At 42.7% G+C, this 132485-nt stretch overlaps 1 protein-coding gene across 1 annotated transcript; it reads right to left on the minus strand.

Annotated features, from left to right (window-relative positions):
- Positions 1–22033: 22033 nt before the first annotated feature.
- On the minus strand, positions 22034–114142 carry SBNO2 (strawberry notch homolog 2). Its single transcript, XM_075825375.1, has 32 exons — positions 113866–114142; positions 97298–97472; positions 95321–95406; positions 91469–91559; positions 78341–78502; positions 74540–74626; positions 74350–74446; positions 74092–74252; positions 73872–74005; positions 71768–71858; positions 68645–68788; positions 65202–65319; positions 64971–65076; positions 64103–64256; positions 63671–63847; positions 50244–50341; positions 47119–47198; positions 46784–46978; positions 46564–46691; positions 46362–46490; positions 45617–45752; positions 40597–40709; positions 40433–40504; positions 40216–40324; positions 37221–37292; positions 36846–36989; positions 36620–36714; positions 36389–36481; positions 36178–36309; positions 33196–33272; positions 25519–25709; positions 22034–25419 (listed from the first exon to the last, which is right to left on the minus strand). Exons 2-32 carry the CDS (start codon positions 97421–97423, stop codon positions 24995–24997), a joined length of 4023 nt encoding a protein of 1340 aa, XP_075681490.1. The 5' UTR covers positions 97424–97472; positions 113866–114142; the 3' UTR covers positions 22034–24994.
- Positions 114143–132485: the final 18343 nt, after the last annotated feature.

Raw genomic sequence — 132485 nt, forward strand, 5'->3', positions numbered from 1 at the left:
TGGACCCTACCTGGGAACAGACCGAGACCCAACTCCTTTGTTGTTTTTCATACCCTTCTGGCGTTGCATTCCTCTGGGATAGGGGGCTCGCTCGTGGATCCACTGGGGTCCCTGACCCCTATTACTGACAACCCAGCATTTCCTGTTGGGGAGGCGCGGCTCTCCTTCCTAGGTAGGTCTTCCACTAATCCCATGTACATCACTCAGGTCCTATCCGACTCTTCTTTGCTCCCATTAACCACTATCTGCCCAGCTGAAACGCCTTCACCGCGTCACATATTTCAATACTCCCAGTTACAACATTTCTATAGTGCCACTAAGCGCCAGGCTCACCTTCACCGACCACTTACTGCATTTGAAAGTTTGTGTGTTTCCACCCTGTCCCGTGCACATGCCATCTCCACACTCTATAAATTACTCCTATTCCAGTGATCTCATCTCCCATCCTTCTGCAAGGCTTGGGAGACTGAATTGAACAAAACATTTACTGACGCACAGTGGAGGCGATCTTTCTACCTGTCCCAGAAAGCCTCGATAGCCATACGAGCCCAGGAAACTAGCTACAAAATTATCTCTAGGTGGTACCGGGTCCCTTCTTCCCTAAATAAATGGTACCCATCTGTACCTGACACATGTTGACACTGTGGGGTGTTGGGGGGGGTCCATGTCTTATATTTGGTGGGGTTGCCCCTCCTTATGTAATTTTTGGGAGGCGATTCTTAAAATTATACTGGAGGTCCTGGTCCCTAGTTCTCCCGAGGCGGACCTTTTATTTATGTTCCCTATGCCACTACCCATCTACAAACGCTCCCTAATTAGGCACCTCCTTCAGGCTGCCAAATCGGTTATTCACCCGCAAGTGGAACACGGCAGTTCCTCCACTGTTGGATGAATGGTTTCAGGAGGTTGCCTTGATACAGCGTATGGAACACCTCCTGGCTCAATCCCCGGCTGCCTCTGCACGATATACGGACACTTGTTCTCCATGGCTTCAGTTTCTCTCTTCTCCCACCAACCATACTGTAGTGGCTTGAGGCCCAGTGCCCATCCTCCCCCATGAGACTCCATCTGTGAGAGGACTATATGCGAGTGTGGAGGGGTTTGCTTGCTTGCTCGCCCCACTCAGGTATTTATCAGGTGCATAGCTGCTTTTTCTTATTTTTATGTACCCATGCTTTTCCGGAGCTGGAGTCCAGGTTCACCACGAACTTCCCTGGTCTCTCCCCTGCCTTTGTTTGTCTCCCATTCTATTTCTCCCTTTCTTTCTTTCTTGTGTGTATTTTGAGGGGTTATTTGCTTCCTGTGATTGTGCTCACATGCTATGACCATTGCATTTTAGGATGCATAGGAAGATGACTTATTGTATTTTTCTTTCCATTTCCTTTTACGCAATGCTCCTTCCCGTTATGATTGTTCAGATGGCTGTCGTACTGTGCGCTCTTCATGGGTTGTGATGTTTACCCTTCTGTTTGGGCTGCACCCTATTTGTCATGTTCTTTTTATTATGGGGACACATTTTCTCTGAATGTTTTTGTAATTGTTTGTATCAAAACCAATAAAAAAAAAATAGAATTGGGAAAAAAATTAAAATCTGGCATTGTTTTTTGCGTTTTTGTTTACGCCGTTCACCGCGTAGAATAAATTACATTAAACTTTTATAGCTCAGGCCGTTACGGTTGCGGCGATACCAAATATGTATGGTTTATTTATTTATTTTTAATAATAAAGGACTTGATAAGGGAAAAGGGCAATTGTGTTTTATTTTATTACTTGAAACTTTTATTATATGTTTTAAAAGGTTGTTTTTTTTAAACACTTTTTCAAGTCCCACTAGTGGATTTGAAGGTCCAACTGTCAGTGCAATGTATTAGTAAAAAATAATCTATCTATGTAGTGCAATGTATTAGATCTGTCTGTCATTCACTGACAGCAAGCCGATTAGGCCACGCCGGGAGGCGAAGCCTAATCGGCTTCCGTAGTGGCAGAGCAGAAGGCCATTGTTAGGCCTCCTGTTGCCATAGCAGCAGTTGGCAGCCATGATTGCATGGCAGGGCTGCCGATCTGCTAGCAACCTCTAAGATTCAGCGATCGCTCCATCTAAGGGGTTAATGGCAGGAATCGGAGCTAGCTCCGGCTCCTGCTGTAACATACAGCGGACAGCCACCACTGAAGATGCCGGCTTAGCTCCTGAGCCATCTTGCCGTCGGCTACGGAAGACTTTCAGGCTCTGCCTACGGGCTGGGCCTGAACGGCTTCCATGCTAGGCAGACCAGGAGGCCTCTGGTTGCCATTGCAGCCACCGGAACCCCTGCAATTTGATTGCTGGGGTGCCGATGAGCTGCAAACAACTTAAATGCAGCGATCGCTTTTGACTGCTGCATTTAAGGGGTTAATGGCGGGGATCAAAGCTAATTTTGGTCCCCGCCATTACAGCCAGATGTCAACTGTAATACACCGCTGACATCCGGCGATGATGGCAGAGCCGGTGCCCACCATTTGTCGTATGGATACGGCAAAATGCGGGAAGCACTAGCTTTCCATAACGTATCCATACCGCAAATTTTGGAAAGGGGTTAACACTTCTGTTTTTGAAAGAATTGTTACTTCGCATCATTTTTCTACAACTGCCTAAAACTTTTGCATGCATACACATATGTTCAGATATGCATATTATATATATCGGACTACTGGATACAGGCAGGTGCCGGATTATTGGACACAGGTCGATACTGTATAATTAGTAACAGATATGGGAAACATCCTGCGAAGGTTCTTGTAGCTTAACACAAGGTTTGTTCAACGTTACTCAGGCACTGGGACAGCGGGCAGGCTTACTTCTAAAGTACTGGGTTTGCAGGGATAAGCTGGAGACACTTTTATTAGTGCGCGCTTGCAGTTTAAGATGCAGGAATTGAGCGCACTCCACCGCTTTAGTCAGACCCAGCAGCAGAAGGAAGTGCACGTGCACAGCAGTGTGGACATCCAGGACCCGTAGAGCGTGTACCAAAGGTAACCTGGCTGTTGTGCTTGCTGGGAGCAGTAGTATTTTACATACAGGTTATACATACATACATACATACATACCATTATAACTGCAACACAAATAAGGAAAAGTTTTGGAATTGTGGAAACCACAGGGTCGATAGACATGTTAATGATATGCAAATGATAAAAAAAAATGGTACCAAAATACTCCAAATGATTTATTCAGTATCGAGTATAAGTGCCACACGCAGAAATACGCCTTGGCATGCTACTAATGAGGTTATTAATAGTTGTCTGAGGAATGTTATGCCACGTTGAGTGAACTTGGGCACGCAAAATCATCAAGATTGGATGCTGGCAGCTCCCTTTGCAATTGCCAACCAATGACTTCCCAGACGCGCTCGATAGGAGACATGCCCAGACACGCCATAGGCCATGGTAGCACGTATAGACCACGCAGGCTGCTCACAGTAGCACAAGCAAAACGCGGCTTGGCATTGTCCTGTTGAAAAACTGCTTCTGGGACACCTTGGGGAAATGGCTACACAACTGGTTCCACGACCAAATCAATGTAACGCCGAGCTGTTCGTGTACTCGAAATTAAGACTAGAGGGATCCGGCTACTGTACATTATGCCACTTCACAACATAATCTCAGGAGTAGGACTGGTATGACATTCCCTTGTGAAGGCCTCTTCATGGGGTTGCCCACGTGGTCTCCAGACCAATCTTCGGCTATCATTGCGTCTAAGACAAAAGCGGGACTCATCGCTGAAGAGGATAGACCTCCATTCCAGTCTTGCTGTGCACCATGATAGCCTTTGAGTGCGGTGGCGTGTGGCCGATGGAACACCTGTAGATGGACGTCTGGCTCATAGCCCAATGTCATGCCAAAACCTTCTGATGGTTTGTCTAGACACTGGTTACCCCTCCCTAGGCTTGGAATGTGACATCCAATTTCACTTTCAGTACAGAATAGATTACTATGCACCAACCTACCAATCAGACAATCCATCCGTGCAGAGATTAGTCTCTGTGCACCTCTTGCCGTCATTCCTGTTAGTTGTTGTTCTCCCAACCTCCGGTATATGCAAAGTTTAACAGTGCTTACATTTCTGCCTAGGCGTGTAGCGAACTGCCTGAGTGATAAACCAGGGTCTCTTAGTTCAAGGATTCGGTCCCTCTCAGTTTGCGACAACTGGCACGTCGACAAACAAGAGAAGTCACATAATAATCCCACACCACTTGATCCGATTTTTGAAGTTTCATGTGGCTAAAAAAACTTTCAATCTGGCTTTTATGCGCCACCCACATGCCACAGATTGGAGCTAGTTTCTTGAAAATTTGCAGATCTGAGCGACACCCGCTACTTCGATTTATAAAACCTTATGGCTTGCCCTTCTATGCAAACAAACACACATTATATATATATATATATATATATATATATATATATACACATATATACACACACACACTAACAGATATCGATATTGTGGGGCAAAAATTGTGGGTGCTGTGATGGGTTTGTGAAAAACCGACTATCGGTAAGAGTAATCAGCCTTCTACTCCTAACCCACGACAGCACCCCGGGAGATATACACAAGTATAAAACATATCAGAATGGGACTACAGTCTGGAGTACTTTCCTACCAAAGGCCTTGTCAGAAATATAATGAAATAGTTAACAGTAATGTTTGAAAAAGGTAGGAGAGGAGGACCATGTAGCTGCTATACAGATTTGGTCCAACAAGGCACTTACTTTCACTGCCCAGGTGGAATGTGCCCCCATCTGCCAATGGTGGATTTATTAGCAATCCCTCCTCTATTGTCGTAATAGATTTTCAGAGGATCGCCAAGCACTAGTGACCTCCAAGTAGTGAATAAGTAATCGCCTTACATCTAAACAATGAAATTCCAGTTCCCTGGGGTTCTTAACCCATTCCCTCCGCAGCCATTTTTCAGATTTTCACTTTTGTTTTTTCCTCCCCACCTTGCAAAAGCCATAACTTTTTTATTTTTCCATCAATATTGCCGTATGAGAGCTTGTTTTTTGCGGGACGGGTTGTAGATTTTCGCAGTACCATATAATGTAGTAGGAAATGAGAAAAAAATATATATATATATGTGGGGTGGAATAGGCAAAAAAACAAACAAACCAGCGATTCCATTTTTGGGTGGTTTTGTTTTATGGCGTTCACCATACGGTAAAAACGGCATGTTAACTTTATTCTTCGGGTCAGTACGATTACAGCGATACCAAATTTATATAGTTTTCTTTATGTTTTACTACTTTTACAAGGGGAAAAACTGATTGCTAACAATAAAATTATTTTTTTGCTGGGCAAGCTGTAGTTTATATTGGTACAGTTTTGGGATATGTGCGATTTTTTGATCACTTTTTATTTAATTTTTTGTGGGAGATGAAGGGACCAAAAAACAGCAATTCTGATGTTTTTAATTTTTTCTTTTTTACGGTCTTCACCGTCCGGACTAAATAATGATATATTGTAATAGTTCAAACTTTTACGGACGTGTCGACACCACGTATGTTATCTTTTTACATTGTGCTTGAGCTTTTGTTTTATTTATTTTTTTGTTTAAAAAAAAACACCTTTATTTTACTATTTTTTACTTGTCCCCTAGGGGATTTTAACCAGCGATCGTTAGATTAGAAAGAGTACAAAGATGGCGGACCTTTGGGACTTAGTCAGGCCACCAGGCTGTCATGCCAACCAGTGGCACCCCCGATCTCACCCCGGGCGTGGGGGGGGGGGCGTTGGGATGTTACAGGGGGTTGCCCCCCCCCCGTCTTTATTAATTTAAATGGCGCGATTGCTATTGAACGCAGGAATTAACGGGTTAAACAAGCGGGATCCCGCTCGTTACCCGGAAGTGTCACCTGTAACACACAGCCGACAGACTCGCTCTATGGAGCGGGTTCAGCCCGCTCCATATTCCCCCATCCGGTGTGCGCCGTATATATACACAATGGATGTTGGGAAGGGGATTACAAAAAGGAGGGAAGTACAACCTCCTGAATTTTATGAAAGTCAGAGGCTACCTTAGGCAAAAAAATCTGGCATGGTTTACATAACTCTACCTTCAAGGACTGTGCTATAAAAGAGGGAAAGCTGAAAGTGCTTGAAGCTCACTGATCCTAAGTGCGGATGTAATGGCCAGCAAAAAAAGGTAATCGAGTTTTAATGGCAATGGATTCTAAAGGCTCAAATGGTGAGCCTGTCATGATAGAAAGCACAATGTTAATATCCCAGACAGGGAACACTTGATCTAACTAGTGGTCAAAGTCTAAAAGTGTCCACTAAAAACCTCTTTACCCAGGGGTAATCAGCTAATTTAACATCATAAAATTAACTAAGGGCTGAGACCTGCACTGTCAGAGTATTTGTGTTAAAGGGAATGTGTTGCTAGCAAAAAATGTATTTTTTTTTTTTAGTTAAACAATTAGTGTGTAGGTGATTAAACATTGTTCTAATTTTTTTTATTTTTTTCACGAGTCAGGAAATATTATAAATTAGATTCTAATTTATAATATTTCCCAGTGCTGGTCACTAGATGGAGCAATTCCCAAAATTGCAGCATTGCATGTGGTAAAGCAACCACATTGCTTTATGCTGCAAAATTGGAAAAAAAATCCCTCGCTCTAGTGAGCTCTCAGAATGCCCCCCTCCTTTATCCTGGCTAGTGCCGGGAGAAACGAGGGGATTGAACGGTCAAACCTGTGTGTCGCCATTTTTTGAGCTAACACACAGTGTAGTAGGTTTACATACAGTAGTAAACACACACTGAAACACGAACATACATAGAAATAACTTACCTGCTCCTGCCGCCGCCGCTCCCTCCGGTCCGTCCGCTCCGTCTGCTGCCGCTGCTCCAAGTGCACAAGTCCGGAAGCCGCGACCGGAAGTAGTAATCTTACTGTCCGGCCGCGACTTCCGGTCCACAGGAAAATGGCGCCGGATGGCGCACAGTTCAACTTGGACTGTGTGGGAGCGGCGCATGCGCCGTTCCCACACAGACGGCGTACACCATAGTGGATGGAACGGGCCCCATTCACATTCACTATGGGACTGTAGCTGCCGTATTCCATGTCTGTATGTGTCGTTAATCGACACATACAGAAATGGAAAAAATTTGGCAGCCCCCATAGGGAAGAAAAAGTAAAAAAATAAAAAAAGTAACACAAATAAATATAAACGTTTTTAATAAAACACTAACATCAAACTGATATAAAAAAATTTTTTTGGGGTGACACTGTTCCTTTAAGATTTTTATTTTATCTAGGCCTTCTTGTAAGAAATCCAAAATAAAAGGACATATTTGGTTTATAAATAGGCCTCTATGTTTCAGAATAGCCCATTCAATCCCTAAGCTGTTAGATGTAGACTGTGTACCCGAGGGTGCATTATTGTGCCCTTGGCTACAAGATTTGGTCTGGATGGAAGGATCCATGGTTGGTCTATTGAAATTCTCCTCAGCAAGGTAAACCAGGGACATCTTGGCCAGAATAGTTCAGGCTTGGTCTTCCCTTATTTTTCTTATTACCAGTGGAAGCAGACAGACACAGTGGAGGAAAAGCGTAGCCAAGACATCTATTAATACAAGATTGTCCAAAGGGTTGAAGGAAAATAACTTCTTGACCTTCCGGCCATATGAGGTGTTTCTCTGCTATGGAAAATATCCTGTTCTTGAGGCCAATAAGCAAACCTGATCTGGTTCCCCCTCCTTTGTTTATCTAAGCTACAGCCGTGGTGTTGTCTGAATAAAATTTTACATTGTGGCCTGATACGTCAGGAAGAGCTATCTTAATAGGTTGTAGTACTGCATAAAGCTAGTTGAAATTTGAGGATTGTTTTAACTGGGGACTCCAGAGTCTAAGTTGTTGATCTGTAGGTACCATATAACAGACAAGCGTACATCTGAGGGGAGAGAAATGGTGCATTCCAGAGTAAGCTTGCCGTTGTTTACATTTTTGAGGATATCCAAATGTAGAGGATGAGACCTGACTTGAGCCCATTTTACTGCTGTGATACATGTTAGGAGAGCCAGGACGGACATTGCATGTCTGAAAGATGTCAAATGCGAAAGGATTCATTCCGATAATCTCTCCCTCACTGGAAGAACCTTGTCCTGCGGAAGAAAGGTGTAACACCCATGGCCGCAGCCATGGATCTGTGAGCGCTGGCCCGCATCTCCTCAGGAGACGCCAGCGCTCACTTCCGGTTCTCTCTGCTGTGTCCCGTAGGGTGCGCGCATGCTTGTGCCTGGTCTTAAAGGGCCAGTATCCTGTACCCCGTGCTATCTTGGTTCAATTGCCGTTTAGAGTTGGAGTCATGTTGTGCGGTGTACTACACCTTCCTGGTTACACCTCGCCTGGTATCTGCCTGCTGCCAAGGTCCCACCAGAGCCTCTTCGCTACTGTCTGAAGTTACCACAGGTACACCTATCCAAACTATTGACTTTGACTTGTACCCTGTTGGGTCCACACACCCAATGTGACAGTACGCTCAGGCTATGGACATCGCTGTTCAATCTGAGACCATAACGACGCCACAAGTGATGCGGGCAGATATGCTAGACCTACAGTCTCGACAGGACCAACTCCTCAAGGCATTGAACATGATTGCACATCGGCTGGATGTGCAAACTGCCGTTACTCCTACTATGCCTCCTGGCAGAACAGACCCTCCGACTACACCTCCTCGCAGTGCTGATCCCAGATTTTCTCTGCCGCTGCCTCATCGCTATGATGGAGAAACTAGGACCTGCAGCAGATTTTTGAACCAGTGCCAGATCCACTTCAGTCTGTATGCAAGAGCATTTTCCACTGATGGCGCAAGGGTCGCTTTCATCATCTCTCTCCTCACTGGCAGGGCCCTAGAATGGGCGAACCCTATCTGGGAGAGATAGGACCAGAGATCCGTGACTTCCAGGGGTTCCTACGGACATTTCGCAGCTGCCTCCTTGCTGAACCTTCGCCAGGGAGACACATGTGTCGGCGAGTACGCCATCCACTTCCGCACCCTGGCAGGAGAGTTGTTCTGGAACAATGAGGCCTTGGAGGCCACATTCAGGCAGGGACCGTCTCCTGAGATGAAGTACGAGCTTGCCACCCGAGATCTGACGTCTACCCTGGATGACCTCATCCTTCTGGCCGCCCGGATCGACATAAGGTTCAGAGAACGGTTCCAAGACGCCCATCGGTAGGGAGGACTCCCTAGTCCGGCTCCTACTTTGCAGCATCCTCTGCTGTCCCTCCAAAGGAGTCTTTGAGGATGGACCATCTCAAGCTGTCTACCCAGGAGAGAACGTGCAGACTCACTTCGGGAAAAAATATGAAAATAAAAGTTGTAAAAACTATAATAAAAGTTTTAAAGGGAATGTGACGCTAGAAAAATTTTTTTTTTTTTTCTTAGTTAAACAATTAGTGTATAGGTGATTAAACATTGTTCTAATTTTTTTCACGAGTCAGGAAATATTATAAATTAGATTCTAATTTATAATATTTCCTAGTGCTGGTCACTAGATGGAGCAATTCCCAAAATTGCAGCATTGCATGTGGTAAAGCAACCACATTGCTTTATGATGCAAAATTGGAAAAAAAATCCCTCGCTCTAGTGAGCTCTCAGAATCCCCCCCTCCTTTATCCTGGCTAGTGCCGGGAGAAACGAGGGGATTGAACGGTCAAACCTCCTACACTGTGTGTTGCCATTTTTTGAGCTAACACACAGTGTAGTAGGTTTACATACACTAGTAAACACACAGTAAAACACTTACATACACAAAAATTACTTACCTGCTCCAGTCGCCGCCGCTCCCTCCGGTCCGTACGCTCCATCTGCTACCGCCGCTCCAAGTGCACAAGTTCGGAAGCCGCGACCGGAAGTAGTAATCTTACTGTCCGGCCGCGACTTCCGGTCTACAGGAAAATGGCGCCGGACGGCGCACAGTTCAACTTGGACTGTGTCGGAGCGGCGCATGCGCCGTTCCCACACAGACGGCGTACAGCATAGTGGATGGAACGGGCCCCGTTCGCATTCACTATGGGACTGTAGCTGCCGTATTCCATGTCTGTATGTGTCGTTAATCGACACATACAGAAATGGAAAAAAAAAATGGCAGCCCCCATAGGGAAGAAAAAGTTCAAAAATAAAAAAAAGTAAAACACAAACACACAAATAAATATAAAAGTTTTTAATAAAACACTAAAATCAAACGGATGTAAAAAATTTTTTTTTCGTGACACTGTTCCTTTAAGTAATAAAATAAAACACAATCGCCCTTTTCCGATTATCAAGTCCTTTATTACGGGAAAAAAAAAAGAAATAAACGATACATATTTGATATCGCCGCCACCGTAACAGCCTAAACTATAAAAATATTATGTTATTTATTCCACGTGAACGGCATAAAAAAAAAACGTAAAAAATGCCAGAATTTCTGGTTTTTGGTCACTTTGCCCTACAAAAACTGAAATAAAAAAAAAGTGCTCAAAGTCGCATGTATCCAAAAACGGTGCCTATAAAAACTATAGCTCGTCTCGCAAAAAACAAGCCCTCATACAGCTCCGTAGACGAAAATGTTTTCAAAATTATGGTACTCACAACATAATACATTCTTTTTACAAAAGTAATTTTATTGTGCAAAAAGTTGTAAAACATAAAAAAGTGCTATAAATTATATATCGCCGGAATCGTACTGACCCGCAGAATGAAGGTAAGATGTAATTTATAACGCATGGTGAACGCTGTATAAAAAAAAAAAAAAAAAAAAAAATCTATGCCAGAATTGTGTTTTTTTGGTCACCTTGCCTCTCAAAAAAATAGGATAAAAAGTGATCAAAAAGTCGCATGTACCCAAATATGATACAAATAAAAACTACAGCCCATCCCACAAAAAAACAGCCCTCATACCACTACATCTATGAAAAAATAAAATGAGTTAAGGCTTCCTTAACTGCTTCCCGACCGCTGGCTGTGTTTTTATGGCCAGCGGTCAGGGTCCTTAAAACCCGAGCCATATACTTTTTACGGCTCGGGTTTTAACTTGCTGCCCGCGCGATCGGGCAGCTGAATGTCGGGTCCCCGGCTGTCAGTGACTGCCGGGGACCCCGAGAAGAAGATAGAAGCAGCTTTCGCTGCTTCTGTCTTCTCTGATGACTTGTACACAGTGCTCAACGAACGCTGCCTCTATTCCTCCCGGTGTTCATGTGACTGGTCACATGATCGCCGGGTGCCGTTACTGACAGACTGCTGCTGGATCTTACTAGACCCAGCACAGCCCTATTAGTGACAATAGTCACTATGAGAGGGCTGATTTCCCCTGTAACTGTTGCTGCTGTGCAGCCCCAGTTACAGTGGAAAAACATGGTGTGAAAAAGAAAAAAATATATAAAAAGTTCCTCAATAGTCAAGCGCAAAAAAAATAATTAATAATAAAACACACATAAAATACCCACGCCAAAAAAAAACAAAAACCGTTCCCCCGCCAATCATTGTTGTAACGCTAGCGCTGACCCAATTACCCTAATATAGACATGTAATATATTAAAATTTACGGTAGACAATGACGATCACAAATAAAAGGTCTATTTTAGGGTGAAACGATGTTATTACCAAAAAAAAAATAGTAAAAAAAAAATAAGCTTTTTTACGTTTCAGCTATTATTTTCAGACTTTATGAATAAAAATTCTAAAATAGCAAAAAGGATGTGTATAAAAAGGATTAAAAAAAAAAAGAAACCTGCATCGTCTATGGAAAAAACGTCGCAAAAATCACGTCGTTAGCCCAACAAATAAAAAAGTTATAGCCATTTAACTAACACGTGCTAAAAAGGGCTAAACGGTGTCTGGTCCTGAAGGCTCAAAATAGCCCGGTCCTGAACTGGATAAGTCAGGAAATAAAAAATATGCAGTTGTGCAGATCAGAGGGGAACATTTAGTCCGTTTCAGGAGGCGATTTATCGGGGCCCTAAAATTAGGGTAGCAGGAAGGGGAGGGCCCAAACATCTTCTAGAAGCGAGGGTGCCCGTATTATACCAGGACAACACTTCCCAGCAAAATTCCCCAAACTGCAAAAGGTGCAGAGTGTGGACCAAAACGGGGATAAATAAAGACACCATTTATCAGTGCGACACCGGCCTGTGCAGAAAGGATTGCTTCACAGCGTAACACACATTTTATTTTATGGTTTACCCCATTATTATACCAACTATGCCCCTGATGTACTCCGCACAGATTACATATGCCCCACATTATAAACGAAACACCAGTAATACTCAAATAAAACTACTACCAAGCAAAATCTGGATTGTTTTTATTTTCACTGCCCAATTCTAATAAATTCTATGAAACCCCTGTGGGATCATCATGATCACTACACCCATAGATGAATTCCTCAAGGGGTGTAGTTTCCTAAATGGAGTCACTTTTTGGGCGTTTTCATTGTTTTGTCCCCTCAGGGGCTCTGAAAATGTGACATGGCCTCCGCAAACCATTCCTGCTAAATTTGAGCTCCAAAAGCCAAATAGCGCGCTTTCCCTTCGAAGACCTGCCGTGTGTCCAAACAGCAGTTTATTACCACATATGGGGTACTGTTTTACTCGGGAGAAATTGCTTTACAAATTTTGCGGTGCTTTTTCTCCTTTAGTCCTTGTGGAAATGAGAAAAAATTAGCTTAACTTACATTTTCTTTGAAAGACTGTAGATTTCCATTTTCACAGCCTACTTCCAATAATTTCTGCAAAAAACCTGCAGGGTCAAAAATGCTAACTATACCCCTAGATAATTTCCTCAAGGGGTATAGTTTCCTAAATGGGGCCACTTGTGGGGGGGTTTCCACTGTTTTGGTACCTCAGGGGCTTTGCAAATGCGACATGGCCTCCGAAAACCATTCCTGCTAAATTTGAGCTCCAAAAGCCAAATAGCACGCTTTCCCTTCTAAGCCCTGCCGTGTGTCCAAACAGCAGTTTATTACCACATATGGGGTATTGTTTTACTCGGGAGAAATTGCTTTACAAATTTTGCTGTGCTTTTTCTCCTTTAGTCCTTGTAGGTTTAGCTAATTTTTATCTAATTTCCACATTTCTTTGAAAGAATGTAGATTTCCATTTTCACGGCCTACTTCAAATAATTTCTGCAATAAACCTGTGGGGTCAAAATGCTCACTATACACCCCTTAAGGAAATTATCTGGGGGTAGTTTCCCAAATGGGGTCACTTTTGGGGGATTTCCACTGTTTTGACACCGGAAGAGCCCTGCAAACTGGACATGGTGCCTAAAATATATTCTAAATTAAAAAAAGGCCCAAAATCCTCTAGATGCTCCTTTGCTTCGGAGGACAGTGCTTCAGGCCATTAGCACACTAGGGCCACATGTGGGATATTTCCTAAAACTGCAGAACCTGGGCAATAAATATTGAGTTGCGTTTATCTGGTAAAACTGTGTGTGAATTTCTGCAACAACAAAAAATTTAATTTGTATATTTCACCTCTACTTTTGTTTAATTCCTACGAAACGTTTAAAGGGTTAAGAAACTTTCTAAATGCTGTTTTGAATACTTTGAGGGGTGAAGTTTTTAAAATGGGGTGACTTTTGGAGGTTTCTAATATATAAGGCCCTAAAAGCTACTTCACAACTGAACTGGCCCCTGCAAAAATAGCCTTTTGAAATTTTCTTGAAAATGTGAGAAATTGCTGCTAAAGTTCTAAGCCTTGTAACGTCATATTAAAATAAAAGGATGTTCAAAAAACGATGTCAATCTAAAGTAGACATATGGGGGATGTTAATTAGCGACTATTTTGTGTGGTATATCTGCCGGTCTTACAAATCGGATACATTTAAATTTAGAAAAATGATAATTTTTGCAATTTTTCGTTAATTTTGGTGTTTTTCATATTTAAATATTGAATGTATCGAGCAAATTTTGCAGGTAACAAAGTCCAATGTGTCACAAGAAAAATCTCAGAATCGCTTGGATAGGTTAAAGCATTCCGAAGTTATTACCACATAAAGTGAAACATGTCAGATTTGAAAAATGAGGCTCTGTCAGGAACGTCAAAAGACTAAAGAGGGAAGGGGTTAAGGAACCCCCAAAAAATCCTCCAATTGTATTCTGGTGCCAGTCCAAATCACGAACATGTCATCTATGCATCTCCACCACCTCAGCACATGGCTGAAGTGGTGGGACACAGACGAAGCGTTCCTCGAGGGCTGCCATGAGCATGTTGGCATATGTGGGAGCCACATTAGAGCCCATGGCAGTCCCCCGCCACTGAATATAAAAGGAGTCAGCAAACAAAAAATAATTTTCCGTGAGTACCACCTCTAGAAGGTTCATCAAAAATTGTATACCCTCTGCTGAGTTTTCGGACCTACGTGGGACATCACCCACCACGCCCAGGCCCCTACTGTGGTTGATGGACGTGTATAAACTGCAGACGTCAAAAGACACCAAAATTATGTCGCTAGACAAAGAAACGATAGAGAACTTCACTATGAAATCAGTTGTATCTTGGATACATGCTGAAATGGCAAAAACTCTAAATATCTTGTCCAGAAATACAGCAATTGGATTGAAAATGGAATCTCTCTCTGATACAATAGGGCATCCTGGAGGTTTGTTTAGACACATGTATTTTGGGGAAACAGAAAATAACAGGGGTAACCGGATGTACAAGGAATTCAAACAAATCCTTATCAATGACCCCTGCTGACAAAGCCTGTGTGAGAATACATGTGATCCTATTTTGGATCCTAAATTTAGGGTCACCCGAGACCTTTTCATACACGTTTACGTCATTGATTTGACTTCTGATTTCTTCCAAATATAGTGACGTGTCCATGATGACCAAGGCCCCACCCGTGTCGGCTAGCTTGATAGTCAGGGGCACGTCACCAGACAGCTCCTTGAGAGCACTCAATTCAGAACTGGTTAAATTAGGATGCAGTAATGATGACTCCCCCAAATCGTTCCGTAGTCTGTGTACCTTTTGTTTGACTATAGTTACGAATGCATCTATAATTGGTTCACAGACATATGGTTGCCATCCTGATTTTTTTGAAAAGACCCACTTTACCAAAAGCAAATTCACAAGGCACAGTGTTGTCCTGAGACGTACTATGGCTACAGAAAAATTGTTTCAATTTTATCCTGCGAAAGAAGGCATGAAGGTCTAGTTCTAATTGGAACTAGTCAATTTTAGATGCAGGGCAAAACGACAGTCCCTTATTCAGTAACTTCAACTGGGTGTCAGACAGGGGACGTGAGGAAATATTTACTGCAAGCTGTTCTAGTTGGCCTTCCTTTCCTTGCCACGTGTTGACAGCCATTGACGTCACGTGGGACCGACTTGTCCACGCCGATGTCGGGTCTTCCCAAATGAACCGCCAGTTAACCCTGGCTTCCAAAAAAATTAGGATGTTATCCATGTCTTAACTGTACAAACTGCAACAACATGGTTAAGGGGAACACATTTGTTCACCCGACTGATGGCAAGGTTTTTCTTATTCAGCATTTTTTGACATGTGCGTCATCTCCCGTTATTTATGTTTTACAGTGTCCGTGCAAGTTGCTATATGTAGGGGAAACCACCCAGGAATGTCAGGCTAGTCTTAATAAACATAGATGTACTATCAGAACTAAAAAATTAGATCTTCCAGTTTCAGCTTATTTTGTGTCAGTGGGGCAGAGAGGGAGAGAGTTATACATTTATACTTGCAGGTTCAATTTGCTGCATGGACTACTTCTTCTGGCTTTCGGAATATATTTTTCCTTGCAGTCACTACATGCCTTAAACCATTGAGGTCATTTGTCCCCTATCGATTACATTATGATGTAGATCATTATATTGCCATCTTTCTAAATTGTGAGTAGGAACATTTTGAATGAGATTGGGGGAAATACAAATAATTAAAATGTGCACCCTTTTTGGATGTAGGCAAATTGGATTGTATGTGCCATTTGTTGTGACTTAATACAGTCACATATGAAAGTCCCCTCTCCCTTACTCTTTCCTGTTGTCCTATCGATTAGTTTTTCTGTCAAGTAGAACAGTCTTTACATTTTAGACGGCGATCTTCTTACCTTCATCCAATTACGAGGTTATTGCCACTTTCAAAAATTGCAGCCGCGCAGTCAGCTAGGCATTACGCATGTGCGAGAAGTAATTAGCATAGTCTCGAGGAACATCGTTATTTGGGCATGCGTAGTTTCAACCAAGGAAGAACACTAAAGATATGTCACCTTATATGTGTGCGTCATGCGCACTGTGATTTCCAAGACGCCGTAAGAAAAAAACAAAACAAAATCACACTTTTTTTCCTAGGGCCTAAGCTTTTGAATACAATGTCCTTTATGGAACGGGATTCTTTAGGGTCTTCGATATTCATTGTCACCCTTAATGCCTTTAGCAGTTGGTCTCGGTCATTGGTTGAAAGAAACACACACAAGAAAAAAAAAAAAAAAAAAAAAAAAAAGATTCCCCTGCATTGTCATCGGAGGAGGAGTTCGTACTGGAGCCTAGTTCGCCTTCCTCTACTAGAACATCTTTCTCTGAAGACGAGTATGACCTGCCTGTAGGCCCTGAGGAGATACTTAGAAAATGCCTCTTTTTTTAAGGGGTTTTAGGTTGGATTCCCACGTAGCATAAACCCTGAGGAAATTCCACAGCATTCACAGTAGCAGCAAAGTGGATGAGATTTATAAAAACTTATGCCAACGGTGCGGAAAAAATACTTGGCGTAAACGTTAATAAATTGCCCTGGGGTGCGGAATTTAATTTCCGCAGCATGTCAACTTCTGCTGCATTTTTGTGGACTTTCTGTTGCAGGTTTTCCCCATTGAATTCAATAGGCATGCAAAACCCGCAACAGAAAGCCAAGTGTTGAGACTTCTGCGGTGTAATCGTAGCGTTTACGACGCCAAGAAATCGCAACTCTGAAAAAAATAATAAAAAAAATCGTACTTACAGAGACCGCCCTTCTCCTTCCTGCAGTCTGGCCTCCTGGGATGACATTTCATCCCATGTGACCACTGCAGTCAATCACAGGCTGCAGCATCACATGGCCTGCAACGTCATCGTAGGAGGCCAGAGCAGACGTCAAAAGAGGAGGTAAGTATGAGCGCTTTTTTACGCAGCGGAAATTCCGTCATGAAAAACCGCACCACAACGTGATGCGATTTTTTTGGACGATAGGTGCAGCGGCTTCCAGGTCTGATACACTGCATGATTTTTATGCAGCGCATTTGACCCATGGGAACCCGGCCTTCGGGAACACTTAAATTCAGCCCGCACAATCTTTTTAATGCTAGAGGCTAAATTTGATGATTCTTTCGCCATGACAAGATTTAGGTATGGCTGGCATTAGGACTACGTGTAGGATTTAGCCAACTTCTTTTTACACATTGCACACACATAAAACACCAAAAACAAGAACCCACAGAGTCTATAAGTCAAATGTAAAAACAATTTTTATTCCATAATTTCCAACAATTACATATGCACAATATTAAAAATGAATCACAAATAACTAGAGAATCGCAAAAAAAAAAAGTATCCAGCAGATATTTAATTATACCAGAACCGATATCCATATGGGCCACAAAAAAGTACATAGTGCAAAGGAGAGTCAAGCATAATATACATACTTTAAACTATGTATATGGGCCTGTAGTATTGGCAGTTACTATACACTAGAGCGAGTCAAATATAGAACCCATATTACTAATTCCATTGAATTTACAACTACCGATCATAAAGTGCTAAAGTGCAAAAGGTTTTCAGGGGAAATCTAAAGTGGAGAATAGAGTACTGACCCATGCGGCTGGAACTCAAGAATGGTGACCTGCCCCAATGCGTTTCGGCTTCCGCCTTCGTCTTTGGGTGTTACTTACAGAATCATACTTCCTATTTATCCTATACAAGGACCAATTACATATAGATCCGCCAGGTGAGCAATATATTAAGTATGTATCTGTAAGTGCCACCCCCAGACGAAGGCGGAAGCCGAAACGCGTTGGGGCAGGTCGCCATTCTTGAGTTCCAGCCACATGGGTCAGTACTCTATTCTCCACTTTAGATTTCCCCTGAAAACCTTTTGCACTTTATGATCGGTAGTTGTAAATTCAATGGAATCAGTAATATGGGTTCTATATTTGACTCTCTATAGTAACTGCCAATAATACAGGCCCATATACATAGTTTAGAGTATGCATATTATGCTTGACTTCTCCTTTGCACTATGCACTTTTTTGTGACACATATTGATATCGGTTCTGGTATAATTAAATATCTTTTTTTGGCGATTCTCTTGTTATTTGTGACTCATTTTTAATATTGTATATATGCAATTGTTGTAATTTATGGAATAAAAAGATTGTGTTTTTACATTTGACTTATAGACTCTGTGGGTTCTTGTTTTTGGTGTTCTATTATACAATAGGAGTACAGTCGTGTTACTTGGGAGGATTTATCATGTGAAATTATGCATATGTATGCCCTATATATAGGTTCCACTCTATTATAAGTCTTAGCCACTGCTTCCCTAGGCCCCTCTCTAATGCCCTGAACATACATATAACAAAATATTTTGTCCTACCATTTGAAGAAGAATGCCTTGAGAGGTGTACTGGACTGGAGGATCTGGTGGCCTCTGTATGGTCCATGCACCAAGCTGCTTGATCTGACGTAGTATTGCAGTACCATGATCCATCCTGAATTCAAGCATAAATAGGCTGAGGAGTGGCAGGGGTTGACCCTCTTGTAAGCCCCTCTTCCCCACTACTGTCACCAGTTTAGATTATTCCTGGCACCAAGTCACCGGAAGTGACAAAATGTGGACCTGTAACCTCTTCCCCCAGTCCCGTACACCCCATCACAAATTTTGTCCGAGCAGCCTGCCCTGCAAGTGCAAAAGCCACGGTGCAAAGGGAATAACTCCCCACCAGAGGAGGTCAGAGCACGGCCCGACCTGCCATCTCTAAACGAGAGAAGTGCTGCCCAGGAGAGTAGGGAGGCCTGCCCCGGATTAAATGCGGCTCTCAAAACAGGCTTATGCAAAACATAAAAATCTTAAATAAAAGGTATTAAAATTCCATTGGTGTCGGCAGCCAGAAGTGCGTCCTTGGTTACGGGAACTTAAATGGTCCCCAGGATATTCCACCCGGAGGACAGAAAACCTAAACTGGGCGTGTGGAAAGGCGTGTCCACTTATTACCTGCTCAGGTTTCCGGTCCATGGAATTGGAAGTCCTTTCTAGAGGTGCGGTCTTGGGTTAGGGGTTAAAAATTAATGTTATACTGAATCTTTTCCCACAAAACTATACATGAATCTGCTCAGCTCTACACCATGCTGCCTGCAAATAGGACACGGTTTTGCAGGACAGGTCCCTTCAGAGGTAATCTAGTGAAAAAATAACATTGTATAAATATATTTTCTAGGTGTCTTTTTTTTCACATCGCTACATGGACCATTTTAGTTTTCCCACTTGTCACTGTGCTCTCACAATAACAAAAAGATGATCACTTTTCAGTTTGCACGTTGTACACTGGGGGCAGAATCAGCAGTCATTGCATCATCAGGCAGGATTACAATGTAAGGGGAGACTTCAACTTAAAGTGTAGCTAAACTTTTAACAAACGTCTCACATGTCACTATCACGTCAGAAGTTTTGATTGGTGGGGGTCCGAGCTCTGAGAGCCCCATCAATCGCTAGAACGAAGCAGCTGAATCACTCGTGTGAGCGCTCAGCCACTTCGTGTCTGTTTGGCTTTTTCCGGAAATCCAATGTATTGGAGTACGGGCTCAGACTTTCTATTGAGTCCGTCCTCCGATACATTAATTTCTGGAAAGTGCCGAACAAACAAAGCGGCTGAGCGCTCACAGGTGATTCAGTTACTTCGTTCTAGCGATTGGTGAGGGTCTCAGTGCTTGGACCCCCACCAATCAAAACTTCTGACATGTCAGACGTTTGTTAAATGTTTAGCTACACTTTAAAGCTGGAGACAAGATAACACAGGGTTACACCATTCACAATAGGTGATGGGGACAACTAAGCCCCTCTTCACATGACACAGAGCATGACCACAACAGTCTCCCATCTAAGTCGGAGTCATTTTCTTATGTCCAGATCCCTTCTGTAAAGTGAATCTCTCCAGCTGCCTTCCAACAACTCAGAGCAGCAGTTCAGACAGCTGCACTAGGTCAAATAATAACAGTAAATAAAAGTATATTTTTATTAGTTAAAAAAAAATAAAAACCTTATTTATTATACATTCCCTTTAAGCACAACCGAATGTTGACAACTGTAGTAATCATTTATCTTTTGGTCAAACACTTGAATTGTAAAAAAAATAATTAAAATGCTGATGTTGCTCTCCCATCTCTTGATGTTTGAAGATATTCACTGTCCTTGTGTTTGATGCCATAAAAGTACAAAGTTCCCTTTTACTATTTTCCAAGTTGTATTTTTGTCTAATGCCATTGGAAAAACAGGTTAACAAAACAGTTTTTACAAGACTGTAGGAAAAAAGTTAATAAATAGCCAAAAATAAATGAATGAATGTACATAAGCAGGTATTTGTTTTTAATACTCAAAGCCAGTGCTGGAACACGGGGTAAGCGAGAGGCAGCTGCCTACCTTGCCTAGAGAGGGCATGTCACAATGCCCCCCACAGGTTTATTAGAACTCATGCATTGCTATAGACTATCATACAGAAAAATGTAGCGCTCAAAATGGAGTGCCCCTACTTAATTTCAGCCCGGTCATCTCTTTCCTACAACGATCATAGAGTTCAGGAAAAGGAGCAGTAAGTTGCATGTGGGCACCATCTGCCAGCTCATATGTAAACTTTCTGTTAGTGAAGGAGTGCAGTGCTAGCACTTTGGCATGGCACGGCTATGCATGCTTTGTTAGTAGCACTGTAATGGGGCACCTTGACTACCGCATGCAATTAAATGGAGGAATTGTTACTACGTCCTGGGAGAACTATGGCTGGCACTCAAAGAAATGTCCATTAAACAGTTATGAGGGCATTGTGGCATCACCTTCCTGTGTGGGCACTGTGACCAACACTCCTTGGGTAGAGGTCACTGTGACTAACACTAGGAGGTGTGTAGGTGTGGGGCCTCTGTGCCTGTGTGTTTCTATGTGTTGCCAAATTTGCCTTTGGCACCAAAAGACTTGAGCACATCTTTAGAAATCTAGCCACATTTTTTTTACAACATTAAAATAGCAAAAAATGGCATCAGCAGTTAATGTTTTACCTTTATGCACACTACCATATTACAGGTCTGTGTTGTGCTATAAGCCCATACTGTACCTTCAATTTTATATGGAATCACAGAGGATTTTTCTCAGATTCATTCAGAATCCGTGAGAAAGAAAAATTGTAACATGCAATATTACAGAACAAACTTTGCTTCTAGGAGAAACTATAGTGCTTCGGAGACTGCGAATCTGAAATACTACCCCGAAGGGACTCCATGTGCTTGCTTTCCAGTGTGCATGAGACCTAAGCCAGAGAGGCTCCATGTGGTTGTGACACCACACAAAACCTGCGGCTGCACCTGCTGAAGCGCCATAGCACAAGCATCTTATAGAGTGACAAGTAATAGGACTACCATTACAGGCCGAACCACAGCTCTCCTTGAACCAGTTATGACTAAGAAATAGTTTAATATCTTTAAAAACATTTAAACAATAAGACAACCCAGAAACCAATACTAGAATGCTCTAAAAAACAAAGTGTCACCAGGATTCTTTTAAAAGGGTCCGGTCACGTTTAACAGTGTCCCATCTGCAGGCAGCATTTTATAGAGAAAGAGGAGAGGAGCAGATTGATATATAGATTAGTGGTAAAAGATTTAGTATAACTTGTAACTTATTGATCGAAAAATACTTGTTCTTTCAATGCTTCGTAGTCTAGTGAGGGGTATATGAGATGCAAACAGACCGTTGTCACTCAGTTGGACCGCCCACTCTATTCCTAAGCCCACAACGAGAAGAGGTTCAGGTCAAAAAATAAGTTACTGAATTTTATTACTAAACTATATAATCAATCTGCTCAGCTCCTCCTGCTCTATAACATATTGCATTTTCAATGTGACAGTTCCTCTTTAAAGGGCTTATCTGGGTTTTTAAAATTGATTGCCCATCCCTTAGTAGAAGCCATCAATAATAAAAAATTGTGGGTGTCCGACTCTCAGAACCCGCCGATCAGCTGTTTGAAGGGGCATCCTCTACATCTTTTACATGGTTTCCTTCTCCTTCGTACTTTGCATGAACCGTTACTTTTGTATGGGACAGTGATACCTTGCACAGCTTCTACAAATGTAAGAATGAGAAGGAAACCATGTAAATAATGAACAGGCTGCGGGGCTTGTACCAGCGTCGCTGCCCCTTCAAACAGTTGAACTGCGGGGGTGCTGAGAGACTGACCACAACCGATCTAATATTGAGGGCCTATCTTAAGGATAGGCCATCAATTTTAAAAACCCGGATAACCAGTTTAAATAACAGCATCTATTAGAGACATGATCTACAGGAAAACAAGGACGCAATTTATCTGGTACCAGATTCCCTTTAACATTATTCCTAAAAATAATAAATAGGGCTTAAAACAGTAACACGAAGGGGGCTTATAACTAGACTAGATTTTAACCATATTGGAGCATATACAATAGCTGTATGACACCAAAAGTTTTGGTTTTCAACACAAAACCGCACTTCATATCAATGATGGGACTCAAAAGATTTGCATTGACGTTGAAATTTTTACTGAGTTGCTGAATTCAGCCTTCTGATACAAATAGAAAATGTAGGAATTAGTCGAAGGCACATATTCTAAATAAAACTGTATACATATATATATTACAGACTTATAAATATGCGAAGAAGACCTGCGTGTGTCAGGACACAGAATCAGTAGCACACAGAAGTCATAATAACTTAATTGCAAAACGTGATAGATCACAGGCACTGAAGTGATATCACTGGGTATACATAAAAGAGAACGTGACAGAATGGAGGGGACAGCAGCTCCTCTTGGCCCCTCTTCTACTGCCACAGAGGCATGCATTTAAAAATTCCAGAGAAATGTTTGCAGTACCCCTCCCTTCGACAGGTAAAAGGGGGGATAAACTACCTGAGATAAAATTCGTCATTTAGTGAACACAAAAACACAAAATTAGAGGTGCAACAGTCAAGCAGTGGTGCACACGGTCTATCTGATGTACGTAGCAAGGCACTGGTTGAGAGACAATACAAGTATTTGCTATAGTGGTAGTCACAATATGGTTATGCTTTCCTGCACAGCTCCAATAATGGGATAACCTTAAGTCATAACAAGTGGGTGCCTGGAGCAAGGGGTAGGGCAAGGTCTGTTAATAGAGGCCCACTGCTAGACGAAAAGGGTTGCGCAATGCGCGTTAGGAGGATAGCGGGTGACCAAGTCAAAGAGGGCAGGGCAGAAAACGAACATACAAAAGGAAAAGCACTCAAAGTTGTTTTGAGAAGGCAGAAAAACGCAAGAGAACACAGCACCTGCTGATGCGTCATCATTGGTGTTGTGAAATTCAAGCCATTGAAGGCGGAACAGTATGGAAAGCGTAGAGGTTCAACTTCAATAGCGTTCTTAATTTGGATAGAAGCAATAGTTTTGTTTATCCCTATATGATTTTTTTTTTAAATGATTTAAACTATAGCATAGGTTTATAGGACAAGGAGCATTTGTCCCCAAACCTTAGTTGTTCAACATATTTACCAACACATTCAATAACTTAAATGTCCAGTCACAACCCAAAAAAAAATTAAAAATATTAAAAACATGACTCGCACGTTTTCACAAGCGTACTTGACAAGATTTTTCCCATTTTATCATCACAAGTTGGGTTCATCTATTCCTAGCAGGATTCCCCCCAGCAAACAGAAAGAGCACATGATGTGAACACCAACCCAGGATGACATGGATTTGATTATTTCTGGTAAGCAATGGAGGTAAGGTGTGTGTATTGCATGCATCCGGCCATATTATATGCCTTTCTGTTTGCATTGTCTACATCCATTATTGTACTGCTATTGACTAGTAGTGCTTCAGTGGTCCCTTTTTACATTTGATACATTTCTGATAGAAGTGCACCAAAAAAAAAAGGAACTGGCAAAACACTAGAGTTGCAAAGTGACAAAATTAAAAACGTGATTAAAAAAAGATGGAGGAAATAAAATGTCTTTGGCATAAAACTTAAAACAGTGTCTGCCTCTGTTTTTGCAAACAGTACCCTGCCTGAGACATACAGATATGGATATAAATATTTATATACAAACATACCCTGAGCAGACACCCAGGCCCCATCTATCCATGGGGCAGCAAATAGTGCAAAGATTAGCAAGGGTTAAAATAACGTTTAAAAGATCAGTCTTTTCCCACCCCTTCTCCATATACGCATTCTACTGATCACACATGCTATTGCTCTGCAAAAGGCTTCTTTTTTTTAGCCAGCAGTGTATAAAGCTCGGCAGAAGAGACGATAAAGTGCTGTGCGCTGTAAGAAGACAGCTCATGAACACAGAAGAACCGATGTACACTGACCGGCTTTGGGTAGGCTCGGGACATGCGTTCCCAAACAACTGAGCACAGAAACACACAGTGTTATGCTCCCGATGTGAATTCTGCACATTTCAAGCCCCATGAAATAGGGACAGACTGCAGTTTACAGCACCTGATGTGTCAGCCAGTTAGTAAGAATGGGGACATTTTAGTTACAAAACTGGGATGTCAAAATAAGCATCCGCATGACACTTGGTCCTCTGATATTGTTGAATGATGTACTGCTTGCTTTGGCCTATGAGACTTCCAATTTATCATATTTCTATAATGTACGGAGTTTAGTAATGGAACCGGTTGGTAAAATCCAAACTCTGCTATTACGGCTTCTCCAACAAACATTAGACTGCTGGAGCAGAGCAGAGTTGCTGGTCTGATGCAACCTTTGGTTAACCGTCTGTACCCCAGAAGTTTTGTTCCCCTCCGTATTGGATGACACTCTGGCGGTCCGATGGCTCTTTTGCTTTTTGAAGCATTTCCTCTATGATTTCTCTGACATTAACTGATTCAGTGAGGAGAATGTCACCAGTAGAAAGGATGCTTCCTAGAGTTTCAGGGAAAGGGTACCCATGATGTTCCTGTGTGGATGGAGGTGGGGGACTGTAAGTTAAGTCCAAAATGTCTGGTTCTGAAAAAGAGGCTGAATGAAATAAAGGCAACGTAAAGTCCAAAGGAAGGGATGCAGAGGGTATAAGGGGCAAAGATTGACATTGAGCATTTTGACGAGATTCCTCATGTTTGCGTTTTACACTCATATCCATTTGCTTGAGTTCCTCTTGAACTTTGTATACACACACCTCTGGAATTTTTATGCCTGAAGAGGGGAGAAAGAAAGACCATTGATTTAACATTTATTCTCACAACTTAGTCACTACAGTGGATGTATGGTAGGTATTCGGTGTCAGATACTTACCCACTTGCTTGTGTTTATCCTTGGTTTTTAAACGTACGATCTGTAGGTAACTACTGCTTGTTATGTCGGAAATCACAGATGCCATCCGACTCCAGACTCTGAGCAGAGAGCCACACAACATGTAATAATGTCGAAGGCGTAGACCTTGTACACACTCCTTTCCTTGATGCACAGTTTTACAGTTCCCATTCCTATACAACATTCAAAGCAATAAAAATGTGACACGGAACAAAAATACAGCACATGCAACTAAAAATTTGATTTTTGTACTGACCGTAAAATCCCTTCCTTATTGAATACACAGGGGGGGGGGGCACAGCTCCATAGGTATAGGCATTGCCACTAGGTATAAGAGAGTCTTTGCTCCACCCAGGCAGGCCATACTCTTTTCCACAGACACTGGCTTAATCAGTTTGTACAGAAGCAGTAGGAAAAGACAAAAAAACACCCAAAAAAACAAAAACATGCCCATGATCCCAGGAGAAAAAAAACAACTATTAGAACCGAAGGTCCCGGTTCTAGAAAACAAAAAGAGGGTAGGATCTTTGTCCCCAAATGCATTAAACGAGAAAGGGATTTTACAGTGTGTACAAAAATCAAACTCTCTCGTTAATATCATTAGGGGACCCAGAGGGTGAGATAAGAAAGTTAAAAGGAAAAGAGCCATGCAACCCACCTAACGTACAGCTGTATGCATCACCTTGCAACCCAGACTGGAATCAGAAAAAGCTAAATAGTGGATCTGGTAGAAAGAACTTTGTGAAGGCGTGCAACGAAGCCCAGGTAGCAAACTTGCAAACCTCCTAAACTACCGATGTGTGATGCCGTACCGCCCAAGAGGCACCAACAGCCCTTGTAGAATGAGCAGTGACCCATGGGGGGGGGGGGGGAATTTACTCTGAAATCACAGACTGGATCAAGCGAGCAATGGTGGCCTTGTGCAGCCCTTCAGGATGAGCAAAAAGAAAATCAGAGCGCCGAAACAACTCCGTTGTAGCCTTAGACATGCAGAATATGCTCTCACCACATAGAGACAGTGCAGAGTCCACTCCCTCGGATGAGAAGGGGAGGGGACAAAAGGAAGCAAAGACTCGCTCTTTAATGATGTGGAAGGCAGAGACCACTTTTGGAAGAAAAGACGGGACAGCACGGAAAACCACTTTATCCTTATAGATGACCAGAAAGGGAAACTTGCAGGACAGAGCAGCCAGTTCCAAAATCCATCTAATGGACGTAATGGTAATAAAGAAAGCAACTTTACAGGTAAGGAAAAGCAGAGAAACTTCGCGCAAGCGTTCGAAAGGAGATACCTTTTTTTTTTTTTTTTCTAAAGGAGATACTTTGTCACCAGGACCGTTAAGATACCAAGGCTCAACGGGATGCCTGAAGGGAGGAACAGCATGAGCCACCTATTGAAGAAAAGGCGGCGTTCGATGGAAAAGGGTAGGCCGATAATTCAAGTCCCTGCTCAAGACCGGGGTGCAAAACAGGGGTGGGGAAAGTCCAGCCCGCAAAATCATTTGGTCTGACCCTCCGGCATACACTGAAATCACTGAGACCGCCTCCCTGTCGTTCACTTCATGGCTTCGTCCACCCTCTTCCTGCTCCTAAATGTGAGTAACATTACTCACATTTAGGAACAGGAGAGCGGACAGAGCCAAGTAGTGTAATTCACTACTAGTGAATCAAGTGAGGTCAGTGTGTGCCGGCCCAAAAGTGGATCAGTCCAGTCGTCTGACCTCACGTTCCAGCCATCACAGAAGCAGTTCAAGCCATCACATTAGGGGTGAGTTAATTAAATGTTTGACCATATATAGCAGGCTAATTTTCAAGTTGATCAATTTGTATGGCCTGCGAATCATGTTATAACTATGAAAAAAAAAAAAAAAAAAGGGGTTCCCCACCTCCGGTTTAGAACATACCACGGGATGCAAACTGTAGTTCACACCAATTTCCTCCTTTGCAGATTTAGGTTTCCTGGCCTTTAATATTGTTCAGAGATAGAGCGGGCTCTCAAAATCACGGCTGCAACAGCCACTCTGTTAAACGCAACTGAGGTATAGTGGGGTAAACAGCGGAACTTGGGGAAGGTCAGAGAGTAGCGGAAGGCACCAAAGGTGCGTCCGCCAGTAGGTTAACTAGGTCGGCGTACCAGGCCCTGTGGAGTTCAGTCAAGCACTACCAGAGTGGCTGGCTCACCCTTCCACTTTGAAGGTTGATATGTAAGATTGTCTTCTCTGGTGACCAAGAACCCTGGACTTTGCAGGGGTCATAAACCACTCCCCAACCGGATAGGCTGGCATCTGTCGAGATGACTAGCCATTGGAGAGAGAAAACGACCAACCCTGAAGAATGGCAGGGGAAGTTTCCCACAAGATCAAACAAATTAAAGACACCATAAACCTTTCTAGTGTACCCAGCTCGTGAGAATCACCCTTTAGAGAGGCCTTGTGTGGAAATGTGCACAGGGAACGGCCTTAGTTCAGTATCATCTTGCCCAGCACTCAAAGGAATTCTTCTTGTTCCAGTTACGTGACCACTGAACGCATGGATTTCATGAAAAACCTCCGACCACGAATGAAGCAGTTCTTGGGCCTGAATGCTCTGCCCTTTTTGGAGACTGAAGACATAAGAGTAGAATTCTTGAAACCATTATGACTAGGGAACTGGGACAATCACTTCCTGATGGAGAAAAGAACGGACAGCATGGAAGAAGCAGAAGTACGATTCAAGGTCCGAGGTGGCGTCAACAGAAAGAAAGGACTGGGGTAATGGTCGAGAATTCTATTTCATACGCTGACGATACCACCTCTCAAACCCAGGCTTTGTGCATATAAACCTGCCATATCTCCTGAAAGGAAAGAAGTCGCGCCCCTCCCCCCCACTTGGACAGCAGAATCGAGTGGGGAGACAGTCAGGATGAAAACGCCTGGGAAGAGGAAGGCTTTTGGTGTCTGGGATACTGCTGGCAAGCAGGCTCAGTCTTAAGTAATCGGCATCCCGAGTCCATGGGATGGCTAGACCCGTTGTCTGACCTCTGGGAGGAAAAGACCTTTGAAAATGTAAAGAAGGCTTCGGGTGTCAAGGTAGAAGAACTGCTAGAGTCCGTAGTTTCAGAAGCAATTTCATCCAGATCTTTTCCGAAGAGTCTGCCCCAACAAAAAGGTAGTCCAACTTAGGCCTTTTTGGAAAGAGGGTATACCACCCAAGATTTTAACCAAATTATGCGTCGGATAGCTATTTAATTAACCGATACTCTGAAATCAAAACAGGCTGACTCAAGGGAGTCCTCAAATAAGAATTTGGAAGCATGCATAATCTGAGAAGCGAGATCAGCTTGTTCCACCTGCGTCTCTCCTTCTGTGATATTGTGGCGAAGTTGTTTTTCCCAGACTGAGCAGACCTTGCTAATCTAGGAAGAGCCAAATGCTGGGCGCACAACAGAACTTGATGCCTAGAAGGCAGATTTGGCCTGGGTGTCCAACTTTTTGTTGAGTGAATCACTAAGTTGTCTTGCATCTGACAGTGGGATCGTAATATTCTAAACAACCGCAAAATAGGCAGATCCACTGAAGGATAAACAGCTTATTTATAAACGAAGTCCTGCTGAAAAGGAAACCGAGTATGCATATGTTTTGAAATGGCCAAGCGCATGTCAGGGTATTTCCATTTCTTGCATAGGAGTTCCTCAAACTCGCTATGATTTGAGAAAAATAGCCTCTGGCACCAGGGCTGGGCGAACAAATTAATTTGCCGCAACATTCTTGGCTCCACCCTCCGCAGCAGCCTGCATGGCAGCTGTCAACTGGGAGTCCTGTTCGGATTCTGAATACGAAAATGGAGGAACAGCTTTGAATATCTTCCGCGGATTTTTGCCCAATTCCACGCCACATTTTTCTTCAGTAAACTTCTGTCGTGTTAACATAACCTAAATCTGGGCCGCTATTTGGGACGGCAAGTACTCCAAAAACTGAACCATAGTGTGGAAGAATCAGGAAATGTCTGCCAGGGCCTGTGTGGAAGACCTTTCCCAGTAAGGGCGTGCCACATTCAAAAGGTTGAAGCAGCTGAAACCAGCAGGTGAGGTAACGTTGGTAAGGCAAGCGCCACAGATGGGGGGGGAAAAAACCCAAAAACAACTTATTCTGGAAGCCTGCGCTTTGAAGTGACCACACGGAACCTCCTCCCCTAGAGCCTTCCTCCGAGACAGCCAGACCAAGCTGTCCGATAGGCTTTGACAAGTCATGTGACACAAGTGGGCAGAGCATACAGCCCAGGCCACTGAAAAGTCAGGGACGCCGGTCGCGTTGCTGGAATGAGCAGCATGTGTTCCATTGCTCCACAGAATGCCTGGAAAGTGTCCCCTAAAACAGTCCCCAAGCACAAAGCTAACCACAAAAAAAGTCCCCTACCCCCAAAACATTCCCTCTTCAAACCCTTAGACAAGGATTGTTTAGAACAGGCCTGGGAGGTAGAACATCTGAAGAAAATGTTTCAAACTCGGCCTTTGAAGTCGTCGGATGTGCGCAGGGTCACTTCTTCAGTAACCTCTCTGCGGATGGAGAAAATAGGTTCAGTGACGGGTGGTGAGTGAAGCGCAGTGCAGAGGGTTGACTGGTTTCTCGGCACCCGCAGGTGGTTGACTAGGCTGGCTGTCCAGCCTGACAACACTCCTGCAGGTAAGGAGAAATAAAAAAAAAAAAAAAAGCAGCAGCAGACCTGAGAATCAGGTCATGTCTGCCTCCTACGGATACTATGCTAAAAACCGTAAGGATGACAAAGAGCGGTTAAACTATTCATGCCAGTTTCTGTGGGAAGGGTATGACCTGCATGGGCGGAGCCAAGACCTTTTTCTACCTTGTGCAAGCTAACTAGCGGCAAGGGACTACATCATGGTGATTTTTTCCAACAACGATATTAGCAAGAATAGAATAGATATTAGCAAGATTAGATATTAGCAAGCCGTTTCTAAAAAAAATATACTTAATTAGGGGTCACTGCTTTTTTGCTTTAGTTTGGTGCCCCAATTCTCCTAACATTGTTAATTTTAAAAACATCTGTGGCCCATGGCCACCACAAGTAGGTCCGATTCATAGTTATGTATGGCTTTCACTGACTGGAAAAGGCCCCGTATACAACTCAATTATTGATAATTGTGGGTCCCAGATTTTACTGTTCGAAAGTCACTTTTTATAAAATATGCAACAGGCCTAGAATCCTCAGCTTGAATTATTAAACGGAGCATGCTCAGGTTGTTGTGCTCTGTGCACAACTACCTCGCATGCATATCGCTTTACAGGAGATGAGAAGATTCTACCGTGGATTAATACCGAAATCCAAATAGAGCGGTTTTGGTACTGGTCAGTCAGTGCAAAGACGAAAAAGTGATCCGCTTCAGAATAAAGAGGCTCTGTCACCAGATTATAAGTGCCCTTTCTCCTCCATAATCTGATTGGCGCTGGAATGTAGATAACAGCAGTGGTTTTTATTTTGAAAAACGATCATTTTTGAGCAAGTTATGAGCAATTTTAGATTTAGTTTCTTAATGCCCAACTGGGCGTGTTTTTACTTTTGACCAAGTGGGTGTTGTAAAGAGGCGTATGAGGCTGACCAATCAGTGACCAGTGTCCTACACGTCTCATTGTTCCAGCCCAGCTTCTTTCACTGCACAATCTCACTGTGCTGTGGATCATGCTGGGCTGGAACAATGAGAAGTGCATGTCACTGATTGGTCAGCCTCATACACTTCTTTACAACACCCACTTGGTCAAAAGTAAAAACACGCCCAGTTGGGCATGGAGAAACTCATTAGCATAAATCTAAACTAGCTCATAACTTGCTCAAAAATGATCGTTTTTCAAAATAAAAACCACTGCTGTTATCTACATTCCAGCGCCAATCAGATTATGTAGGAGATAGAACATTTATAATCTGGTGACAGAGCCTCTTTAAAGAACGCTGCTGGAGCACCAATGCCTTTTCGATAAAAAAAATATTTTATTTTGTTTAAAACAATGCAACGAGTTTCGGAGCAGGACCTGCTCCCCCCTCACATAGGCAACACATTAGTTACAATAGTTTATAGTGGGAAAAAAAAAAATGAGTGAAGAAAGGTTGGGGGGGGGGGGGGTGTAAAGAGGTGGAAATTTGTTGTTTATAGTGAAGTTAAAAAGTCAGTTAATAAAAGAGGATAACCACTGATCAGGTTTAAGAAATTGCAATAAACAAAACTGTTGCGCCTCCACACAGTCCTAACTATCTACATAAACAGCCCCCTGTTCCTACCTATTTCTTCATTATACAGCCAAATTTATTTTACGCCTATCCACGATCATTCAACCTACTTCTTTTATTCCGACTTAGTCGGCCAACATATCAGAACTTGTTTACCAGTGGGTTTTTCTTTTGTTTGCTTTTTTTATTGCTATTTCTTAAACACGATAAGGGTTTATCCTCTTTAGTAACCTCTTCTGGACCGGGCCAATTCTGGCGTTGAGGACAGAACAATTTCTTGATTTTTTTTTTCCTCTATGTATCTTGGAACTTCTAACTTTGTTTTTATTTTTTATGTAGCCGTATGAGACTGTATTTTGCAGGACGAGTTTTCAAATACAATTACATTATGTAATTAATAGAATTTTTTTATTTTTGCAAAGATGCAGGAAAAAAAAAAGTTCCGCTGCAGGTTTTTTTTTTTTTTTGTTTAATTTACAGCATACACCAATCATCATGAATGATGCTATTAATTTGTTGTGCAGATTTTTTTAATTTTTTTTCCCCATTTAACAGGACTCTTTTTTTACATTAGTTTTAAAAAAAAAATTTAATCCCATAGAGGGTTTTAATTAACTATATACATTTTTTTAAATACATCTATTTGCCTGTGTACTGAGGCAGTGGCTAGGGTATACCCAAGTATGCCCTAACAACAACAAATATGATCATACAGTCCTGTGGTTCTTGGGAGGGGTTCCCCTTCTTATTTTTGAATTATGATATGTTTTGATTGCGGCATTCAAGGAGTTAACGGTGGAGATCAGAAGTTTCTCTGATCTCTGCCGTTGGAACAGGGCTGCGGCTTTGTGTTAAAGCCGCTGCCCCACTGCTGATCGCACGGGGCACACTTGCGGTGCCGATGCAATAAGAACGATGTGTATGCTTGTCACGATGCGGCAGAGTCCAGCTGCCATGACGAACATACATGTCATGCGTCGTTAACCAATTATCGCAACTTGACTGAATATAAACAAAAATGTCCACCTCTAACCCCTTTTCCCGCACTTTTTTCCACTATTAAACTATTTTAACTACTGTATTGCCTGCCTATGTGTCTGAGAAAGGAGCAGGTTCACGGTTTTAAACACAATAAAAAAATAAATAAAAATTATCCAAAGAACATTGGTGCTTCAGCAGCAATCTTTAATCTGAAGCAGCGCCTGAAGTGGATCCTTTGCGGCTTCGTACGGGCTGACTAGAACCCCCAGCTGACTTTTCACATTATTTGTAAATGGGGGTTGTTAAGACCTCATTTCACTAAAATTGAACTATACCCCGTGGAATTCTACAACAAAAACACGATATGTGCACATATTCTTCCTCCATTTTTAAGTGGAAGTAGGCTTATCTCGTCAGCCAGAAAGAGCAAAACAATGTAGGAAGAAATCCTAATGATCTTACCACATGGTATGAGTGCAGTTGCTTAAAGAGAATTCATACTGACGTTCCCAATGCTGCTGAGCCTCTTCTGCAGACACCTGTAAGTTATTAAAAAATGAAAGTTATATGCAGTCCTTCATCAATGGAATTACGGGTGAGAAGCTTCATAGGACATTGGCACTTTCATGGCCGGAGGGGTTTTGGGCCTTCATGCCCAAAGGAAAATTGTACCTTTTTAAATGCTGTATTCTAAAAAGGTGAATTTTTTTTCTTTTTTGAAATTGAAGCGGATACCAACTAGTTTTGTAGGTATTATTTCAAAAATTGTCAGAAACCAGAAGAAATAAAAAAAATTGATGTCTTATTTTAAAACTACAGCAAAAAAAAATCATCATTAACGTCTCCCATGCATAGAGATGTCAAATACGTGTAACATTGTGTAATGTATGAGAACAATGACACAATTTTAGTTTTGAATATTTTCCTAATTGTATGTTTGGGTGAGGTATATTCTGTGTGATCGGGACGGACCCGGCATCAGTTCAGGGATAGAACAATGGAGGGAAAAGTTAGGGAGTCTATGATGTAATTTCTGCACAATACCAGCACTGCTACATTATTCTCCCCCAAGTGTGAGAGTGCGATCTCGCCGGCTTGGATCTCGGATTCACATTGTAGTAAATGCCATGTTGATGAATTTACCGGTGGGGAGTGTGTCAGTTGCTTAGGCCTCATGCACACGGCCGTGCCCGTAATCACGCCGCAGGCCGCAGCCCTGCATTTTCGGGCCATTCTCCTATACAAAGTATTGAAACACAGCCAGAAAAATAGGACACGCTCCATAATTCCCGACACAGTTCTACGGCACGGACACCTATCCGTAGCGATATGGAAAAGTGTCCGCGGCCAATATAACTGAATGGGTCATGTGCATGGGGCCCTAAGCAGTGCTTTGTATTGAAGCCGGTTTGCTCCGTGGTCGGCTGGGAGCAGAGTACGCAACTGACATTACGTGTGTTTACAATACATCACACTTAACCAATTAGTTTACTAATAACACGGTTTCAAATGTGCGCTGCGGCTGGGTGTTTACCTTAAAGGGTGAAATATAGTAGCAGCTCACACATTCAAAGTAGAAGCCGCACCGTTTTACCAAACGCTGTCCATACAAGCTGGAACAGTGTGGTCATGTAAAGGACTACTCACAAGCAGCAATTTGAACCCAGCCTTTCCTTCTATTCCCATTTATTTGTTTCTATACCTACTTTTGCTAGTGGACAGAAGCTTTAGTAGCAGTCAAGGTGGTGAATAACGATAACACTACTACCACACAAACAAATATTAAATACAATTCAGAATAGAAATAAATAATGGGATCTGAAATTAATCTTTTTGGTGTTCGCTATTGAGGGACCGTTCACCATATTTTTCTCTGGTAGGCATCATTTGCCTTCTGATACCGATATACATTATAGAGATCTAGCGATCTCAAACTTCTGCCCTTCTTTTCCCTTATCCTTTTCACTTTTCCTATTTTTACTACATTCTGTGTGATTGGAACGTATTAACACTTGAGCATCCGATGCCCATGCCAAATGTGTGTGTTAGGCAACATGTCTAAAGCTGGTGCGTGCGGGTTTGGAGAGATGTGCACAAGTTTTATGTGGGTGGGGAGGTTTTTCATTTTACTATATTAAATTTTTTACTATGGGGGCAGACGTTAGAAGGGAACACAATATCTGTGTGTTCCCTGCTGTCTCCGCATACAGATCACTGATTACAATGAACGAATGATAACAGTCCAAGTTTTCTTCTCTGCATTTCTCAAAGCCCCTCTGCACAGGGAATCCCTATGATGCAATTAATGACATCACAGAGTTCTCCAGCAATCACCTGAAGTAGAGGCTTCTTCATACGGGAAAACAACGCTCAACATGAACACTATGTTCTGAGGTATTAAGTGACAGGGATCTGACTATTTTAGTTACCTGTCACAGTACAGGATCGGGCTCGTCTGTGTGAATGCTGGATCCTGACGATGGCACTGCACGCAGTGCCATCGAAGAGAGCGCGTAAATTAAATTTGGCCACATCACAAGTCTCATGATTTCATGGGGCAATTCCAATACTCTGTTCAATTACTTGGGTATTATGATTCAACCTCTCCTGGTGGACTCCAAGAGACAATTAAAACCCCCTCATTAGTTTTAGACCAAAAAATTGTGGCCTGACAGTTTTTTTTTCCGTAATTGCTTATAAAAACCTTATTAAAATGGTAACAATGCCACAAAAGTTGTATAATTTGCACAATGAAATTGTCCAGCTGTTGGCTTATGGGTTCCCGACGGTATCCCTCATATAAAAGGTGTGGATTAAACTGCAGTTTTGAGGGATTATGGGATATACAGCCTATACTCAGATTTGGTGTAATCTCAACCTACCAAAGTTTCTTTGTCAGGTTTTGTTAATAGTAACTAGGTGGAGTTACTAAGACAGGACACCTAATCCAATGCCTCATTTGAAACTTTCGAACAGCAGCAATCTGTTAATCTTCCGCATAGAGACACGCCTATAGAGCTCAGAGTATAGCCACAAATATGCAATTACAGACCTATATTATAGTCCTACGAGTTTCAGCATTACAAAAAGACAATATTATGAAATATTACGATTGGTAAGGGCTTATTCAGACGACAGGGAAAGTCGGCCGTGTGACTGACGTTTTTTGTGTTTGTTTTTTTTAACAGCCGTCAAACGGTTGCATTAAAACTAATACATGTCTATGGGACTATTCATACGGCCGTTTCTTTTTTACGACCGTTTGAACGGCCTGGGAAAAAAATAGGATATGTCCTATTTTTGCCCGTTTTTCCGCATCACTCAATGGACTGTAGTCTATGAGGGATCCATGAAAACGGGTCCCACACAGGTGCAAATCGGCCGTGAAACCCTGTCATGTGAATATAGCCTAACAGTAAAGGGTCTACAATAAACAATACACACCTTATAATACTTGCTCAGCAAGCTATCCAGCGTTTCTGATTGGCTCTGTTTGCCAATGTTGGGTTTGTACAGGTTAAAAAACTTCCCTTGTTTATGCTCGGCCAAGACCGCTGAGTACATGTCGCCTCGTACCTAAAAATAAAAAAAAAGTGTATAAATCCTTGTTTATGCAAGTCAGTCTGAAAATTAGTAAGTACACACATCCACAAACCTTATATGACCGGTAGAAGCCTTCATCTGGAGCTTGAAGATGCTCAGATTTTTCCTGAGCGTTGTCCCAACTCATACCACGATCCACACTGATCTGTTAAAATAAAAAAATAAAAAAGGAGAAATCACAGGGTCAGTTTGGTGTTCGACGATCTCTAAATAAAGGACACAACCACCATGGACAAAATACAAGCTAAAAAGAAACAAAATATTTATAGAGCCAAATCTTTACCTTGTAAAATATAACTTGTCCATCCTGAGGATGTCCTGGAGTCAAGTAATTTTGTTTACTTTCCTGATATATCTCATCCACTCCTGGAGCTAGATCTAGAACATTGACATATGAATAAAGAAATATATCGTAACCACCATCTGCACGTGTTCACGCCAGCACACACGGATATCAGTCAGTCAATCAGTGGCTTTCAGTATTAGCAAACACAAATCAGTCATCTTACCTAAAATGCCCATGTCATATTTCCCATCCTTCTTGTCCTTCTCAATAAGGAAGTCAAACGTGTCAGAAAAAAACTGAAAGAGGCTGTTTTGTTTGTGGACTTCCAGACCCAGCATCCGATTCAAAAACTTGGTCACGGAACACTCTGCCAGATATCAATAGGACAAATAAATCAGAGCTTCGTTCAAGAAAGTGATACCATTTACAGACTGTTCTACTCAAGGGTGATCAACCTAAAAAGGATCAAAAGCTGTAGATGCGCTAAACCAACCCAAGGTCAACGCATCAAAGCCACTGGCTCGGCCTACAAAACGGCTGCACTGAGCTTCTACGTGACATTTACCGTGCTCCAACTGAGGAGGAATTGGTCACGTACCTTTGTCAACAACAACATTGTACTTGGTCTCTCTGCAGCAAATTCCAACCGACAGCAAGCCCTGCTTCATTTCTGTAAAAAACAAAACTTCATCTGGTCAGGCACATTTGAAAGAAAAAAAATAAATAATGGAACCCAAAGGGTAATGCTCTCACCTTTATTAGGAACCTGCTCACAGTACAATACATGCTCATTATGCATATTACTATCACGCACAAGTCTAAACAGGTGCAAGCAGAAAGTGCGGATGAAAGGTACCACAGCAGTAACATGCCATGTCTGAGCTGGGACCAAAATAATATTCAAAGTCAGTTTAGACTAATTATGTATTTGATGTTACTTTAATAAAGAGAATGTGTTCGTTACATTAACATGGACATTCTTAAATGTTCCAACATGACTGACTGAGGTCACGGTAAATGTTTCCCGTGTTGCCATGTAGCCTTAGCCTGTAAGAGAACCTTTAGGCCCTGTTCACACAGTTTTTGCAGGCAGAAAAATCTGCCTCAAAATTCCTGCCTGCAATTTCTGGCCACAAATTGAGCGCCACGGGCAAAAAACGCCGCAAAAAAACTCTGTCTCCGATTGATTTCAATGGGAGGTCAGAGGCGTAACCGCGGCAAGAGCGAGCAGGCCGGGTTTTTTTTTCTTTAATAAAAATGACAAAAGGCCGCCGCGGAAAAAAACCCACCTCCGATTCAAATTAATAGGAGGCGGTTTGACTTTTTTGCCTCCCGATTCTGACGCAGCTCGGGCATCAAAATGAGAATAAAATAAAAGTGTGTGTACTGGGCCTTACAGACACGCTACTTGAAGTATTATCAGTGCTTTAAGTGACAAACTCACAAGCTGTAGACTGGTGATCTCATGACAATTCCGGTCCTGAATTTTGTCATCACAGGGAAATCGTATGGATACCAATCTCCATTCACATCAATGACCACATATAAAGCACAAAACGACTGCTATTTAAAGGTACATTTTGTTTTCCTAATTTCTCTCCGTGTGTGCTGACCGCACAACTGAGAGAATCACTTCACACTCCATGGCCAACCAGCAGTCCGACCAAGGAGGAGTATAAACCACATCTGCCCTACCAACAATGTGGCTGCTGGAGAACATTATGGCTAGGAGGAAGAAGCAGCGTTCTGTACACGGTTACTGGACTTCTGGGGACACTAGTATACTTGAACCACGGAGGTGCAGTGTGGAACTAGCGGCGCATGATTATGCTTTTCAATATCCTATGCTTTGTATTGGTGCAGGCTGTGCCACTTTCACAGTGAAGCAGAGGGGTTCTTTGCAGCAGTAGTTTGTGTAGAACGGATCGATGCAGTTTTTTTTATGGTAGCTGCTGGTGTATGCCGTGAGGGGGCATCGTACTGGAGGGTGACCAGGCTGCTGTCAGGGTAGGTCACTGGTAGACAATCACAGAAAACGGACCGCGAAAGCGGCGTGGCTTTTCAAATGTGCCCAAAAAGAGGGCGTTCTCTGTCTGGACGGAGGCAGGGCTTAAAATGTCCCAATTTTGGGAATTTAAATGTTGCTAACTATGGGCTTTGAGGAATACAGAGAGGTTCTGTGCATTCCTCAAAGCCAGTGCTGATTGGTCCATTGCTGTGGGGGGGGGGCCGAGGGGAGGAGTAGCAGCACCTCCATAACACACAGGGGAGTGTGGCAGTAGGGCTCCTATCCCTTCTGTCCGATGTACAGATAGACATCAGTCAATTATAAGTTAACCCTTAAGCAACATGGTGCAGCCTGTGTGTTGGGGGGTGGGGGGGAGATACTGACTTGGGGGTTAGGTCTGGCAAGGAGTGCAGCTCTGGCAGCTTTGGTGAGAGAGTTCAAAATGGGATGACATAAGCATGTCCTCCCTCTCCTCCTTCTGCAGTGCTAGGGTGTCCGCAATGTGCCCAAACCCTTCTGTAGAGCTCAGGAGAAGGCGGTGTACTTTATCCGCAAAAGCAACCCCAACTGCGTGGTGCAGTACTTCAGGGGGAGCGGCGACGACAGCGTTGAGCATCACTTCCACGCAGATATCTGGTACTGGGGTGCGGAGAATGTAATCAACGATCGTAAGCAGCCGGGCATAGTGTGCGCAACCATCAGAGCTTACAGAGGAGAGCCACCTCCTGAGAGGACACAGATGTAGATCCGCTACATCCCATAGACTCAGCTCCACTATATCGGACATATTCAACACTGCTGTATCACTACTACATCTGATAGGACAGACACTCAGTGCTGCTACATCTTATAGACTAAACGCTATGTCAAATGTAGTAATGAAGCAGCACTGTTGAGTCTATCAGATGTAGCAGCGTTTACTATGTCACACTGCTGTATCACTACTACATGTGACAGGACACACTCCGCTTTGCTCCACTACTACATGCAGTAGGTCAGCACATACACTAGGCACAACTACATCTGACATACTAAAGACTACTATTAACACTGAAATACTAAACACTACTGCATCTGACTTACCCTATAGGACATTAAAACACTACTGTTTACACGGACACACTACTACATCAGACAGGACACAAACTCCGCTCTGATACATAAGACATTTAATTCTGCTGCTTCCGATAGATGTAGTAGTGCGGAGTCTGACATATTTAGGAGAAGTATCTCGTTTTAACTCCCTGATACACTACGTTGCCGATTCTGTACTTGTTCTTAATTTTTTTTTCCCACTTGTCATTACCCTTGTCTGTCTAGGCCATCTTTATCTAGGCCTATCAAGAGAACAATAGAGCTGTCATTTCAACCTTGTAATAACCTTCTACCTACTATTATAATGAGATGATCTTGCAGCAGATTACAAACGGACAGAGTTTGCCCTACCATTCAGGAGTTTTAACCCTTTGTGCTCCAAAAGCGAGGACAATATGTTTTAAATTGCATAGTACTGCAAAAAAAACAAAAAAACAGATCCCAGCTTTCAAGTTCCTAGAGCAGGTACAAAAGTATCATGCCTACTCACCCTGAAAGAAAGTGGCAGGACCTCCAGGGTACCCTTGTGGAGGAGGCACATCCCTTTGCGTTTGGTTTAGAATAGCAGATAAAATCTGTTCCAGCGATCTTGATCCATACTAGACAGACATAAAAGTAATGTAATAAAAGCAACAAATACATGACACTGTACGGTCAACGAATAATGCATCGGTCTCTACATAATAAAATCTCTCCGGGGACCACACCTTGTTCTCAAAATTGTACTTGCTGAGATCTCTTGATTCTGTAGCTCTTCGGTCTCCATGAGTAAGTGCGCCCTGTTTATGGATGCAAACACAGTTTAGTCATTTCACGGATCTGGAAGCGGAGTCTAGAAAAACGTATACAGTATTCAAAAATAGAAGCTCACCAGACTTTCCAGTCTCTTAGCCACAATAGAAGCAAATCTCCTCTCCCCTGCAAGTTCTGATATGAGGAAAACATACTCCGGGGCAGAGACTTGGTTAGACCTGTGCGTGCGACCTGAACAAGTCATACAAAAAAAGCAAACATTTAGCATGGCTGCGGCAGCAGCAGAAAATGTAAATATACTTAAAGGGGTTGTCCAGGAAAAAAAAAAAAATTCTAAAAAATGTCCCCCAGCCTTGATCTGCCTTCCCTAATACCCCCTATTAGGCTATGTTCACACGGGGTATTTTGCAGAGTTTTTTGACGCGGAAACCGCGTCGCAAAACTCTGCAAAAACGGCCCGAGAACGCCTCCCATTGATTTCAATGGGAGGCGTCGGCGTCTTTTTCCCGCGAGCAGTAAAACTGCCTCGCGGGAAAAAGAAGCGACATGCCCTATCTTCAGGCGCTTCCGCCTCTGACCTCCCATTGACTTCAATGGGAGGCAGAGAAAGCGTATTTCACGCTGTTTTATGCCCGCGGCGCTCAATGGCCACGGGCGAAAAACGGCGCGAAAATCGCCGCGAAAATCGGCGTGCAGGGAGAGGAAAATCTGCCTCAAAGTTCCAAACGGATATTCCTCCCCCAAAATACTCCGTGTGAACATAGCCTTAAAACTTCTAACCAGTTTCTGTTTTATTTCCATCGTCACTGCTGCTTTTTCTGTTTGTTTACATCCCTTGCTGTTTGTTTACATCCCTTACTGGCTGTTTCCTGTCTTTTAACCCCTTAAGGACACGGCCAATTTTAGCCTTGAGGACAGAGCAATTTTTTTTACATTTCCCTCTTTGCATCCCGACGCTCATAACGCTTTTATTTTTTGTACGACATAGTTGTATGAGACTTTGTTTTTTGCGGGACAAGTTGTACTTTATGTACGTACCATTTTTTGGTACAAATACATTATCGTTTAATTTCTATAAATTTTTAATTAGATTAAAATGCAGAAAAAAAGCAGTTGTGCAGCAGTTTTAATATTTTTTTTTTTACACCATACACCGATCATAATAAATAATGGTATACATTTGTAGTACAGGTTGTTATGGTCGTGGCGATACCAAATATGTCTATATTATTTTGTGTTTTGGGACTTATTTTTTATAATAAATCAACTTTTTAAAATATGTGTGTTTCTGTGTATTTTATTTACTTTTTATTTATTTATCATTATTTTTTTTTTACATTCATTTAACTTTTTTTTTTAATCCCATAAAGGGATTTATCATTTTGATTTTGATTTTGTAACTGTAATGTACTGGCATAGATCTATATGCCAGTACATTAGCCTGTTACTGATCGTACACAGGCAGTTGTTAGGGCATACCTCAGTATGCCCTAACAACAGGAAATATGTTCAGACAGCCCTGGGGTCCTTCACTGGACCCTGGGCTGTCTGGCCATACGAGTTGTTGGCTTTGATCGCGTCACAGTTATATTCTGTGACGCGATCAATGTGCAGTCCCCTCTCCTTGAACGCCGCGATCAGCTGTCATCGCGGCGTTCAAAGGGTTAACAGCGGAGAGAAGATGTTTCTCTCCTCTCTGCTGTCAGAGCGGGGCCGTGGCTGTGTATTACAGCCGTTGCCCCGCTCTCGATCGCACACACAGAGACGGCAGAGACTGCTGTCACACAGGACGAGTATGCTCGTCCTAATGCGCGAAGTGCTCGCTGCTAAGGACGAGCATACTCGTCCTGTGTCGGCAACCAGTTAACCCACTATACCCATGATCCCCGGCTGCATCTGAGGAGACAGTTGCATCCTCCCCCTTCCTCCAAAGCACCTCAGCTATTTGCACACTGCCACGCCCCTCTATGGTCACATGGTCCTTCCCTGCTCTAATTACAAATAACAGGCAGACGCTCCCTCCCTGCACACGGTCTGAGGCCGGATTACACCAGCGTGTGCCCTTTGCTTGCGCAAAAAAACGTGTCGATTTGTGCGCGTAAAAGGTACATAACAGCTCTGTGTGTCAGCTGCGTGACTGCGTGATTTTCGCGCAGCCGCCATCATTATGACACTGTATGTTTGTAGCACGTGGTGCTTTTCTGTTTTCATTCATACTTTTTACTGCTGTTGCGCGAATCACGCGCGTACCACGGAAGTGCTTCCGCGTGATTTTCACGCACCCATTGACTTCAATGGGTGCGTGATGATAGAACAACACACAAATATCGGACATGTCGTGAGTTTTACGCAGCGGACACACGCTGCGTGAAACTCACAGACAATCTGCACGACCCCATAGACTAACATAGGTCTGTGCGAGGCGCGTGAAAATCACGCGCGTTGCACGGACGTATTACACGTTCGTCTGAATAAGCCCTTACACAGTAATAATCATCATTATCCTTTGTGCCTCCATCTATCCCTGATCTAAGTACAGGCACCCATCTCCCTCCCCCGCCCCTTCCACAGCCTGATAAATGTCAGGGTATGTTCACAGGCAAAGACGTCTCAAAATACGGAGCCGTTTTCAAGAGAAAACAGCTCCTGATTTTCAGATGTTTTTTGTGCAAATCGCGATTTTCGCTGCATTTTTTACGCCCGTTTTTGGAGCTTTTTTCACTACAGTCTATGGAAAATGGCTCCAAAAACGTCTCAAGAGGTTTCCTGCACTTTTTTTCGCGGTCGTTTTTTTTATGCGTAAAAAAACACATCAAAAAACGCTCCTTCGGAACGCTGCATCGGATTTTTCGGTCGTTTTTCGGGAGTTTACGGCCCGAAAAACGGACGAAAATAGGCCGTGTGAACATGCATCAAGATTCTGTCTTGAATTTGGAGGCAGATTTTGACCTGCCTGCACGCCGTTTGCCACGTTTTTTGCCCGCGGCCATTGAGGGAAAAAGAAGCGACATGCCCTATCTTCGGGCGTTTACTCCTCTGACATCTATGGGAGGCAGAGAAAGCGTTTTTCGCAGCGTTTTTTGCAAGTTGCGCTCAATGCCCGCGGGTGAAAATTGTGGCAAACTGCGTGTAGGCAGATCAAAATCTGCCTGAAAATTCAAGCGAAATTTTGAGGCTGAATTTTCTGCCTGCAAATAACTGTGTGAACAGGGCCTTACAGTGAAGCAAACACCAAACACTACTCCAAACAATGGTAATAAGTTTCTTTTTTTTTTACATAATTTACTATAAATGTATGTAAGGCCCCATACACACGAATGTGCTTTTGTGGGCGCAATTCCCCCGAAAATCCACAAGAGAATTGCGGCCCCATTCACTTCTATGGGCCCATGCAAAAGACCGTGGTTTCCAAGGTGCGTGCATGGCCCAGAACACTGGATCGTGGAAAGAACGGACATTTCTTAGTACGGCCGTGTTCTGCGGTCCAGGCTCATAGAAAATAATGGACGTGGCCATGTGCACGGCCCGCGATTTGCGGGTGGCTCGCGGGTGACACTCCGGGGCAGGCCGACCCGAAGATCACGGCCGTGCACATGGCTACGGTCGTGTGCATGAGGCCTTAGTGTCTCACTATTTATATATATTTTTATATATAAAATTTTGTGTATGTGTGTGTGTATGTATATATATATATATATATATATATATATATATATATATATATATATATATACACACACACACACACACACACAAATTATATATATATGTATATATACACATACAGTGCGGGAACTATAAGTGTGAAGAAGGATGAGAAGGTGTGGACGACGAGATTGTCAGAGGAGGGGGCGTGTTCTGTGATTAATGACGCTCCGTGTCTTTGCTAAGACAGCACTTTCAACTGTGTTAAGACACGGCGCGTCATCAACTACCTTTAGGCTCTATTCACACGAGAGGGTCTGAGTGTCGGCCTATAAAAAACGGCGGTTTTGGTCCGTTTTCTCGGCCGTTTTGCATCTGTTCCGTTCCGGGCCATGCTTCCGTTTTTAACCCGTTTTTTTCCTTGTCGTTTTAAAAACGGATGAATTTCATTTGTCAATTTTCTGCCACACACTGCCCTCTGTAGATAATGCCACACACTACCTTCTATAGATAATGCCACACACTACCTTCTATAGATAATGCCACACACTACCTTCTATAGATAATGCCACACACTACCTTCTATAGATACTGCCACACAGCCCCCCTGTAGGTAATGCCACACAGCCCCCCTGTAGGTAATGCCACACAGCCCCCCCTACTTTCCTGTAGGGGACGGCTCTGGAGAAATCCCTCACTTCACTGTCCATATATGAACAGTGAAGTGAGGTACTTCTCCTGGAACGGAATCCCCGGCCAGATCGGCGGGGATTCCGCTTCAGAAATCCCTGACGTCACTCTCCATATATGGACACAGTGAAGTCAGTGACTTCTCCTGGAGCGGAATCCCCAGCCACATCGGCGGTGATTCCGCTTCAGAAGTCACTGTGTCCATATATGGACACAGTGAAGTCTGTGACTTCTCCTGGAGCAGAATCCCCAATCCCAGGCTTGGGGATTCCGCTCCTACAGTGAGCAAATAAACACCCTCCTCCTCACATGCGCTTCGGACTGTGAGGAGGAGAAGGAGAGAGCGAGCTACGGCAGGCACGGCCGTCACAGTGCACACCGACACCACATATTAAAACTTGCGCATGCGCAATGAAACACTGCTGCTGAAGACGCAGCCATATCATTTAACAGAGCATGTGTGGTAGTGTCACCCACGCATGCTCTAAGCAGATGGGGAAAACACGTGGTACAGTTACGTCATTGATGACGTAACCGTACAATGTGAAAACCGCAAACCGGAAGTTAGGCGCGAATGGACGGGTATGCACAGGAAGTGCAAATTTTACATGGACAAGCGGTCACGTGACGGAAGAGGGGATACGACGATACATCCAGCAAATCAAACGTAAGTGCATTACAAAGTTAAATGTTTATTGTTTAGTTTAATAAAAAGTAATTTTTTACTTCCGGAAAACCCCTTTAACTCATTTTTACAGCAGTTAAAAATCATTGTAATTCGAATTTGAGGGCTATGTACTCACCAAACTGTTGGATGGCTCTGTCAGCACTCCACGGTAGTTCCAGTGTCATATGTATTCGTCGCCGTTGATTTTTTACCCGGCGGTCAGCTTGTAGGGAAATACCTGAACTTGATGCCTCCGATATAATGGCTACAAGCTAGATGTTAAATGTGCAATGGATAGTGACAAGTGGTGGCCAAATAAGGAAGGAAAAAAATGGAAGAGGGAGGCAAAAGTTATTCATTAGGACTAAAACTTCATTTTACTGGATAAATCATGTCTGACTATATTTATTTGTAGCCAAAGAAAGGCAAGGCATTAGAAATGGACTGCACGTATACCAACAGTTCAAGCGATAATGTGATTTGCCCATGCTCAGTCATGATGTTGCTAAGTGGCGGTCCAAATAGTTGCTGCTTAGTAACATTGTATTGGAACAATGCATCTAAAATAAAACAACCTCGCAAATATTTCCTATTGTTTCGTGCCTACAGCATCTTTTTGGGCCTACGTGTTTCCATTGTAACAGACTGGAAACATTAATCAGAGATTCCTATTTGGATATTCTTAGTATATAGACTAGAAACAAACCCTGGGTAACCTTATCCTACTGAAGTTGCCTAGGGATCTTAGAACGTGTGGCGACCAGGAGATGCAGTGGACCTTCTGAGCTCATAAGTAATAATAAAAAGCAAAATGTGATAATTTTATGAAGGAATCATAGCGAGGTTATGTAATAGAGCATAAAAAAAGGTCACGAGCTCACCTTCGTGCCATTCATAAAACGCTCCTTCTCCCGCAAGTTAACATTATCTATTGATAGGTTTTGCTCTGCTCGAGATTGAAACCCCACGCCATCAGGGCGACGAACCACACGTCCTTTCCTACCAGTCATCTAAGGAAGAGAGTCGGTTATAACAACTGGGCACAATGAAATCTTTGCAGACAGCAAGATGTAAGTCGCATACCTCTGCAACCTGGTCTGGACCCCCAAGCTTGTCTATAAGTACATCCAATGTATTTAGAGGTAACACCTTTCCTAATTCTTTAACCTTGGCCAACAAATCTATCTTCATTTGTTCCACTTGTTCTGGACCTATCAGAAAAATAAAACAAAAACCATTATTGAGTAGCGGACTCCCCTTTTACAATAATTTTTACCTCTCCTCCCACTTATTAACGGCTTACCACGGTCAGGCACTATGTGCCCATTAAATGTATGTTCTACAAATATGACATCATCGTTGTCCTGTAAGGACTCCGGAGAAGAGTTAAAATCACTGTCCAGCACGCCTTCAGAATCGGAGCTGCTCTCTTCACTGTTTCGGATTAATCCCATAAAATCTCCACGTGACATCTTTCCACTGCGTGGCTTTCCACGTTCTGTGTAGCATTAGAAGAAAGTACTACAGGTTAAAAACTACAAGTGAGAAACCTATATAGAATGTGCTAGAAAAGCAGAAAAAAGTGGCATAAGAAAAACTACTCAGAACATACATTAAAATGAGTTATTGGTTACTTACTTTTCCTTTTCAGTGAGCTTTTCTCACGTTTCCTTTTACTTGAAGGGAAATGTTTCTGGATCAGGGATTTGAAGACTCCTCTAAGAAGTTAAAACAGGGCACATTACCACATTTACAACCAAAAAGTGCATGGCAATACAATACACACGCGAAGAACAAGTGAACCCGTACATTTAATAACCTGTAGATCCCCCTTTAGCAGCCATCACCTCCACCTAATGTTTTCTGTAGCTGCAAATAAGATTTGAACAACATTCAGAAGGAATTTTGGACCATTCCTCCCTGAAAAATGTGCTTATGTTCATCTATATTTCTGGGATCCCTTGCGGGCAGAGCCCTTTTTAGGTCATGCCACATCTCACTAGGGTTCAGGTCAGGACTTGGCCATTCCAAAACACATCTTTTTCAACCATATTTATTTTTAACTGATTCCCGACCGCTGGCTATATATAAACGTCTGGCGGTCAAGGTCCTTAGCCTCTTAATACCGAAGGTATTTCAAAACTTAATGACAAGCTATTTTTTATGTTTTTCCATCATCGCATTCAAAGAGTTATAACTTTGATTTTTCTGTCGACATAGCTGTATAAGGACTCTTTTTGAGTCACAAGTTCTATATAAATAGCACAATTTTAGGGTACATATAATTTATTGATTACCTTATTAACTTTTTGGGGTAATGGGAAGAAAAAAAATTCAAACGTTTTGCCACTCTTTTGCGCCATAAACCGTGTGATATAAATAACTTTATTCAACAGGTCGTTACGATTGCAAATTTATGTTTTTTTTATGATTTACTACTTTTACACAATAAAAACGTTTTTTTCCTTCAAAATGACTTGTTTTTGCGTCTCCATATTTTAAGAGCCATAACTTTTTTATTTTTCCGCCAATGCAACTGTATGAGGGTTTTTTTTTTTTTGCGGAACGACTTGATCAGTTTTTCTAAAAAAAAAAATTTAAAGGCTGGATTCACAGAAATCAGCAATTCTGGGGATGATTATTTTTTACGGCGCTCATCATGCGGGTTAAATAACGGAATAGCTTTATAGTTGGGATCGTTAGACGCGGCAATGCCAAATACGTGAATTTTTTTACTTTTTTTTATTCCCCTTAATAAAAAGTGATTTTATTTTTTACTTGGGATTTTTATTTATTATTAACTTTATTAAAACATTTTTTTTACTTTTAGTCCCACGAGGGGGACTTTGCTATGCGATCATTTGATTGCTTTTATAATACGCTGCAATACTTCTGTATTGCAGTGTATTACGGACAGGTATACCTCCGGCATGGCCTAACAGGCTTTTATTAAAGGCAGACATGGGGGTCCTTAACAGGAACAGTGTCATCACAAATAATTTTTTTATATGTTAAAGATGTTAGTGCTTTAATAAAAACGTTTATTTTCATTTGTGTGTTTGTGTTTTACTGTTTCTTATTTTTACACTTTTTCTTCCCTATGGGGGCTGCCATTTTTTGTTCCATTTCTGTGTGTGTCGATTAACGACACACACAGACATGGAATACGGCAGCCACAGTCCCATAGGGACTGCGAACGGCTCCCGTCCCATTGACTGCCGTGTACGGCGTCTGTGTGGGAACTGCGCATGCGCCGCTCCCACACAGTCCTATTCGAAATTGGCGCCGTCCGGCGCCATTTTCCTGTGGACCGGAAGTCGCGGCCGGACAGTAATATTACTACTTCCGGTCGCGGCTTCCGGACTTGTGCACATGGAACAGCGGCAGCAAAGGGAGCGGACGGGCCGGAGGGAGCCGCGGCGGCAGGAGCAGGTAAGAGATTTCAATGTATGTTAGTGTTTGTGTGTGTTTACTACTGTATGTAAACCTACTACACTGTGGGTTACCTCAAAAAATGGCGACACACAGTGTAGGAGGTTAAACCTTTCAAACCCCTCGTTTATCCCGGCACTAGTCAGGATAAAGGAGGGGGGGATGCTGAGAGCTCACTAGAGCGAGGGCTTTTAACCCAATGTTGCAATGCTGCAATTTTGGGAACAGCTCCATCTAGTGACCAAAAATGGGTAGTATTATAAATTAGAAATAATTTATAATATTACATGGACTCATGCAAAAAAATAAAAAAAATTTGAACAATGTTTAATCACCCACACACTAAATGTTTAATTTTTTTTAAAAAAACATGTTTTTCTGGCAACACCATCCCTTTAAGCCCCTGGCTGCCATAAAAACCACCGGCATCCAGCAATTGCATCGCGGGGTGCCGATTGGTTTTAGAGGTAGGGGCTCTCGCTCTCAGATGCGGCGGTCACCATTGACTGCCACATCTGAGGGGTTAAACATGTTTGGACCACTGCTATTGGTCTCCGATGGTTGCCCTGAAGCCCGAGGCTATTAGCAACACCCTGGGCTTCACGAGCAGAGCCCCGGATACAGGTTCAAGATCTTCTGTAGTGCCGCCGTGAAAAGGCGCTTCAGAAGAACTACCCTGAACGGCTGCCATAAAAACACTATACAGCGGACGTCATAGCGGGTCTACGGCGCAGGTTTTAGCTGGCTAGCCGAGCAATCGGGCAGCGGAGTGTCTGGTGCCAGGAAGTAACTAGAAGATAGAAGTTTTCTCAGCTTCTGTCTTCTCACATCGCTTGTACACACAGCACTGAATGAGCCATGTCTATAGAATAGAGGCAGGGCCTCTGTGTGACTGGTCACATGATCACCGGGATGACATTAGGGAGAGGCTGCTGCTGGGTCTAATAGTCACAATAGTCACTATAAGAGGGCTGATTTCACCTGTGCGGGCAGTTCCAGTGGAAAAATAAGGTGTAAGCAATCTTAGTCATACATTTTTCAACCATTCTTTAGTTGATTTACTTGTGTGCTTTGGGTCATTGTGTTGTTGCATCATCCAACGTCTCTTCAGATTGAAGACATGGGCTGCTGCCCTTACATTCTCATGTAAAATGTTTTGAATTCATTGTTCCCTCAATGATCACAAGACATCCTGGCCCTAAGGCAGCCCCAAACCATGACGCAGAAAAGCAGGTAATTCCAAAGGGTTCACTCATTTTTTATTTTTTTTTTGCAACTTGCACATTGTGTTCTATATAGTTTATTCTGTACGTTTTTGTTTTCATACTCACTCAGCAGCTGACACAAAGCGGTCAAGATGGCCATCATTTTCATCCATAACTTCTCGTGTCCGAGCTTCCCCAGTAGATTGCAAACCAATAACAACACACTGCAGAAAAAAAGCGTATTGCATTAATACAACATTCCCAGCAAATGAAGTTCATGATAGCCTTTATGAATGTACAATATGCAAACTAACTATTATTTGTATACACCGGCAGGGGGAGCCAAGATACAAATGGAATTCATAGTGTGAGTCACATCGCACCATCACAGCTATTAAAGATCAGGCAAGAACAAAATGTACTTCAGTCAAGTGGGTTTGTTTTTATAGTTAGATTTTGATTTTTCTATAGACAACAAAAGCAAAAACAATGCAGCTCCATCAATAGATAGACTAAGTTCTGTGTGTAGAACGCTCTACTTAACTCCTCAACGCCGAAGGACGGATATATCCGTCCTCAGCAGCTGCTAGTTCGCGCAGAACGACGGATATATCCGTCCTGTGATGGCGCGGGTACTGCCACTATACCCACGCGATCAGCGGCAGGAGCACGGCTGTTATACACAGCCTGGCTCCTGCCGGAATCGAAGCGTGCTCCGATTCCGGCAGTTTAACCCATTAAATGCCGCTGTCAATAGTGACAGCAGCATCTAATGTGTTTGACAGAGGGAGGGAGCTCCCTCTGTCACCCCATCGGCGCCCCCGCAAAGAAATCGCGGGTCGCCGTCGGGTTTCCATGACAGCCGGGGGTCTAACAAAGACCCCCAGGTCTGTCTTCAGCAACTGCCTGCTAGGCGATGCCGGAGGCATGACCTAATAGGTTGCCTGTCAGTTTTACACTGACAGGCAATAATGCTTTGGTATACTAAGTATACCAAAGCATTATATATGCGATCGGCACATCGCATAGTGAAGTCCCCTGGTGGGACTTAAAAAAAAATGTCAAATCAGTTAAATAAAGTTTGAGGGAAAAAAAATAAAATAAATTTGTCAAAAAAAAATTAAACTGCCCAAAAAGTGGTTTTATTCAGTAAAAGTGTCAAAACAAATCCCACATACACATATGGTATCCCCGCGATAGTAACAACTTGACCAATAAAATGAACACATTAATTAAACCGCCGGATGAACGGCGTCCAAAAAAACAACGGCAAAATTCTCTTATCTCCCATTCCCCCCATAAAAAATAAAATAAAAGTTAATCTATAAGTCCTATGTACCCCAAAATAGTATTAATGAAAACTACACATTGGCCCGCAAAAATCAAGCCCCCATACGACCACATTGACGGAAAAATAAAAAAATGACGGCTCTTGGAATGCGGCGATGCAAAAACAAGTAATTTTTTTCTAAAAGGGTTTTTATTGTGCAAACGTAGGAAAACATATAAAACCTTTACATATTTGGTATCCCCGTAATCGTGCCGACCCATAGAATAAAGTTAACATGTTATTTACTCTGCATAGTAAACGGTGTAAATTTATAACGTGAAAATCAATGCTGGAATAGCTGCTTATTTTCAATTCTCTCCTAAAATAAAGTTAATAAAAGTTAATCAATATATTATAAGCATTTAAAAATGGCGCAATTACAAAATACAACTCGTCCCGCAAAAAACAAGCCCTTATACGGCTATGTCGACGGAATAAAAAAAAAAAGTTACGACTCCTGGAATGCGACCGTGAAAAAACAAAAAATAATCCTTGGTCACTAACGTGCAAAATGGCCCGGTCATTAAGGGGTTAAAGAACCATGTGACATTACTTTATCTTGTTACTTAGAATCAGCACAATATGTGTACAATGTGTGTAATAGCCTATAACTCAGCACTGTAATACAGTACTGGGATAATTAAAGCAAAGCCTATGCAAAATTACTTTTCGCTCTATAGATTTAGGTGAAATCTTTAACTACTCTAAGCAAATAAGCGCTAAAAAGGAGCTTTCTTTAAAAATAAATAAATAATAATATTAATAATAATATGTAAGAAGAAACCCCTTTAAGGCTGCGTTCACATCTGCGTCAGGGCTCCGTTCCGTCTGAGCTTTCCGTCGGAACGGAGCCCTGACTGACACAAACCAGAGATTTCCGTTTCAATTGATTGATTTCAATGGTGACGGATCCGGTGCAAACGGTTACCATTTGTCTCAGTTGTGCAGGGGTTCAGTCGTTTTGACGGAATCAATAGCATAGTCTAAGGCCTCATGCACACGACCGTATTTTTTCCCACCCGTAAATACTGGCGTAAATACGGGTCCGGTGTCACACGTATTCACGGACCCATGCCCGTAAATATGGGTCCGGTGTCATCCGTATTCCACCCATATTTACGGGCACGTTTTTGGCGGCAAAATAGCACTGCACTAATCGGCAGCCCCTTCTCTCTATCAGTGCAGGATAGAGAGAAGGGACAGCCCTTTCTGTAATAAAAGTTAAAGAAATTCATACTTACCCGGCCGTTGTCTTGGTGACGCGTCCCTCTCTTCACATCCAGCCCGACATCCCTGGATGACGCGGCAGTCCATGTGACGGCTGCAGCCTGTGATTGACCTGTGATTGGCTGCAGCGGTCACATGGGCTGAAACGTCATCCAGGTACGGCCAGGACGTCGGGCCGGATGTCGAGAGGGACGCGTCACCAAGGCAACGGCCGGGAGACCGGACTGGAGGAAGCAGGAAGTTCTCGGTAAGTATGAACGTCTTTTATTTTTATTTTTTACAGGTTTATACTGATCGGTAGTCACTGTCCAGGGTGCTGAAAGAGTTACTGCCGATCAGTTAACTCTTTCAGCTCCCTGGACAGTGACTATTTACTGACGTCGCTTAGCAACGCTGCCGTAATGACGGATGCACACATGTAGCCACCCGTCATTACGGGAGCTCCATAGACTTCTATGGACTGTCCGTGCCGTTATTACGGCCTGAAATAGGACATGTTCTATCTTTTTTAACGGCACGGGCACCTTCCCGTAAGAAAACGGGAAGGTACCCGTGGCCAATAGAAGTCTATGAGCCCGTTATTACGGGTCGTAATGACGACCCGTAATAAAGTGAGTTTTTACGGTCGTGTGCATGAGGCCTAAACGATGGAGCCCCTGCACAACGGAGACAAGCGAAAACCATTTGCACCGGATCAGTCACCATTGAAATCAATGGTGATGGAAACATCTGGTTTCCGTTTGTGTCTGTCAGGGCTCCGTTCCGACGAAAAATTTCAACAGAACGTCAGAACGGAGCCCTGACGCAGATGTGAACGCAGCCTAAGAATATTTTCACACGCTGTATCTAGATAAAACCTTTTACTTGTCAGCCACTTAGCTAAAGTGCAACCACCATTACTTTTTACTACTGTGTGGTACCAATAATTGGTTTGTAAGACGACCATCTTTCCACATTTCTAATAGATAACTAGCGTAAGCGAACACAATTGATTTTCAATCCAAGTCCACAGGATATGCCATACATTTCTGATAAATGCGGATCCCATCTTTGGGACCTGCAACTATGTCAAGACCTTAGGTCCCCCGACCAAGCTTGTTCTGCTGTATTTAACGTTACTCTGAAGTTTTTTTTTTGTTTTTTTTATATACGCACACGCACGGCAACTTCTCACCACGCCGGACATAGGTGTGGGTCCCAGAGGTGGGACCTGCATCTAACAGATAGTTAAGGCAGGTCCTGTGGATACGCCATTAATGTCTGAGCTGGAATACAGCTTTAAATAGTCTGGATAGAATATGGTTTCTATAATTTTTTTTGCTGTTAAACTTAAAAGGAAATCTAAAACGCACAAAAAAAAAAAAAAAAAAAACAACAACAATTCCTCTATTACTCTTCTGCTTTTCTCAAATTCTATTTGGTCTCATATTGCAATACCGAAAAACATATTAAGAAATGTATGTGTTCCAGGAGATCAGCCATTGCGTCCTTTAACCGCTTCCCGACCGCCCACTGTATATTCACGTCGGCACTTGCTGGGCTCTGTGCAGTGCCGACGTGAATTCACGGTGGGTGTTAAAAGCACGATCCGGATGTCTCAGACTAGCGCTGACACCCGGATCGCACTGTTATCACCTGCCTCTGGTCCCGGAGATATGATCGGGACCGGATTAGTTCAGGTCCCGGTCATGTGATCGCAGGGAAAGTGTGTTGTAGCAACGAACTGGAAAGTTTGTTGCTATAACAAACTGGAAAGTTTGTTGCTATAACAAACTGGAAAGTTTGTTGCTACAACAAACTTTCCCGGGGACCGATTGCTGGTGCTGCAGTCGGTTACAAGGCAGAACCGGGGGCCGTATAACGGCCCCCGGGTCTGCCATGCACAGCAGCCTATGAGAACCAGCCGGATGCTGGTCCTCATAAGCTTCCTGTGAGTGTGACTCTCAGCGTCACACTGACAGTTTATAATACGTTACACTACCTAGGTAGTGGAATGTATTATAGCAGCGATCAGTGCTGCCAGGCTTCAAGTAAAAAGTAAAAAATAAAGTAATAAAAAAGTTTTATAAAAGTGTAAAAACAAGTTATAAAAGTGACAAAAAAAAAATAATGCTTTATTTTCCTATAATAAGTCTTTTATTATAGGAAAAAAATGAAAATTTAAAAAAAAAGTACACATATTTGGTATCACCGCGTTCACAACGACCCAAACTATAAAACTATAATATTATTTTTCCCGCACGGTGAACACCGCAAAAAAAAATATTAAAAAACCATGTCAGAATCACTTTTTTTTAGGTCATCAACCCTCCCAAAATATAGAATAAAAAGTGATCAAAAAGTCGCATGTACCCCAAAATAGTACCAATAAAAATTACAACCCGTCCCGCAAAAAACAAGCCCTTACACAGCTTTTTTGACGGAAAAATAAAAACGTTATGGCTCTCAGAATATGGTGACACAAAAAATAAATAATTTTATCAAAGTGATTTTATTGCGCAATCGCCACAAAACATAAAAAAACTATATACATCTGGTATCGCCGTAATCGTATCGACCTGCAGAATAAAGTAAAATGTCATTTATACCGCACGGTGAATACTGTAAAAAAAATAAATACAAAAAACATTGTCAGAATTTATGTTTCTTTGTCACTTTGCTTCCAAAAAAAATCTAAAAAAAAGTGATTAAAAAAAACAAAAAACAAAATCGCATGTACCCTAAAATGGTACCAATGAAAACTACAGATTGTCCCGCAACAAATAAGTCATCGCACAGCTCCGTTGGAGAAAAACTAAAAAAGTTCTGGCTCTCAGAATATGGCGATGCAAAATGTGCAGAGTGTTCCAAAAGCGGATAAGATCGGGCGCCATTTATCAGTGAGACACCGGCCACATATCTGCGAATTATTATTTATGTACCCCATTATTATGCCCTCTTATTATGCCCTGATGTACTCCGCACAGATTACATATCCCCCCACATTATAAACTGAAATACCAGCAAAACCCCAAACAGAACAGTTACCAAGCAAAATCTGCGCTCCAAAAGCCAAATGGCGTTCCCTCCCTTCTGTGCCCCACAGCGTGCCCAAACACCAGCTTACGTCCACATATATGACATTTTATATCCGGGAGAACCCGCTCAACATTGTATGAGGTATTTGTCTTCAGTGGCACAAACTGGGCACAATATATTGTGCATTAAAATGGCACATCAGTGGAAAATTTTAATTTTCACTTTGCACCATCCGCTGCGCATTAACGCCTTGGCGCACCACGACTTAATAGCATGTCGTGGTGCGAGGGGTTATATATGGAGCGGGCTCACGCGCTGCGCCCGCTCCATATTCTGCAGGTGTCCGCTGTGTATTACAGCTGAAACCCGGGACTAACGGACAGGAACAGTGATCGCGCTGTTACAGGAGCCTGTAAAATGACATTATACTGCAATACATTAGTATTGCAGTGTATTGTACCAGCAACCTAATGATCGCTCGTTCCAGTCCCCTAAAGGGACTTTTGGGAGGTTTCCACTGTTTTGGTACCTCAGGGGCTTTGCATATGCGACATGACACCCAAAAACCATTCCAGCTAAATTTGAGCTCCTAAAGCCAAATATTGCTCCTTCCCTTCTGAGTCCTGCTGTGGGTCCAAACAGCAGTTTATTACCACATATAGTGTATTGCTGTAATCAGGACAAATTGCTTTACAAATTTTGGGGTAATTTTTCTCCTTGATTCATTGTAAAAATTAAACATTTCTATGTTTTTTCAGAAAAAAGTAGATTTTAATTTTCACGGCCTAATTCCACTAAATTCAGCAAAAAAACTGTGGGGTCAAAATGCTAACTATACCCCTAGAACAATTCCTTGAGGGGTGTAGTCTTGAAAATGGGGTCAGTTTTGGGGGGATTCCACGGTTTTGCTTACTCCAGGGCGTTGCAAACGCGACATGGAACTGAAAACCAATCCAGCAAAATCTGCGCTTCAAAATCCAAATGGCGCTCCTTCCCTTCTGAGCTCTGTCGTGGGTCCAAACAGCAGTTTAGTACCACATATGGGGTATTGGCGTAATCGGGAGAAGTAGCTTTACAAGTTCTGGGGTGCTTTTTAATCTTGATTCCTTGCAAATATTATTTTTTTTTATATTTTTTCAGAAAAAAAAGTAGATTTTCACTTTCACAGAAACTCCAATAAATATAGCAAAATACCTGTGGGGTCAAGATGCTAACTATACCCCTAGATAAATTCCTTGAGGTGTGTAGTTTCCAAAACCGTCTCACTTTTGGGGGATTTCCACTGTTTTGGCACCACAAGACCTCTTCAAACCTGACATGGTGCCTAAAATATATTCTAAAAAAAGGAGGCCCCAAAATCCACTAGGTGCTCCTTTGCTTCCGTCCATTATCACACTAGAGCCACATGTGGGATATTTCTAAAAACTGCAGAATCTGGGCAATAAATATTGAGTTGCATTTCTCGGGTAAAACCTTCTGTGTTACAGAAAAAAATGTATTACAAATGAATTTCAGCAAAAAAAATAAAATTTGTAAATTTCACCTCTACTTTGCTTTAATTCCTGTGAAGCGCCTAATGGGTTAAGAAACTTTCTGAATGCTATTTTGAATACTTTGAGGGGTGCAGTTTTTAATATGGGGTGATTTATGGGGTCTATCTAGTACATAAGGCCCTCAAAGCCACTTCAGAACTGAACTGGTCCCTGTAAAAATGGCCTTTTGAAATTTTCTTGAAAATGTGAGAAATTGCTGCTAAAGTTCTAAACTTTGTAACGTCCTAGAAAAATAAAAGAATGTTCAAAAAACTATGCAAATATAAAGTAGACATATGGAATATATAAAATAGTAACTATTTTGTGTGGTATTACTATCTGTTTTACAAGCAGATACATTTAAAATGAGAAAAATCATAATTTTTGCAAATTTTTTCAATTTTGGTGTTTTTCACAAATAAGCAATGAATTTATTGACCAAATTTTTCCACTAACATAAAGTACAATAGGTCACGAGAAAACAATCTCATAATCGCTTGGATAGGCAAAATCATTCCGGAGTTATTATCACATAAAGAGACACATGTCAGATTTGAGAAAATGGGGCTGGTCATGAAGGTCAAAATGAGCTCGGTCTTGAAAGGGTTAATGAATCTTAGAGTGTGTTCACATCAGCGTTCGGTTTCATACTAAACCTCTATACCTATATATTTTCTGAAAGACACCTGCCACATTCTCAAAAAGACACTCAGCGCTTGATAAACCGAGGAACCGTCATGCAATTTTGGGTTATAAATTTTTATTCATTTTCTTTTAATAAAAAAATGGATATTTGTGGCTAAAAGTATGACCCAAGTATAAAATTATATGCACTACAAAAAAAAAAAAAAAAAAACTCAATATATGCAGTTCATATATACCATTTATGCCTAGGTCTACATGCACAAATCTCCTTAAAAATTACTATAATTAACGAGACGAAAAAACAATTTTCAGATGGAATTTTGAAAAAAATAATAAATAACCTATAAAACACAGGGATTACACACCTTTAAAAGTGAGTGATCCCCCAAAACCTACATATTCCCTGAAAGCAGACAATGATCACCCCTAGTGTAGTGGTCTTGACGTGCTGTTGGCAGCCATGTCCACCTTCACGTAACTGTGACAAACAGGAATTGTTTTAAAAAAAAATGCATTACATACATGAGCGCCTCAATCTCACATACAAGTCGAGATTTACACATAAAAACAATGTAAAAATGATAGACCAAGGTCTGCAAAGTTCATATATACCACATACGTCTACATCAAGAGCCTGTGCTCAAAAACGTTTAAAATAGCGGTCATGCGTGATTTGGCCATCATCCACAAATGTGTTGAAAATATATACTGCACATGGCAAACAGCTACAATGCTAACAAAACCTACATTTTTTGAGAGCGCACAGCATGCCATGTATGAGAATATAACCTACACAACCAACTTCACACAACTCTGAATCAAACAGGGATTAGAAGCAGAAATTGCATGAAAATCAACTATTTGACCATAATGTGCACTTAAAGAGGCTCTGTCACCAGATTTTGCAACCCCTATCTGCTATTGCAGCAGATCGGCGCTGCAATGTAGATTACAGTAACGTTTTTATTTTTAAAAAACGAGCATTTTTGGCCAAGTTATGACCATTTTTGTATTTATGCAAATGAGGCTTGCAAAAGTCCAAGTGGGCGTGTTTAAAGTAAAAGTCCAAGTGGGCGTGTATTATGTGCGGACATCGGGGCGTTTTTACTACTTTTACTAGCTGGGCGTTCTGACGAGAAGCATCATCCACTTCTCTTCAGAACGCCCAGCTTCTGGCAGTGCAGACACACAGCGTGTTCTCGAGAGATCACGCTGTGACGTCACTCACAGGTCCTGCATCGTGTCAGACGAGCGAGGACACATCGGCACCAGAGGCTACAGTTGATTCTGCAGCAGCATCGGCGTTTGCAAGTAAGTAGCTACATCGACTTACCTGCAAACGCCGATGCTGCTGCAGAATCAACTGTAGCCTCTGGTGCCGACACGATGCAGGACCTGTGAGTGACGTCACAGCGTGATCTCTCTCGAACACGGCTGTGTCTGCACTGCCAGAAGCTGGGCGTTCTGAAGAGAAGTGGATGATACTTCTCTTCACAACGTCCAGCTAGTAAAAGTAGTAAAAACGCCCCGATGTACGCACATAATAGACGCCCACTTGGACTTTTGCAAGCCTCATTTGCATAAATACAAAAATGGTCATAACTTGGCAAAAAATGCTCGTTTCTTAAAAATAAAAACGTTACTGTAATCTACATTGCAGCGCCGATCTGCTGCAATAGCAGATAGGGGTTGCAAAATCTGGTGACAGAGCCTCTTTAAGCAGACCCCTTATGCAAACAAAATGTATACTGCAAAGAACTTTTATGGGGTATTCCTAAAATCATAAATTATCACTTGTCCGCTGGATAGGTGATAATTTTCTAAATGCTGGGACCCCCAGATCCTCCTCACGGATCTAAGGAGGACATTGAATCGAGCGGTGGTCGAGCATGTGAGCTGCCGCTCTATTCAGTATCAGATAGAACTCGGCTGTTTCCATTATTCTCATGGTCAGTGAATGGAACGGTGGGCGCATGCTCGAACACCACTCCATTCAAGCTCCTCCTCACTGCGGGGAGTGCAGTAAGGAGGATATGGGGTTCAGGGACCCCCAGCGACAATAAAGTTATCGCCTATCCTATGGACAGGTGATAATTTTCAATTTTGGTAACACCCCTTTAAGATGCGAGAAGTTGATAAATTACACACGTTTACAATCACAGGTGCATGTGTTATAAAAAAAAAAAATACAAAAAAAAACAGAAAGCACAAATTTTTTGCATGCAAATAAAATTGCGGATTATATAGGCATATAATTTTTGATCCTGCTATACAAACTCTAAGGCCCCATGCACACGAACGTAAAAACGCCCGTACTCACGGGCCGTAATTACGGGCCCATAGACTTCTATTGGCCACGGGTACCTCCCCGTATGCTTACGGGAAGGTGCCCGTGCCGTTGAAAAATATAGAACATGTCCTATTTTAGGCCGTAATTACGGCACGGGCAGGCCCATAGAAGTCTATGGGGCTCCCGTAATTACGGGTGACTACGTGTGTGCACCCGTAATTACGGGAGCGTTGCTAGGCGACGTCAGTAAATAGTCACTGTCCAGGGTGCTGAAAGAGTTAACTGATCGAAGGTAACTGTTTCAGAACCCTGGACAGTGACTTCCGATCACAATATAAATCCACGTGTAAAAAAAAAAAAAAAGGAGAAGTTCATACTTACCCAGAACTCCCTGCTTCTTCCTCCAGTCCGGCCTCCTGGGATGACGTTTCAGCCCATGTGACCGCTGCAGCCAATCACAGGCCAATCACTGGCTGCAGCGGTCACATGGACTGCCGCGTCATCCAGGGAGGTCGGACTGGATGTCGAGAGGGACGCGTCACCAAGACAACGGCCGGGTAAGTATGAATTTCTTTTACTCTTACTCCGGAAAGGGCTGCCGCTTCTCTCTATCCTGCACTGATAGAGAGAAGGGCTGCCGATTACTGCAGTGTAATTTTGCAGCGAAAACGTGCCCGTAAATACTGGTGCAATACGGGTCGAATACGTGTGACCAAGGACCCGTATTTACGGGAGGACAAAAATACGGTCGTGTGCATGGGGCCTAAGGCTGTGTTCACACGTCATTGTCAAAGCACGTTTTATGCTTTAGAGCAAAACGTTTCCGTGTGAAAGTCGCAGTAATTAGACACAAATTGAAAGCAATGTTTGAACACAACCTAACCAAATGCAATTCAAATGCAATTCCCTAAATGTAATCTAATGCATTAACTAATACGGATTTTAGAAGTGGAACTAGTTGGGAGCTATGGTATATGGTGACCGACAGTGGATGAAAAAGTATTTTCTGACGGACTGAAATCTTTTCCTCTCGTGTCAGCAAATTTTACGCTAAACATCGGGTACGGACCAGATTGTTACAAACTTTATTGGTGTGTGGTGTAAGCGCTTGGTGCGACTTATTGGACACTGCACTGCAGACAAACGTCCGGGTCGTGGAGTTAATAGACGGCCTAATAAGACGCAGAGGGGTGATAAATTAATGTTACCCTCCCCCTGGTGTAATCTATAGCCATAAAGGTACAGAAGGAGAATGATATATTCTCTTCCTTTCCCTGTACGTCACCCATTGCCCCCATTGAAAAACTGTAGCCTGAGTTAGAGCAGTTAGTAGCAAAAACATATCAGATATGTCCTTGGCTACTCAAGTGCCTCAGGACGCATGAGATATTTCTACAGCTAAAGCTTGGATTATGGTAACTTTTTAAATCCCAGCTTTCTAAGCTTTTAAATGATACAAATGTGGATCAAAATGTAGCTGCAATATTAGGGGAGCATCACTTGTTTGAAGTCCGGCAGCAAGATGAAAAATTTTTCTTGGGTCTGTGTAGGGGAGAAAGATCACAATCTGTCACTGCAATTTCTCCCCCCATACAACTTTAAAGTTTATGTATCACAGTCCTTGAAAGGGGTTTTCCACAACCAGACAACTGATGACCTATCCACAGGATAGGACATCAACATATGATCGGTACGGGTCCAACACCCGGACCCCACACCAATTAGCCGCTCCGGCTGCTGGATGTTTTTAACGGTGTGCAGTAGTTGGAGCCTGAAGCAGATGGCTCCGAACACTGCAGAGCGGCCCTTCAGCAGGTCTGCTCCTATTCACTTGAATAGGAGCTTGGCTGCTATTCCGTGACCAGAGACCCCCTGCTTCCGGCTCCAACTACTGCGTACCGCTCAAAACATCCTGCGCCCGGAGGCCGATGGAATGGCTGATCTGTGCGGGGTCCCGGTGTCGGACCCGCACCGATCATATACGGATGACCTATCCTGTGGATAGGTCATCACTTGTCCAGTTGTGGAAAACCCCTTTAATTTACTTGGTCACGTCCCCTTACAAATCAGAGAGAAAATGTGCTTTCGGATGGTCACCCACAGGTCTTTTATATGTACTAAATGAGTGAGAAGATGAGCAATTGCATATTTATTACACCCCCTGAGACAAATCAGGCCATCTGTATCGTATAGATGGCATCTTCAGTGATGATTTTGTGAAGATATGTGCATGTATACAGGCATAAGTGGCATGTAGGAAGTATGCACACCTTGAACTATTATTTTAGGCTATTGTGTATGCCTAAGGTTCTGGCTTGGCTCAGAATTTTGGCCACAAACAACGTTTTCGTCATATTTTTTTTTACAAAACGTTATTTTTTTAATGCAAAATTGCATGATGGCATCCATGAGCGTTGGGTGGCATTTTTACATCTGCAAGGTATCTATTTTTAGTAAATATATGGTAAAATATGGGGGTATAATAGGATTTGTTTGTTTTTATTATCCAGGTTTTATTTATGCATGTCAAAAGTAAGAAAATTGTCCCCAAAACCCTGGCAGTAAAAGGGTTAAATGCTATGGACACAATTGACAACGGTAGAAATGATTTTTATATATGTTAGTAGTGGGTACCTGGAGAAAAAAAAAAAAAAAGTTTGACTAAGTTTCAGGCTGAAATCTTCATTCATTCTCAGATCTCCTGATATTCAGTTTGCAAGCTGCTCTAGTTTCCAACTTTTCTCCTATGGGTATGTCCCTCCTAGTAATAAATGCTGGATGTGAGTTGTGAGTAATGGCTGCTGCTGCAGTCTTTAATAGCTTTTATGTCTTAGGCTATCAGTGTAGAGAGAAAGCTGTGCTGTGTGATTCCCCCTCTGCGCTCCTCACTATCTACATTCTGCTACGGACAGCCTGCCCTCCCTGAATACTTGGATGCTTTCTCAACAATTTGATCTGCGGTGTACAACCTCCTGCCCCTCCCTGCTGCTATGTCGAAAATTGAGAGAAGGGGAGAGAGAGATTAGGTCAGCTCTGATCAGGAATGGATTTGAGTGATAATCTCCAGGAGACCAGTTATCCGCAGGAGTTAAACAGAATCTACAGCAGAAAAATGGTAGGAAATTCTTGAAGACGACTATTTAGAAACTTACTGTCAATCAGCGGCCCGTGGGCGGGGCTAGCCGCAGCTCAAGAATACAAGATACAGGAGACAGTGATTTTTTTTTTACAAAAACTACTGATAGCAGAGAATTTAGACATTGTTGGAATCGGGGTCTGACACTAACTTATGCTCCCCTCAGATATGGCAGCATAAACAAGGTGACAAATTCCCTTTAAAAGCTGGGTAGGTGTGCTCCAGAAGCCTGCTACAGGAAGAACTGTTAATTTTAAAGCAGGGATTAGGTAGCTGTAGTGGAATTTTTTTTCTGTGGTTGCTCTGTGGTAAAAAAGTATACTTATCATGGCCACTTAAGTCCTTCCTATTGGTAATGTGCACACTTTTACTCACCTTGCCTTTGGACAATTCCTGGTTAGCCAAAGCTACCAGACGCTGTACTTTGGCAGCAATACATAAGTACTTAAAGAATCGTTGATGTGCTGACCAGAACTGACCCCACAGAGATTTTCGAGACTCCAACCCTATCCAATCAGCTGCTGTCTGGAAAACAGTGAGTGCTTCGGCCCACTAGGAGGAGACAATAACAAGGAAATAATTACAGAGTGAATTGTTGTAATTACTCCTACAGCATTCTTACTCTGCACACGAAAGTGGTTGTAGTGAGCAGACGATGACAGCCAAAAAGCAGCACGGAACCAGTAGATGCCAGTAGAATGACACTTTCCTAGTGCCGCTCCGTTCCAGCGATTAGAGGGCACATCAGTCGGATACCCACTAATTGTCAGTCACACTCTCACAATTAAATTTCTCCTCTTTCCTCACCAGCTGTGCCGCTCTGTTATACATCTGTTTAAAAGACTCATCCAGCGGAATTTCCTCAATTCGGAAATTGACACCGGTGAAACTGAGCTGTCTTGCGATGTACATGCCACTCAACTTCATATCCATGGCAACAATCTCCATGGCCCCTACACCCCTGTATAAAAGAGAAGAAAGGAGTGAAACTAGTTAAGGGGTATATAAAGAAATGTCCAAGGAAATGATCTTCAGATGACGTTAAGGGGAATGTCTCATGTACTTTACCTTTATTAACTGGATAAGAGTTTGTGGAGATTAATAATTATTGTTGTTTTTTTTTTAATGTAGTGTATGCGTCTTTACAAACTTTTCTGGTGGGGGGTCAAATATTGGATAATGTTCCTGCATAGACAGTGCAGCAGAGTGCCCTTTGTGAAATAGTGGAGTTACTAGTCAAAGAAATGTCAAACTATTAGTCTCCTTGAAGTAATGAAGTACAGCCCCCTCCCCCAGAGACGAGGGGAGATGCAAACCGTGCCTTATTTGTGTGTATAGAATTGTTATTCTGCCTAATCTAGGCCTCCAGAAGTGCAATAGAGCAGACTCTGCTGTCATGATCTGAGTCTACACAGAAAAGCTGACAGAGTGACAGCTCAACTAGCTAGTGTAAAAACTGGAATATTTCAAATTTTTTTTTTTTATATGGATAGTACAAAAAAAACGAAAAATAAAAGTATGTGTGTAATAACATGATTTAAATCATATAACATTTTTTGATGATACATTCCCCTTAACGTTCAATAGCTAAGTATTGAAAGCCAAATGCTGTTCAATTTTCTCATTTAATGCAACATCTCGACCACCGTGTAGTATTGCACTCTAGATCGAGTACCTCTTTTCAATTGCGTGCAAAAACTCATCAAAAGTGCAGAAAGACGTGCCCTCTCCCCAGATGCCCAGCCGACTCATATAGATCATGTTCTTGGGCTCGGATGCACCTGTGAGAGTGACAAGAATACCGAAGCTAGAAGGTGAAAACTTTAACAAAACAGTGACACACAGCACCATGAAGAGGGTGGAGAAATACCAAGTCAAGAAAGGGTACTAGGGGACTTAAACTCACCAGTGGCACTCGCGTACACTACACGTGCCAAAGGCAAATTGTTCTGTAGCTCTAAAACTGCACGGCCCATTTTAGTACATGAGGCATTCTTGGCTTTGTGACATTCATCAAAAACAATCTGAGGAGATGGGTCAAGGAAATAACAGGCAAACCAGTAATGTAATTTCCTGAACACCTAAGCGTTTTACCTTAACCCCTTTACGACGAAGGACGGATATATCCGTCCTGTGCAGGAGTTCGTTCCCGCAAAAGGACGGATATCCATCCTCTGATTGCGTGGGTACTGCCAGTGAACACACGCGATCAGCGGCAGGAGCACGGCTGTTATACACAGCCTGGCTCCTGCCGGAATCGAAGCGCACTCCCATTACGTCAGTTTAACCCATTAAATGCCGTTGTCAATAGCGACATCTAATGTGTTTGACAGAGGGAGGGAGCTCCCTCTGTCACCCCATCGGCGCCCCCGCAAAGAAATCGCAGGGCTATGTCGGGTTTCCATGGCAGCCGGGGGCCTAACAAAGGCCCCCAGGTCTGCCTTCAGCAAATGCCTGGTGGGACTAAAAAAAATAAATGTAAAGCAGTTAAATAAAGTTTGTGAAAAAAAATGTAAAAAAAATTCGTTGAAATAAAATATTTAGTAAAAGTGTCTGAACACATAACACATACACGGTATCCCCGCGATCGTAACGACTTGAACAATAAAATGAACACATTAATTAAAACGCCGGATGAATGGCGTCAAAAATAAACCACCAAAATTCTCTTTTCTTCCATTCCCCCCCATAAAAAATGTAATGAAAGTTAATCTATAAGTCCTATGTACCCCAAAATAGTACTAATGAAAACTACACCTTGACCCGCAAAAATCGAGCCCACATACGGCCACATTGAAGGAAAAATAAAAAAAAGTTACGGCTCTTGGAATGCGGCGATGCAAAAGTAATTTTTTTCTAAGAGGGTTTTTATTGTGCAAACGTAGGAAAACATAAAACCTTTACATATTTGGTATCCCTGTAATCGTGCCGACTCATAGAATAAAGTTAACATTTTATTTACGCTGCATGGTAAACGGCGTAAATGTATAACGTGAAAATCAATGCTGGAATAGCTGCTTATTTTCAATTCTCTCCTAAAATAAAGTTAATAAAAGTTAATCGATATATTGTAAGCATCTAAAAATGGTACAATTACAAAATACAACTCGTCCCGCAAAAAACAAGCCCTTACACGGCTAGGTAGACAGAATTAAAAAAAAAAAAAAGTTAGGACTCTTGGAATGCGACCGTGAAAAAACTAACAATCCTTGGTCATTAATGCGCAAAATGGCCTGGTCATTAAGGGGTTAAAGTGAACCTTGAGTAGGTTTAGAGCCACTAAAATCACAAGCAGTTATGCAGCTGGGTTTAGTATTTCAAACCTGCCTACGTAAAAAACAAAAAAGTTTCAAGGAATAGTTTGGTAAATAAATTACAACTTACCGAGATGAGCTCAGTAGCGATATACGGCGCATGGGCATTTTGACCATTAAGCCCAGTACCGTACACTGCGCATGCGCTTTATGCGCCCGATGCTGCCGGAAACTTTACCCAGGCTTCTTTCGGTAAGTTGTAATTTACCTTCCTGAAACAGCCGTTTCTGGCCTGGGACACTAAACCCCAGCTGCATAACGGCACATTGGTGAAAAAGTGTATCCAAACCTACTGACAGATTTTCTTTAACCCCTTAATGACCGGGCCTGAAAAGACTTTAATGACCAGCTAAATTTAGTCTGTTTTTGCCTCACAGACTTTCAGCAGCCATAACTTTTTTATTTTTTCATTGATGTGGCTGTATGAGGCCTTGTTTTATGCGAGAGAAATAGTATTGTTTCCCCCCTGCAGTTTGGGGGGGGTAAGAATTTTTTTTTTTACGGCATGAATATAGGAAAAAGCGATTCTCTGCATTGTTTTTCTTGTTTATTTTTTTTATCCCGTTCAGGTTTCACGCTAAATAAGCCATTAGATTAATTATTCAGGTTATCACGGTCGTGCAGATACCTAATATGTGCAGGTTTTTTGTTTCTCTGTAATGTGGGGGCAATAAAATATATTTTATGTAAAATAATGCCTTTTTTTTCCCCAACTTTTATTTATTTTTTGTTCCTTTTTTTTAAAAATCCTATTAAGAGATAACTTTATTTTTTACTTATAATGTATTCGCATACTCCTGTATGCTAATACATTACACGGTGTCACTATGACACAGGCTGCTGTTTGGGCACACTATGTGCTTCCCTAAGAGCAGGCAAACGGAACAGACAGCCCTGGTGTCCTTTGTAGGTCCCCAGGGCTGACTGCAGAGGGACTCCCTGGTGTTTGATCTCATCACCGGAATCCCGGGGATGCAAATCAAAGAGGGGAATTCACTTTGATCGTGCCGCGGTCACGGACCGCGGAAATCAAAGGGTTAAACAGCTGGTGTTGGAATGTTTTCCGACCCCAGCTGTGTTCAGGAAGCTGCTCTGAGATCAGGAGCTGTAAGCTACAGCTCCTGCTTAGAGGATGAGCGCTCACAGGAGTGCTCATCAGCCTCTTCTACAGCGACGCCAAAATACGTTGCTGTAGACTGGGGACCTGATCACCTGACGTCAAAAGACAGAGGGCGGTTGGGTAGGAGTTAAGGACTTTTAGGGTTGAAATGAAGTCTGGCTACCCCATTTGCTCAGAAATGCAGTGTACTTGGAAAAAACTGTTTCCAGCGTCACATCAAAATTATCAGCTTTATTTCGATTCCTTAAAATTCACAGCAAGATACAGAGCCAACAGCAGCCCGAGACCTGTAAGCTGTTCTTTTAGTCATAAAAATGCTAGCACTCTTCAGGATTTACTAATTATGAAGAAAGTAATTTTATTATATTTTTAACTTCTTTTTAATCTCTTTAAATATTTTTAACAAGTCTCATTTGTTTGGTCTCTTAATTTTCACAAAGTGACATAGAATTTCCTGTAACTGAAAGTTTTATATATTATAGTTACATGCTGCGGTTGGGGTACGGGCATCTAAGAGGAATGACATGGGCAGGGGAGCAGAGTCTGGTGACAGAGCACAAAAAAGGTGGGATAAAGAGGAAAGGGTAAAGGAACATAGATTTTTTTTCAGCACATGTATTGCAAAATTGACCGGAAAATATTTCTCATTTAAAACTAAAACGTAAAAAAAATACATTTTTGCTGTGCAGGGTGGAGCTACTGCGGATTACAAGCAGTTCTCCGTGCCCTCACACGGCTGCCCATGCTGTGCAAAGACAAAACACTATTGCAGTTTTGCTCCTTTCCGAGCACAACTCTGTATAATCAGTAGAAGGGTTAAGCGGATTGAAAAGTAAAATTATATTACATATAAATAAATGGAGTGAGAAATAGATATATTGAAAATTCTATAATCATTTTTCAAAATAAGGATACAACGCCATCAAAATTCTCTCCACACCAGTCTATAATCTGTTTAATACGAGTCCGATGTTGACCTCCAGCTTGACTCTCTCCAATAAGTGCTGAGTAGGTTGCGAAGAGTACACCTTCAGATGCAGAAGTGTCTCCATATTTAATCTGTGAAAATAAGCAGAACACATCACTGTAATACCCCATAAACAATAAGGCGCTAATTACGTGTTAGAACAAGCCATGCTCAAAACAATACAGGAGAATTCTAAAACGAGGACAGAGGTCCAGAAAAGAGAGACACTGAAGCGCTCAGCTGTATTCATATCTCTGAAACACCTTAGTGAAGAGTGACCAACGTGCACGCCCACCGGGTCAGATCTTTATTTATTTTCCACATTAGAGTCATTCATCAGAAAAACCCTTTAAACACATGGGAGGCCAAATACTGAATACTATTTGTTGCTGGTATCTGCCTCATATCAAAAGCATTTACAGGTTCAATAATGAAGAAAGAAGGAATACCTTAAAGGGGCTCTGTCACCACATTATAAGTGGCCTATCTTCTACATAATGTGATCGGTGCTGTAATGTAGATTACAGCAGTGTTTTTTATTTCGAAAAACAATCAATTTTGACGGAGTTATGACCTATATTAGCTTTATGCTAATGACTTTCTTAATAGACAACTGGGCGTGTTTTACTTTTTGACCAAGTGGGCGTTGTGGAGAGAAGTGTATGACTCTGACCAATCAGCATCATACACTTCTCTCCATTTATGTACTCCGACATCATGATCTTGCTGTCACTCACTTCGGTAACGTTTGTGTGGGACTTACAGCACATCGAGATCACGCTGTGCTGTAAGTCCCACACAAACGTTACCGAAGTGTCGGGATTATGAATAGACATCGTGTCCTGGCTTGAAGCGATGTCTATTCACTCTCAAGAAACTTCAGTAAAGTTAATGTGGGTGTATGTGACAGCACACCATGATCTCGCAAGATCAAGATGTCGGAGTACATGAATGGAGAGAAGTGTATGACGCCGATTGGTCAGCGTCATACACTTCTCTCCACAACGCCCACTTGGTCAAAAAGTAAAAACACGCCCAGTTGTCTTAAGAAAGTCATTAGCATAAATCTAAAAAAGGTCATAACTGTCAAAATTGATCGTTTTTCTGAATAAAAAACACTTTTATCTACATTACAGCGCCAATCACATTATGTAGGAGATAGGGCACTTAAAGAGGCTCTGTCACCAGATTATAAGGACAAAAACCTAAATGTATCACAATATATCAGTTGTACAACCTCCTCCTAATGAGGTTCTGATGAAATTGCTCAATGTTTGTAATGTATTTTCTGTACTAATTTCACCTCGGAGCAAAGAACCTCTATATGAACAGCATTTATTTCTTCACACGTCCATATAGCAGTCTATAGATGCTGTGTTATTTGCGAAAAGAACAGAACTCCTTTAACCCCTTAACGACGAGCGACGAATATATCAGACACAAGCAGGTATTTATTCCCGCATAGCGACAGATATATCCGTCGCTCTGATCGCACTGCCAGTGTACCCACGCGATCAGCGGCAGGAGCACGGCTGTTATACACAGCCTGGCTCCTGCCCCAACTGCCGGAATCGAAGCGCGCTCAGATTTCGGCAGTTTAACACAGATGCCGCCGTCAACAGTGGCATCTAATGTGTTTGACGGAGGGAGCTCCCTCTGTCACCCAGAATCAAAAGAAATTGTAGGGCACCATGTTCCCATGGCAGCCGGGGGCCTAACAAAGGCCCCCAGGTCTGCCTTCAGCAACTGCCTATTAGGCCTAATAGATTGCCTGTCAGTATACCACAGCATTATTGCCTGTCAGTGTAAAACTAAGTGTACCAAAGCATTATATCAGCGATCAGCAGATCGCATGGTGAAGTCCCCTAGTGGGACTAAATAAAAAAAAAAAAAAGTTTACAGTAAAAAAATAAACCCCTTTTTCCCCCAAAAAAGTGGTTTTATTTAGTAAAAAAAATAAAAATAGAACACATACACATATATGGTATCGCCGCGATCGTAACAACTCAAACAATAAAGTTAACACATTAAACGGCCAGGTGAACGGCGTAAAATAACAAAAAATAAAAAGACAAAATTCCTTTTTTCTCCCATTCACCATAAAAAAATAAAATAAAAGTTATTCAATAAGTCCCATGTACCCCAATATACTACCAATGAAAACTATACCTTGTCCCGCAAAAAACAAGCCCATGTATGGCCACATAGACAGAAATTTTTTTTTTTTTTTTATGGCTCTTGGAATGCAGCGATGCATTTTTTTAAATTTTTTTAAGGGTTTTTATTTTGCAAACATCGGAAGACATAAAACCATTACATATTTGGTATCCCTGTAATCGTGCTGACCCATATAATAAAGGGAACATGTTATTTATGCCGCATAGTGAACGGTGTAAATTTAGAACGTGAAAATCAATGCTGGATCAGCCGTTTATTTTCAATTCTTTCTTAAAATAAAGTTAATAAAAGTTAATCAATATATTAAATGCACCCAAAAATGGTGCAATTACAAAAATACAAGAAACAAGCCCTTATACGGCTAGGTCGACAAAATAAAAAAGTTACGACTCTTAGGGTATGTTCACACGGGCTATTTTCAGCAGTTTTTCGGGCCGTAAAACAGCTGGGAAAAAAAACCGGAAGCAGAACGACTACAAATATCTGCCCATTGATTTCAATGGGAAATACGGCGTTCTATTCTGACGGGGCGTTTTTTTACACCTCATTTTAAAAAAAAACGCCATATAAAAAAAAGACACCCCGTAAAAAGAAGTGCATGTCACTCCTTGAGCCATTTTTGGTGTCGTTTTTCATTGACTAGAAAATAGCTCCAAAAATGGGCGTGAAAAACACTACTTTGAGTAAAAAAATGGCTAAAAATCAGGAGCTGTTTTCAAGGGAATGCTTTTTGTTAAGCGTGTGAACATACCCTTGGACCAAAACAGTGAAAAAATAAAAAATAATCCTTGGTTATTAACGTGCAAAATGGCTGGTCATTGCGGGGTTAAGAATAGATAGAGAAAGGTGTATAAAACAAGTAGACAAGAGTAGTGGGAAACTGACTGGCTTACCTTACTAAGAGCATGCACTGGAATACAGGTGGCCTCAATGTCTCGCAAGTCTCTCTCTGCATCACAGCGCAGGTCATTAGATACGCTAAACCTATGCAAATAAATAAAAAATTACACCAGTGAAGTAAAGGAGTATTTTGATCTAAACCGTGAACAATCTGGTACGGATCATCGCAATATATTGACAGACGCTAAAGTTGTCCCTCTATGTTATGAGAAAATTGCTCCACTGGATTCTATCACCGCCATAAACTTTGAATGGAGCGACAAGGCGCATGCCCAACCTGTGCGCCATTGAGGTCTTTCCAGTAAGCAGTCTTGCAGCTGGAGGGGGAATAGGGGACCCCCATTCATACTGTTTGGTGGGGGTTCCCAGCAGTTGGACTCCCACCGATCAAATAGTGATCACCGATCCAGAAAACAAATAATACTCCTTTAATAGCAGATCTGACTTTTTAGTAAACCAAATATGGAGGAGAAGTTTTAGCCTTGTTTTTTTTTTATCTTGCATAGAACTACCATCAAGATCATGTTATCAACTTTTCCCAAAATAATGCAGCTTATTTGTGGCGAGACTGGAAGAAGGAAGAAGAAAAAACAAACAAAAAAAACACATCAAATGAGGAGTACGAGTATCAAATACTCACAACCTCTTCTATAAAAAATAAAAAAGTGGGAGCCGCTCTGCTATGGCAAATGGAGTTACCCCCGCTATAACCTAATAGGCCATATTGGAAAGGGTTATCCTATTGTAACAATCTTTTTAAGGAATGTAGTACCAAAGCGCCTAACACCTAGTTGCTGTATGAATAACAGACACATTATTATACAAAAGTTTGGACAGCAAAATCACATATCAGCCTGGAAAAAAAAGCAGGTAACTACATTGACATAATGTAAATTCTTAATGCCCCATTATTGTTTGAGGAATTACCGTGCCTTTACTAGGTTTTCCCTGTTGTAACTGCGGTAAAACTAGTTTTGCAGTGCAGTACTGTTATGGCTCTTTGACACACAAGTTAATGCTTCATGTTAACATTCTAATAAAATAAAAAGTATGTCATTTGGCCTGGGGCACCCAAATGTTTATATAAAACTGTATATATGTACTGTCTTATTAATGCAGAGGGTATCAAGACATTTCGCCTTAAGCGTACCTAATCTTTCAGAATAAGCGGTCATTTGTGTATACATGAGGAACAACGGTATATCTGACCACTATATGACATATTCTGAATTTTTAACAGCTTTCCACTATGCAGACACCATCTCTAATTCTCAGTTTTTCTTGAGCTAGTGGGTGGAGCCTAACTGCTATCACGTCTGCCATACACCGCAGACTGAGAAGAGAACATCTTGCTCCCCAATCTTTTTCTAGGACACCCTAAGAAGCTGCAGGACGATGGAGGACATTATGCAGCAGAACTGAGCGGTAAAGCTGTGAATCAAGCATTGGGTGAGCTTAAACACTTACTAGAAGCAGCGTCTGTGTGTGTGTCTCTTTGCCTGTCTTATTCTGCTCCTGCTCCCTCCTCCCCTCTCCATTCTATAGGCAGCATGAAACCTGACACTTCATTGAGCTGAAAGTCTCATCTTTCAAGACAGATTTTAGCAGTGAATTGAGAGTGACTGATCAGTACATGGGAAGAAATGCCTGATAAGTGGAGAAAGAGGCATTTTTCTCTAATAAGATACATTACAAAGTTTCTTATATTAATTTGTACTATTGATTTATGCAGAGTAAGTTGAAAGGTTAGTGACCATTTAAAGTGGAAATCCAGTCAAACCAATCCTCTGATATGACAGATACATTTAAAATTGTCACAATAGTGATATTTCTGATCTCAAACCACTTATTTCCAGACCTAAAAGGTCTCTATAGAGCATTTTTAACCCCCACACACTACATATCAGAAGATTTAGTTCACTGGAAAGATAATAAATATTGTGAAAATCAGTAACTTTGGGCGATAATAGAACCATTTTAAGGAGGTGTATGTGTGCGTGCGTGCCTTAATATAAGGAATATGGCTAAAACCTAAAATAAGGACATTTTACATTGGGTGGAGAAGTTAGAATTTTTCAGACGCCGGTAGTTATTTACCAAAGAGATTTTTTCCTGCCCTTTAAGAAGTTTTCTAATATGACTCCTGAAACGGTTCGTCCTTTTCCGACACCAGCTCCATCTCCAATCAGAAATCCAGCTCGTTGGCCACTTGGGAGGATCACTTCATGTTGCTTTAGAAGAGCAAAACATAAAATAGGTAAAACCAATGCGTTCAAAAGAAAGTTTTAAGCTTTCGCAATATTGACATTACACACACCTGACAAGTGTACACTATGGCTTCAAGCTGTAAAGCAGACAAAAGCGCTTTGTCGACAATAGAACTAGGAAGGGAAAGAGTGTAGGTGATGTCTGGAGGAGGGACGCTGGAGAGGGTGCTGGTCTCCACTACTCGGTCAGGGTGCTGGATACCTAGCTTGGCTGACACAAGACAAGAAGACGGCATCTCAGTAAATAAAAAGTATACTTAGTATCAGAGTATAAAACAGAAATTAATTTTGCTGTTATATGAACTCACATTTAGAAGGCATATAATCTGCATAAGTCTCGGTGTGCCCCAGCTCCTCAGCATCTTCCTCGTCGTCATCATCATCTTCTACTACAGGATTTGATGGCTGATTAAAATGGAGAAAAAATTTTTTTTATTTTATTTTATTTTTTTAAATCTATGTGCCCTCATTGTTGTACTGCTAGTATTTCGGTCTTACCCGTTGCTGCACTGATGGAGTATTAATTATAGCTTGCAGGTCCTCAAATCTGTCCAAGCCAAGAAATGGGCGACTGGAGGAAAGCAGCTGATCGAAGATAAAAGATATGCATATCAGTGAAAACGACATAAAACGTATCATGCGATTACAGTTACGGATCGTTAACAAGAGAAGTCAACAGAATATATAGAAAAGGCACAGAGCTAACTTTTACCAATATAAACACCACACAACAAACGCCCTCCAACATAGCAACTGCATAGTACAATTCTGACAATGCAGAAAATTTGGGAAAGTCTAACTAAACTTTTAATAATCTTTGACATGTCATTGGGACATGTCAGAAATTTTGATTGGTGGGGGTCCGAGGACTGAAATCCCCACAGATCGCTAAAACAAAGTGGCAAAGCACTCACGTGCCGCTTCGTTTCTGATCGGATTTTCCTTGGAAAGTCGAGCCACCAGTGTCCGCTGTTAGATCAAGTCCAGAGTCAGCGCAGCCTTCTAGCAGGACATTTTCGAGCACTTCATGCTTCCCTCGGCTGACAAGCTTTATGGAGATGCTGATCTCATTTTCCAGCAGGACGTGGCACCTGCCCACACTGCCAAATGTACCAATACCTGGTTTATTAACCACAGTATCACTGCGCTTGATTGGCCAGTAAACTCGCCTGATCTAAACCCCATAGAGAATCTATGAAGTATTGTCAAGAGGAAGATGAGATGCCAGACCCAACAATGCAGACGAGCTGAAGGCCGCTATGAAAGCAACCTGGGCTTCCATAACACCTCAGCAGTGCCACAGGCTGATCACCTCCATGCCACTCCGCATTGATGCAGTAATTCATGCAAAAGGAGCCCCGACCAATTATTGAGGGCATATACTGTACATACTTTTCAGTAGGACGACATTTCAGTATTAAAAATCATTTTTGAAATTGGGCTTATATAATATTCTAATTTTCTGAGACACTAAATTTGGTGTTTTCATAAAGTGTTACCATAATCATCAACATTAAAAGAAAAAAATGCTGGAAATAGATCACTCTGTGTGTAATGAATCTATAGAATATATGAGTTTCACTTTTATATATATAGCAGCACTCACAAAAAAAAACAAAAACCTGTTGTACGGGTGCCCAGCAAGTCGTCCTGATCCTAGGACGGAATATCATATATAAAAAGAGAAAACTTGCAGCACTCCAGTGTGAAAAAAATGGTGGTTTATTCAGTCAAACACAAAGCGACGTTTCAGTCCTATTGTAGGACTGAAATGTCGCTTTGTGTTTGACTGAATAAACCACCATTTTTTTTCACACTGGAGTGCTGCAAGTTCTCTATATATTTTACACGCGCACGGTGATTAAATCCACCCTGTTTCATCTATTCTGAACTCCTGGTGCCGTTACTTTGTTCTATGGTTGCTTGATATAGAAATTTGGGAACGAATTCATCCCCTGGAAACGAGCACATGGCCTAATTTTTTTGGTATGTTGGAGTGCTGTGTTCATCTGCTTTTGGACACACATTAAAAACACACACACACACACACACACACACACACACACACACACACACACACACACACACACACACACACACACACACACACACACACACACACACACACACACACACACACACACACACACACACACACACACACACACACACACACACACACACCTTTTTTACAATAAACATTAAAATAAGTCTCAACACATAAAATAGACACATATTCAGTATTGGCGCGGCCGTAATAACCTGCACAACAATTTTTTTGCATCATTTATGATGTGTACGCTGTAAAAAAATAAAATAAAAACTGCTTTCTTTCACTTATTATTGTGAGGCGCGAGGTGTGATGATGAATTTAACCTCCATGTGCCTCACATTAATAGTAATTAACCCCATCATGTACCTTACACATTAACCCATTATGACTGAGAAACATGATGGGGTTAATTACTATTAATGTGAGGCACATGGAGGTTAAATTAATCATCACACCTCGTTCCTCACATCAGAAAATGGAAGAACTTTTTTTTTTTTTATTACGGTTGGCAAAGTATCGAAATCGCAATACTAAACGAAGTATCGGTATCGAAGTCCAAATTCTGGTATCGTGACATCCCTAATAAATAAATAAATATATATTAAATAGATGTCATCTTGCAGATTTTGGTTTCCCCCCCCCCCCCCCCCCCCCGATTTAAACTGTATTGAATCCAATTGTAGAGCAGGGGGCCATAATGTCCCCGCTCTACTATTCACTATGTATCGCTGGACGCTCACAGCTCGGCGTAGATAGGCGGGAGGCAGGGACGTCATTGCGCCAAGCCACACAGACTGGAGGAGCAGGGGGATCTCCTCTACTCGTCATTGGTACGGGATTAGGAGAGTATATATTTTATTATTTTTATTAGGCACTATCGGCACTGCGTGGAGGCAGCTATAGGGGCATTATACAGCGTGGAGGGCAGCTATAGGAGCATTATACAGCGTGGAGGGCAGCTATAGGAGCATTATACAGCGTGGAGGCAGCTATAGGGGCATTATACAGCGTGGAGGGCAGCTATAGGAGCATTATACAGCGTGGAGGGCAGCTATAGGGGCATTATACAGCGTGGAGGCAGCTATAGGGGCATTATACAGCGTGGAGGGCAGCTATAGGGGCATTATACAGCGTGGAGGGCAGCTATAGGAGCATTATACAGCGTGGAGGCAGCTATAGGGGCATTATACAGCGTGGAGGCAGCTATAGGGGCATTATACAGCGTGGAGGGCAGCTATAGGGGCATTATACAGCGTGAAGGGCAGCTATAGGAGCATTATACAGCGTGGAGGGCAGCTATAGGGGCATTATACAGCGTGGAGGGCAGCTATAGGAGCATTATACAGCGTGGAGGCAGCTATAGGAGCATTATACAGCGTGGAGGCAGCTATAGGGGCATTATACAGCGTGGAGGGCAGCTATAGGAGCATTATACAGCGTGGAGGGCAGCTATAGGAGCATTATACAGCGTGGAGGGCAGCTATAGGAGCATTATACAGCGTGGAGGGCAGCTATAGGAGCATTATACAGCGTGGAGGCAGCTATAGGAGCATTATACAGCGTGGAGGGCAGCTATAGGAGCATTATACAGCGTGGAGGCAGCTATAGGGGCATTATACAGCGTGGAGGCAGCTATAGGAGCATTATACAGCGTGGAGGCAGCTATAGGGGCATTATACAGCGTGGAGGCAGCTATTGGGGCATTATACAGCGTGGAGGCAGCTATAGGGCCATTATACAGCGTGGAGGCAGCTATAGGGGCATTATACAGCGTGGAGGCAGCTATAGGGGCATTATACAGCGTGGAGGCAGCTATAGGGGCATTATACAGCGTGGAGGGCAGCTATAGGGGCATTATACCGTGTTGAGGGCAGTGTCAGGGGGTATATTATACACAGTAGTGCTCCCAATGTCAGAAACTTGTATGTGCCGTGACATGATGTGGGAGAGTAAGGGGTTCCGGAGAGGGTGTTCACTTATTTATTTTTTTCAATTGGGGGGGGGCACCCGGGGATTGTGGCAAACAAGGGGCTGAAGATGCAACAAGTTTCTTAAGAGGCGTACGCGAAGATTGGTGTATAAAACCACCAGCCTTAGTAAATGTGCCTCACATAGTTAAGGACAGTACTTGCATCAAACTGACACATTAAGTTATATAATGCAATATAACAATTGTGGTAGAGAAAAAGACACTTCAATGAGGAGCTGATGCGGTAAGAAAATAAAAAGAACTCGGCACCACTCACCGATGTAGTGCTGGTGTCTTGCGGCGTGATATCCCATATTGTCGGCACATTATGGAGACTGTCAATAGGCAAAAAATCCTGCGTGTCCTTGATGTCAGATAAAGAATCCGGGGAAGAGAGGATGGAGTGGTTGGATAACTCATTAAAATACGTGGGTGGGTCCTTCAAGAGAGAACGATAGGACAGTTAAAAGATGCAAAAACAACATAAACCCTCACACTATTTTGATTGAAGAACTGGACTTGATGCCGATGCTCAGTAACCAGATATTACTTTGCAATAATTACAGTTGAAATGTACATGAATGAATTTAGGACATTAGGGAACTAGCAGTGAATAAAAGGAATACGTACAGTCTCTGTACAAATCAGCTCAGCTTTCCAGATTTACCATTAGCAAGACAACGGCATAACCAAACGTCCACAGAAATACTTGAAGACTGCTTAGGAGGACACTTTCATATTGCTGAAGCCCGACAATACGACTACCTAGAGAAGAAGTCAGATCTTTCCTCCTACAAACATTCCACATTATCTGCTCACCTCACATTTGTCACCTAGAGAACCGGTCTAAAGAAATATAATCCGTTCCCAATAATTATTGGTTCTCTGCATTTCAAAAAAAAGCATTTTAAGAGGATTACATGCATCTTTAACGGCGCGCACGTGGTACATGTTCTTGATGCATTTAAGGTCAATTCAACTAAACTTTATTTTTCACCTATGTTAAGCTACATGCACGCGCAGAATTTAATAGAGGAAAACCTGCATCAAAACAGCAGATAAACGCAGATAATTCCGCTATTGATATTGCAGTTTTGGATGCGTTCCCTGAAGCGGAAATCGGTGCAGATTTAATGCGGAGGATTGCTATATACATGCTGCGGATTTTAAAATTCAGCTAGTAATAGTAGTAAACACGCCCCGATGTACGCACATAATACACGCCCACTTGGACTTTTACTTTTCAACACGCCCAGTTGTACTTTTGCAAGCCTCATTTGCATAAATACAAAAATGGTCATAACTTGGCCAAAAATGCTCGTTTTTTAAAAATAAAAACGTTACTGTAATCTACATTGCAGCGCCGATCTGCTGCAATAGCAGATAGGGGTTGCAAAATCTGGTGACAGAGCCTCTTTAATTCTAAAAGACCCTCCAATCCGAATCATCCGGAGAAAGAGGGAAGCAAAAAACTAATTATCAACCAGCTCTGAATCTAGGACAACAATGACAATTACTTAGCATTAAACAGCCGCCCTTGCAAATACTACAGAGATAGAAACATCCGACTAATATGCCGAGAAATTTTACCACAACTGGAAAAAGTCCTCAAGACTGAGTTTACTGGAAACCATTGACATACCACACCATCAGGATAATTTCCAGTAAAAACAAACATTCATTCGCTATCAAAGTTTTTTTTCTACATAAAAAAAATAAAATTGTCATTGCCATCCGAAGTGATAGTTTGTTAGAGTGCCGCTAAATCCTAATAAATGTATGCATTTCACTGACCAATGTGTTGATCTAAATTAACTCTTGGACCGTGGACTACAGAACCTGGAGAATCAAAAGGCCATCTTACACCGGCCAATTTTGGCATGTGCAACGGGCGCTGATCAACTAAACAGCTAGTTGATCAGCGCTCGTTTGCTCCTGTCCCAAGGAACTTTGTATATGGACGAGCGCTCGTTACTCTGATCGCTCGTCCCCATTATCATCATGTCGGTAGCACAACTCCCTGTTTACATAGGGGGATGTGCTGCTGCAGACACAACGATATTTCACTTTTTTAAAAACGATACGATCAGCAGATGATCCAGTGTTTGCTCGTTCATCTGCAGATCTCTGCCCTGTCTACACAGGGCATTTATCGGCAACCAGCGTTCTATGAACGCTCGTCTGCCCGATAATTGCCCAGTGTAAAAGGGCCTTTAGTCGTAGGTGTGTACAGAACTCTGCTTGTATCTTTTTGAAAGGAAAAGAAGGAAGCTGAAAAAGGGTAACAACTATTGCTGTAACAAATAACTGAAGCCATCGGATGCTGGAAACTCCCTTTAATCACCCTCTAATTTCAGACAATGGTTTTATTACAGTTTAGGGGTTAAAATATAACCACCCCTTCACTCCCTTCTATCTCTACACAGGGTTTTCATTCAATTTCAGGGAAACGCTACTCAGAACAGACTTAACCCCTTAAGGACGCAGCCTAGTTTGGGCCTTAAGGCTCAGAGCCCATTTTTGAAATCTGACATATTTCACTTTATGTGGTAATAACGTCGGAATGCTTAAACCTACCCAAGCGATTCTGAGATTGTTTTCTCGTGACACTTTGGGCTTCATGTTCGTGGTAAAATTCAGTCTTTATTTGTGAAAAATTGCAAAATTTAGAGAAAATTTACAAAAAATAGCATTTTTCAGAATTTAAATGCATCTGCTTGAAAAACAGACGGTTATACCACCCAAAATAGTTACTAGTTCACATTTCCCATATGTCTACTTTAGATTGCCATCGTTTTTTTAACAATATTTTATTTTTCTTGGACGTTACAAGGCTTAGAACATAAACAGCAATTTCTCATATTCTTAAGAAAATTTCAAAAGCCTTTTTTTGAAGGTACCAGTTCAGTTCTGAAGTGGATTTGAGGGGCCTATGTATTAGAAACCCCCATAAAACACCCCATTTTAAAAACTAGACCCCTCAAAGTATTCAAAACAGCATGGAACAAGTGGAAATGAAATTTGCAAATTTCATTTTTTCTGCTGAATTTCAATTTTTTTCTGTAACAGAGAAGGTTTTACCAGAGAAACACTACTAAATATGTATTGTCCATATTCTGCAGTTTTTAGAAATGTCCCACATGTGGCTCTACTGCGCTTGTGGACTAAAACACAAGCCCTAGAAGCAAAGAAGCACCTAGTGCATTTTGAGTCCTCTTTTTTATTAGAATATATTTTAGGCAGCATGCCAGGTTTGAAGAGGTGTTGAGGTATCAAAACAATGGAAACCCACCAGAAGTGACCCCATTTTGGAAATTACACCCCTCAAGGAATTCATTTATGGTTGTTATCATTTTGACCGCACAGTTTTTTCACAGCACCTGTTTGAATTGGGCTGTGAAATGAAAAAAATGATATTTTTTCCAATAAGATGTAATTTTTTATCAAAATGTCTTATTTTCACAGGGAACAACATACCCCATTTTGTTGCCCAATTTGTCCTTAGTGCGGCAATACCCCATTTGTGGTGATAAACTGCCGTTTGGGCCCATGGGAGGGCTCAGAAGGAAAGGACCACCATTTGGCCTACTGGAGCTTTTCTAGTGCTAAGTAATGTATGCAGAAGCCCCTGAGGTACCAGTAGTGTTGAAACACCCGAGAAGTGCCCCCATTTTAAAAACTACACCCCTTAAGACATTCATCTAGAGGTGTAGTGAGCATTTTGACCCCACAGCTACTGTGTAAAAGATAATGCGCAGCAGATGGTGCAGAGTGAGATTTGCAATTTTATATATATATATGGCATGTCAGTGTCCGATATAGTGTGCCCATCATGCGCCACCGGAGATATACACCCCTTAAATTGTAATGTGGGTTCTCCTGGTTACGGCAATACCCTACATGTGGCTGTTATCAGCTGCCTGGGCATACGGCAGGGCTCAGAAGGGAAAGATGAGGGGGGTAAGCTGTGCGGAGTGCATCAGGGTAAATTAAAAATCAAGGGATGTATGATACATTTTAAAACAATCTTTTATACAGAGCCCTGGTTTTTCGGGACACGTGTCACATTGGTATATTGTGTTCTTCCTTATCCCCCTCTTATAGCAGACTCTGCACCTCTTTTGACTCTTTCCCTTTCCACCGGTTTGGGGAACTTCTCCTGGAAAGTGTTGCCCTGGTACGATGCGTGTGGCCTCGCTTCCAGAAGTACTGGGTGCCCCCCCTTCTTGGTCCCTAAAGATTAGATCTTGAAATTCCAGGAAAGTTCCCTTCTGGCCTGCACATCGACGTAGCATGTACGCATTGTACAAAGCCATCTGTATGATGTGCCCGGCCAGCTTCTTATACCACACCGCATGGCGCTGTAGGGCTTCAGGACTTGATATGACAAGTCCATCCCTCCCATGTACCTATTGTAGTCCAGGATGCAGTCTGTTTTGGGGGTGGCCTTTCCTTCATATATCCTAAATCTGTAGGTATACCCTGATGCACTCTCGCACAGCTTATACATCTTCACGCCATACCTTGCCCTCTTACCCGGCAGGTACTCGCGGAATTGAACCCTCCCTTTAAAATGTACCAGGGACTCATCAATAGAAAAACACTTCTCGGGGGTGTATGCTTAGGAAAACCGGGCACTGAAACGGTCTAATAGGGGTCTCCGTTTATACAAACGGTCAAAACTGGGGTAATATCGGGGTGGGCACGACTCATTATCAGTATAATGTGAGAAGCGAAGTATTGCCTCATTTATTTATTTTTTTAGGTTCCAGTTCAGTTCTGAAGTTGCTTTGAGGGGCCCATATATTAGAAACCCCTATCAAACACCCCATTTTAGAAACTAGACCCCCCAAAATATTCACAACAGCATTTAGAAAGTTTATGAACCCTTTAGGTGTTTCACAGAAATTTAGAGCAAAGTAGAGGTGAAATGTCCTTTTTTTTTGTCAGAAAATCCTCTTTATACCATTGTTTTTATAACACAAAAGGATTTATCAGAGAAACACAACTTAATATTTATTGCCCAGATTCTGCAGTTTTGAGAAATTTCCCACATGTGGCCCTAGTGCGGTAATGGACTGAAGCACCGGCCTCCGAAGCAAAGGAGCACCTAGTGGATTTTGAGCCCTCCTTTTTTATTAGGCACCATGTCCGGTTTGAAGAGGTCTTGTGGTGCCAAAACATTGGAAACCCCCCAAAAGTGACCCCAATTTGGAAACTAGACTCCTTGAGGAATTCATTGTAGTTTTCATGTCATGCATGCGGCTTTTTGATCAGTTTTTATTCTATTTTTAGGTGACGTGGTGACTAAAAAACAGCAATTCTACTATTGTTTTTTTATTCTATTTTTTTTACAGCGTTCACCGTGCGCTATAAATGACACATTCACTTTATTCTGCGGGGCGATACGATTACGGCGATACCAGATGTTTATAGTTTTTTTTTATGTCTTATGGCGTTTGCACAATAAAATACGTTTTGTAAACAATCATTCACTTTTTGTGTTACCATATTCTAAGAGCCAGAACTTTTTTATTTTTCCATCAATAAAGCCGTGCGAGGACTTATTTTTTGCGTAACGAACTGTAGATTCCATCAGTACCATTTTTCGGTACATGCGACTTTTTGATCTCTTTTTATTCCATTTTTTGGGAGGTGAAGTGACCAAACAATTGTGATTGTGGTACGGTTTATTAATATTTTTTTTTACGGCGTTCACCGTGCGGGATAAATAACGATATAATTTTGTGGTTCAGGTCGTTACGGACGCGGCGATACCAATTATGTATAGTTTGTTTGTTTATATATTTTTATTAATAATAAATGACTGATAAGGGAAAAAGGGGGATTTTTACTTTTAAAACTTTTATTTTCTTATTTTTACACATCTTTTTTTAACTTTATTACTTTGTCCTACTAGGGGACTTGAGGGCAGGAGGCCCTGATCGCTATTGTAATACACTGCACTACATGCGTAGTGCAGTGTATTAGAACTGTCAGCTACTCACTGACAGCAAGCATAGTGGGTCCTGAAGTTGTCAGGACCCACTAGGCTTCCGTCTATGGCATAGCCGGACGCCATTGTTTGGTGTCCGGTTGCCATAGTCACCATCGTCGGCCGCTATCGTGTAGCAGGCCGGCGATGGTGGATTAACCCCTAAGAAGCCGCGATCGCTATTGAACGCGGCTTCTGAGGGGTTAATCGGCGGGGGAGCTCCGCGATCGGTCCCGGCACATTGAGCAGTGATAGTCTGCTGTCGGAAACAGCAGCTATCACAGCTCATGAACGCGCCCCGCGCGAACGGCGCCGTGTTTACTCCATGACCTACTATTAGGTCACTGAGCGCGAACGCTACAGTTAGCATGACCTAATAGTAGGTCATGGAGCGTTAAGGGGTTAAAGGAGATATTTACTAGAAAAGGACAGAGAAGCCTAGCGATTACCACTCAGATATTCTAACTAACCACAGACAAAATACTGGCTTCACTTTACAAGAACTATATCAAGTGTGGAGTCCCAAGGTCCGCTTTCTTTCAATATTTTCAACTTTGTCATGCCATTTAGGCACAATTTGGATCCTCTTCCTCTCTCCCTTCCTTCACAGAACTGTAGTCTTCTTTGGAATACAGACTTGTCTAAACCCCTGACACGGGGGCGTACTCACTCCTTCAGTCCACTGGGTCGAAACCCTTTGAAAAGGCCTACAGTAAATGGCTGCCCAATATCCCCGATTTATCCAGTGAGTAGTAGGAAGAAGGTTGAGATTTCTCTTTGGTGGTCAGCTCGCGAGATTTCTTGATCCAAACCAAGTTTCTGAATAGGTTTTATTATGCAACTGTTAGATTGAAACGGATAGGGGGTTTTAGATGCGGTGCTACTCCTGGCTCCTTTCTGCATGTGGTGTGATCTTGTCCTAAACTGGTTCCCTTTTGGTCTGCCGTTCTCCAAGACCCAACTGTTAACTTTGATTTTCCAAGAATACTCACCTCGCAAGTTTGTCTTTTAGGGGGTTATAGATGGAATTATTTCAGACGCATATGGCAGGATATTCTTTAATAAATTGCAACTTTTCTTATGTCCGCAAGATTATAATTATTATGTGGAAAACCACCGAGTCCCCCGCGATTGCTCACTGGGTGGCACTAACAAATATAAACCCATGTACAAAGTGTTGTATATTAATCGCAGGTGCCCGTATAAATTTGAGCAAATCTGGTTGAGGTGGAGATGGACACTTATTTTTACTCTGCAGGTTAATTCTGGTATGATATAATTTGCCCAGTGATGCTATATGTAGCTTATATTTGGTTCTGCATTTATTTTAATTAAATTTTAATTTGGGGGGGGGGGGGGGCGATGGCCGCTTGAGCTGTGAAATTGCTGAATCTTTCTGAATGGTTTCCGTTCAGTACTCAACCGATGGGGTTCAGATTAATTAACTTTTTGTTTATACACGCATGCATGCATCTTGGGTTTGACTATATTCCTTATTCATAGTGTAAATCTCCTGGGAAATTGTGGTTAAGGTTTTCTTTATCTGTATTTTCAAAAAAATACAGTAAGTCGAAAAAAAAAAAAAAAAAAGAAGAATGTACAGTGTTGAAATCCTAAAACCGCAAATCACATAAGAAAAATATAGGGGGTATTTATCAAACGTTCTACACCACCCTCAGCCAGAGAAGCGCCTTAGGTGCTTTTTTTTTTTTTTTCTCAACAGCATAACATTTCTAAACAGTAATCCCATCCGCCAACCCAACCCATTCACCCCCCACAGTACAGGGAAGGAGAAAAAAATAAAAATTAAGCGAATCTTAATCCAGTGCTTTTAGATTTAGACTAGTATATGAAATTCCAGTCTGAATAAATTCCCCCATAATATTTACTGACCATAAAGTCTAAGGCTTGCATTTTTCGATTGAATCAAAAAAATACCAGAACCCCTGATGGTAAAAAAAGAAAAAAAAATGGTTGCGTTTGTGTGTTTTTATAAACTAGAATCCCATAGTATATGAGGAGTTCACAGTGTTGGGGAAAACGGCGGTTCCACATAAATAACACGAATATGGAGATATGTTTTTGTACATACACTACAATATAAATTGAGAGACCCAGAGAAAGACCAGCATACATGAAGAATCTTGAATGCAGAATGTAAAGTCAGGCGATGTTCACACGGCATATTTCGGAGTGTAAAACCCTCGTATTACGCACCAAAATATGCCTGCAAAACAGCTTCCCCTTGACTTCAATGGGAAATACACTGTGTAGTTCATGTCTACAATATTTTTATAGTGCCTAATGAAAAAACGCCTCATAAAATTATGCTTCTTAAAAAAGAAGAAGTGACATTTCACCTCTTTAAATGTTTAACAGGCAGATATTCCATTGGCACTACAAAAAAAATGCTTTGAAAATAGGCTTTAAAATACGCCTCAAAAACGCCTGCAAAAATCACGCTTGGAAAATCAGCTCCCAAAATGCCTGGATTCAGAGACGGTTCTCTCTTAAAAATCAGCCTCTTTTTCCAGTCTGAACAAATTCCATGTGAACATGGTCTTACGATTATCAGAAAAACCTATTAGAACGAATGAGAAATCACATCAAGCAGAAAGGGCATTGGTAAAGGTAACTAACTGTAGGTTCGACTGGACTGGACTTTCTTGTAGAGTCAGTGTCATATTTACTACTGAACAAAAAAATGACAACTATAGAATGTTTTCTAATTAATCTCCTGTAAAATCATGCAATATTTCAAGCATGAATGCACATTCGTGCTTAGATCTTGAACCATTATCCAAATTTGCAAAGTCCAACAACAACCTGCCCCAGAGCAGGAATACACTTTATAAAGAAGTTCTCTTTTTATACATGCAGCTAACAGCAAATCCTATTTTTAGGAGGAGGATTCTAGTTTTACTGGGTAAAACCTCCCTAGTGTAGGTATTGCAGTAAGAAAGACACCCCCGCCTATACAAACATTATGGCTTTAAGAGCCCTCCCTTATTGTATTGGGAGATACATCCCCTGGTCCTCATGTTACTGGAAAAATTAGACCCCCCCCCCCTCCTCTCGTTGATAATGCCGAGAAATGGCCTCAAGACCAAAAATTACGAAAACCCCTGAACTCCAATGGCCATATTATTAGCATTCTAAACTAAACATTTCTGGTTGACTGGCGTAGAATTAAATGTGTTGTATGATATATCCCAACAATACGGTCAAATTTATTAGAAAAGGACTCATTTGGAAACGATGTATTAGAAGTGGCTCAAGTATTTCCTTCAGAATTTTATAAAGGCCACCAATAACCATCATTACCAAAACATCAACATTTATTTGGTTCGTTTACCAATCCATGGCACGACTTGTTTCCAAGTTTTTAATCAGCAAATGATTTACCAGACTAACATGGCACAATCTGAAAACCCCTTCTCTTTAGGATATACGGTGCACATCTTGTGAACAGCATCGGTAAATATACAACGGTTCCAGCCAGTCCTTATGGCGTGCCTCCTTATAGACCCTAGTCTACACTATCGGTTTCCATCATCATACTAAAAGATGATGGGAACCATAGAAACGTGGGGGGGAAAACACACACAAACGTATAAGCTAGAAGCGTATAAAATAAAAAGAAAATAGTTACAATCCGGTGTAAACAAATGATAGATCTTTCTTTAAAAAAACAGAAATATATCAAAAGTAGGACAATCTGAGATATTGTACATAACAGATCAAGAACAAAAGCAAGACAGGGAAATCTGTGATATTGGACAAAACTTACACAGAGTCAAGAAAACCACCAAATATACGGCGACATGGAAATAGATTTGCTTGAGATCGAGAGGTTTTACACGGCCTTCCCACAGCCTAAACAGAATACACTTTTACCTTAGGAGAAGTCGTTTTGCTCATTTCCTCGTGAAGTTAGGGACCTTCCCAAGGGTGACATGAAGGAGGAAGAAGCCAACAGTAAAACAAAGTTTCGAGTGCCTTGCATAATAGTGATAATGATCTAAGTGAAAGCGAATGTATATATGTATGCATGTATGTGTCTGTCATGCTAGTGCTCGCACGAAGCATGTCCTTAGGAGAAGGAAAGCACATGTAGATCTTGTCAGCACAAGTCCCAGCTCCAGTACACAAGGACTGAGAGATAGTAGATGTCAGAGTGTAGCAGTACCTTGTTCACTGAGGAAAGCTTCAGCCAGAAGTGCAGTTGTGACATACCAACTGAGCGGAGGAGATGGGAAGCGGGTGATGGCTGGAGGGACAGCAGAACATCACAACAGCTGGCACCCCCTCCTCTTCACACACACACTTTCTTCTCTCCTCCTTCTCTAGAAGCTGCTTCTCTCTCTCCTCCCCATACTATCCTACCTCCCTCCCCCCAGGGTATGCACGGCCAGCCCCGATCCCACTTCCTCTCAGTGCTCTTCTGACTTTCAGGAAATGATTGTATGCGAGGATTCCTGGCAGTCACAACACTTACGGTGCCTGGCAGCAAGCTCCACCTCCTTATGTACCTGTACCTGCCATGCCAGCCAATCACAGCATGGAAACTGCAGCGAACTTAACTCCTCGCCTACTGGAACTACAGCTTTACTGCTCCCTTGCAGTCGTTTAGAATAGCTCATTAACTTCTTCTTTGCTGGAAGAGCCTGACATGACATTTCATTAACCCTTCACTCCCCAACCCCAGAGACTACTTATGCTTAGACATTGATTCTTTCCCTGTTCATCCCCCCCCACCCCCCCAGAGAGCAATTCAATTGAGGGGAATGGAGAGGATTCCAGGAACTTTAATATTTACAGCAGATCATGAACGCGCATTAATATTAGCACCAGCTACAGGAACTAATAATAAAAACCTCTTCTAAACATGGTGCACATGCCCCTCACCACCAGAAGACCCACCCTTCTTATAAAGTCTTCATTATATATACGCCTTGGTCACAAATATGCAGACAAATCCCGCAAACAATGGACACAAAGGTAAGTTCAGACAGGTCGGACTTGCTACGTAGACATCCGCAGCAAGTCTGCACCATACTCCCCTTAGCATTGTTAAGGGGGGCGCGGTTGTCCAGCCATAAGAAATTGATGGCCTATCCTCAGGATAGGCCATCAATATCTGATCGGTGGGGATCAGACTCCCGGGAACCCCAACAATCAGCTGTTTTGAAGGTGCCGCGGTGATCATACGTGCGGCGATCATACGTGCGCCGCTTCCCCTTCATTACGGTCACTGCTCACACTGTGAATCGCTAACACACTTTAGCGGCGGTTCACAGTATTAAAGCCTTTTCCCATTCAAGTGAACACACGAATACAGTGAACCGCTACTACGAATGTGTCAGCGATTCACAGTACGAGCAGTGACAGTAATAAAGGGGAAGCAGAACTCTTATGAGCTGCCGTGGCCCCGTCAACCAGTTGATCGGGAGTTGAACCCCCACTGATCAGATATTGAGGAACTATCCTGAGGATAGGCCATCAATTTCTTATGACTGGGCAGCCCTTCTATACAGTACTATACAGCGCCTCTATAAGACGTAAAACTGTGCAATACAAATAAAATGGATGTCTTATATACCACATGATGTTTTTTATCTCCATTAGAAATTAATATGGAGCAGTGTCAGGTGGGATTTGCACATATCCCATTGAAGTCAAGCTGGGTTCATATATCGCAATGAAAATGGTTGTTTTTTTTACCTAGAAGCACAAAACACTCTGGCCGAGGACTCCGGTCCTGTGGAAACCCGTATCATCACTGTCCATATATTAACCACGGGCAGAGCCGATGCCGTGCTCGGCATCACCTGCATTGGTAAGCTCCTACAATCACCGTCCAAATATGGGACAGTGATGTTGGGAGGTTCTCGATGTATATGTTTAATGTATACCCGGGGCAAATGCCATACAGTGGCATCTGTCACCCATAGCCCCCCCCCCCATGTTTAAAAAAAAAAAAGTATTAATACTGCACGGTATACCTTTTTTTTCTGCGTAAATCAGCAGGATGGAATAGAGTAGTGTATTACACTATTCCATCCTTCAGAAAAAACATATACGGACATATACCAAGAGGACACGCTTTTGATCTCCATAGGGCTCCATTAGCCAGGCGAATACATTTATCATGTACGTCGGAGCTTTCCTGACGAACGCGATAAATGTAAGGCAGCACAAACGCGATGTGAAAGGGGGGCCTTACTGCACACAACAAAAAATGACGACATTAATTCTAAATAACCACTTCAAATACCTTTAAGAAATCATGGGAAAAATATGCCTGAAAAAAAACAAAAAAAAAAAACTGACCGTTTATACCTGAACCAAGATCTAGCGATCGGCAGCTAACAAATGTCGCAATCCTGTCTTTTTCCATACTGGGACACATTGGGTTATATGGTGCTTGTTGGGCAGAAACAGCCACAAATTCTAGTGCAACAATTAAGTATTTTTTTTATCATCTGACCACACTTATGAGATAACGGTTTAAGATTTGCAAAAGGAAAAAAAAGAAAAAAAAAAAAACAGACGACAAGGCAAGTAAAGTGAATATAGTCTTAGATGGTCAATTTAAAAAAAAAACCTTAAAATTGCTTGCAAAAGAAGAGTAGAAGTTAGGAACCCCCCCCCCACTCCACAGCGTCATGAGCGCGATTAGCACAGGACCCTGCATCCAAAGCCACAGAATGAGATGTATACCCCTAACAGAAAAAAAAGTATACCACCAGCAGATAAAAGACTGTAAAATACAAAGCAGTATTGGCAAAGCAATGGTTAAGAGTAGCTTGGAAACTTCGCAGAGTTCCTCTTGTACTTGAGCATACCAAATACTGCTTCCTGGGATTTTCCGTAGAAAGAAAGCTGAAAATTTGGGCAGATCTTTGCCTTTACTGCTTAAATGCACAAAAATGCAGCACAAGGATAATGGGAGAATATTTACAGGTTAAAGAAGAGAATGCCTCTCCCATCTTCCTGCTCAGTCTGATCACATATACATTACTGGAAATATCACTGCACAACATTACGCAACATTCAGCACAGGTCACCACACAAACTGCAGCCAGACAGAGGGGAGGGTCAGGAGAGGGGAGGGAGCACAGAGGCATCGGGGACACAATGCAAGACCGTTTCAGAAGGAAACGGCGAGAAAGAAGGTGAAGAAGCAAGCGCAGAGGGAGGCTTCATCAAAGAAGAATCAGAACATTCTAGGTGAAAAAAAGGGTTAACAAAAGAGAAAAAAAAAAAAAGTGGAAGTTTGGGAAAGCAAACAAAAAGTAGTGCAAAAAACACAACGGAAGCAGATAGTCCCACAGAAAATGTATCGGGGTGCGTGAGTAATAAGGAAGCAACAGATTTATGCAAATGAGCTGAAGCCAGAGGTCTTACCTGACTGTAGGATTGGCTCTCCGTAATGTAACTAGAGAATGGTGTGGAGTAGTTCCTACTGTAATAGTCTGATTCACCATTGTAATGTAATCTGGGAAGAAAACAGAAACAGAATGGAACAAGTAAAGGACACAGAGAACACCTTCAAGGGCTTGTCCGCTTTTTACATTTATTTGTAAAAATAGAAAATCGTACCGTTTTTAAATATACATGTATTAGAAATTCTGCTCGCACACCTTTCTTATGAAACAGTATTGTAGAATGATATATAGTCCACAGATTAGTCCTGTGTAACGCATCCATGGGGTAACATGGTGTCAGTCACGTGGACCCCTCCACCCACATAAGGTGAACGCTAGTATTCAGTTACCAACAGGGTAACATGACTTACATGTGTTGGGCAACATAAAGACCTCATCCATGGACTAAATGAATAGGACTAATGGTGGAATAATGACAAACAACTACTTGACTGTTCCTGTATTTACTTGTATAAAATGGCTACCTGTTTCTAGGGGATGTTGTTAATAAAGTGAACTGTAAAAACAAACACACACGCCCGACAATGTAAGATCTGCTCCTACACAGACACCGACAGACGTTGCTGTAGGTAGAAATACTTTGAACTCAGTAAAATAATATTAACCTATTAGATACCTGGACAGTGTTACCTATATGCCAGTCCCCACATGATGTGTGGATGGTGGGTCACATGACTGACAGCATGTTTAGTCCATTTACTTATTCTACGGATCCATTACTATGGACTATCCCACGGTTATTAGAAAGGTATATGAGCAGAATTTTGAATACATGTATATAGGAAAACTATAATTTTCTATTCTACAAACAAATGGAAAAAAAAAAAAAAGGAAAAAAAACAAAAACAAAAAAAAAAAAACAACCCCTTAAAGAGGCTCTGTCACCAGATTATAAGTGCCCTATCTCCTACATAATGTGATCGGTGCTGTAATGTAGATAACAGCAGTGTTTTTTATTTTGAAAAACCATAATTTTTGAGGAAGTTATGAGCAATTTTATATTTATGCTAATTAGTTTCTTAATGCCCAACTGGGCGTTTTTTTTTACTTTTGACCAACTGGGTGTTGTACAGAGGAGTGTATGACGCTGACCAATCAGTGACCAATCAGCGTCATACACTGCTCTCCATTCATGTCCATTTGTATTCACTGCAGTGTGATCTCGCGAGATCAGGCTGTGCTGTTACATACACCCACATTAACTTTACTGAAGTGTCTTGAAAGTGAATAGCCAGGACGCGATGTCTATTCACACTCCCGACACTTCGGTAACGTTTTTTGTGGGACTTAATCACACAGCACAGCTACGCTGTCTTTCACAGCGTGATCTCGCAGAGCTGTGATTAAGTCCCACACAAACTTTACCGAAGTGTCGATCGACATCGCGTCCTGGCTGGAGGCAATGTCTATTCACTCTCAAGACACTTCAGTAAAGTTAGTGTGGGTGTAAGTGACAGCACAGCATGATCTCACGAGATCACGCTGTGCGGAGTATAAATGGACATGAATGGGGAGAAGTGTAGGACTCCGATTGGTCAGCATCATACACTTCTCTTCACAACACCCACTTGGTCAAAAGTTAAACGCCCAGTTGGGCATTAAGAAATGAATTAGCATAAATATAAAATTGCTCACAACTTGCTCAAAAATGATTGTTTTTCAAAATAAAAAAACACTTATTTACATTACAGCGCAGATCAGATTATGTAGGAGATAGGACACTTCTAATCTGGTGACAGAGCCTCTTTAAGGGCTCCTTCACACCGGGTTTTTGTCTGGCGTTTTAAACTGCACTAAAAAGTTAGTGTAAAAACACCAGCGTTTTTTTTAAACGCAACATTGTTTTCATACTGGCGTTTATACATGCATTTTTGGCGGCTTTTTTTATTTAGTGTCATTTTGTACAATCGCTATTCCTTGCGTTTTTGAAGTCCTATTAAGTAGCCTATGGGGGAAAAAAAAAAAAACACTAGAAAAAAAAAGCCACAAAAAACAAAAGAACCCCAAAATGCTACCCAAATGGCACAAAACCAAAATGCTGTGTTATGTAGGCCTTGTAATAATTTACTATAGACTTTAAAAGTAAACATAGGGTCGCAGGGTTCACCTAAAAAAAAAAAAAATAATTGTTGTGAGGAACGCCGACGAAAATGCCAACAAAAAAAATGTAGAAAAATGCTGTGTCTCAACATTCAGCTGCTGACGATGCAGATTTAAGGAAGAAACTTGTGTTTGCAGATGGCCAGACGATGTTGGAGGGACAAGGGATGAAATTTGCATTTGTGGCAGATAATGAGTAAGAAAGGCCTGTTGTAAGCACCATCTCTAAGAGAATGCCTGGGTACACTTGCAGCATAGTTACCATGGTGCTCAATTATTATTAGAAAGGTAGCCAAATCCGACCCCCCCCCCCCCCCCCCCCCCCCAAGTCTTCTAACACCAAGATACAGTAAAGAAAGAGCATTGGTGCGCAAGGACAGAGTCTTCATAAAGATTTGCCGCTTTCAAAACCGATTTGGAGCTCAGAATCTGACTACAAACTTCCACTTTCTCAGCAGTGTTTTTATGCATTCTGGGTTGCCATGTGCGGTCAGATGCGGGTAGACAAATTTTATGAGGCAAATCTTTGCAAAAGTGTACTATCTCCATTAAAAACGGGAAAACGGATATTGGAGCGCAGTTAAAGAGGTAGTCTGTCAGCAGTTTTGATCCCCCAGACCGCTAACATGGAAAGCTGTGTACATATACCTATGTTGCCAATCAAGGTCCTGGCATAACTGGTAAAAAGTCTTAATTGTCCAGGCGCCGTATATGTAAACGAGCGGTCAGCGTCCTACATTCAGTGCTGTAAACCCTTCCCATTTGCTGCAGATCGATGGCTCTACTGGCCATACACCGTGCCGAGGGACTGACATTCATAAAGCCAGGGTCATAACAGAGGTGGTCCAGGTCCACGGGGGCTGTTTATAGGGTTTAACAGATCTGCATGGCGAGGTTCCAAGACTCAACTGCATCTACTACTAAAGACGTTTGCAGAATTGCATTTTTAGAGTTAGGTACAGGATATTTCCATACTGAATTTCTATACTCTGTCTTACTGTTTGTCTAGGTAACGCAACAACTGCAGTAATGGTTACATAGTCACTTTTTTAAGCACTATATGACTTTTAATGTACTACTAAATAGTGGATAGCACGGTTGTCTTGCAGCACTGGGGTCCTGGGGTCAAACCCGACCAAAGCAACACATTCATGACGTTCGTATTGTTCTCCTTGCGTTTGTGTGGGTCTCCACCGGGGACTCGGTTTCCTCCAACACTCCAAAAACTGAGAGGGAATTTAAGATGTGAGGCCCTCTGAACAATGTGAGGACGACGTCTATACAGCGCTGCGGAATAGGTTAGTGCTATAAAAGCCACAGAGATAGAAGAAAAAAAAAAAACAGACTACAGTTTAACCGCACTTGAGTCTTAACTCTGATTTTGGCTTTCTAATGGAATAAAAATCTAAAAAACAAAAACCATGAAAAGTAACAAAAACATACACCACACAGCTAGAGAAGGTAATAAAACAAAAATCTAAAAAGGAAAGCCATTCAACAGCACATGATATGGCAAATTTGATGAAATACAATGGACAAAACACAAAGAGACATTTCAGTTTCAGACAATTAAAATAATAATAAAAAAAATTAAATAAACCGTTTAGGTTGCTCAAGTAGGAAAGTGCAAAAATTATATATCAAATCATTTGCAATATCAGCAACAAATTTTTGGCAAGCCGAAAGGTGAAGAGGGATAGGTGGAACTTACGGATCGGAGCTGATGATAGGATGGGGCAAGCAATGAGCAGGTGAATATGAGTATGGGGTCCACTGGGTACCAGCCAGCACCGGGGTCTGAAATCACAGCAAAGGTGCATCAGAAATCATTCACACCCATCACATTAATCCTCCCACAACATTGTGCCATGTTCAGTAATACAACTTAGGAAATATCACGTAACATGCACTGGTCCAAAAATCAGTAGCCCTTTTGTTGCGGATACATTACCCATCTCTATGCATGCATGTGCTACAGTATCAGATATTCACTATTACAATGTTCACACGTGGCAGATTTGGTGTAGACATTTCTGCAACCGTTCTATACATCTGAATAAGGTTCATAAAAATCCCCCCATTCGAGAGATTCACTGTGAATGGGGCTGTCGGAAACAGAGTCCTTTAGGCCCCATTCAAGACTATAAGAGGGATAGAGCATGCTCCTCCTGCCAAAATCGAGGTCAGACCCCCACCATTATTACTTATAGAACCTGCCTCACAGCAACTAGTGTGCTATTAAGCGTTAAGTTGAAAAAATAATTCTATGTAATACTTCGAGACTGGGATACCCGTTTAGCCCAGTCTTTTTAACGAATAACTCATTTCCACCTCCATTCCCACTGTACAATGTAGTTATACAGGATTCAATAAGTACAAAAACTTGTTTTCCTAGATAAAGTCCCCATCTTAATGATTCAATTCAGCAAATCACCAATGTTCACACGGCAAACTAAATACGGCCATAAAATACGGAGCGGTTTTCAAAGGGAAAACAGCCCCTGATTGTCAGCCATTTTTTAAGCATCAAGCGTTTTTTTACGGCCGACATGCAGTTCTTTTTAAAAGGCCTTTGTTTTCTGCGCTGTTTTTCCAAACGTCCGCGTAAACAAAACAAAACGCACCGTTGGAACGAAACGCTGTTTTTCCTATTGAAATCAACGGGCAGATGTTTGGAGGCGTTCAGCTTCCGTTTTTTCAGACATTTCTCAGGGCGCTTACGGCAAGAAATACAGCTGAAAATGAGCCGTGTAATACCCTAAGTGTAAATGTCAACATTGTGGCTTCTACATTCCCATAGATATTGAATCCTTTACCCATGGGCGGTGTCAACAATACACTTATTGCGTGTTTTGGCAAGTTAGGGGGTTTCCATATTAAGAAAAAAAAAAAAAAAACACATCTAAATGGCAGCCGCTTATGGTACAAACTAACAAATAGGTACAGGGCTTATAAATCCGCCAATTGTCCCAGGGTCCCCTGCTGATCTGTTTATATCATTGCATCAACATGTGACCGCTTTAGCCAATCACTGGCCGCAGCAAGTCACATGTTTAACAAATAGACATCAGTACAGTAGATCATTGCTGCAGCAACATAAACATAGACCATCGGAGACTGTGGGACCATCAGCGCTACAGGGGATTAAAAGGGTCTATGCAGGTTTCATTTTATCCTATAAGCTGCTGCCATATGTCTTAATTCATAAATCTAAAAAAGACCTTTAACTGCAGGACCATATAGACAGCCTGGATAGAGAACAGAAACATGGGCACCATGATTGGTGGTGGTCTCCGTGCTTGGACCCCCACCAATTCAAACTTCTGACATGTCACTATAACACGTCAGAAGTTTGTCAAACGTTTAGCTACACTTTAAGAACACGGGGCGGAAATGCTGCAGCTTTTCCGTGCAGAAGATCCGCACCAGATTTCGGTCCAAGCCACGCGGATGCGATTTGAACAAATCTCATCCACATGCTGCGGAACAGTTTTGCTACAGGTATCATATCATTCTGTTGCAGATGTTCACAGTAGAATTTTACACTTTTCAATGTAGAAAAGCTGAAATACACAGCAAAATCTGCATGTAACGTGAAGGATTTGCTGCGGAAACAACTGCAGCAAATCTGCCACGTGTTACCCTTTATGTGCAATATCTTTTTAAAACATACAGTAAGGACCCTCACCTCAACATCCGACAAAATGGACTGGTATTGCATGGTAGCTGTTGAGGACATTGCGTTGGATCCGTGTTGTGACTCAGGTTGTGGGTATCTCCCCCCCCCGTCCATCACAGACACCGTGCAGGGCATTAGGATCCTTGAGGTAGCATAGCGTCAGTGGGTCTGGATTATTGAATACCTTTGAGAGAGGTAGGGGGAAGGAACGAAGCCGGGTGAGTATACAATTTAAAATATACAAATAAAATACGATAAAAATACTAAGACAAAAGTTTCTGCTAGCATTAAAATACCAAACGTGATGTATAAAGTGTACATTGGGTGCCTAGCTCTAGGGAGGATATCAGTCACTAGTGTAAAATAATGAACAGTGAATACAACTCGAATAAATGGAGGGCCCACATAACCTTACATTGTATTTGGTAAACTATTGATGTGAAAGGTGAATCACTGGACCCATCCATTCATTTCCAAGTAACCATGTTGGGGTATACAGACTAGGGATGCACGATGCATCGAAACTTCGATACTGTTTCGATACTCTGCATCCCCAAACGGTTTGATACTGTTATTTCATGTATTTCGATACTTAGCTGTGCGGCCGCACAGCTCAGTATAGTAACACATGAACGTATGAGAGCGGGGCTGCGAGATGCCGCGCTACAGAGTCCTGACAAGTGCGCGCTGTCAGGATGATGCAATGCGGCCAGTGGTGCACTAATGATCTGCGGCACTGAAGACAGAACATGGCGGCCGCACTGCAAAACACCCTCATGTTCTGTCCTCAGTGCCTGCACTGACGCTTATTAGTACACCACCGGCAGCATCTCCTCCTGCTGACCGCGCGCGCACTTACTGTCAGGAGCAGGGCAATGATCAGAGAAACCTCTCATCTCCGCTGTTATTCCCGTGAATGCTGTGATCACAGCGGACTGCAGCATTCAGGAGAAAATTAGAAGGGGGGGTGCCCCTTGGATCTCGTCACAGGGAATTCTTGTGACGCGATTGAGGGACATACCATATATGGGCAGACAGCCCAGGGTCCATTGAAGGACCCCAGGGCTGTCTTACCATATTTCCTGTTAGGGCATACTTCGGTATGTCCTAACAACTGCCCGTGTACTATCCGTACACAGGCTAAAGTACTGTAATATAGATATATGCCAGTACATTAAAGTTTAAAAAATAAAGTAAAAACAAAGTAATGTTAAATAAAAAAAAATACACATACACCATTTTTACAATAACCATTAAACTAAGTCTCAATACATAAAATACACACATTCAGTATTGGCGCAGCCGTAATAACCTGCACAACTATTTTTTTGCATCATTTATGATGTGTACGCTGTAAAAAAATAAAATAGAAACTGCTTTCTATCACTTAGGCTGGATTCACACGAACGTGTATTGCGTCCGTGCGGGCTGCGTGGTTTTCACGCGCCACGCACAGACCAATACAAGTCTATGGGGCAGTCTAGACAATCCGTGCTTTTTGCGCAGCGTTTGTCCGCTGCACAAAAAGCGCGACATGGTCAATATCTCGGCGTATTTTGCGCATCACGCACCCATTGAAGTCAATGGGTGCGTAAAAACCACGCAGGTCGCACGGAAGCACTTCCGTGCGAACTGCCTGTTTCGCGCACCAGCTGTCAAAAGGATGAATGTAAACAGAAAAGCACCACGTGCTTTTCTGTTTACAAACATCCGAATGGCGTGTCATAATGATGGCGGCTGCGCGAAAAGCACGCAGCCACGCATCATATGATGCTGCCTCACAGAGCAGGCAAGTGGCTTTTGCGCAGGCAAAACGCAGCGTGTTTTGCGTGTGCAAAAACGCCACGCACGTCTGAATCAGCCCTTATTGTGGGGCACGAGGTGTGATGAATTTAACCTCCATGTGCCTCACATTAATAGTAATTAACCCAATCATGTACCTTACACATTATGACTGAGAAACATGATGGGGTTAATTACTATCAATGTGAGGCACGTGGAGGTTAAATTCATCATCACACCTCGCGCCTCACATCAGAAAATGTAAGAACTTTTTTTTTTTTTTATTACTGTTGGCAAAGTATCAAATTGGTATCGAAATCGCAATACTAAACGAAGTATCGGTATCAAAGTCCAAATTATGGTATTGTGACATCCCTAATACAGACAATATTTAAGATTGCAGTTCCAACCCCCTTGAGAACAGATGGGAAAGAAAAAAAATCGCCAACAGGGCCATCTTGTATATAAAAACAGAGGATGCGCACAAAGCTTCAGCTGTCAGCTTATAAATAGTAGTAGGGTACCTTAACCCCTTAGTGACCAGGCCATTTTAGGCCCTAATGACCAAGCTATTTTATTCGTTTTTCTATAGTCGCATTCAAAGAGCTATAACGTTCTTATTTTTTCGTCTACATAGCTGTATGAGGACTTGTTTTTTGCGGGATTAGTTGTGCTTTTTAATGGCACAATTTTTGGGTACATATAATTTTTATATTAACTTTTATTAACCTTTTTGGGGGGGGATTATAAAAAAAAACTGAAATTCCGCCATTGTTCTATGCGTTTTTAAATTGACGCCGTTCACATAAATATATCCAATCAGAAACCCACGCTTTGTTGCAGAAAGCATCTTCCACTACAGGGCCCTGGAAGCCTACAGTAGGCCTAGGCTGTAGCACGACAGATGACAGATTAGATTGCACACTTCATGGATCTAGCGCTTACACTTGGAATCCAATTGAGATCCTGTTGTTGTTGTTGTTGTTGTTAAGGGCTGGCTAGGGTTAAAGTATCACTCAACTACCCATTTATACTAACAGCTTCCTGTTAAATGTGCCAAGTTCTCCAATACAACAATATTAAGATGTAGAAGCAAAAGCACTTGAATAAATGATTTAATGAATCAAAATCTATCACACTTGGGGTATGCCCATTGAACCGCAACAAAAGTGAAACAATTCCGCAGAATAAATCGCGGATTTAAAAAAAACAAACGCACCGTTAAAGTTGTAGCGGCCGTGCAAGGTATTGCACCACTGTCACACTTCAAACAGCTGATCGGTGGAGGTGCCGATAGTCGGACCCACACTGATCTAATATTGATGGCTTATCCGAAGAACCCGCCTAATACCACCTGCCTAACGTCGTGTAGGTTCCCCTTATGCAGCCACAACATCTGACCCATCGTGCTCCCCAAATATGGCTAGACCAGTTATTAGGTTTAGTGGGACAATTACTTTTTCGCATGGGGCATATAGATTTTGAAATAAATCTTTTCCTCAATAAATGAAATGATCATTTATAAGCTGGATTTTTTGTTTACTCGTGTTTTTATCTTATATTAAAATTAGTTGGATGATCTCAAACACTTAAAGAGGCTCTGTCACCAGATTTTGCAACCCCTATCTGCTATTGCAGCAGATCGGCGCTGCAATGTAGATTACAGTAACGTTTTTATTTTTAAAAAACGAGCATTTTTGGCCAAGTTATGACCATTTTTTTAATTATGCAAATGAGGCTTGCAAAAGTCCAAGTGGGTGTGTTTAAAAGTAAAAGTCCAAGTGGGCGTGTATTATGTGCGTACATCGGGGCGTTTTTAATACTTTTACTAGCTGGGCGCTCTGAAGAGAAGTATCATCCTCTTCTCTTCAGAACGCCCAGCTTCTGACAGTGCAGATCTGTGACGTCACTCACAGGTCCTGCATCGTGACGGCCACATCGGCACCAGAGGCTACAGTTGATTCTGCAGCAGCATCAGCGTTTTGCAGGTAAGTCGATCTTACCTGCAAACGCTGATGCTGCTGCAGAATCAACTGTAGCCTCTGGTGCCGATGTGTCCTCGCTCGTCCGACACAATGCAGGACCTGTGAGTGACGACAGTGTGATCTCTCGAGAACACACTGTCTGCACTGCCAGAAGCTGGGCGTTCTGAAGAGAAGTGGATGATACTTCTCGTCAGAACGCCCAGCTAGTAAAAGTAGTAAAAACGCCCGATGTACGCACATAATACACGCCCACTTGGACTTTTGCAAGGCTCATTTGCATAAATACAAAAATGGTCATAACTTGGCCAAAAATGCTCGTTTTTTAAAAATAAAAACGTTACTGTAATCTACATTGCAGCGCCTATCTGCTGCAATAGCAGATAGGGGTTGCAAAATCTGGTGACAGAGCCTCTTTAAATGTGATAAATTAGTAAAAATACTTTTCTTACAGCACTGTATGTGAACTTTAATCAACCTATACAGTCATTATAAGGCTGGGTTCACACGAGCATGTTCAGTCCGTAATGGACGGAACGTATTTCGACCGCAAGTCCCGGACCGAACAAAGTGCAGGGAGCCGGGCTCCTAGCAACATACTTATGTACGATGCTAGGAGTCCCTGCCTCGCTGCAGGACAACTGTCCCGTACTGTAATCATGTTTTCAGTACTGGACAGTAGTTCCACAGAGAGGCAGGGACTCCTAGCATCGTACATAACTATGATGCTAGGAGCCCGGCTCCCTGCAGTGTGTTCGATCTGGGACTTGCGGCCAAAATACGTTCCGTCCATTACGGATGTAACATGCTCGTGTGAATCCAGCCTAAAGCCCAGTTCACACACAGGTTCTTGACACCAATTTTGACGTGGAAACCGCGTCGGAATCAGCGCCAAAAAAAGGCCGAAACAGCCTTCCATTGATATCAATGGGAAACTTTTTTTTTTCTTCCCCACGGTAAAAAAAAAAAAAAGCGGCATGTTCTTACTTGCCAAGGCTCCGCCTCTGACCTCCCATTGAAAACAATGGGAGGCAGAGAAAGCGATTCTCGTGGTGTTTTTCGTGCGCAGCGCTCAATCGACGCGGATGAAAATCTGCCTCAAAATTCCTTCAGGATTTTTTCTGCCTGCAAAAAAAACTGTGTGAACGGGGCCTAACACCAATGAGTAAAGGCCCCATTTTAATGGGTCTCCCACCCTTCGCTGGTATGTGGGATCTGTAAATAGATGCAAAGCACACATGAACAGAAGTGTTTATTGTAGGTGTTATAACAGACAGGGCAGGGGTCTGTAAATAAAACCAATGACAATCAATTTGTGTATCTTTGGGGTAACAAACAATCTCAGTGATAAAGGATACCCTTGTAAAATGCTTCAATATCAGAGGAGGGTCCATTTATTAGTGGGAAGGGTATATCCTATTAAAGTGGGGATAACATGATCTATGACCTCCCAGGCACAACAGTGATTTATCAGCTGCTGATCTTATCCCACTAGGGTTGTCACCATACCACAATGTGGATTACGATATCGATACTTTGTGTAGAATTGCGATTCTCAATGCCAAAATTATAGTTTGCCAACAATAAAAAACAAACCCAAAAATAAAAAAGTCCTTCCATTTTCTGATGTGAGGCACGTGGAGGTTAAAAAAATCATAACACCTCGTGCCTCACATTAATAATTGACCCCATAATTTCCCTCACACAATAGCAACATTGGGGTTAAAGAGAGTTCTAGCACTGGAATCACACATGCAGTTTGTGACATTTTTTAATGTCAGTTTTTTGATCCAAACACAAAGTTAGGCCTCTTGCACACGAGCGTAGCCATGTGCACGCCCGGGATTTTCAGATCGGCCGGCAGCGGACTGTCTGCCGCGAGCTTGCCGCAAATCACAGGCCATGCACATGGCCGTGGCCATTATTTGCTATGAGCCTGGACCGCAGAACACGGCCGTAATAAGACTTGCACGTTCTTTCTGTGGTCCAGGCTCTCGGGCCATGCACGGACCGTGGAAACTACGGTCGCGTGCATGGCCCCATAGGAATGAATGGGGCTGCAATTCTCCCGTGGATTTTCGGGGGAATTGCGGCCGAAAAAGCACGTTCGTGTGCATGAGGCCTTAATCCATAAAGGAGAAAAAGTATAAAGAAAAGACTGATATGTATCCTCTCTACTTTACATTCCCTATTAGGCAGAGTTAACGCTTGGTGTGCCGCGGTTGTCTTCCTGTGGAAAAAACACAATGTCCAGATATAAAAAAGCCTTCCACACACAAGCGTGTTTGGTCCGTACGTCGGCCGCATTTCCCAGACCGAACACAGTGCAGGGAGCCGGGCTCTTATCGCCAAAGTTATCTATGACGCTAGGTGTCACTGCCTCGCTGCGGGAAAACTGTCCCGTACTGAAAACATGATTACAGTACGGGACAGTTGTCCCGCAGCGAGGCAGGGACTCCTAGCATCGTACATAACTATGATGCTAGGAGCCCGGCTCAATGCACTGTGTTCGGTCCGGGAAATGCGGCCGACGTACAGACCGTATATCATGGACCGAACACGCTCGTGTGTGAGGCTCCTTAAATTAATGTGATTTGATCTCATACATTTTGGATTTGAAAACTGTATGTTCTGGATTTTGTCTTTTTTTGTTTTAAACTACACTTTTTTTTGTTGCAGTTTTGCCATTTTTTTTTCCCCAGTTGACTTCAGTGGGAAATAAAACTGCAGCATTTGAAAACTGCAATGAAAGACTGCGGTTTCTCATAGACACCGTTTAGGAGTATATTCTAGAACTATGACAAAAAAATGAATATAGTTTAATGCCTTGTTTTTCCTTCTACAGTTGTGGTGCATCTTTTGTTAGCCTGAACTTGGCCTTATGCTAACTGCTCCCCGTAACATGTCGCCAGTGATGTCCATGTCTAATAGCACCCCAGCCTGAACGTCCAGAAGGGTCTGTGCTATAAAACGGACTCCTCAGCACACACGAGAGGAGGCAGCGACCCCATTCTAACCCTAATGTGTTGTGTGGAAGGTGCTTCAGCGTTGCCAATTCTTTTATCATAGAAAACAAATTGAAGGTGGCCACCACTGATCTACAAATCTATATTAAGTCCCAAGTGCCAAAAATACTATAATAAACAACCCGTGCAAAAAAAGAAAAAAAAAAAAAACACAGAATAGTGTGTATAGGATGTCACGTGAACTCAAATTATCTTCCAAAAATGTACTTTATTCAAAATTAAAGCAAGACACACATGGATCTCAAAAGTAAAAAGGCAAAAAGTACATATCAAAAAAACCTTTTTGAGATCACCCATAATGGGATGAAACGTCTTGACACCAATTATTAATCTCTAGCAGGGATGTATAGAAACTAGATCAGATATGAAACAAAAAAATCAATATGTAACAAAGGTCAGTACATCGCTATATTTTTGGCATCCCACAAGTATCGCCACTTCCTCAGGGGTAACAGTCTTACATTTTCTCCACCCACTATTCTAATGAGATGAACTTGCAGCAGGTTGTAAACTGACATTAGTCTGCCTTACCATTCAGGTTTAACCCTTTACGGTCGCTGTTAGAGAAAGACAATATTTTGTATTTCATTTTAAATTGCATAGTAATGCCAAAATGAAAAAAATAAATAAAAAACATGAATACTGTGTTTTATTCTATTTAAAAAAAAAAAAAAAAAAAAGTGGTAGAAGTGCCCCTTTTTAAGTGAGCAGGGCTGGGCCTGGAGACAGGGAGCATGGCGAGCGTACTGCAAAGCACCCCCCCCCCCCATGTTCTCTGTATTCAGTGCCGGCGCCTCTGCTCACTAGTGCAGCGCCAGCCGCATCACATCATTCTAATGGCGTGGCCACAACAAATGTGCGCACACCATCAGGACAATGGCTGTAATACGCTTCCACCACCCTGTTGTAATGGTAGAGATTAGAGAAACCTCTGATCTCTGCGGTTATCCCCTTGAATGCCGCAATCAAAACGGACCACGGTATTCAAAGGGAAAATGAGCAGGTGGGACCCCCTTTGATTGCATTTCAGGAAATCCCTGTGACGCGATCGAGGGACATACCTTATATGGACAGACAGCCCAAGGTCCATTAAACCATTGGTTGGAACTTGCAGTTATTTACTGATAAAAATAGGTATGTCGACGCATACCGCTCAAAAGTACGCCTGCAGGACACGCCTAAAAAATGCTTGCTCCATGACAGTACACAAGTATTACCATAAAATAAACGACAGATGTTGCCTAAGGCTTCGTTCACATCTGCGTCGGGAATCCGTTCATGGGTTCCGTCTGACCTTTCCGTCAGGGGAACCCACGAACGAAATCCAAACTGAAACCATAGGTTTGCGTCACCATTGATTTGAATGGTGACGGATCCGGTGCAAATGGTTTCCATTTGTCACTGTTGTGTAAGGGTTCCGTTGTTTTAACGGAATGAATAGTGCAGTCAACTACGGTATAGATTCAGTCAAAACAACGGAACCCTTACAAAACTGACAAATGGAAACAATTTGCACCGGATCCATCACCATTGAAATCAAAGGTGATGCAAACCGAAAACTATGGTTTCAGTTTGGATTCTGTTCACGGCACCCCTGACAGAAAGGTTTGTCGGAACCAATGAACGGAGTCCAGACGCAGATGTGAACGAATACTGAGTGCAAAGACACCATCACTTGTTTGTTCAGGTATGTAAAACAGAAAGTAACTACAAGACTGATCATACAACTGAAATAAATAGCTACTGAAGGCAGATTGGGGCCCCACCTGGCTAGGATTTGTTAACCACATTCTATGTGCAGGCCCTTAACCCGTTAGTGACCGGCCCGTCGTGTTTCTACGTCGGTCACTAACGGGCCTTATTCCGATGCCATAGACTTTTTACGTCGCGGCATCGGAATAAGTAAACAGAGCAGGGAACTGTCAGATCTCCCTGCTTTCAGCTGCTAGAGGCAGCTGAGGGCTGGGAGCGTCCCTGCTCTGCCTTGTGAGATCGATATTAGTATCGATCTCACACGTTTAACCCCTCAGATGCGGTGCTCAATAGCGAGCACCGCATTTGAGTGGTTTTGGAGAGAGGGAGGGAGCTCCCTCTCTCTCCCACCGACACCCGGCGATACGATCGCCGAGTGTCTGTGTCTCTAATGGCAGCCGGGGGTCTAATAAAGGCCCCCAGGTCTGCCTGGAGTGAATGCCTGCTAGATCATGCCGCAGGCATGACCTAGCAGATGCCTGTCCGTTTTAAACGGACAGGCAGTAATACACTGCAATACAAAAGTATTGCAGTGTATTATAAATGCGATCGCAGAATCGCATATTATAGTCCCCTAATGGGACTAGTAAAAAAGTGAAAAAAAAGTTTAATAAAGTTAATTTTTAAAAAAATGTGAAAAAAAATTAAAAACCCAGCTTTTCGCCTTACAAACTGCTTTACTATTAAATGGTGCTATTAAAAAACACAACTTGTCCCGCAAAAAACAAGACCTTATACAGCTATGTCGACGCAAAAATAAAAAAGGTTATAGCTCTTGGAATGCGACGATTGAAAAACGTAAAAAATAGCTTGTCATTAAGGTCCAAAATAGGCTGGTCATTAAGGGGTTAAACCCTTGTTCTTCATACATTAGGCACAATAAGAAAATTGTGGTTAAACAAGGTTACGTAGAAATATTGTTCCACCACCAATTACAGATCAGCACTACAGCCCAAGACAAGAATCACTTCTGAGAGCTAAATCATCAGAAAAACCCCACATATATACACAGCGCCCAGCCATAACATTAAAGGGGTACCTGACATATCCACAGGTTATGCTATAAATGTCTGATAGGTGAGGATCCCAGAGGTGGGACCCGCATCTATCCCTAGAACGGGTTCCCCTGACCCCGTCCTACATTCTCCGGATATCACCGGGCTCTGGCCACTGAGTTACGAGGTGGCTGGTATTACAGAAACAGCCAAGCTACAGTGTTCCCATAGAATTTAATGAAAATTATGGAAATAGCGTACCACAGCGAGCTACACTGTTTCCGGAAGTCAGGAGCTACAGAAACAGTATAGAATATCTTGCGAATACAACATAAATCTGAGAGATGGAAATACCCTTTTAACCTCTTAAGGACCTGCCCATTAGGGCCTTAAAGAGGCTCTGTCACCAGATTTTGCAGCCCCTATCTGCTATTGCAGCAGATAGGCGCTGCAATGTAGATTACAGTAACGTTTTTATTTTTAAAAAACGAGCATTTTTGGCCAAGTTATGACCATTTTTGTAGTTATGCAAATGAGGCTTGCACAAGTCCAAGTGGGTGTGTTTAAAAGTAAAAGTCCAACTGGGCGTGTATTATGTGCGTACATCGGGGCGTTTTTAATACTTTTACTAGCTGGGCGCTCTGATGAGAAGTAACATCCACTTCTCTTCACAACGCCCAGCTTCTGGCAGTGCAGATCTGTGACGTCACTCACAGGTCCTGCATCGTGACGGCCACATCGGCACCAGAGGCTACAGTTGATTCTGCAGCAGCATCAGCGTTTGCAGGTAAGTCGATCTTACCTGCAAACGCTGATGCTGCTGCAGAATCAACTATAGCCTCTGGTGCCGATGTGGCCGTCACGATGCAGGACCTGTGAGTGACGTCACAGATCTGCACTGTCACAAGCTGGGCGTTCTGAAGAGAAGAGGATGTTACTTCTCATCAGAGCGCCCAGCTAGTAAAAGTATTAAAAACGCCCCGATGTACGCACCTAATACACGCCCACTTGGACTTTTGCAAGCCTCATTTGCATAACTACAAAAATGGTCATAACTTGGCCAAAAATGCTCGTTTTTTCAAAATAAAAACGTTACTGTAATCTACATTGCAGCGCCGATCTGCTGCAATAGCAGATAGGGGTTGCAAAATCTGGTGACAGAGCCTCTTTAAGGACCAAGCTATTTCTTTCGTTTTCTCATCGCCTCATTCCAAGAGCCATGATTTTTTCCGTCGATGTATCTGTAGGAGAGCTTGTTTTTAACAGGATGCATTTTTCGTTGGCATAATTTTGAGGTACATAACATTTTATTGATTAGCTTTTATTAAAAAGAAATCATCATTTTGGTGGTGAGGGGGTGAACACACAAAACAGCAATTTTGCTCTAGGTGTTTGCACTATTTTGCCTGCTCTCTACCGGTAAAGAGGAGTTAACTGTATTCTACAAGTCCTTAGAAATTCGGCAATACCAGATAACTATAGTTGTTTTTTTACAATTTTAGTATTTTTGCACAAGAACATGTTTTATGGGAAAAAGTAATTTTGTGTCGTAGAATTACATGACAATTTTTTTTTATTTTTTTTTCTAAGATATTTCTGTTGATGTAACCATATGAGGGCTTGTTTTTTTTATCTGAACCATTTCTGGGTACATATAACGACTAATTTTTGAATTTTTTTTGGGGGGGGGGTGGTACAATGTGATAGCAAATATACAATTTTTTTTCCCTTTGCCGCGTACAGTGCAATATAAATTAGTTAACTTTTTGCTACAAGACATTACAATTGCAGCGGCACCAAATATGATTTTTTTATGGTGAACTTTTTAAAACAAAAAAAAAAACAATTTTTTTTTTTAATGAAAACAGGGGTTAAATATATATATATATATATATATATATATATTTTTGGGGGATGGGGCTTTTTTGTTAAACTTTACAAAATATTATTTTATTGTGTTTTTTTTTGTTCCCCTAGGGGACTTGGTATGCAGTTGGTTATCCTGTCTGGACTGATCACACAGAAGAGATACTGTTTCACAAATTGCTGAAAAAGTTAATGTTGCACTATGGGAAAAAGCAAGGCAGTGTGACGCTCTGGACAATGTTCTGCCGGGAAACCTTGGGGCCTAGCCTTCATGTGGATGTTTACTTTGACACTTACCACCTACCTAAACATTATTGCAGACCAAGTACACCCCTTCACGGCTCTTTCAGCAGGATAACGCGTCTTGCCAAACTGTAAAACTTGTTCAGGAATGGTTTCAGTAACATGACAAAGCGTTCAAGGTGTTGACGTGACCTAGAAATTCCCCAGATTTTAATCCGATTGAGCATCTGTGAGACGTGCTGGATAAATAAGTCTGGTCCATGGAGGCACCTCCTCACATTTTAACCCCTTGCCGACATTTGACGTATCCATACGCCAAAGTCGGGTAGGGGTAGTATGGAGCGGGTTCACTCCATACGATGCCGGTGTCGGCTGTATGTTACAGCCGACACTTCAGAGTAACCAGCGGCATCGCGCTCGATCCTGCTAGTTTAACTCGTTAAATGCTGCGGTCAATACCGACCGGAGCATTTAAATCGTCAGAAAGAGGGGGGCGACCCCCTCTAACAGCTCATCGCGCCCCCCGCAAGGCAATCGCGGGGGGACGATGGTTGCTATGGCTGCCTGGTGTATTAATGAACGCCCCCAGGTCCGCCATCTTTGTACACCTATTAAGCCTTGCCTCCGGCAGGGCTTAATAGTTGCCTGTCAGAATCACGATATACTGCAATACATTAGTATTGCAGAATAACGTGCAAGCTATGTAATAAAAAAAAAAGTAAAAATGAGTTTAAGTATTTTTTTGTGTAAAAAAAATAATTTTTTATTAAAAGTTACCCTAGTTTCCCCCTGGAGCATAGTAAAAAAAAAATAAACATAATTGGTATCGCCGCATCCGTAAAAGTCTGAACTATTACAATATATCATTATTTAACCCGCACAGTGAACACCGTAAAAAAATAAAAAAATTGTAAACGACAGAATGTCTATTTTTTGGTCACCTAATCTGCCACAAAAAAATGAAATAAAAAAAAGTGATCAGACCGTCACACGTACACCAAAATGGTAGCATTAAAAACTACAGCTTATTCCGCAAAAAATAAACCCTCATACCACTTAATCGACGGAAAAATGAAAAACTATGGCTCTCGGAAAAATAAATTTTATTTTTTACACTTAGGTTTTTACATGTAAAAGCAGTAAAATATAGAAAAAACGAGATATATATATATATATATATATATATATATATATATATATATATATATATATTCGGTATCACCGTAATCGTATTGACCCACAGAATAAAGATAACACGTTGTTTTAATTGCACAGTGAATTCCGTAAAAACGGCGCAAAAAAACCATGGAGGAATCGTGCTCCGAAAAACTACAACTCGTCCCGCAAAAATCAAGCCCTCATAGTACTATATCGACGGAAAAATAAAGACGTTATGGCTTCTGGAATGTGGGGAGGAAAAAACGAAAATGAAAATCTGAAAAAGGGCTGCGGCGGGAAGGGGTTACAAATGCAACTAAACGTTCAACAAACTCCTGACATGTCAGAAGTTTTGACCGCTGGGGGTCTAAGCACTGAGACCCCCCCACCGATCGCTAAAACGAAGCGGCAGAAGCTCTTGGGCGAGTGCTGAGCCACTTAGTTTCTGTTTGGCTTTTCTCGGAAAGCCGATCAGTTGGTGTACGGACTCCATGGAAAATCTATGAGTCCATACGGCGCTACATCGGCTTTGCGAGAAAAGCTGAACAGAAACAATGCTGCTCATCGCTCACACGATCGCTTCTGCTGCTTCGTTTTAGCAATCGGTGGGGTCTCAGTGCTCGGACCCCCACCAATCAAAACTTCTGACATGTCACTATGACATATCAGAAGTTTGTTGAAAGTTTAGTTACCCTTGAAAGGATCTGATTCTAAATCCTTGGTGCCAAATACCACAAAACACCTTCAGAGGTCTTGTGGAGTCCATGCCTTGACACGTCAGAGCTGTTTTAGTGGCACAGTGGGCTCCTACACAATATAAGGACAATATGTTTAACACTGTATATCCAAAACGTTTGGGCTGCCATACCATGTCCTCATGGCAGTGGGCCAGGTATCTTCATCGTCGTCCATTAACTAGTCATTAAAATGCTAAAAAGATGAACCTCAATTTGGAGCCACTTTGGACGGGTTGTCCGGGATTAGAAAAACATTTCTTCCAAAGCTTCTTCCAAAAACAGTCCCACCCCTGTCCATGGGTTGTGTGCGGCGTTGCAGCTCAGTTCCATTCATTTCAATGAAGCGGAGCTGCAATACAAGACAACCCAGACAAATATGGCACTGTTTTTGGAAGAAAGCAGCCATGTTAATCTGATCCTGGACAACCCCTTTAATAATGAATGCGTAAAAGGTTTGCCAGTATCTCTCCACCTTGAAATTCTAACACCCCGCCCACTGAAAAAAACGGGATAACCGCTTCACAAAACGGCGTTTGGACCGAACGATATATTCTTCAATCTTCAATGCTAGAAAAAAATAGTGTACATAAATTGAGGAGTCTGGTCATCATAATGATTCTCTTCACTAGTTTGTAGCTAGGCAGCAATGATCACCAATACACCAAGTTACGGCGGGCAGTAAGGGCTTGTCTAATTTTCCGTTCAGACTTTATCCTGGAGCTTCATAAAAAGGCAGCGCTCCTGTGAAGAGTACCAGGTCGGGAGTTCGGCTGTCAAAAACAGTCGAACATCCAGTACAGAAGGCAAAAACGTTTTTATCATTACTGCTTTGTACAGAGTTCAATGACAGCGGTGTCCACAAAGAGGAAGCGAGAGCACCACTGCCCCCAATGGTCCTAGCAATCATGTGACATGTGGTCATGCCACAGAGATGCTTAGACTAACTAGGCCTAGCACATTCAAATCGAGGGTTCTGTCAAATGCCCCAATTGCAAAATGGGTTTGCTAGAGGGAACCTCAGCAGGGTTTGTCTTTCTAAGGGTATCTGTTAGATGTTCCAAGTTATGCGCCATGCACACGACGGTAGAATTCATCCGTAATAACGAACCCATTAATTTCTATGGCCGACGGATACCTTCCCATGTATTTATGGGAAGGTGTCCAGGCCGTAGAAAGCTTCCGTAAAAAATAGGACATGTACTATTTTTTTATTTTACGACCGTGTTCCCATACTTTATAATGGGAGCACGGCCCGCAAATGCGGGTGACTCTCCGTGGCACAGACTGATTACGGGCACGCTCGTGTGCATGAGGCCTTAAAGACATGGAGGATCCCCATCCTGGAGGATTCCCAAAAAACGAACAATTACGTAACATCTTTTGTTAGCACTCTGCGTTGTGCCATTCCTCTGTTATTCCTCCAGGATATGTATGAATAAATTGACAACTGGGTGTTACCATTCGACTTGTCAATGCGGCGTGTCTGATACGGTCTGAAAATAGTAAGTCCTGCTGCTGATTTATTCATACATTTCAAAGAGGAATGACAGAGGAAAGGCACAACACAGAGTTTTAAGAAAAGTTGCTCCAGTATTATTATTTCACGAGCAATAGAAGTAGTTATTAAAACCGTCAGGTCAGGAGAGCTAATAGGTACTCTTTAAGATCCCCAAAAATACATTCGGATCATTGCAGGTCTGGTCCCCTCGGGTTACTAGGGAACACTCCGTGTAGCCACTCAATTCAGCTGCAGTAGCTGCTATGGGAGGAATGTAGTATTACCAAGTGCCCATTCTTTGCAAGAGCTCTCCATTTGATTCATACAGGGACCCAAGTCCGAGCAGGGAACCACCTTCATGATGCCCAGATGTGCAATGAGATAGCCATGTAAAGAGTGTGATAGAATCACAGACAACTCCTTTAGTCTGAAAGCTGCCGCGTTTACTGCTCCTAAGACCCCCACCAAAAAGCTGATAACGCCCGGGAAAAATGTAATCGTACACGATAGTATTACAGGACACACCATGAATGTCTGATAGGTGTGGGTCCCACTTCCAGAACGGGGGTTCCCCGACCTCATCCCACCCAGTTTTCCCATCTTGAACATTTATGGAATATCCACGTGCATATCCATGCCATAAACGTCTGAAAGATGCGGGTCCCATCTCTGAGGAAACGCACCACTCTCTAGAACAGGGACCCTTGACCCACGTCCTACCTTCTCTTGCTCTCCGTCCAATGACTGACGAGGTGGTTGGGATGTCTGATAGGTGTGGGTCCCACTTCCAGAACGGGGGTTCCCCGACCTCATCCCACCCAGTTTTCCCATCTTGAACATTTATGGAATATCCATGCCATAAACGTCTGAAAGATGCGGGTCCAACCTCTGAGGAAACGCACCACTCTCTAGAACAGGGACCCTTGACCCACGTCCTACCTTCTCTTGCTCTCCGTCCAATGACTGACGAGGTGGTTGGGAGAACACGCAAACAGCAGAGCTCATTTTTGGTGTGATGGTTAAAAAGGAGGTTGTCCTGTTTTAACAATCCGTTTTGGGCACCAATACGCCGTTTGCTGGGTAACTGTACAGTAGGTAATTTGTCTATGACTGGCATACTAAACAATGGACACACGGAGTATTGAGAAGTGATCGCCGGGTTCCCATCTAGGACCTAAACCTTCTACCTTGGCCAAATGGTATTCATAAACTAGTACAAAAGTTTAGAACTAGTTTTGACAGATGCCAGTGCTTTGGATACCGGATTAAATAAACTTTACCATAAACAAAACATGGATATACCACACATCACCTGGGAAATAATAGCTGCCCACCAGTTTCTCCTATACCCAGAGCTCCTTTGTCTAGTGCCCTCCAAATCACCACAACAATATTGTATACCAGGCTTACACAACCCGGAACTCCTCAGATGGTACAGAAAGCCAGCCTTCAAGACTGTAAGAGCTCGCTGGGACCTATAGTTCCCCACCACATAAACAAATAACCAGAATGCTCTGGAACTACGCGACGATACTAACCAGGTCACAAGCCACAGAGGTTCACTCTACTTCCGGGACTTCTCTCCACACTGGACCCGGTCACTTCCGCTACCAGCACGGCTGCTGTATGATAGACGTGTCCCGTAACAGGAGACTTACACCCGGTTGGTTTGTTTACAACTTTTTTTTTTTTTTTCGTTAACGCTTCCTGTTTCAGGAGCCCGTATAGCAGAGGTTTCCGCTGTACGCTGTCACTTCCTGCTTCCTGTGGCCATCTTTAGTTTACACGAACTTCCGGATTTTGACATCATTGGGCGTGACGCTCACCACCATGGCAACGAGAAGGTCCTGAGCGGCAGACGTCATCGTACGTCAAGGAGACATAGGGCGTAGCTATCAGTGCAATTGCGCAATTCAATTGAAAAGAATAACGTTGAGGCTAAACGGCCTATTTATCAAGCCTCCCCTCCCCTCCCCAATTTCTCTGACAATTCTGAAGTCGTGTTAGAAAAAAGAGGCGTGGCTTGTAAAACTCGCAAGCTGCGTGGCCGATTTACCAAGAATAGTAATGGACTATGTTCTAAGATTGTGACTAAATACCCTGCATCATAAGGACCTGGTGCTTATCTGTGATGGCAAATAGCCAACTCTACAGCAGGTCCTGAATAGAAATAGTTTTAAGCCATCTCACAGTGATTTGGCGAAATCCTTTACTCCAGAAAAACCTGGGGGAGGGGGAGATTAGTCAACACAGATGCAAAGAAAATGTGGCGCAGTTGCCCATAGCAACCAATCAGGTAGCTGCTTTCATTTTCCAAAGGGCCTTTGACAACTAAGAGGTGGAAACTGATTGGTTGCCACGGGCAACTATTACATTTTTCCTCTGCACCAGTTTTGATGAATATTTCTCCTGGTCCTTACTGATGATGGTGCCGATCATCAGTTTGGACCATTTTTCCCCCTAGTGGTCTAGTCCAAGTAAATAGATCCTGTTCTCAGTAAGGATCTGGTAATTTTCCTAAAGTTGCAGTACTGTATTATTATTCATGTTTTTACTTGGATATTTGGATTTATTTTTTTACATTTGCTTTTTTTTTAAGTGTACAATAAAGTAAAACAAGTAAACAGTAGAATATAAGTTTTTTGTGTTTTTTTTACTTTTCATTTATTCTCTATTGTTGTTTGCGACAAAAATCACCAATATTTCATGAACTATGATTTATGTGTCTATTTCTGAATGTACTGTATGATTGGGTGTATGGTGTATTTCCAATTCTCCAGAAGGACCTTTTCCATGTGTTATTTACCGAGGCTTCGTACTAGTGATGTCCTTTTGTGTAATGGAATTTAGACAATTTACATAGAAATTACCATTTCCCATACTCCAAAGGGATCTATCGCATTGTGCTATGTACCGAGAAGGTTTTATACTGGTGAGATCCCTTGGGATAGGATCTAGACATTTCATATAGAGGCGACTATTTCCCATACTCCAGAAGGACCTTTTCCACGTGTAATATACAGAGAAGGTTTCATACTGGCGAGGTCCTTTCGAGAGATGGGTTCTAGACAACTTTAATAGAAATGACTAATTCTTATACTTCAAAATGACCTTTAGCACGTGCGATGTACCAAGGTGGTTTCATACTAGTGAGGTTCTTTCGAGTAATGGGATTTAGACAATTTACATAGAAGAGACTATTTCCTATACTACAGAAGGTCCTTTTCCAGGTGCTATTTACCAAGAAAGTTTTATACCAGTGAGGTCCTTTGAGGTGATGGGATCTAGAAAACTTTTATAAAGATGATTATTTCCCATACTCCAGCGGGACCTTTTGCATTTGCTATGTACCAAGAAAGTTTCATACTGCTGAGATCCTTTTGGGTGATGGTATTTAGACAACTTACATAGAAATGACTATTTCCCATACTCCAGAAGTGCCTTTTGCATGTCCTATGTACCGATAAGGTTTCATATTGGTGATAGGATCTAGACAACTTATATAAAACGTACTATATCCCATACCCCAGAAGGATCTTTCGCATGAGCTATGTACTAAGAAGGCGTCGTACTAGCCAAGGTCCTTTCAAGAGATGAGTTCTAGACAACTGTGATAGAAATGTAAAGGATCTGTCAGACGCAGCTTCTGTGTCGACGCCCCTGGTTAATCAGCCTGCATCTGCTCCTAGGTCTGAGAGAGTGACACGATCTTCTACCACTCAGGCTGGTAGGCTGAGGAGTGGGAGAACCTATCACAGCCTGGCCAGACGGAGCTAGCTCCCGCCCTCTGTCTATTTATACCTTCATTTCCTGCTCCTCCTTAGCCTGTGATTCTGCCTGTTTCCTGGCTCTGCTGCTGCTTGTACTATTGACCTCTGCTTCATATTGACCCTGTCTTTAGTGACTACTCTCCTGCTCTGCATTTGGTACCTCGTACACTCCTGGTTTGACTCGGCTTGTTCACTACTCTTGTTGCTCACGGTGTTGCCGTGGGCAACTGCCCCATTTCCCTTAAAGAGGCTCTGTCACCAGATTTTGCAACCCCTATCTGCTATTGCAGTAGATCGGCGCTGCATAGGAGATTAGAGTAACGTTTTTATTTTTAAAAAACGAGCATTTTTGGCCAAGTTATGACCATTTTTGTATTTATGCAAATGAGGCTTGCTAAAGTCCAACTGGGCGTGTTTAAAGTAAAAGTCCAACTGGGCGTGTATTATGTGTGTTACATCGGGGCGTGTTTACTTCTTTTACTAGCTGGGCGTTCTGACGAGAAGTATCATCCACTCCTCTTCAGAACGCCCAGCTTCTGGCAGTTCAGACATAGCGTGTTCTCGAGAGATCACGCTGTGTCGTCACTCACTTCCTGCCCCAGGTCCTGCATCGTGTCGGACGAGCGAGGACACATCGGCACCAGAGGCTACAGTTGATTCTGCAGCAGCATCGGCGTTTGCAGGTAAGTCGATGTAGCTACTTACCTGCAAACGCTGATGCTGCTGCAGAATCAACTGTAGCCTCTGGTGCCGATGTGGCCGACACGATGCAGGACCTGGGGCAGGAAGTGAGTGACGTCACAGCGCGATCTCTCGAGAACACGCTGTGTGTCTGCACTGCCAGAAGCTGGGTGTTAACGAACAGAAGTGGATGATGCTGATTCGTCAGCATCATACACTCCCATTCCTAACGCCCAGCTAGTAAAAGAAGTAAAAACGCCCCGATGTACACACATAATACACGCCCAGTTGTAATTTTACTGTAAACACGCCCAGTTGTACTTTTGCAAGCATCATTTGCATAAATACAAAAATGGTCATAACTTGGCCAAAAATGCTCGTTTTTAAAAATAAAACCGTTACTGTAATCTACATTGCAGCGCCTATCTGCTGCAATAGCAGATAGGGGTTGCAAAATCTGGTGACAGAGCCTCTTTAACTTCTGTGTACCCTTGTCTGTTTGTCTGTAGTGCACATATTGAGCGTAGGGACCGTCGCCCAGTTGTACGCCGTCGCCTAGGATGGGCCGTGCAAGTAGGAAGGGACTGAGTGGCGGGTAGATTAGGGCTCACCTGTCTGTCTCCCTACCCCGTCATTACATAATCACAGGCCCATCTACCTTTTCTACCCTGGTCCCTGACACTACTATGGACCCCCTTGAGACCCTGGCTCAGCAAATGCAGGGCCTCTCCCTACAGGTCCAAGCCCTGGCTCAGAGGGACAACCAGCATGTTGCTACCCTGGTAGTGCCCCCCACCTCACCTCTTGAACCCCACCTCAAGTTGCCTGACCGGTTCTCACCGGAAGACTTTTTTTCTCCTTTCGGGAGAGTTGTAGGCTCTATTTCCGTCTAAGGCCCCACTCCTCAGGTTCTGAGAGCGAGCGACTGGGTATAATTATTTCCGGGCCCCAAGAATGGGCTTTCTCCTTGGCTCCTGACGCCCCTGAACTTTCCTCTGTTGATCTTTTTTTTTCTGCTCTCGGGCTCATATATGACAAGACTGCCTTTGTCGAGAGTCAGCTGGTGACCTTACGTCAGGGTAAGATACCCGTTGAGGAGTACTGTTCTGACTTTAGGAAGTGGTGTGTAGATTCTCGATGGAATGACCCTGCCTTGAGGTGCCAGTTTAGATTGGGTCGAACGCCCTGAAAGACCTGTTAGTTAGCTATCCCTCTTCTGACTCTCTAGATCAGGTTATGGCTTTAGCTGTACGTCTTAACCGACGTCTCAGGGAACGATGACTTGAACGTTTTTGTGCTTTCTCCTCTGGCTCCCCCATGATGGCTCCCAAGGTTCCATTGCTTCGTTCTTCCACGGAAAACTCGGATGAACCAATGCAACTCGGTGCCTCCGTGTCTCCCCAACAACTTAGAGAGCTCCGCAGGAAGAATGGTCTCTGCTTCTACTGTGGGGATGACAAGCATCAAGTGAACAACTGTCCTAGGCGTAAGAATAAGCAGCCGGAAGAACTTCCGCGCCTAAGTGAGCATCGGGGAGGTCACTTGGGCGCACAGGTATTTCCCGTAAATATGAAACCTAATAAGTTCTTGCTTCCCTTTCAGGTTTCTTTTGAGGGTAGGTCTGCTACCGGCAGTGCCTTCGTGGATTCAGGGTCTTCTGCTAATATTATGTCTGTGGAATTTGCTATGTCTCTAGCTATGCCATTGATTGATTTGCCTAAACCTGTCCCGGTAGTGGGTATCGACTCCACTCCACTTGCTAATGGTTATTTTACGCAGCATACCCCTGTTTTTGAACTCATTGTTGGCTCCATGCATTTGGAGCAGTGCTCTGTACAGGTGATGCAGGGATTATCGTCCGATTTGATTTTAGGCCTTCCCTGGTTGCAGTTGCATAATCCCACGTTTAACTGGAATACTGGGGATCTTACCAAATGGGGTAATGAATGCATGACGTCATGTTTTTCTGTTAATTTTATTTCTCTCCCTCATGAGGTGAACACTCTACCTGAGTTTATTCAGGACTTCGCTGATGTTTTTTCTAAAAAGGCCTCCAAAGTGTTACCTCCTCATAGAGAATACGATTGCGCAATCGATTTGGTACCAGGAGCTAAACTCCCTAAGGGTAGGATATTTAATCTCTCTTGCTCCGAACGTGAAGCCATGAGAGAGTATATCCAGGAATGCCTGACCAAGGGTTACATTCGCCCCTCTACTTCTCCGGTAGGTGCTGGCTTCTTCTTCGTAGGGAAGAAGGATGGTGGTCTTAGGCCGTGCATCGATTACCGAAACTTGAATAAGGTCACTGTAAGGAACCAGTATCCCCTTCCTTTGATTCCTGATCTCTTCAATCAGGTTCAGGGGGCCCAATGGTTCTCTAAGTTTGATCTACGGGGGGCTTATAACCTTATCCGCATCAGAGAGGGGGATGAGTGGAAGACTGCGTTTAACACGCCCGAAGGTCATTTCGAATACCTCGTCATGCCCTTTGGGTTGTGTAATGCTCCCGCGGTCTTCCAGAATTTCATAAATGAGATTTTAAGAGACTACCTGGGGGTATTTCTTGTAGTGTACCTTGATGACATACTTGTGTTTTCCAAGGACTGGTCCTCCCACATTGAGCATGTCAGGAAGGTGCTCCAGGCCCTTCGGGAAAACAAACTCTTTGCTAAAACCGAAAAATGTGTGTTTGGGGTGCAGGAGATACAATTTTTGGGTCAAATCCTCACTCCTCATGAATTCCGCATGGACCCTGCCAAGGTTCAGGCTGTGGCTGAATGGGTCCAACCTGCCTCCCTGAAGGCGTTACAGTGCTTCCTGGGCTTTGCTAATTATTACAGGAGATTTATTGCTAACTTCTCGGTCATCGCTAAGCCTCTTACGGATCTTACTCACAAAGGTGCTGATCTCCTCCACTGGCCTCCAGAGGCGGTCCAGGCTTTTGAGGTCCTTAAGAAGTGCTTTATCTCGGCCCTAGTGCTGATTCAGCCTAACCAAATGGAGCCATTCATCGTGGAGGTTGACGCCTCCGAGGTGGGAGTGGGTGCTGTCTTGTCCCAGGGTACCAGGTCCCTCACCCATCTCCATCCCTGTGCCTACTTCTCCAGGAATATAGAAAAGTATCCGGCACACAGATGTGGTTCAATTTTACGAAGCGGCAAGCCGCCATACTGACTGCAGCGCGATATAACTAAAGAAACATACGCCAAGTGGGATCTAGTGCCTGACGAAGGTCGTTGAACCGAAACGTTGCACGCACATTGCCCATGGCATCGAATTTAATAAAATCGTAAAATGTAACCACATCTGTGTGCCGGATACTTTTCTATATACAATTGGGTTGGGACCCTATTCGTGCACCTCTTTCAATCTTGTGCGCTCTGAACCAATACAGACCTACTTCTTCAGGAAGTTCTCGCCCACTGAGAGTTACTATGACATTGGCAACCGCGAACTCTTAGCCATTAAATGGGCATTTGAAGAGTGGCGCCACTTCTTGGAGGGGGCTAGGCACCAGGTAACGGTCCTTACTGACCACAAGAATCTGGTTTTCCTAGAATCTGCCCGGAGGCTAAACCCGAGACAAGCTCGATGGGCGTTGTTTTTTACTAGATTCAACTTTTTGGTCACCTATAGGGCTGGTTCTAAAAATATTAAAGCTGATGCACTGTTACATAGTTTTATGGCCAGCCCTCCTTCGGAGGAAGATCCTGCTTGTGTTTTGCCCCCAGGTATAATCATTTCCTCTGTTGATTCTGACTTAGTCTCCTAAATTGCGGCTGATCAAGGTTCAGCTCCCAGGAACCTTCCTGAGAACAAGCAGTTTGTTCCCCTTCAATTCATGCTAAGGGTACTCATGGAAAATCATGACTCTGCACTATCTGGTCATCCAGGCATCCTGGGTACCAAGCACCTCATTGCCAGAAACTATTGGTGGCCTGGGTTGCCTAAAGACGTTAAGGCCTACGTCACCGCTTGTGAAGTTTGTGCTAGGTCCAAGACTCCCAGGTCCCGACCAGCGGGCTTACTATGTTATTTGCCCATTCCCCAGAGACCTTGGACCCATATCTCCATGGATTTTATCACCGATCTGCCTCCATCTCAAGGCAAGTCGGTGGTGTGGGTTGTAGTAGACCGATTCAGTAAGATGTGCCACTTTGTGCCCCTCAAGAAATTACCCAATGCTAAGACGTTAGCCAAACACATTGTCAAACACATCCTGCGTCTCCATGGGGTTCCTGTCAATATAATTTCTGACAGAGGGGTACAATTTGTTTCATTGTTTTGGAGAGCTTTCTGTAAAAAGTTGGAGATTGATCTGTCCTTCTCCTCGGCCTTCCATCCTGAAACTAATGGCCAAACTGAGAGGACTAATCAGTCTCTAGAACAATATTTAAGGTGTTTTATCTCTGACTGTCAATATGATTGGGTCTCATTCATTCCCCTCGCCGAATTTTCCCTTAATAACCGGGTCAATAACTCGTCAGGGGTCTCCCCCTTTTTCTGTAATTTTGGGTTTAATCCACGGTTTTCCTCCGTTTCACCTGGTGGTTCCAACAATCCCGAGGTAGATGTCGTTCATCGGGAACTGTGCACAGTCTGGGCCCAGGTTCAGAAGAACCTAGAGGCGTCCCAGAGCATACAAAAGACTCAGGCAGATAGAAGACGTTCTGCTAACCCCTTGTTTGTGGTCGGGGATCTGGTGTGGCTGTCTTCAAAAAATTTGCGCCTTAAAGTCCCGTCCAAAAATTTGCTCCCCGGTATATAGGGCCGTACAAGGTCATTGAAGTCCTCAATCCTGTCTCCTTCCGACTGGAGTTGCCCCCATCATTTCGAGTACACGACGTGTTTCATGCCTCCCTCCTTAAACGCTGCTCCCCGTCCTTGGCTCCCTCGAGGAAACCTCCTGTCCCCGTTCTCACCCCTGAGGGGGTGGAATTCGAGGTGGCCAAGATTGTGGACAGCAAGATGGTCCAAGGCTCCCTCCAGTACCTGGTCCATTGGAGAGGATACGGGCCTGAGGAGAGGACTTGGGTACCCACCCGGGATGTTCACGCTGGGGTATTTCTCAGGAGGTTCCATCTTCGGTTCCCCAATAAGCCAGGTCCACCTAGAAAGGGTCCAGTTGCCCCTCATAAAAGGGGGGGTACTGTAAAGGATCTGCCAGACACAGTTTCTGTGTCGACGCCTGTGGTTAATCAGTCTGCACCTGCTCCTAAGTCTGATAGAGTGACTCGATCATCTACCACTCTGGCTGGGAGGCTGAGAAGTGGGAGAGCCTATCACAGCCTGGCCAGACGGAGCTAGCTCCCGCCCTCTGTCTATTTATACCTTCACTTCCTGCTCCTCCTTTGCCTGTGATTTTGCCTGTTTCCTGGCTCTGCTGCTGCTGCTTGTACTATTGACCTCTGCTTCATATTGACCCTGGCTTTACTGACTACTCTCCTGCTCTGCGTTTGGTATCTCGTACACTCCTGGTTTGACTCGGCTTGTTCACTACTCTTGCTGCTCACGGTGTTGACGTGGGCAACTGCCCCATTTCCCTTAGCTTCTGTGTACCCTTGTCTGTTTGTCTGTCGTGCACATATTGAGCGTAGGGACCGTCGCCCAGTTGTACGCCGTCGCCTAGGACGGGCCGTGCAAGTAGGCAGGGACTGAGTGGCGGGTAGATTAGGGCTCACCTGTCTGTCTCCCTACCCCGTCATTACAAGAAATTACTATTTTCCATTCTCCACAGATTAGTCCTATGTAATGCATCCACAGACTAAGGGTATGTTCACACGCAAACTCAAAAACGTCTGAAAATACGGAGCTCCTGAATTTCAGACGTTTTTTAAGCCGCTCGCGTTTTTCGCTGCATTTTGTACGGCCGTTTTTGGACCTGTTTTCAATAGAGTCTATGAAAATCGGCTCCAAAAACGTCCCAAGAAGTGACCTGCACTTATTTTTCGCAGCCATTTTTAAAAAACGGAACAGAACGCCGTTTTCCCCATTGGGCAGATGTTTGGAGGTGTTCTGACTCCGATTTTTTAGCCGTTTACAGCCCGAAAAACGGCCGAAAATAAGCAGTGTGAACATACCCTAACTGAATATGACTAAACATGGCGTCAGTCATGTGACACACACACACGCACACACACACACACACACACACACACACACACACACACACAGTGTTGGAGCAAGATGGGCTATGTGAATACAGCTAATGGTGGAGTAATGATGAACAATTGATTCACAGTGCCTGTATTCACGGTCTCTAGATTATTTATATAATAACTGCCTGTCTCTAGGTGATGTCATGTTGTTCATAAAGTTAACCAGTTCAGGATCAGGCAATTTTGAGCCTTCAGGACCAGACACTGTTTAGTCATTTTTAGCACGTGTTAGTTAAATGGCTATAACTTTTTTTATTTGTTGGGCTAACAACGTGATTTTTGTGATGTTTTTTCCGTAGACAATGCAGGTTTCTTTTTAATCTTTTATACACACCCTTTTTGCTATTTTAGATTTTTTATTCCTAAAGTTATAAATAAAAGTAAAAAAATAAGCTTTTTTACGTTTTTTGGGGGTGGGTAATTTATGTGTATTTATTAGTAATTTTTTTTGCACTATACTTTTATTTTTTTATTACTATGGTCTGTCCCTCAAAGGTCAAAAAAGACCTTTGGGGAACTTTATATTTTTTTCTTTCTTTTACACCATGTTTTTCCACTGTGACTGGGGCTGCACAGCAGCCCCATTTACAAGGGAAATCAGCCCTCTCATAGTGACGATTGTCACTAAAAGGGATGTGCTGAGTCTAGTAAGATTAAGCAGCAGTCTGTCACTAACGGCACCCGGCGATCATGTGAACACCGATGAGGAATAGAGACAGCGCCGCTGCTGCTGTCTCTATTCCTATACACAGCATTCATTGAGCTCTGTGTAAAAAGACATCGGAGAAGACCTCTCCTCAGGACAGCCGGAGACCCGACACTGACAGCCGGAGACCCGACATTCAGCTGCCCGATCGCCGTGCCGTAAAAAGTCTATGGCTCTGGTTTTAAGGACCCTGACCGCTGGCCATAAATACACAGTCAGCGGTTGGGAAACAGTTAAATAAAAGAAAAAAACAACAGACACAGGAGACAGTGAGAAGAATGTCAGGCTGCGTTCACACGACCTATTTTCAGACGTAAACGAGGCGTATTATGCCTCGTTTTACGTCTGAAAATAGGACTACAATACGTCGGCAAACATCTGCCCATTCATTTCAATGGGTTTGCCGACGTATTGTGCAGACGACCTGTAATTTACGCGTCGTCGTTTGACAGCTGTCAAACGACGACGCGTAAATTGACTGCCTCGGCAAAGAAGTGCAGGGCACTTCTTTGCAACGTAATTTGAGCCGTTCTTCATTGAACACAATGAAGAGCAGCTCAAGATATACGAGCGTCACAGACGCCTCGTATATTACGAGGAGCATTTACGGCTGAAACGACGCAGCTGTTTTCTTCTGAAAACAGGCTGTCATTTCAGCCGTAAATGCCTGCTATCGTGTGAACATACTGTAATGGTAGGAAGGAGGAGAAGGGAAAGTGAGCCCTAATCTACCCACCGCCCTGTCCCTGCCTACTTGCAACGACCCGCCCTAGGCGACGGGGTACAACTGGGCGGCGGTCCCTACGCTGTCTAAGTGCACGGGAGAACAAACAGGGAACACGCAAGGGAAGGGGCAGTAGCCACGGAACGGCGCGAGGAAACGGAGCGGTGAACGAGTAGTCAGGACCAGGATGAAGTGGAGTATACCAAAGTGAGCACGGAGGAGGAAGCAAGCCAGGGGCAAAGCAAAGCAGGTTAAGCGGAACTGCAGCAAGGCAGAAGCACGGCAGAAGCAGGCTGGAGCAAGCAGCAGTGAGGCCAGGAATCCAGAAGAATTACAAGCACTGAGGAAGAGAGCACGGCAGGTAATAAAGGACAGGGGGCGGAGCTAACTCCGACTGACCAGGCCGCGATAGGCTCTCCCACTCTTGAGCCTGCCACCCTGGTTGGTGGGAGATGGTGTCAGTCGAACAGGTCTGGCCTCAGGTGTGGATTGATTAATCCCAGGTGTATACCTAGACGTAGTACCTGGCAGATCCCTAACACATACCCTAAGAGCCGCTCCTCACAGAGACTGACAGACATGATAATGAGATGTTGCTGTAGATAGAAATACTTTATAACTTATGCTCCTCAATAATCTACTATTTACCTGTTTGATACCTGGATAGTGTTACCTGAATGCCAGTGGTCACATGTCTGTCCATTCAGTTATCCTATGGGTGCTTTTTTATGGACAAATCTGGGGGCTATAAAAAAATTTTATTTTTAGACAGAGACAACTGCACTGATATTAGAAAGGTATGTGAGCAGGATTTCGTATACATGTATATTAGAACTCTGTATGATTTCCTATTCTATAAATAAATTAATAGAAAAAAAAAAGTTATCAACCCCTTTGAGCATTGAATTCAGGTGTTTCATTCAGTCTCATTGCCACAGGTGTATATGAAGCACCTAGCCATGCAGTCGCCTTTACAAAATTTGTGAAAGAATGGGCCATTCTGAAGAGTTCACTGAATTCCACCATAGTACTGTAATAGGATGCCAATGTTGCAACAAGCCAGTTTTGGAAGTATTTTCCCTCCTAGATACTCCACAATCAACTGTGAGGGTATGTGCACACAACCTCTTTTCAGACGTAATGGAGGCGTATAATGCCTCGAATTATGCCTGAAAAGACAGCTCCAATACGTCGGCAAACATCTGCCCATTGCTTGCAATGGGTCTTACGATGTTCTGTGCAGACGGTCAAAAGATGGCACGTAAAATTACGCTCGCGGCAAAGAAGTGCAGGACACTTCTTGAGACTCCAATGAAAACCAGCTCCAATTACGTCCGTAAAAGACGTCGCGAAAAACGCGTGCACTTGTAAAAACGTCTGAAATTCAGGAGCTAATTTCTCCTGAAAACAGCTCCGTAATTTCAGACGTATTTGGCGTTGTCGTGTGCACATACCCTGAGTGGTATTATTGCAAAGAAGCATTTAGGAACCACAGCAACTCAGCCATGAAGCGGCAGACCACTAGCTACAGAGATAGGTGTATAGTGCATAAAAGTCGGCAACACTCCTCTGGCATTAACATTAGCACAAAAACTGTGCGCCGGAAACTTCATGGTGTAGGTTTCCATGGCTGAGCAACGCATGCAAGTCTTACATCACTAAGCACAAAACCAAGGGATGTAAAGCACGCCATCCCTTCAATGGGAGAAGGCTGTAATACTGTGAACCGCCGCTACAAGTGGGTCGGCGGCTCACAGTGTGAGCAGTAAAGGAAATAAAGGGGAAGCAGCGTCTGTACAAGAACTGCAGCCCCTTAAAAAGTTGATTGGCAGAGGTGCTGGGAGTCGGACCCCAACCGATACATACTGAAGGTCTATCCTCAGGATCGGCCATAATTTTTTTGGGACTGGACAACCCCTTTAATGGCTATGGATTCAGAATGGAATGTCATAAAAGCTCCTGTGGGTGTAGTGTGTGCCAATACTTTTTCCCACATAGTGTAAAGGTATCCCAATACTTTTGCCATAGCCTTATGCCGAATATATGATACACACCAGCGGTATTAATATAGATTCATTTGAAGCATATCACCTGCATGTCCCAGTTTTGACATTTCTGCATATTTCCGTTGGAATGGAGATCAACCCACCAGAAAACGTGTCTGTAGGAATTTTGACAGAAGTCATTAGAAGCTTGCGTCTCTGCAGACAAACATTGACGCCCTGGGTCCATAATATGTCTGGGAGATAAAGTCTGGCTCTCTACAGTAATATCAGACTTAGGCCCCATGCACACGGCCGTAATTTTGATCCGCAATTACAGACAAAAATACTGATCAAAGTACGGACTCATTCATTTCTATTGCCCACAGACACCTTCCTATATATTTATGGGAAGGTGTCCAGGCCGTAGAAATGACCCGCAAACAATAGGACATGTTCAATTTTTTTATTTTACGGACAGTGCTCCCATACTTTACAATGAGAGTACGGCACGCAAATGCGGAAAACTGTCTGCAGCCGGCCGTGCCCGTAAACACCAGCCGTGATTAAGGGCACGGTCGTGTGCAGGGGGCCTTAGAGTTTCTTCCTATAAGCTTGCTCAGCATTTTATTGGAACATTCCAAGTACTCAAGCAAATGAATAAACTTACCTGTTGTCTGAGGTTGCCTCCTTCCGCCCGAATTTCCACACACTTGGCCATCAACAAATTTTGTACAAAAGCAAAGACTTCTACTACCTCTGCTATCGAATCTTCTGCTGACTTTAAAATCAAAAAGATTTGTAAGCATGTATGTGGGTAACTTTATTACTTAAAATGGGTTGTCTGCATATTTTTTATTGATGACCTATCCTTAAACTAGGTCAATATGAGATTGGCTGGGGTCCAACACAAGGCACCCTCACTGATCAAATGACTAAAGTGGCCGTGGCGTTCGTCGCAGCCTCTTCTGTGATTACTCGGCACAGTGCTGCACACATCAGTAACAGCTGTGTCTGGAATTGCATCTCAGTCCTATTCCTTTGAAAGGGACCACAACTACAATCCCAGGCACAGCTGCTCCGGATGTTTACGGCGCTATGGCTGTAAACTGGAAAATGGCAGCGGCCCCATTAACCAGCTGATCGGCGGGGATGCCAGGCGTTTGACCCCCACGGATCTGATATTGATGAAATATCCTAAGGATAGGCCATCAATAAGAAATATTCCGGACAACCCCTTTAACTTGACTGGGGAGGAATGTGGTCTTGAAGAAAAAACGGATTTCCGAAGGATTGCGTAGGAGGGCGTTCATGCTCCACAATTTATTAAACAGTTTCACTTTTCAGTAGGCTTGTTCTTAAGTCTCTTGGATCGGATTCCGGGAGCGGTTTTAAGAGGGGTACTGTTACTCACCTCTCCCTGAGCCAGTAACGATCTATCGTTTGCAGCAGACTCTCCTGTTTCCAGCCGCAGCTCTCCTGCGGGTTGAGTCAGATTTCTGATAACGCCACCCTCAAGCAGCTTTAAAAGAGATGCTCCACCTGTGAACATTCGATTGAGCTAGTTTACTTGTAGATAGGCCCTGACTCTGACATTGGCCTTTGTCGCCTGGTTCTTGAAGTTCAAGCCCTGGTTCGTCTTCTGGCTGTGTCTTTGTTTGTTTTCCTCTCGATGCCCTCTTCCTGACTGCCGTCCTGGTGATGATCCCTGGCTTCAGTTAGACTCTGATTGTATATAGCCCAATACGTCTCTGCAGCGCATCTGTTGCCAATTAAATAGCCACTCTGGGGACCATAACTTTGGAATCTGACCAGGAAAGACCATATCTTGGTTTTTTATGGTCGGCCAGTATGCCATTAAAATTTGTACCCTATCATCAGAACTTTCCTGGAATGACACCCTGGTGGTGGCCTTTTATGAAGGACTATTGCGACACAAAAAAGGATGAATTGGCAGGTCGAAATCTTCCGTCAGCAATAGACAACCTAATTTCTCTGGCTACCAGAATGGATATTACTTTCCAGAAATCACAAGAAAGGGAACTTCCCTGTCATTTCCCTAGTCTGTGTAATGAAGGGGTAGGGAGACAGACAGGTGAGCCCTACTCTACCCACCACTCAGTCCCTGCCTACTTGCACGGCCCGTCCAAGGCGACGGCGTACAACTGGGCGACGGTCCCTACGCTCAATATGTGTACGACAGACAAACAGACAAGGGTACACAGAAGCTAAGGGAAATGGGGCAGTTGCCCATGGCAACACCGTGAGCAACAGGAGTAGTGAACGAGCCGAGTCAAACCAGGAGTGTTTACGAAGTACCAAATGCAGAGCAGGAGCGTAGTCAGTAAAGCCAGGGTCAAAATGAAGCCCAGGTCAATAGTACTAGTAGAACAGCAGAGCCAGGAAACCAGACAGAATCACAGGCAAAGGAGGAGCAGGAAATGAAGGTATAAATAGACAGAGGGCAGGAGCTAGAACAGTCTGGCCAGCCTGTGATAGGTTCTCCCACTCCTGAGCCTACCAGCCTGAGTGGTAGCAGATTGAGTCACTCTATCAGACCTAGAAGCAGATGCAGACTGATTAATCACGGGCGTCGACACAGAAGCTGTGTCTGGCAGATCCTTCACAGTCGTCTGGCTCCGACCTTCTGCAATCCTCCAGCTGCAGTCCTAGATGAATCCATGCAATTTCGTCACACAGCCCTGTCATATGAAGAGAACCCGTCGTTTGTCTCAAGTTTTAGGTCTCTGTTGTGGACAAAGAGGCCATCTACGTGTCAACTGTGTGGTTTGTCCTCCAAAATACTCAAGCCAAGGTGGGAGTGGGGAAATGACTGAGCCTGGGGTATTCCTAGTACCTGTAATTCTAGCCTTTGAGTGCCGTCAAGATACAAGTGTTCTAGTTAACGTAAATAACTTAAGTGAAATAATGCTAAAAGGGAGGCTACTACAAAGGGAGGTATATTTGACCCATACCTTGAAGTCACTAAGGCCTCATTCACACGGCAGGGTTTCCCGGCCGGGTGCCGGCCGTTCATAAATCGGCCGGCACCCGGCTGCATTAGGAATGATAGACCCCTAATGGGGCTATTCACACGACCGATTTTTTGACGGCCGGGAAATCCGGCCGTCAAAAAATAGGACATGCTCTATCTTTGCCCGGGCACCCGGCCGCCCGGCTCCCATAGAAGTCTATGGGGCCGGGTATTACACGGCCATCACCGGAATGTGTTCCGAGTGATGGCCGGGTTTCCCGGCGCTTGCGCTCTATCTCCTCCTCCTCACAGCGCAGACTGCATGTGAGGAGGAGGAGTTGATGCCATTCTGACGAATGGCATCGCTGTACACTGTGTTGCAGGGCCGGGGTGTACAGCAGGTGGAGGGAGCGCTGCGCTGGCTCCCTTCCCCTGCTTGTTAAAAGCACCCTGGCTCGGCGACCCCTTCGATGGCGCCGCTAGTAGCAGCAGCTGCTGCTGCTGCTGCGGCTGCTACTACTGCAGCGACGCCACTATAGCAGAGCAGGGAGGTATCTCCTCGCTCTGCTATGTGCTAGCCGCACTTTAGCTCCTTGAAGGAGCGGAATCCCCGTGTTTTCGGGGATTCCGCTCCTGGACAGAGCGCTTGATGTCTCTGTCCATATCTGGGCAGTGACATCAGGGGAAACTCCTGAAGCGGAATTCCCGAACACATGGGGATTCCCCTTCAGGAGCTGCCGCTGATGTCACTGTCCGGATCTGCCCGGACCGGCCCGGATGCATAACTTTATGCAAACCGGCCGGGCAAAATGGCCGAATTTACCGGCCGACACTCGGGCTCGGGAACGACCCGGTCGTGTGAATCCCGCCTAAATCCTTTAGAATTAAATGAAATATTTAAAAAAGGTAATTAAACTTTTTAGACAACTTCTGACATGTCAGGAGTTTTAATCAGTGGGGGTCCGAGCACTGAGACCCCCACCAATCGCTAAAACGAAGTGGCAAAAGCACTCGGGTGAGCGCTGAGCCGCTTAGTTTCTGAACAGCTTTTTTGGGAAAGCTGAGCAGTTTGTGTACGGGCTCAGTGTCTTTCTATTGAGTCCATACACCGTTACCTCGGCTTTCAGAGACAAGCCAATCAGAAACCAAGCAGCTGAGCGCTTCTGCGGCTTCGTATAAGCGATCGTGGGGGTGGGGTCTCAGTTCTCATACCCCCAGCGATCAAAACTTCTGAAATGTCACTGACGTCAGAAGTTTTCTGAAAGTTTGGTTACCCTTTAACAATTTTAATATACATTCATGACTAACGTCTTAATGTTAGGACCGAAGGATGTTAATACTAGATGTTTTTATTGATTGATATTGAATTTTGATTTTATTAATAGCTTTTATAATATCTATGCTTGTGAGATACATTCCAGGAGCTGATATGGTAGGATATTATACCAGTATTAAATTATATTTAAAGAGGTTCCTCGTATGTGCGTTTTCGCCCAAAATGCTGTGGTGTGCCCTGGTCAGTGGAGAATGCAGAAAGGCGATTGCTTTGGCATGTATGTATGTATGTATGTATGTATGTATGTATGTATGTATGTATGTATGCATGTATATAGCTATGTTATATTCTCTACAAATCAATTAAATGAATAAATACTGGGTGTGATTATTAAATAGAGCAACAAAATAACTGAAAACAAAATCACGTTTGCCTCTCACCTCTATTAACCCCTTAGGGACGCAGCCTAGTTTGGGCCTTAAGTCTCAGAGCCCATTTTTCAAATCTGACATATTTCACTTTATATGGTAATAACGTCGGAATGCTTAAACCTATCCAAGCGATTCTGAGACTGTTTTCTCGTGAGACATTGGGCTTTTTGTTAGTGGTAAAATTTGGTCGATATATTCAGTGTTTATTTGTGAAAAATTGCAAAATGTTGAGAAAATGTAGAAAAAAATTGAATTTTTCTGAATTTTAATGCATCTGCTTGTAAAACAGATGGTTATACCAGCCAAAATAGTTACTAGTTCACATTTCCCATATGTCTACTTTAGATTGGCATAGTTTTTTGAACATTCTTTTATTTTTCTTGGACGTTATAAGGCTTAGAACAGCAATTTCTCTTTTTTTTAAAGAAAATTTCAAAAGCCTTTTTTTTAAGGTACCTGTTCAGTTCTGAAGTGGCTTTGAGGGGCCTATGTATTAGAAACCCCCCATAAAACACCCTATTTGGAAAACTAGACCCTCAAAGTATTCAAAACAGCATTTAGAAAGTTTTTTTTAACCCTTTAAGCATTTCACAGGAATTAAAGCAAAGTGAAGGTGAAATTAGCAAATTTAATTTTTCTTGCTGAATTTCAATTTTATACAATTTTTTTTCCATGACACAGAAGGTTTTACCAGAGAAACACTACTAAATATGCATTGTCCAGATTCTGCAGTTTTTAGAAATGTTCCACATGTGGCTCTAGTGTGCTTGTGGACTAAAACACAAGCCCCAGAAGCAAAGAAGCACCTAGCGCATTTTGTAGCCTCTTTTTATTAGAATATATTTTAGGCAGCATGCCACGTTTGAAGAGGTGTTGAAGTGCCAAAACAGTAGGAATCCCCCAAAAGTGACGCTATTTTGGAAACTACACCCCTCAAGGAATTCATTTATGGTTGTTGTTACTATTTTGACCCCACAGTTTTTACACAGCACTTATTTAAATTGGGTTGTGAAATTAAAAAAATGAATTTTTTTCCAATAAGATGTCATTGATGATCAAAATTTCTCATTTTCACAGGGAATAAAATACCCCATTTTGTTGCCCAATTTGTCCTGAGTGCGGCAATACCCCATTTGTGGTGATAAACTGCCATTTGGGTCGATGGGAGGGTTCAGAAGGAAAGGAGCACTATGAGTTTTTTGGAGTCCAGATTTTGCTGGATTGGTTTTTGGGTGCCATGTCGCATTTGCAGAGCCCCAGAGGTATCAAAGCAATTTGACCCCACAGTTATTGTGTAAAAGGTAATGTGCAGCAGATGGTGCAGAGTAAGATTTGCAATTTTCTATACATATATACCATTTCAGTGTTCAATATATTGTGGCCAGCATGTGCTACCGGAGACATACACCCCATAAACTGTAATGTGGGTTCTCCTGGGTATGGCAATACCCTCAAT

This window comes from Rhinoderma darwinii, chromosome 1 (genome assembly GCF_050947455.1).
Source record: "Rhinoderma darwinii isolate aRhiDar2 chromosome 1, aRhiDar2.hap1, whole genome shotgun sequence".
Taxonomy (NCBI): Eukaryota; Metazoa; Chordata; class Amphibia; order Anura; family Rhinodermatidae; genus Rhinoderma; species Rhinoderma darwinii.

What these genes read in the sequence shown, in the direction of transcription:
- SBNO2 (XM_075825375.1), bottom strand. Translation starts at nt 97,423, where the DNA reads ATGCCCTGCACGGTGTCTGTGATGGACGGGGGGGGGAGATACCCACAA. An exon ending in CCTATCATCAGCTCCGATCC is followed by an intron (nt 91,560 to 95,320) that starts GTAAGTTCCACC and finishes TTTTCTTCCCAG; the next exon opens with ATTACATTACAATGGTGAAT. An exon ending in AGTGTACGCGAGTGCCACTG is followed by an intron (nt 65,077 to 65,201) that starts GTGAGTTTAAGT and finishes TCACTCTCACAG; the next exon opens with GTGCATCCGAGCCCAAGAAC.